The sequence below is a fragment of the Brassica napus genome, chromosome A3 (genome assembly GCF_020379485.1).
Source record: "Brassica napus cultivar Da-Ae chromosome A3, Da-Ae, whole genome shotgun sequence".
In the NCBI taxonomy this organism is placed as follows: domain Eukaryota; kingdom Viridiplantae; phylum Streptophyta; class Magnoliopsida; order Brassicales; family Brassicaceae; genus Brassica; species Brassica napus.
The window spans coordinates 33,182,590-33,326,768 of NC_063436.1; the positions used below are offsets into that span (position 1 = coordinate 33,182,590).

Consider the following 144,179-nt stretch of genomic DNA (forward strand, 5'->3'; position numbering starts at 1 on the left):
GGCCAAGTGGGCGGTCGAGTTGAGCGAGTACGACATCGAGTACCGACCAAGGACGAGCGCAAAGTCACAAGTACTCGCAGACTTCTTGGTCGAACTTCCAACGGGAACAATAACCAATGAGGAACCAAATTCAACCTGGCTCCTCCACGTCGACGGATCCTCATCCAAGCAGGGATCGGGTATCGGAATCCGTCTCACATCTTCAACGAGCGAGATCTTGGAACAATCGTTCAGGCTAGAATTCCACGCCTCGAACAACGAGGCCAAATACGAAGCATTAATCGCAGGACTGCGTTTGGCTCACGGCTCAAAAATACGTAATCTCCACGCTTACTGCGACTCCCAGTTAGTGGCCAGTCAATTAAGCGGAGAGTACGAAGCCAGAGACGAACGGATGGACGCGTACCTCAAACTGGTCCAAGGTCTAGCTCAAGACTTCGACTGTTTTGCCCTTACGCGAATTCCCCGTTCCGAGAACGTCCAGGCAGACGCCCTCGCGGCCCAAGCATCAAGTTCCGACCCAGGACTTAAAAGGGTAATTCCAGTCGAGTTCATCGAACATCCAAGCATCAGACCACCAATCATCGTCAATCTCATAGAAGGTCAAGATGACAAGGAAGAAGAAATTACGATACAACCACCATCGGAGCAATCTGATTACGGCTGTGATACCCCATGGCTTCAGACGATTCGAGACTACATTGTCGATGGGCAACTGCCCGCCGAAAAATGGGCAGCTCGCAAGGTCCGAACATAGGCCGCACGCTACGTGACAGTGGAGGGCGAAATTTACAAATGGAGATTCTCCGGACCACTCATGACGTGCCTGGAAGGGGAAAAAGCGAGGAAAGTAATGGAGGAAGTACATTCCGGTTCCTGCGGCAACCATTCCGATGGAAGATCGCTAGCCGTGAAAATTGTTGGGGTCAAAATCGGTCACGACGGAATCAATGTCTAAAAGTCCGTAAAAATCAGCATTAACATTTTTACGAAAAAGTAATCTTCGTAAAGATATCTTTACAAAGAGCCTTGCGGTAAAATCTTGTTCAAATCTCAATCGAACCACTAAATACCGATTGTCCGAAGGAAACAGACATGTATCCAATTCGGCCACGGACAAGCTCGAGTACGACAATCGGACCACGGACAAGCCAAGCTCGATCGATACACGGCGACCAAGCATGCACACAGCCCGGTCGCTACGTAGCGAGCGAGCGTCCGTCCCGCTCGGTCGCTACGTAGCGACCGAGCTCAGCCAAGCTCGGTCGCTACGTGGCAACCGAGCGATCGTCCCGCTCGGTCGCTACGTAGCGACCGAGCTCGAACCAAAGCTAGGTCGCTACGTAGCGACCGAGCGATCGTCCCGCTCAGTCGCTACAAAGCGACCGAGCTCGGCCAAGCGCGGTCGCTACATAGCGACCGAGCGCTCGTCCCGCTCGGTCGCTACGAAGCGACCGGGCTCGAGCCAAAATTCGGTCGCTGTGTAGCGATTGAACCTTTCCGAACATCGATACGACACCAGTTCTTGCATTCTCGTCAAACCTTCGAACGCTATCTCCCGAAGACCGTAGCAAGCTCAGTCCATGTTTTCCGCCATTCTAATTCATCGATCAAACTTAGCGGATTAGAAACCGCGGAAAACTCGTAGTAAACGTGTCGAGTCGGAAGACGGCCCAAAGGGACCTAAAACACGACTCGAGGCCCATCCTATGATTTTCTAACCAAAAGCCCGTAAACCACAGCATGGTTTACGCTTGGCCCACAAGAAAGGATAAATGTCAAGTTTCCCGCGGATAAATACGGAAGTTTTGAAGATAATTGTGAAGATCGGGAAAAATGGAATATCTCCATTTTTATGCTATGACGGCTTAAGGGCAGAAGAGTAAAAGCGTAAACTGACCTTGGAGCTAGTATATAAGGAGTCCTACGCGAGGAGCAAGAAGGGAGAGAGAACTTTTTAGACTCGGAATTCTCTGCACTTAGAAACTTTAGGCTTTATTCTCGACAAGTTCGGTTTCTATGACTGGCACTCAACTACTAGACGAACTCGCCCAGGCAGCTCGATCTCTTGTCCAGCTCTATTAATTGAACTACGTTCGGCTTGATCCTCGAAAGGGGTACGTAGGCAGCCTTTAACAAGGTTCAGTCCTAAATCAATCAAAAACCTTTTTTGTATCTTTTTCGTCTTTTGTTATCGAGCTGCGACTTAACTAGGTTTGAGCTTTTAGGCCACTCGAACTAGGTAACTCGCTGACAGCCTTTGCGGCCAAAGCTTTTATGATCTCTTGTAATGATCGCAACGCTCTTACGAAGATTCGAAATAAGATCTACTGTTTTCTCTAAACTCGTTTGTTATCTTTTCACGATTTCCACATATATTTGGTCACTTGTCGTTGGCTCTCGCAGAGATCCGGGACCTCTGAGAAATTAGGGTTTCCTTAGTTTCCTAATTTAAACAGAAATCGACAGTGCGAATTTCGGTTCCCACAGTTTGGCGCTAGAAGGAGGGGGGGTTACGGATCACTCTTACTCATGGCCACAAAACGCTTGATCGAAACGATGTTTGGATATATGAAAGACAAACTCGCAGCACTGACTGCTCCTATGGCCAACGCTTACGCAAACGCCGTAGTTTTCAACAAAATCGAAAACTTAGTCGCCACCTTCGGCCACAGAAAGAGCACTAAAACAAGCTCGCGATTTCTCCCTGTAAACAAGAAGGGAAACGATAAATCTTATCAAAACCCCGTAAAGAAATCTCGATGCGTAAGGGTTTTACCAAAACACGTTTTCCGAAAACATTTCGGAAGGATAAAACTTGTTCTCCCAAAAAAACCGCTGAAAAACCCCTATGTTAATCACGGAAAAAGGAAACACAACAAAACGATTACACAGCTCGGTCGCTACGTAGCGACCGAGCACGCACACGCTGCTCGGTCGCTACGTAGCACGCTGGTCGGTCGCTACGTAGCACGCTGCTCGGTCGCTACGTAGCGACCGAGCACACACGCTGCTCGGTTGCTACGTAGCGACCGAGCACACACGCTGCTTGGTCGCTACGTAGCAACCGAGCACACACACTGCTCGGTCGCTACGTAGTGACCGAGCTCAAGCCAACTCTCCACTCGCTACATAGCGACCTGTAAGGCCTCAGAAAGGTCCTCCTTTGAGTTCTCTTTTGAATCCTCGTCGAAAAACTTTTCGTTTCGTCTCAATCGGAGTTTCCGTTGAGATTTTACGACGAAAACAATTAGGACTCTTCTCGGCTTGCTTCCACTCGCTACGTAGCGACCTGTCAGACTGTCAGTCGCTACGTAGCGACCTGTAAGGCCTCAGAAAGGTCCTCCTTTGGGTTGTCTTTTGAATCCTCATCGAAACGCTTTTCGTTTCGTCTCAATCGGAGTTTCCGTTGAGATTTTACGACGAAAACAAGTAGGACGCTTCTCGGCTTGCTTCCATTCGCTACGTAGCGACCTGTCAGACTGTCAGTCGCTACGTAGCGACCTGTAAGTCCTCAAAGGGTTCCTCCTTTGCGTTCTCCTTTGAATCCTCTTCGAAACGCTTTTCGTTTCGTCTCAATCGAAGTTTCCGTTGAGATTTTACGACGAAAACAAGTGGGACTCGTCTCGGCTCCCTTCCACTCGCTATAGCGACCGAGATGACATCCTCACTCGCTATAGCTACCTGTCAGGCCTCAAAGGGGTCCTCCTTTGCGTTCTCCTTTGAATTCTCATCGAAACGCTTTTCGTTTCGTCTCAATCGGAGTTTCCGTTGAGATTTTACGACAAAAACAAGTAAACCTCATCTTAAACTCCTTGGCTTGTTTCTGCTCACCCTACCTCCATCTTTGCGTTCACTTTCGAATCTCGATCGAAACGCCTTCTTTCGATTGAAGTTACCATTGAGACTTTACGATATAAAAAAAAAAAAAAAAAAAAAAAACCGCAAAGACCTATTTTCTCGCATGGATTCAGATTAATCGTATAAAACGGCAATGGTTAACTTAACACCTTAGCCGCCTTAACTATACGATTACGTTGAACCTTTTTACAAAAATTGACGTCTTATCTAAGGAGAAGATAACAGTCAAGTTCGGAAGATAAATGTCAAGTTTCAAAGGATAAACACCAATATCAGAAATGGCGAACATACACGAGAATAGGAAACGGAAATTAGCACGCAAAACTGAGAAGGGACAAAACTGCATCTTCGAGAGAACTAAGGTATTTCCGACTTGAAATTTTTGAAATCAGACTTGGAATTTTCGTAGGAAATTACTTTGAGGCTGCCATAGAACTTTAGGGAACGTAAAACCTAGGCGGATAGTCTAGCGAACTAAGTTTTAAGCGATTTTTCCTATCTCGATATATTGTTCCATAATTGTTCATCCAGATCTTGCAAACCGATCTAAACTCTCCGAAAGTTGAGAAACGATCGCCACGCATATCAAGCTCGCTTCCTAAAGAGAGGAAAAGTTAGAGACATGAACGTCGTCTTAAAACCGATTCGTTTCTGGCAATTTTCTCAGAACCGACATATCCCAAGTCGTCAACGTGGAAACAACCAAATCACAGTCCAAGCGTCGTCTATAAATCGTCCCGAATTATCGATCATTCTAAACATCAGGAGAGGAAACGTACACAACCCTTCAAAGTATCGGTTCAACCGTTTTTCTTTCGTAAAAAAAAAGGGGAGTAGGTACGTATACTATACTCGTATACTCTCAAACTTCAAAAAAAACTTCTGCAAATCGTCAAGAATAGGCAAACGACAATCTTAATATTCGTCTAAACGCTAGCAACATATCCAGACGATCATGAACATAATCTCAAAAACTATACATCACTTCTTGTCGCAATCATGTGTACAGAAAACTTGTACCAATATCAAACTGAAACTCGACGATTAGCCAAAGTATTGAAGCCTTTTCCGGCTTCAGAAAGCCAGTTTCGTTTTAAAAATTTCTACGAGAAATCTTCAATCACCAAAGCGTTTCTTTCAGTTTCCGTTGTACCAAGTAAGTCACGGAAAAGCATCGAAAACATTTGCGACGAAGAAAACTCGAGAATATATGTAGCATCGTGCACATTAAAAGGAGCATTTTCCTCCCGATGGTTAGCTAGAACCACTTCTGGTTGACCAATTCGTTCAAGAAAGGAATGTGTCATGAGAATCCCCTCGAAAAACCTATGAAAAGGGTTCCGCGACTAGATCGTATTGAAATAAACTTCGGTAATACTCCATGGGTAACTCCAAGCAACTTTCATCTAAGATCAAAATCACAGCGGGGACGTTTCTCGTAGAACCCGCAGAAACAATGCTACTTTGACATATGTTTACATATCACTGATTTACAACCTTCGTAAAATCGGTTATATGATATGATAAATTATCGTGTAGCCTACAGTCGGAAATCATATGATAAATTCTTCGTAACGAAACTAAGTCCTAACAACCAAACGGTTAACGGAAAATCTAAACTTTTCGAAAACTGACCAAGTTCAATACGCTCCACAATTCACTTTAAGCCCGCAACGTTTTAACCATAATACGCGGCATGTAAGGAAAAATTTGAAACAAAGCTTCTAGAGCTATACGAAACATCCTAAAAAATGCACGAAATACATCTCGGAAGGCCAACTCTTCACAAAGAACCATGAAGGAAAACGCTTGTTCCCATGGACAAATTTACATGACACCTCAGTCATAATTCCTCGATCGCAAATAAAGCTATTAGCATCCGAGCAGGACAACAATTTTTGGCTGTGAACATTCATAGTCAAACCAGAACGTTTCTCAAACACAGGGCTAATACTAAACCCTCGCAACATCGCGAAATATCTTCAAAGCCCGCGAACATTTCAAGCACGAAACGTGGCATACGAAAGAATAACAAATCTTCAGCATCGCGAGACGTCGCGGACGCCTGAAGATTAGTTCTTCGACGAAATTTCCTTCCTCGATAAAAACACCTTCATGGAAGACCAGACAGTCATACGCACTAACATCTTCTCAAAACATATTCTTCGCGAAGACTCAAAATAGTAATTTTTACCATTAAGTTTGTTGCTGATCACAACAAACTCTTAAACGTCCTAAACAGACTTAGCCATCTCGTAGAAGATGACTCTCTTACATCCGACACAAGGATAATAGCGCTATAAAAGAAATCCGAAATTTTGGTCTAGCACTTCCGGTTTCCGGAGAGATGCTCGATTCGTATCAAACAAGTCGTATAAGCCGAGAACCTATCGCGGACTTTAAATCGATACGAATCAGGAAGAAATTGCAACAGGAAAAACGATAGCCGGCCAGTCACCGCACAATCCTTAAACAGAAAGTAAACCTAGGTCTTGCCCTAAACCCAGCACACTGGTCTCTAACATCTCTAGGCATAGTATCAAACACCCTGATACGAGATCCCAAAATTTGTCTCTTTGCCAATATTCGAACGTCTTCAGAAAAATCCCGCAAGTTTACACACTGCGGAAAACTCTCGTAACAGATTATGGATATGGCAATACACACAGAGTTAGATTACGAGACGACAACTCGTAGTCTTCCCTCTACACCCATACAAAATGCCATCGGCAGCAACACGCCTTATAACCGCTACATAAAAACTAGACCATAAAGGTCCTACTGGAAAACTAGTCATAAGAACCTTAAACTCCAAGACGAACTACGAAAGGCTTGATCCCTTCAACAAGGGTACGTAGGCAGCCGTCATAAGGCGCAGCCCCATTCTTATCGCGTTCTATTTTTAGAAGAGCGAGAAGACCATTTACCACTGACCTTTTCAACCATTAATTCCGCCTAACTCACTTGCCTAACTTGCCAGGCCACTCGCTAGAACCTCACGCTTTAAACTCATGGTTCTAACGAGCTGGGGGCTAACTGTTGGGGTCAAAATCGGTCACGACGGAATCAATATCTAAAAGTCCGTAAAAATCAGCATTAATATTTTTACGAAAAAGTAATCTTCGTAAAGATATCTTTACAAAGAGCCTTGCGGTAAAATCTTGTTCAAATCTCAATCGAACCACTAAATACCGATTGTCCGAAGGAAACAGACATGTATACAATTCGGCCACGGACAAGCTCGAGTACGACAATCGGACCACGGACAAGCCAAGCTCGATCGATACACGGCGACCAAGCATGCACACAGCCTGGTCGCTACGTAGCGAGCGAGCGTCCGTCCCGCTCGGTCGCTACGTAGCGACCGAGCTCGAACCAAAGCTCGGTCGCTACGTAGCGACCTAGCTCGGCCAAGCTCGGTCGCTACGTAGTGACCGAGCGCTCGTCCCGCTCGGTCGCTACATAGCGACCGAGATCGAGCCAAAGCTCGGTTGCTACGTAGCGACCGAGCGATCGTCCCGCTCGGTCGCTACGTAGCTACCGAGCTCGGCCAAGCTCGGTCGCTACGTAGCGACCGAGCGCTCGTCCCGCTCGGTTGCTACGTAGTGACCGAGCTCGAGCCAAAGCTCGGTCGCTACGTACCGACCGAGCGATCGTCCCGCTCGGTCGCTACGTAGCGACCGAGCTCGGCCAAGCTCGGTCGCTACGTAGCGACCGAGCGCTCGTCCCGCTTGGTCGCTATGTAGCGACCGAGCCCAAGCCAAAGCTCGGTCGCTACGTAGCGACCGAGCGCTCGTCCCGCTCGGTCGCTACGAAGCGTCCGAGCGCTCGTCCCGCTCGGTCGCTACGAAGCGTCCGGGCTCGAGCCAAAATTCGGTCGCTGTGTAGCGATTGAACCTTTCCGAACATCGATACGACACCAGTTCTTGCATTCTCGTCAAACCTTCGAACGCTATCTCCCGAAGACCGTAGCAAACTCAGTCCATGTTTCCCGCCATTCTAATTCATCGATCAAACTTAGCGGATTAGAAACCGCGGAAAACTCGTAGTAAACGTGTCGAGTCGGAAGACGGCCCAAAGGGACCTAAAACACGACTCGAGGCCCATCCTATGATTTTCCTAACCAAAGGCCCGTAAACCACAGCATGGTTTACGCTTGGCCCACAAGGAAGGATAAATGTCAAGTTTCCGCGGATAAATACGGAAGTTTTGAAGATAATTGTGAAGATCGGGAAAAATGGAATATCTCCATTTTTATGCTATGACGGCTTAAGGGCAGAAGAGTAAAAGTGTAAACCGACCTTGGAGCTAGTATATAAGGAGTCCTAGACGAGGAGCAAGAAGGGAGAGAGAACTTTTTAGACTCGGAATTCTCTGCACTTAGAAACTTTAGGCTTTATTCTCGACAAGTTCGGTTTCTATGACTGGCACTCAACTACTAGACGAACTCGCCCAGGCAGCTCGATCTCTTGTCCAGCTCTATTAATTGAACTACGTTCGGCTTGATCCTCGAAAGGGGTACGCAGGCAGCCTTTAACAAGGTTCAGTCCGAAATCAATCAAAAACCTTTTTTGTATCTTTTTCGTCTTTTGTTATCGAGCTGCAACTTAACTAGGTTTGAGCTTTTAGGCCACTAGAACTAGGTAACACGCTGACAGCCTTTGCGGCCAAAGCTTTTATGATCTCTTGTAATGATCGCAACGCTCTTACGCAGATTCGAAATAAGATCTACTGTTTTCTCTAAACTCGTTTGTTATCTTTTCACGATTTCCACATATATTTGGTCACTTGACGTTGGCTCTCGCAGAGATCCGGGACCTCTGAGAAATTAGGGTTTCCTTAGTTTCCTAATTTAAACAGAAATCGACAGTGCGAATTTCGGTTCCCACAAAAATCAAACGCCATGGATACTATTGGCCAACAATGATCGGAGATTGCGAGAAATTCGCACGAAAATGCAAAAAATGCCAAAGGCACACACCAACCATCCAACAACCGGCCGAAGTTCTTTCTTCCATCACATCGCCCTACCCCTTTATGCGCTGGGCCATGGATATTGTCGGACCTCTGCATAATTCGAAGTAAAAGCGTTTCCTTCTAGTCCTTACCGATTTTTTTCTCAAAATGGGTAGAGGCGGACTCATACGCAAGTATAAAAGATGTCCAAGTCGAAAATTTCGTATGGAAAAATATTATCTGTAGGCATGGGGTTCCTTACGAGATCGTAACCGATAACGGGTCTCAGTTCATCTCCACCCGGTTCGAGGCATTCTGCGAAAAATGGAAGATACGACTCAACAAGTCAACTCCCAGATATCCGCAGTGCAACGGACAGGCTGAAACAATCAACAAGACCATTCTCGACGGACTGAAGAAACGCTTAGAGGCCAAAAAAGGCAGGTGGGCCGACGAACTCGAGGGAGTCCTCTGGTCTCACCGTACCACCCCAAGGCGAGCAACGGGAGAAACTCCCTTCGCTCTGGTATACGGCACGGAATGCATGATTCCCGCAAAAGTAGAGTACCCCGGTGTTCGAAGAAGGTTATTACCCGAACGAGAGGAACTCAACGATGCTATGCTATTGGATGATCTCGACCTCATTAACGAGAGCGCCGACATCGAGCGCTCATCCGAATCCAGAATTACCAGCACGCCGCTGCAAAATACTATAATTCCAACGTACGAAATCGTAGGTTTAATCAGGGAGATCTGGTCCTTCGCAAAGTCTTCCAAAACACCGCTGAACGAAACGCGGGAAAACTCGGAGCAAACTGGGAAGGTCCCAATAAAATCAAAAAAGTCGTCCGACCAGGTTCTTACGAAATAGCCAATATGCAAGGCATAAAAATTCCTAGAACCTGGAACGCCATGCATCTCAAAAAATACTATCACTAAACAAACCAACTCGCAATCACTGAACTACGAGACAGCTTGATCTCCGCAAGGAGTACGTAGGCAGTTTGCCGAAAGGCAAATTCAGCTGTCCCCCCTCATTAAAAAGGGGGGGGGGAGTGGGTAAGTATACTCGTATACTCCCAAAAAATCGAAAAAACTTCTTACCACGCTCTTGGTGTTTTCGATTTATCAAAACATCCTCACCCGTAAAATCAGTACGAGGTCTTCGGAAATTCTTCGGCCGTTTAGGAGAAGCATCCTTTAGCATCGCGAGACGTCGCAAAAGATGCCTCAAAGTTTATTTCTTCCGAACAGACGAAACCTCTGTCACAAAAAAAGACATATATATGCACACATTAACACTTATTTTTCGCAAAAAATTGAAAGAACGGCAGGCGCCACCAAGTCCGATGCTGATCACATCGAACTCACAAACATCCTAAACAGACATAGCCATCTCACGAAGATGACTCTCTTATATCCGACACAAGGATAATAGCGCTATAAAAGAAATCCGAAATTTTGGTCTAGCACTTCCGGTCTCCGGAGAGATGCTCGATTCATATCAAACAAGTTGTATAAGCCGAGAACCTATCGCGGACTTTAAATCGATACGAATCAGGAAGAAATCGCAATAGGAAAAACGATAGCCGGCTAGTCACCGCACAATCCTTAAAACCGAAAGTAAACCTAGGTCTTGCCCTAAACCCAGCGCACTGGTCTCTAACATCTCAAGGCATGATATCGAAAGATAAAGAGATTCCTAAACCATGCCTCTATGTTTATATTCGACATCTTCAGCACCCCCGCAGAGTTCACATCTCGCGGAAGAACTCTCGAAACAGATCTTGAATGAAACATTTCACAATCGGAGAGGGATATGAGACGACAACTCATCACCTTCCTCCCCATTATACACAAACTCATAAAAAGTGCCATTCAATTACCATAAAAAAAGGGGCCGCGGAGCGGCAGGGATTCAAAGCCACACACGGCCAGTCCCGAAATACAAAACAAGGCCATTCAAGGCCGAAACATAAAAACATAAAAAAAAATTTCTCGCAAGAGATCTAACCCAAGTCATCCTCAGAACTCACGCCCCCTCTTCACCCGCTGCCTCGTCCGAGCCTGGAGCCGCGTCACCTCCGTTTTCTTCGACCATCAGGTCTTTTCCCTTTGGGTCTTCTGAACACGTCAGAAGGAAGCACGCGGATTTCAGGTCAGCCAGGATGAGACCGAAATCTCCATCCACGGCTGCCATATCTCCCTTGCAGCCAGACAGTCGGGCCTCTTTGGCCTCCAAGGTCGGAGGAGTCTCACTTTGGAACAACCAAACCACGGCCATCCCGCCCTCAATCGTCGCCAAAGCTAGGTCTCTGCCCCGGATACGCTCGAGAGAACCCAGGGAAGCAGAGATCTTCGCCAAGCGAGCCTGAAATTCTGCGCGAAGAGCATCCGTCGCCTCTTGGATCCCGCGGCTTGCTAGTCTCGCATCACCCTCGATCTGACGCTGGAGCCGACGCACCTCCAAGGATTTGGCCTTCCTGGCCTTCTTTTCCTTAAGCAAGGAACTCGCCGTCTTCCTAAGGTCCCTCTCTAGCTCACCTATCGCGACCTCGAGTTTCGACACTTTCGCGGAGTGAGAGTCCTTGACAGCCGTCAGCATGGTCTCGGTTTCAGACCATCTACCCTGAAGCTCCACCAACTCCCCGGAAAGGCGACTGGTCTCAGAACCACACTCGCTGATCATCCCATCGATCAACGATATGAACTGCGAACGTTGAAAATTCTTAAGACTAAGTTCGAGAAAGAATGCACATAAGACGATCGAGAATTCAAGCAAGAGACAAACCTTTCCGCGAAGTCCCAATACTAGGCTCGATCCACCTTGCTGTGAAGTCTCCCCGTCACCGCTCTTGGCAAGTTTCCTCTTCCGACTCTTAGGCTGAGCAACCGGAACAGCGCTAGGAGCACGCAGCACCAGAACGATTTATTTCCTGGCTGGAGGAGGAGGCATAGAGTCAGCGCCCTTTTCCTTGTCCTCGACAAGGATCGGAGTCGTGGAAGAACCCGCAGGAAGGGCTTGCGGAAGAGGAGCCATGACCTCGGTCCCATAACCCGGGACAACGACCTGCGCAGAAGAAGACGGGAACTCAGGGCCAGCTTGAGCCAGTTCTTTCTCGGCTTGGCGACAAACTAGTTTCTCTCGGAAGGAAAGATGACCAGCGACACAAGCCGGCGCTTCAGCCGGAGAAGTCAGAACCAGAGCCGGAAAAGTGGCCTCGCCCATCTCGACGTTATCACCTTAGGAGGAAGACATGTTGAAAGGAAAGGTTTTGGAACTAGAGAGGTCTTTGAAGGAATGAAGAAGGGAAGGTGTGAAGAAAATGAATGACAAGAGCTCACTACTTATAGAAGTATGGGTTCGGAATACTGTTTCGATAACTTTTCTCCCACGGAGTTTAAAATGTAAATTTCGTCCAATACGCTTAACCTTGTCAAAATCATCTATCCGCCCGCTAGAGTCACAACTCTAACGGGCTGGGGGGGCTAACTGTTGGGGTCAAAAACGATTGCGACAAATTTAACATTCAAAACGTCTGAGGAAGAAAATAAGAATTTCCCCGATGAATACTTTTCGAAATAGATTCTCTCTTACGAAAAAGCTTTACGAAAGAAAGAATAGAGAAGTCCGACAGAAGCTCAAAACAGGTCGTGGCCACTTCCGAGTGTCCGTCCCGCTCGGTCGCTAAGTAGCGGCCGAGCCCGAGCCAAGCTCGGTCGCTACGTAGCGACCAAGCATCCATCTCGCTCGGTCGCTACGTAGCAACCGAGCTCACGTAGCAACCGAGAGTTTGTCTCGCTCGGTCGCTACGGAGCGACCGAGCCCGAGTCAAGCTCGGTCGCTACGTAGCGACCGAGCGCTCGTCCCGCTCGGTCGCTACGTAGCGACCGGGCTTGAGCCAAAGTTCAGTCGTTGCGTAGCAATCAAGCTCTTCCGAACATCGATACGACACCAGTCCATGCATTCTCGTCAAACCTTCAAATGCTATCTCCCGAAGACCGTAGCAAGCTCAGTCCATGCTTTCCGCTATTCTAGATCATCGATCAGACTGCGAATTAAAAACCGCGGAAAGTTCGTTCTTTATCGAAAGAACTCGTAGTAAACGTGTCGAGTCGGAAGACGGCCCAAAGGGACCTAAAACACGACTCGAGGCCTATCCTACGATTTCTTAACCAAAAGCCCATAAACCACAGCACGGTTTACGCTTGGTCCACAAGGAAGGATAAATGTCAAGTTTCCGCGAATAAATACGGAAGTTTTGAAGATAATTGTGAAGATCGGGAAAAATGGAATATCTCCATTTTTATGCTATGACGGCTTAAGGGCAGAAGAGTAAAAGCGTAAACCGACCTTGGAGCTAGTATATAAGAAGTCCTAGGCGAGGAGCATGGAGGAGAACTTTTTCAGAGCAAACTTAGCACTTAGAGCAATTTAGGCATTTTTCCGTTTTTGTTATTTCGAGCTGCGACTCAATTAGGTTTAGCTGTCTTAGGGTTGCTAGAACTAGGAATCTCGCCGACAGCTCTCGAGCCCAGGCCTATACCTTGTTGTAAACGCTCATACGCAAATTTGGAAATAAGATCTTCTTTGCTCTCTTTTTCGATTTCTTATACTTTATCGTTGTTATTCTTGTATTCTGATTGCTTGACGTGTGGTAATTAGCAGATATCCGGGTCCTCTGGGAAATTAGGGTTTTCCTAGTTTCCTTATTTAAACGGAAATCGACAGTGCAAATTTCGGTTCCCACACATGATATATTAGAGCTCAATCGCTTAACTCAGTGATCAGCTGTCGCATGTTTCACTGGTTAACAGACTAGATCTCGTGTCTCAACGGTTAGCATGTCGACGACGAGAGAGTGTCGATCGATGGTCTATTAAGACGTCGACCGATACACCTTTGCCAACGTCGATCGATAGTCAGTTGAGGACGTCGATCGACGGATTCCAGCCAGGCCTATGCGCGAGTATGATATGCCCTACTAAGATACTAGATTGGCGGTTAGCCCTCTCTAGAAATCCTAATATTATAGATAGATGTCAGGATGGGATAACAAGGGTGCTTGAGTATGCAATCCTATGATCAAGTTCTAGTTAGCTAGGCTAAAACAAGCAATGAATACAAATATATCATGAATATCACAACAAGGCAGATCTATAGTTTGGGGCTAATCCCACAAACCTATTTGAACTCTGGATCTAATAACTGAACTACTCAGACATAGCAAAGCAATTCATAACAATAAAGAAATAGAAACTCATAGTATAGATGAAAAGAAATGAAAACAAGGAGTTCCAATCACAAGTGATCTTCTCTCCAAAACTCTCTTCTCTCTCTCTCAAAATAAAACTTGTAACAAAACTAGGTCTGAAAAAGCTCTCCTGCCGTCAAAACACTTAGGCAGTATATAATCTACTAAGTTAAAAACTCGTCAGGACATTTTGGTAATTTGGCTTGGCCTTGGGTTTTAAGTCTGCTGAGTCCAAATGTCGCGTGTCTGATGTCTCGACATCGATCGATGGTACTTGTGTACATCGATCGATATTAATCTTCATCTGTCGGGGCATCTCCTGGTATCGATCGATAGCACATCTCCTGGTATCGATCGATAGCACTGGTGCGCATCGATCGATTAATCTTCCTCTCGTCGACCTCTACGTGGTCAGCTCGGGTGAAATGTCCTTTAAGCTCCAAAATGCTCCAAAGTGATAGCTTTACTCCGAAATGCACCTGAATCTGAAAACATACCTAGAAGAGTAGAAAACATAGATATATATATATATATAGTAAAACACCTATATACCATGGATGAAAGTGGGTCAAATCCAAGGTATATCATGGACGTACAAGACCGCGTCGTCTCTCCGCCGACCCTTTCTCATCTCCTACCTCCTTCTCGGGAGAGATTTCAGAAGCTGATAATGAGGCAGTTCTGATGGCACCCCTGAGGCAGCGTTGCTCCTACTTCCTCGATGATGGCCCGCGTTCCGAGATCCAGGAGGAGAGCCTTATCAATATCCGAAAGAATTTTGCGATTCCTCCCTCGGTGGTGATGAGATGTCCTTCCGAGTTTGAACGGGCTCCGGATGGAGGATCTGATGAGATAGCCATCTATGAAACGTATCTGGAGGCAGGTTTCCGAGTTGGTTGGCATCCCCTCTATCGTTGCCGAGGTGTCTTCATTTTATGGCTTCTGTTCTTCTCAGCTTACTCCCTTGGCCTGGAGAACTCTAATGGTTATTCAAGTTCTTGGGGAATTTCATGGCTTTGTCGTTGGAGTACATGAGATCTTGTACTCCTACTATTTCGCTCCATTGGTGAGCAAGCTGAGATTCTATCACCTTCGGTCTAGCAAAGGTACTCCTTTGGTAGAGGAGCCTTCAAGGGGAATCAAGGGTAACTATCCCTTTGGAGACGAATTGGACAAACAGTATTTATTTGTGAAGATTCCAGGATCGTCTCTATATCCTTCGTTTTGGCGTACCGTGGGTAAGTTACCTTCTTCGTCTTGTTTTTGCCGCTTGTCCGGAACTGATGTTTTATTATGATGATAGATGCAGCTCGTCCAGTGTCTTTCATCGGGGAGGTAGTGGCGAAGCTCGTGTTGGGAGTTCCTCAACGATTCCGGTGGGTGAACTTCCTGATGAACAAGGAGGCGCTACGCCAAAGTCGTGTGTGGGGTGAGATTCCGTTCTTTGGTTTCTTCTTGCTGCAATTCTTTCTTCTAATTTTTCGTGATGTCTTTCTTCAGGGAACGTTGCGAGGCTTCCGGTTTCGATTATCTATGATGAGTATCAAAAGGCAAAGACCCGAAAGAGACGACCCTTTTATACTCATCCCCCAAGATTGGTTAGAGCTGCTTCGTCGGTCTCTCGTCTTTCCTTCGTTCCTCCGGCTGGTACTGAAGCTCCACCTGTTCGTATTTCTCCTATGGCTGTCCATCAGAGATTGCTCACCGAATTTTTTTCTTTCATAACCAAGTGCGGGAGCTACGGCTAGATGGGAGCTTATGAAGGAGTGGCTGGAGAAGAAAGTGGATCACTGGAATCCGGAAGAAGAATATCACTGTTACCTATTCTGGGCTGAAGGAGTTGACAAGCTGATGACTGGAGGGCTGGTTCAAGCAGCTACCTCGGGATCTACAACGGGATCGTGATACTCGGAAGATCCGTCTTTTTGAACGTTTAGAGATGCCTTTTTTCTTTTTATGCTGGTGTTTTGAGCTTTTTTTCTTTTGAGTAATATCTTCTACTATTTCAAATGTTGATCCTTTGTGGTCCCTTTTTAAGAGATTGTAGAATGAGCACTCCCGGTTGACTTTAGTGCACATGTTATTCCCCGAAATCGATGACGAAATCGAAAAATAAGGGGCAAACTGTTGGGGAAAAATACTCAGGTATCATTTTCCTCCGAACCCCAGGCAGGACCCTAATCTCCGGGTCCCCATTCCGGAAGTGTTTTGGGTCCCCAGTATCGAGTACCCCGGTATCGGCTCTAGGAACCGCCTCTAGCTCCAAGAAAAGGAAAATTGCCGATAAAGAGAATCTTCCATATTTCCGAATATGGAAGACTTCCATCTACTCCAACCGACAAGAACCGGCCTATAGACGACTATATAAGGGGAACCGAAACCCTAGAATCAGGGATCGACTCTTTTAGACTTGAAGGCTGGAATTAGACGGTTAGACTAGGGTTTCCTGCTCAATACTTTGTAATCTCTTCTAGTTCGATCAAATAAACGCTTATTCAAGTCATAATCTCTTTTACTACTCCAAAATCTATAATAAATATCAGCTCATCCATCATTCCTTAGTACTCACAAAGATACTACACGAAAATCCCCTAACGCATATTAGGCAAAGGAGTTATCAACAATGTGAGCTTACAGCTCCAAGAGTGTGTGATAACAACGAGCTTCTTGCCTTTCGAGTTTGGCGTGGCAGATGTGATATTTGGAATCCAATGGCTCGACACGTTGGGGGAGATGCAACAATTGGAATCTACAAAAGATAAAAGTCGAATTGGATGGCCGACAAGTGGAGCTGCGAGGAGATCTCAGCCTCCATTCAGCGGCCGTGTCGCTGAAATCACTGTGGAAAGCTTTGGAGTATGATGGAGAGCGAGTGATCGTGGAGTTTAACGGAATGGTGAAGGAGGAAGTAGGATTGTGATACCACTCAAATTACCCTAAGGAGTGTTACTCTCATCAAAAGAGGTTCAAATGTAGTACTTGGGGATCGAATCCACAAGGAGCTAGAGAACAATTAAATCTAGTGTTTATTAATTCTAAAGGTTGCAATGTTTTAATGAAATAGCAATAGTAAAAAGCGAGTAAATGATAAAAGTAACTTAGGTTAGAAATGATATTAGATGTAGGGCCACTATTCAGGTGTTGGAGCTTATAATTCCTATAGATGCCTAACTGTTGCATGCATGATATATTAGAGCTCATTCGCTTAACTCAGTGATCAGCTGTCGCATGTACCACTGGTTAACAGACTAGATCTTGTGTCTCACCTGTTAGATGCAGACACAAGAGAGTGTCGATCGATAGTCTATTAAGACGTCGACCGATACACCTTTGCCAACATCGATCGATTGTCAGTTGAGGACATCGATCGACGGGTTCTAGCCAGGCCCATGCGCGAGTATGAAAATGGTCTACTAAGATTCTAAATTGGCGGTTAGCCCTCTCTAGCAATCCTAATATGATAGATAGATGTCAGGATGGGATAACAAGGGTGCTTGAATATGCAATCCTATGATCAATTTCTAGTTAGCTAGGCTAAAACAAGCAATGAATACAAATCTATCATGAATATCACAACAAGGCAGATATATAGTTTGGGGCTAATCCCACAAACCTATCTGAACCCTGGATCTAACAGTTGAACTACTCAGACATAGCAAAGCAATTCATATCAATAGATAAATAGAAACTCATAGAATAGATGATAAGAAAATGAAACAAGGAGTTCCAATCACAAGTGATCTTCTCTCCAAATGAAACTTGTAACAAAACTAGGTCTAGAAAGAAAAGCTCTCCCTGCCGTCAAAACACTTGCAGTATATATTCTACTAGGTTAAAAACTCGTCAGGGCATTTTGGTAATTTGGCCTGGCCTTGGTTTTTAAGTCTGCTGAATCCAAAATGTCACGTCTGGTGTCTCGACATCGATCGATGGTACTTGTGTACATCGATCGATATTAATCTTCATCTGTCGAGGCATTTCCTTATATCGATCGTCAGCACTGATGCGCATCGATCGATTATTCTTCCTCTCGTCAACCTCTAAGTGGTCAGCTCGGGTGAAATGTCCTTTAAGCTCCAAAATGCTCCAAAGTCATAGCTTTACTCCGAAATGCACCTGAACCTGAAAACATACCTAGAAGAGTAGAAAACATAGATATATATATATATATAGTAAAATACTAATATACCATGGATAAAAATGGGTCAAATCTAAGGTATATCAACTCCCCCAGACTTACCCTTTTGCTTGTCCTCAAGCAAAACATACAGGCAGTCTCTCTGAAAGAGGTTTGAAAATATTTAGGGATTTAAGATTTTAAAAACATAGAAACCTTTCCTCAACAATTTTGCAACCACATTTAAAAAGGCCTAATCACAAAAGCACACTATGCAATATCCTAGCTTAGCAACCATTTCTAACATAACACAACTCATCAATTCACGTCTGACATCCCCTCTACTGATTTCATTTCTTAGCATAAATATAAAGTGAATGCTTTACCTTGGGAGTATCGATCACAGGATGCAAGGATTTCAGACAGGTATCTGGAGCTGCAGGTAAAAGTTAGTTCCTAGTTTTTCTCTCTCTAAATTTCTCTCTTGAGTCAAAGTCTGCTGCCATTGCAGGATCAGTGACCAAAATTCGACAAGCTTCCATGAATCAAAACTTAATGGTGGTTGCCACCAAGTTCTGTTCACTTCTTTTTGACCTATATCTAAGAGTTCTTTGCGAAAGCGAGCCTTGAAGATTGCCGCCTCCAAGTCTCGTTTCGAACTCTTTTATTTGAGTCTTTATGAATCAAGCCTTAATGGTTTTAGCCACCAAGTCCTGTTCAGACTCATCCTAATTAAACAATAGAACTTATTTATTATATATTTTTTTATTATTTTAATTTTATTATTATTATTTTTTTTTTAATATTCACTAACTAATCTAGGGTCGAAATCTAGAGAGAGAAAATGTGATAAATAATCTAAACGAGACGTTACCTTCCAGACCTGTCTGAAGAATCCGATCCCATGTATACCAAGCCCCAAGACAAGCGGTTATGTCAGGTTTAGTGTTGGAAATCAGCTTTGGTTACTTCATACGGTTCAAGGTAAGTGTGTAGTTGATAGGTTGATCCACTTTAGCATCTTTAGTGCTATCTGCAATCAGTAAATCTAAAATGGTGCTAAAGATTGGTTAGATATTCATGTTTAAATCAATATAGGATTATACTCCCTATTTTCAATAGCTAAGCATAATTTATTTGAAATTCCTTTTTACATAAGAATAAAATAAATTATATCAGTAAATCTCCCTCCAGACTTAAATTACACTGTCTCAGTGTAACTCAGCCAGAGTTATGATGAATAGTTTATAATGTACGAAATGTAACAAGTAGGTAGGATACATCTGACCGGATTAAATATCGATCGATGTGTAAGTGTTACATCGATCGTCGTGTGGTTGCCTATGTCGAACGATGTCGACGTCTCGTCGTCGGTCGATATTCAAGTCCTCCTGCTTGGGTCTCCTAAATCTGAGAGAAATAAAACGAAAGAAATTAAATGCTAGCTAATAAAACCAAAATAAAATACCTAATAATGGGTTGATTCCCACTCAGCGCTTGGTTATAGTCATTTAGCTTGACTGTGGTAGTGATTGGCTATTGGGTGGAGAAGCAGCTGCTTGTTGGAAAGCAGGCATCCACGTCTTCTCTGCGCATTCTGGACCAAGATGCAATGAAACTTCTTGTGGCCTCATCATTTCTTCTCCATTTGTCATCCATCTTCTCAAGTACATTGGAGATGTTCTGTAGCCTTTCTTGAATGTTGTCAATGCTGACCTGGTGCCAGCCTATGTTGTCATAGGCGTATGCTGAAAGATCTGTCAGTTCCTTTTGCATTGACTCTACTATCTTGTGTATCAGCTGCTCGCCGGTTGGTATAGACTCGGCGTCGATCGATGCGATTATGTGTTCGTTGGTCGATCTCGGCGAGTTGCCGTCGATCGATTTCGCTTTTGTCCTGTCGATCGATGCTGATATCTGATGTTGAGCTGCGAGTTGCCTCTGAATAGCTTTGACTTCTTTTTGTAGCCATTCTGCGTGGTTATCCCAGCGATTTTGTTGTCGAATGGAAAGTAGATGTCATCCCAGCGTTTGTCGAGTCGTTCCTCCATGGTGTCTAGAGCACTGTAGATCTTGGATTGTATCTTGTCAACCTCTGCTGCTGTGTAAGGAAGTAACTCCACAGGTTTCTTGCCATCGATCCAGGGTCCTGTTAGCCTGTCGATCGAGGCTGATTTTGCCTGCAAAAAACTTTGATTAGTAATGTTCTCAATATCCTTTTGGGCATCAAGTAATTGACTAGACAATTTGTTTAAATCTATCATGACTGGTGATATAAAACAGTCATGCATATCCTCGTAAGTCCTCATCCTCTCATTCATCGCTGAGACTTTGGCGTCGAGCGATGTGAAGGTGCACATGTCGATCGATGTGGCTGGATGTTGGTCCTTCTTGCGAATGGTGTCCAGATCTTACTGTAGTAGCTCGATTTTAGTGCTTAGCTAGTCCACGTTGTTGTTGAGAGGGCAGTAAACCGCGTTTATCCTCGTGCCGATGTATGAGACTTCCCATTCATCCCTGTGTTGTGTTGAACATTGCGGTTTTGCAGGGATCTGAGCTGTAGGAAGACTGACGTCGATCGATGTTGCACGTGGTGCGTCGATCGATGCTAAGGTCGTAGCTTCCTTCTCAAGTTGCTGACGTAAACTCTCAATTTCTGTCCTCATTTCTGCCATACATCTGAAAAGCTCATTGTAGCCTCTATCCAAAGGCTGATGTGTATCTTCTACCAATGTTTTGAGCTCCTCTCCCAGTTTCTCCTGAGCTCCACAAGTACCAAACACCATTTCATCGATTTCTTCTTTGGTGTAGAGTTCTGGTGCCAGTCTTGTGAGTGTGAAGGAAGTGGCATGTTCTGGAAGACAAATGTGGCTCTCTTCAAAAAGAGATGCTCTTTCCAGTATTTTCCTGATGTTGTCCTTTGTGACAGGTATCATCTCACCAGCTGCGCCTCGTGCGTGTCCACGCTCATCTCTGTAGACTCCATATTCGTCCCTTTGTTCCCAAGTGAACTTTCTGGCTCCATACTTGTCGAAAGCGCGGTTCCCACATTTATACCGTCTGTCGATAAACGTCGGTTCATCCATATCGATCGACGTTGGTGTTACCCTGTCGATCGATGTCTCCGTTGTACCGTCTATCGATGCTTGCCCTTTTGGTTGGCGTGATAGATCTGGGTTGATCTCTGTTGTGGCGACTCCTGCGTGGTTGTTAGGATCTGTTTGAATGACGTCTGGAGTGTGATATACCTTGGATTTGACCCATTTTTATCCATGGTATATTATTATTTTATTATATATATATTTATGTTTTCTACTCTTCTAGGTATGTTTTCAGGTTCAGGTGCATTTCGGAGTAAAGCTATGAGTTTGGAGCATTTTGGAGCATAAAGGACATTTCGCCTGAGCTGACCACTTAGAGGTCGACGAGAGGAAGAATAATCGATCAATGCGCATCAGTGCTGACGATCGATATCAGGAAATGCCTCGACAGATAAAGATTAATATCGATCGATGTACACAAGTACCGTGGATCGATGTCGAGACACCAGACACGACATTTTGGATTCAGCAGACTTAAAGACCAAGGCCAAGCCAAATTACCAAAATGCTCTGACGAGTTTTTAACCTAGTAGAATATATACTGCCTAAGTGTTTGACAGCAGAGAGAACTTTTTCTTTTTTAGACCTAGTTTTGTTACAAGTTTCATTTGGAGAGAAGATCACTTGTGATTGGAACTCCTTGTTTCACTTTCTTATCATCTATTCTATGAGTTTCTATTTATCTATTGATATGAATTGTTTTGCTATGTCTGAGTAGTTCAATTGTTAGATCCTGGGTTCAGATAGGTTTGTGGGATTAGCCCCAAACTATAGATCTGCCTTGTTGTGACATTCATGATAGATTTGTATTCATTGTTTGTTTTAGCCTAGCTAACTAGAACTTGATCATAGGATTGCATATTCAAGCACCCTTGTTATCCCATCGGGCACGCGCATAGGCCTGGCTAGAACCTGTCGATCGATGTCCTCAACTGACAATCGATCGATGTTGGCAAAAGTGTATCGGTCGACGTCTTAATAGACTATCGATCGTCACTCTCTTGTGTCTGCATCTAACCGGTGAGACACAAGATCTAGTCTGTTAACCAGTGGTACATGCGACAACTGATCACTGAGTTAAGCGAATGAGCTCTAATATATCATGCATGCAACAGTTAGGCATCTATAGGAATTATAATCTCCAACACCTGAATAGTGGCCCTGCATCTAATATCATTTCCAACCTAAGTTACATTTATCATTTACTCGCTAGTTACTATTGCTATTTTATTAAAAACATTACAACTTTTAGAATTGATAAACACTAGATTTAATTATTCCCTAGCTCCTTGTGGATTCGATCCCTAAGTACTACATCTGAACTTCTTTTGATGAGAGTAACACTCCTTAGGATAATTTGAGTGGTATCAAATTTGGCGCCGTTGCCAGGGAGTTTTGATCGCCATTAGATTTAGTTTTATTAATTCTTATTCTTTTCTTTACCCCATTTTCTAATAATCTTTCTTTTTCTTATCTTTTCAGGTGCATGCCCAGCGGTACCAGAAGCAACAAGGAGAAAGACTTGCTGTTCTCAGACGATCCTGCTCATTTGGAACGCACTATCCGTAGAGGTCAACGTTCCACATCGCTCGACACAACCACTTCGTCGTCGATCGATACGCACAACCAACCGTCGACCGACACCAGACCGTCATCGTCGAACGATCCCAATCGTTCGACAACGATCGATACTAAACCGCGTACGTCGATCGATACCGTGTCATCAAAAGGGTAAACATTATTATTCTAACTCAGGATGAGAACGGAAACATGGGTTACCGCACGAGCATCCTGTGGACCATTTGGAACGGTTCGAGGACTTGTCGCAGATACCGTATTCTGGGTTACCGCAGAGTTGGGTATCTGCGACACGAGAGTGCAGTATTGAGGCTTCAGCTCGAAATTCTGCTTCTGGATCTCCGGAAGTTGAATAGCTGATCTGTTGGAATAGTACTCATCTGGGCGATTGTAGTCGGCCAGTGGTTTCGATCGAGCGTCCTCATCTACAGGTTGAGCAGCTCCTGTAGCATCAGCATCAGGGATTACAGTTCCCTGAGCATCTATTTTTTGACCTATTGCATTACGCAGATGACCGGCCTGGTCATACAGGTTTCCGTTCTCATCCTGAGTTAGAATAATAATGTTTACCATTTTTGACGACACGGTATCGATCGACGTACGCGGTGTAGTATCGATCGTTGTCAAACGATTGGGATCGATCGACGATGAAGGTCTGGTGTCGGTCGACGGTTGATTGTGCGTATCGATCGACGACGAAGTTGTTCCGTCGAGCGATGTGGAACGTTGACCTCTACGGATAGTGCGTTCCAAATGAGCAGGATCGTCTGAGAACAGCAAGTCTTTCTCCTTGTTGCTTTTGGTACCGCTGGGCATGCACCTGAAAAGACAAGAAAAAGAAAGATTATTAGAAAAAGGGGGTAAAGAAAAGAAAAAGAATTAATAAAACTAAATCTAATGGCGATCAAAGCTCCCGGCAATGGCGCCAAATTTGATACCACTCAAATTACCCTGAGGAGTGTTACTCTCATCAAAAGAGGTTCAGATGTAGTACTTAGGGATCGAATCCACAAGGAGCTAAGGAACAATTAAATCTAGTGTTTATTAATTCTAAAGGTTGCAATGTTTTAATGAAATAGCAATAGTAACAAGCGAGTAAATGATAAATGTAACTTAGGTTGGAAATGATATTAGATGCAGGGCCACTATTCAGGTGTTGGAGATTATAATTCCTATAGATGCATATCTGTTGCATGCATGATATATTAGAGCTCATTCGCTTAACTCAGTGATCAGCTGTCGCATGTACCACTGGTTAACAGACTAGATCTTGTGTCTCACCGGTTAGATGCAGACACAAGAGAGTGTCGATCGATACTCTATTAAGACGTCGACCGATACACCTTTGCCAACATCGATCGATTGTCAGTTGAGGACATCGATCGACGGGTTCTAGCCAGGCCTATGCGCGAGTATGAAAATGCTCTACTAAGATTCTAAATTGGCGGTTAGCCCTCTCTAGCAATCCTAATATGATAGATAGATGTCAGGATGGGATAACAAGGGTGCTTGAATATGCAATCCTATGATCCAGTTCTAGTTAGCTAGGCTAAAACAAGCAATGAATACAAATCTATCATGAATATCACAACAAGGCAGATCTATAGTGTGGGGCTAATCCCACAAACCTATCTGAACCCTGGATCTAACAGTTGAACTACTCAGACATAGCAAAGCAATTCATATCAATAGATAATTAGAAACTCATAGAATAGATGATAAGAAAATGAAACAAGGAGTTCCAATCACAAGTTATCTTCTCTCCAAATGAAACTTGTAACAAAACTAGGTCTAGAAAGAAAAGCTCTCCCTGCCGTCAAAACACTTGCAGTATATATTCTACTAGGTTAAAAACTCGTCAGGGCATTTTGGTAATTTGGCTTGGCCTTGGTTTTTAAGTCTGCTGAATCCAAAATGTCACGTTTGGTGTCTCGACATCGATCGATGGTACTTGTGTACATCGATCGATATTAATCTTCATCTGTCGAGGCATTTCCTGATATCGATCGTCAGCACTGATGCGCATCGATCGATTATTCTTCCTCTCGTCGACCTCTAAGTGGTCAGCTCGGGTGAAATGTCCTTTAACCTCCAAAATGCTCCAAAGTCATAGCTTTACTCCGAAATGCACATGAACCTGAAAACATACCTAGAAGAGTAGAAAACATAGATATATATATAGTAAAATACTAATATACCATGGATGAAAATGGGTCAAATCTAAGGTATATCAGATTGCATGTCGCCGTCTCGAGGAAATTCAAGAGATGTTGGGTAACTATGCGTCGATGTTTGCTGAGCCAGAAGGCTTACCGCCTTCTATGGGAAAGGAACATGCGAACAACATAGAACCAGGAGCTAGACCGGTCAGCGTTCGTCCGTTCCGATACCCTCGAGCTCAGACAGCAGAAATCAAGAAGCAGATCACTTCAATGCTGGCTGCAGAAATCATCAAAGAGAGCTCCAGTTCGTTCTACAGCCCCGTACTGTTAGTGAAGAAGAAAGACGGGAGCTGGCGTTTTTGTGTTGATTATAGGGCTCTGAAGAAGGTAACGGTCACCGACAAGTACCCAATTCTGATGATCGATCAGCTTTTTGGATGAGCTACATGGGGCGAAGGTGTTCTCGAAATTGGATCTCCGTTCAGGTTACCACCAGATCCTCGTGCGTGCAGAAGACGTTCCCAAGACAGCTTTTCGTACACACGACGGCCATTACGAGTTTCTTTTGGTAATGCCGTTCGGATTATCCAATGCCCCGGCGACGTTCCAGTCCTTGATGAATTAAGTTTTCCGCCCTTACTTATGGAAGTTTGTTCTTGTTTTCTTCGACGACATCCTCGTGTATAGTCGGAGTCAACAGGAGCATCTCAGACATTTGGAGGTGGTGCTGCGATTACTGGACGAGCACAAGCTGTATGCGAACCACAAGAAATGTCAGTTTGGGAGAAAGAGTGTCGAGTATTTTGGCCATGTAATATCGGAGGAAAGAGTCTCTGCTGATACGGGGAAGATACAGGCTATGGTGGAGTGGAGGGAACCGAGAAACATCAAGGAGTTGAGGGGGTTTCTCGGCCTTACTGGCTATTACCGGAAGTTCGTTAAGGATTACGGTCACTTAGCGAGGCCTCTTACTACTCTGCTGAAGAAAGAAAGGTTCCTGTGGGAGGAATGTAAGCATTGGTGTTTAAGAAACTCAAAGTAGCAATGACGACAGTTCCCGTGCGAGCACTGCCAGATTTTGAGGAGTTGTTTGTAGTGTAATCTGATGCTTCAGCAATGGGATTAGGAGCAGTGTTGATGCAACACCAGCGTCCTATATCATACTATAGCCATGCACTTACGGAGAGGCAGAAATTGAAGTCAGTTTATCAACGAGATTTGATGGCGATTGTGTTTGCGCTGCAGAAGTGGCGCCATTACTTGATTGGGAGGAAGTTCTTAGTCAGAACGGATCAAAAGAGTCTGAAATTCTTGTTGGAGCAACGCGAGATCAATATGGACTACCAGAGGTGGCTTACTAAGCTGCTTGGGTTTGATTTTGAGATCCAGTACAGACCGGGGTTGGACAATAAAGCCGCTGATGCTCTCTCACGCAAAGTGGCTGTGGCTGAGCTGTTCTCACTGTATGCGCCAACGGCTCTCCAGCTCGAGGAGATCAGTAGCGAAGTGGATAAAGACCAAGAGTTACAGAAGTTGATTCGGGAATGGCATCAAGACCCAAGTTCTCACCCTCAGTACTTGATGGTTCAAGGAAGACTCCTCTAACAAGGGAAGTTGGTAGTGCCTAGACAGTCTCCTCTATTGGGCTGATCATGCAAGAGTTCCATGGCAGTAAAGTGGGAGGTCACGGGGGATTTATCAGAACACAGAAGCAAATCAACGAAGTTTTTTATTGGATGGGAATGATGACAGACATCAGACGTTATGTGGCTTCTTGTCTAGTCTGTCAGCGTCAGAAGTACTCCACTTTGGCGTCTGAGGGTCTTCTACAACCATTGCCAATTCCAGACAAGGTGTGGGAAGACATCTCAATGGACTTTGTCCACGTTCAGATGGAGTTAACGCGGTGTTGGTGGTGGTTGATTGGCTGACTAAGTATAGTCATTTCATTGGACTAAAGCATCCTTTCACTGCTACAGACGTGGCTATGTTGTTCATTCAGGAGGTTATCAAGCTGCACGGGTTTCCTCGAACCATTGTCTCGGATCGTGACAAGGTCTTCACAAGTTTGTTCTGGAAGGAGTTGTTCAGACTGTCGGGTACTCTCCTGTGTCTGAGCACTGCGTATCACCCTCAGTCAAACGGGAAAACAGAGGTTACGAACCGAGGAATGGAGACGTACTTACGCTGTTTTGCGAGTGATAAGCCAAGATCATGGGCGAAGTTTCTGGTGTGGGCAGAGCTGAGTTACAATTCCTCTTTTCATTCATCCATCAAGATGACCCCTTTCAAAGCTGTCTATGGTCGTGATCCACCGGTCTTGTTGCGATTTGAGAATGGGTCTACTGCTAATGCGGAATTGGAGGAGCAGTTCAAAGAAAGAGATGAAATGTTGAAGATCTTTGATATACCTTGGATTTGACCCATTTTTATCCATGGTATATAAGTATTTTACTATATATATATCTATGTTTTCTACTCTTCTAGGTATGTTTTCAGGTTCAAGTGCATTTTGGAGTAAAGCTATGAATTTGGAGCATTTTGGAGCTTAAAGGACATTTCACCCGAGCTGACCACTTGCAGGTCGACGAGAGGAAGAACAATCGATCGATGCGCATCAGTGCTGACGATCGATATCAGGAAATGCCTCGACAGATGAAGATTAATATCGATCGATGTACAGAAGTACCATCGATCGATGTCGAGACACCAGACGCAACATTTTGGATTCAGCAGATTTAAGAACCAAGGCCAAGCCAAATTACCAAAATACCCTGACGAGTTTTTAACCTAGTAGAATATATACTGGCTAAGTGTTTTGACGGCAAAGAGAACAAAGCTTTTTCTAGACCTAGTTTTGTTACAAGTTTCATTTTGGAGAGAAGATCACTTGTGATTGGAACTCCTTGTTTCTATTTCTTTTCATCTATACTATGAGTTTATATTCCTCTATTGTTATGAATTGCTTTGCTATGTCTGAGTAGTTCAACAGTTAGATCCAGGGTTCAGATAGGTTTGTGGGATTAGCCCCAAACTATAGATCTGCCTTGTTGTGATATTCATGATAGATTTGTATTCATTGCTTGTTTTAGCCTTGCTAACTAGAACTTGATCATAGGATTGCATACTCAAGCACCCTTGTTATCCCATCCTGACATCTATCTATCATATTAGGATTGCTAGAGAGGGCTAACCGCCAATTTAGCATCTTAGTAGGGCATTTCATACTCGCGCATAGGCCTGACTAGAACCCGTCGATCGATGTCCTCAACTGACAATCGATCGACGTTGGCAAAGGTGTATCGGTCAACGTCTTACTAGACCATCGATCGACACTCTCTCGTTGTCTGCATACTAATCGTTGAGACACGAGATCTAGTCTGTTAACCAGTGGTACATGCCACAGCTGATCACTGAGTTAAGCGAATGAGCTCTAATATATCATGCATGCAACAATTAGGCATCTATAGGTATTATAATCTCCAACACCTGAATAGTGGCCCTGTATCTAATATCATTTCCAACCAAGTTACATTTATTATTTACTCGCTTGTTACTATTGCTATTTCATTTAGACATTTACAACCTTTAGAATTAATAAACAGTAGAATTAATTGTTCCCTAGCTCCTTGTGGATTTGATCCCTAAGTACTACATCTGAACCTCTTTTGATGAGACTAACACTCCTTAGAGTAATTTGATTGGTATCAAATTTGGCGCCGTTGCCGGGGAGCTTTGATCGCCATTAGATTTAGTTTTATTAATTTTTGTTCTTTTCTTTACCCCCTTTTTAATAATCTTTTTCTTGTCTTTTCAGGTGCATGCCCAGCGGTACCAGAAGCAACAAGGATAAAGACTTGCTGTTCTCAGACGATCATGTTCATTTGGAACGCACCATCCGTAGAGGTCAACGTTCCACATCGCTCGACGCAACCACTTCATCGCCGATCGATACGCACAATCAACCGTCGACCGACACCAGACCATCATCGTCGATCGATCCCGATCGTTGTCGCCGCGTACGTTGATCGGTACCGTGTCGTCAAAAATGGTAACGATTATTATTCTAACATAGGATGAGAACGAAAACCTGTATGACCAGGCCGGTCATCTGCGTAATGCAACAGCTCAGAAAATAGACGCTCATGGGACTGTAATCCCTGATGCTGATGCTACAGAAGCTGCTCAACCTGTAGATGAGGACGCTCGATCGAAACCACTGGCCGACTACAATCGCCCAGATGAGTACTATTCCAACAGATCAGCTATTCGACTTCCGGAGATCCAGAAGCAGAATTTCAAGCTGAAGCCACAATACTACACTCTCGTGTCGCAGATACCCTACTCTGGGTTACCGCACGAGCATCCTATGGACCATTTGGAACGGTTCGAGGATCTAATCGCTGCTATTCGGATGGAAGGAGTCCCCGAAGATTACCTGTTGTGCAAGCTCTTCAGATACACGCTGAATGGAGAAGCGATGCACTGGCTTAGGCAGCAACCCACAGGATCTTTAACATCCTGGAGCGACATCAATAATGCTTTCTTACGAAACTTCTTCGATGAGGCGCGCGCTGAAGAACTTCGGAACAAAATTTCCACATTCTCGCAGAAGGCTGGAGAGTCCTTCAAAGATGCGTGGATTAGATTTAGGTTCTTCCAGCGAGACTGTCCACACCACGGATTTAACGAAGTGCAGCTGCTAAGCACTTTCTTCCGAGGTCTCGCCTTACAGTATCAAATGGCCCTTGATACGGCGAGTGAAGGAAACTTCACTACTCGGAATCCGTTGGAAGATGTGAGACTTATCGAAAACCTTGCTAACAGCAGCAGCACCAAAAACACTGAGTCTGTACGGAAGAAGTCTGTAGCTTCTATCGGGAAGGAAGAGATGGACGAAGTAAGAGCTAAGTTAGATGTGGTGCATGAGCTTCTTAGGAAGCAAGTCTGTTCAGCTGAAGGAGAAGTAGCAGATACGGAAGGAGAAGAAAATGTGAACTACATCGGAGGTACCGGATTCCAGAAATTTGGAAACCAAGGCGGATACAAAAACTTCTTTGGAAATGACCAAAGAAGTAACCAAAATTCACAATTTCAAAAACCCTTCAACAACAGCAAAAGCTACTCGAACTCTTACTACCAAAATCCACCACCCCAGACTCAGGAAAGCAAGATCGAAGAGATGCTGATCGAGTACTGTTCGGACAACAACAAATCACCGTGGATTTCAACGGTAAAATAGACTCCGCCTACAATAATCTGAACACCAAAATCGAGACCTTAGGGACTCAGGTGAGAAAACTTGAAACCCAAGTAATTCAGACGGGCGAGACTATAAAGAGGCAAGAAGCTTTTGCTAGAGAGGCAGGAGCCGACAAAGGGAAACACCACGTAAATGCCATCATAGATGATGATTTCTGGCAAGTGGTGAGAAATGAAAAGCTTGAGGAAGGAGACTTCGAAATCGAAAGCTCCATGAGTCTCGGCGGATCCCAATGGTGTCGACCGATGTCGATGAACTCGCATCGATCGACAGACCATGATGAAGATCGATGGACGGATTACTCCAGTCATCGATCGACGTCGTCTGCCAAATCGACTGAATGCAATGCGGTTTGAATTCTAACTCATGAAGAATTCGCAGCTAAGCATCCTCACCCACCCTCCCCTTTCTATGATAAAATCGATCGATCGGTTGAGCCAACCATCGATCGACAGAGTGAGTCCGACGTCGATCGTCACAACACACCTCCCATCGATCGACAGGCACCTCTGACATACCGAGTGCGGTTACCCTCAATCGATAATGATTACATCAACGCACTCAGACCACCACTTAAACCATTAGCTAACCCACCCGAACCAAAACCCAACCCTTTAAATAGTTCACCAGAACCAGTTCAAGAAGAACAAGAAACTGAAGGGAGACAAGTTAAGGAAAAGAAAGGAGAAGATTCCTAAAAACCTTAAGAGGGAAGCTAACGATAAGGAGATGGATGGTTTCACTAAAAGAATCCTCAGAATCCCAATCGAAAAACCTTTTGATGAAGCTTACTTCACACACCGGTTGTGGATGTTCTTCAGCGAAACAAAGGTAACTGAGGAGGACATTAGGAGAATGTTTCATCAAGTCAGAGAGAAGATGAAACACAGGATCACATTGACGAAGAAGAGTGATCCTAGGAAGTTTGCAATACCATGCGTAGTCAAGGGTGTTGAATTTCCCCATTCAAGGTGTGACACAAGAGCATCAGTTAGTATCATCCCTAGGATCAAGGCAGACGAGCTTGGTTTGACCATCGAACCTTCAACGGAATCCTTCACCTTCGTGGATCTTTCAGAGAAACGATCAGGATGAATCATAAGAGATCTGGAGGTACAGATTGGTAATGCCCTTGTCCCTGTAGATTTTCATGTCCTAGACATTGAGCTTAACTGGAACTCTTCACTTCTGCTTGGAAGATCTTTCCTAGCTACAGTAGGAGCTGTATGTGACATGAACAAAAAAAATTGTGTCTTACGCTCATAGACCCAAACATCCACTACGACCCCATCCGACCTAAGAGAAAGATCATTAATTCTGTGGATTATGGGAAAGAACTTGGCTTCATTGGCGCATGCCATTGTGAAGCAGAGTATGAATCGGAGTACGAAACAGAGTACTCGAAATCGATCGACACCCCAACCTTTCCATCGATCGATTCCAATGAGTCAACGGTAACCGATGACCGCAACAACACGTCATTCGACGTAATGCACCCAGATGACCATTTCGCTTCACCTAATCATTTTTACCAACATTTTGCCTTCCAACCTCCAAGCAAGAGAAGACATGATGATTATTCCATAGGCAGTTGGGCAGACAGTGGTTTCCATGAAAGTTTTGCAGTTGACACTGTAATTACTTCATCTAATGAGGAACATACGGAGGAAAACGATGAGGATTATTGGAAAGAACGTGCAATAGAAATGTCTTTGCAGGATGAAAGACTTGAAACACATAAATTCACCAACACGTTCCCAACATCGTTCGATGCTGTGCACTCCACATTGGTCGATACCCACCCTCGTCCAGCAAAACAACCGCTCACATCGATCGACACCCACAAAGGAACATCGATCGATATTCGCACCGCAGCGAAAATTCAGGAGCAGGAGAATATTCCCTCTCCAACTAGGTATAAAGATACCTATATAAATCGTTTTGCACAAACGAAATCACCTACACACATCAGAGCGAACACACAAGCAAACAAGATGAACACTCTTCCTTCTACATCAACAGAAAAATCCATGAAGAGCAATCATCTCAAGAACACAAGTTCTGCAGAAATTACTCTGCCATCGATCGATGCAACTGTATCTACATCGATCGATACTACTCTAAACCCTAATCTTTCTATTTCTAAATTGAATGATTATGCAAACATTGATTACGGTTTTCTAACACCTGATGAATTTGGTATTTTCAGGGACCCAGATGACAACGCACGTGCAATGGATGGAAGGATTTTACAAGTGTCCAGAGAGGACATAGCAGACATCTTTCAAGTAGCCATTGGACCTGACAACATATTCTCACAGCAACGTGGCACTCCAGACGTCATTCAAACAAATCCTAACAACCACGTAGGAGTTGCCACAACAGAGATCAATCCAGATCTATTACGCCAACCAAAAGGGCAAGCATCGATCGACGGTACAACCGAGACAACGATCGACAGGGTAACACCAACGTCGATCGATAGGGATAACTCGACGTCGATCGACAGACGGTATGAATGTGGGAACCGCGCTTTTGACATGTATGGAGCCAGAAAGTTCACTTGGGAACAAAGGGACGAGTATGCAGTCTACAGAGATGAGTGTGGACACGCACGAGGCGTAGCTAGTGAGATGATACCTGTCACAAAGGACAACATCAGGAAATTACTGGAAAGTGCATCTCTTTTTGAAGAGAGCCATATCTGTCTTCCAAAACATGCCACTTCCTTCACACTCACAAGACTGGCACCAGAACTCTACACTAAAGATGAAACTGGGAGAGGAGCTCAAATCATTGGTAGAAGATACACATCAGCCTTTGGATAGAGGCTACAATGAGCTTTTCAGATGTATGGCAGAGATATGGACATAAATTGAGAGTTTACGTCAGCAACTTGAGAAGGACGCAACGACCTCGACATCGATCGACGCACCACGTGCAACATCGATCGACGTCAGTCTTCCTACAGCTCAGATCCCTGCAGAACCGCAATGTTCAACACAACATAGGGATGAATGGGAAGTCTCATACATCGACACGAGGATAAACGACGTTTACTGCCCTCTCAACAACAACGTGGACTGGCTAAGCACTAAAATCGAGCTACTAGAACAAGATCTTGACACCATTCACAAGAAGGACCAACAACCAGCCACATCGATCGACACGTGTACCTTCACATCGCTCGACGCTAAAGTCTCAGCCTTGAATTAGAGGCTAAGGACTTACGAGGACATGCACGACCGCTTTATATCACCAGTCATGACAGATTTAAACAAATTGTCTAGTCAATTACTTCATGCCCAAAAGGATATTGAGAACATTACTAATCAAAAATTTTTGCAGGCCAAATCAGCATCGATCGACAGGCTACGAGGGCCTTGGATCGATGGCAAGAAACCTGTGGAGTTACTTCCTTACACAGCAGCAGAGATTGACAAGATCACATCCAAGATTTACACTGCTCTAGACACCATGGAGGAACGACTTGACAAACGCTGCGATGACATCTACTTTCCATTCGACAACAAAATCAGTGGACTAGACAGCCACGCAGAATGGCTACAGAAAGAAGTCAAAGCCATTCAGAATTCACAGCTCAACATCAGATATCAGCATCGATCGATAGGACACTAGCGAAATCGATCGATGGCAACTCGCCGAGATTGACCAACGAACACATAATTGCATCGATCGACGCCGAGTCTACACCAATCGGCGAGCAGCTGATACACAAGACAGTAGAGTCAATGCAAAAGGAACTGACAGATCTTTCAGCATACGCCTATGACAACATAGGCTGGCACCAGGTCAGCATTGACAACGTTCAAGAAAGGCTACAGAACATCTCCAATGTACTTGAGAAGATGGATGACAAATGGACAAGAAATGATGAGGCCACAAAAAGTTTCATTGCATCTTGGTCCAGAATGTGCAGAGATGACGTGGATGCTTGCTTTCCAACAAGCAGCTGTTTCTCCACACAATAGCCAATCACTACCACAGTCAAGCTAAATGACTATAACCAAGCGCTGAGTGGGAGGGAACCCACTATTAGGTATTTTATTTTGGTTTTCTTAGCTAGCATTTATTTATTTTCGTTTTTTTTCTTTCAGATTTAGGAGACCCAAGTAGGAGGACCTGAATATCGACCGACAACGAGACGTCGACATCGCTCGACATAGACAACCACATGACGATCGATGTAACACTTACACATCGATCGATATCTAATCCGGTCAGATGTATCTTCCCTACTTGTTACATTTCGTACATCATGAACTATTTCATCATAACTCCGGCTGAGTTACACTGGGACAGTGTCATTTAAGTCTGGGGGGAGATTTACTGATATAATTTATTTTATTCTTATGTAAAAAGGAATTTTAATAAATTATGCTTAGCTATTGAAAATAGGGACTATAATCTTATATTGATTTAAACATGAATATCTAACTAATCTTTAGCACCATTTTAGATTTACTAATTGCAGATAGCACTAAAGATGCTAAAGCAGATCAACCTATCAACTACACACTTGCCTTGAACCGTATGAAGTAACCAAAGCTGATTTCCAACACTAAACCTGACATAACCACTTGTCTTGGGGCTTGGTATACATGGGATCGGATTCTTCAGACAGGTCTGGAAGGTAACGCCTGGTTTAGATTATTTATCACATTTTCTCTCTCTAGATTAGTTAGTGAGTATTAAAAAAAATATATATATATATATATATATATATATATATATATAAGATCTATTGTTTGATTAGGATGAGTCTGAGCAGGACTTGGTGGCTAAAACCATTAAGGCTTGATTCATAAAGACTCAAATAAAAGAGTTCGAAACGGGACTTGGAGGCGGCAATCTTCAAGGCTCGCTTTCGCAAAGAACTCTTGGATATAGATCAGAAAGAAGTGAACAGAACTTGGTGGCAACCACCATTAAGTTTTGATTCATGGAAGCATGTCCAATCTTGGCCACTGATCCTGCAATGGAAGCAAACTTTGACTCAAGAGAGAAATTTAGAGAGAGAAAAACTAGGAATTAACTTTTACCTGCAGCTCCAGATACCTGTCTGAAATCCTTGCATCTTGTGATCGATACTCCCAAGGTAAAGTATTCACTTTATATTTTTGCTAAGAAATGAAATCAGTATAGGAGATGTCAGACGTGAATTGATGAGTTGTGTTATGTTAGAAATGGTTGCTAAGCTAAGATATTGCATAGTGTGCTTTTGTGATTAGGACTTTTTAAATGTGGTTGCAAAATATTTGAGGAAAGATTTCTATGCTTTAAAATCTTAAGTCCCCAAATATTTTCAAACCTCTTTCAGAGAGACTGCATGTATGTTTTGCTTGAGGACAAGCAAAAGGGTAAGTCTGGGGGAGTTGATATACCTTGGATTTGACTCATTTTTATCCATGGTATATTAGTATTTTACTATATATATCTATGTTTTCTACTCTTCTAGGTATGTTTTCAGGTTCAGGTGCATTTCAGAGTAAAGTTATGACTTTGGAGCATTTTGGAGCATAAAGGACATTTCACCCGAGCTGACCACTTAGAGGTCGACGAGGGGAAGAACAATCGATCGATGCGCATTAGTGCTGACGATCGATATCAGGAAATGCCTCGACAGATGAAGATTAATATCGATCGATGTACACAAGTACCATCAATCGATGTCGAGACACCAGACGCGACATTTTGGATTCAGCAGACTTAAGAACCAAGGCCAAGCCAAATTACCAAAATGCCCTGACGAGTTTTTAACCTAGTATAATATATACTACCTAAGTGTTTTGACGGCAAAGAGAACAGAGCTTTTTCTAGACCTAGTTTTGTTACAAGTTTCATTTGGGAGAGAAGATCACTTGTGATTGGAACTCCTTGTTTCTATTTCTTTTCATCTATACTATGAGTTTATATTTCTCTATTGTTATGAATTGGTTTGCTATGTCTGAGTAGTTCAACTGTTAGATCCAGGGTTCAGATAGGTTTGTGGGATTAGCCCCAAACTATAGATCTGCCTTGTTGTGATATTCATGATAAATTTGTATTCATTGCTTGTTTTAGCCTTGCTAACTAGAACTTGATCATAGGATTGCATGCACAAGCACCCTTTTTATCCCATCCTGACATCTATCTATCATATTAGGATTGCTAGAGAGGGTTTTATGCTTATAGCATTTAGTTTGAGCTTTTTCTGCTGCGTCTTTTTCAATACTAGTTCTTACGTTACGCTGTCATTTTTCCAATATCATTGAATAACATGGCATGGGGCTAAAATAACTCAAGTGGGAGAGCCGTGTTATGGGTGACCTTATTGCACGGTTCAGAGAGCATTTGTGTATGTGATGCAAGTGCTAACCCCCAATTTAGCATCTTATTAGGACATTTCATACTCGCGCATCGGCCTGGCTAGAACCCGTCGATCGATGTCCTCAACTGACAATCGATCGACGTTGGCAAAGGTGTATCGGTCGACGTCTTACTAGACCATCGATCGATACTCTCTCGTTGTCTGCATACTAACCGTTGAGACACGAGATCTAGTCTGTTAACCAGTGGTACATGCGACAGCTGATCACTGAGTTAAGCGAATGAGCTCTAATATATCATGCATGCAACAGTTAGGCATCTATAGGTATTATAATCTCCAACACCTGAATAGTGGCCCTGCATCTAATATCATTTCCAACCAAGTTACATTTATTATTTACTCTCTTGTTACTATTGATATTTCATTTAGACATTTACAACCTTTAGAATTAATAAACGCTAGATTTAATTGTTCCCTAGCTCCTTGTGGATTCGATCCCTAAGTACTACATCTGAACCTCTTTTGATGAGAGTAACACTCCTTAGGGTAATTTGAGTGGTATCAAGCTTACGCGATCACTTGAACAAGGCACAGTAGGTGATGAAAATGAAAGTCCATGAGCATCGTCGTGAGGTGGTGTTTGAAGTGGGGGAAATGGTCGATTTGAAGCTCAGGCCCTATAGACAGCAGTCACTAGCCAGACGTTCTAATGAGAAATTGGCTGCTCGCTTCTATGGGCCTTTTGAAGTGGAAGCACGAGTCGGGCAGGTGGCTTATCGTCTTAAGCTTCCCGAAGGTATGAAGATTCATCATACTTTCCACGTATCTCAGTTGAAGAAAGCCATTGGAGATTCTATTACTGCTACTGCATTGCCACTGCAGCTCACTTCAGAGGGAGTGTTAGTAGCTGAGCCGGAAGCGGTCTGGAACTCCCGAGTTCATCCTCAGTCAGGGCAGCAGGAAGTTCTGATCAAATGGAAGGATCTGCCATCTTTTGACTGTACGTGGGAGAAGAAAGAGCAAATGGAGAAGTTGTATCCTGAGTTAGACCTTGAGGACAAAGTCAGTTTCAATGAGTCCAGTAATGATACGTATGACGCTACTCACCCGCCTATTCTCTACCAATAAGCGAGGAGAAAAGGCCAGGCCAGTACCTGAAGAGTCCAACAGATGGGAGCTGTTACGTATGGAGGAAGAAGATAAGATATCTATAGGAGAATAAGGAATAAAGGTTGTTAGGGGACACAACACATGGGTTGTCTGCTGACGTGGGAGGATCACGTGACACTAGGAAGTTGCGAGGAAAGAGCGTACGTTGAGGGAGAGAGATTAGTTTAAATATGAGATAGACTAGTGAGAGAAAGGCATCAATTGTTTGATAATCATGTTCATGGAGAGATAGTTATCTCTTGTGATTATTGTACACCGAAAAACTGCTACAAGAAAAAAACCCCAAACACTCTACAGTATACTACCACCAGCAACGGGGTTCCTGCCGTCTATGTAGAGAACACAGAGATTAGCAACACACGCTTCCACCGAAAACAGACCAAGCCTCCGCCCTTTAACAATAACAACCCCCTTCACGCTTTCATTTCCTATATGTCAAATTATTTGCTAAAGCAGTTAAAAAACTAACCTAGGATGCAAACCAAATAAATTGGTCGGCACATGGTCACATGCATAAGAGTATTCAACCAAATATATGACAAAACAATAACGCAAACACACAAATCTAAGCTCCCATAAAGTTTTAATTTTTTCTTCATAAACTAGAAACCTGCCACACTACTACGATTCAATACTGCACTTAACTGTGACTAACAAGTCATACTACTAATATAAAACACAATTGCAAACACCTAAAAATAAGTTACTGTCACACTTGTCCCACCCAACAAATCTCCTACCCTCACAGGGCACATTACTCAAATCTACGAAACTCTAACAACAAAACGTCTAAACACATGCAATTACATACACACTATTCTAAATCCAACACACATTTACAATCAAAAACACCCGCGCGAAACGGGCAAACCCTAGTATATATCTAATCTATACTAAAAGGGTTATATGAGGAGTAGAGAGTGTGTTCACGTAGGACAATTAAATCATCCAATCAGGAGATTACTTTATGACACGTCATACCCTCATCAATCAATAACAGATTAATAATGTGTAAAAAAAAATGGAATTACGCAGAGAAGAAACGAGGGTTGTCTTCCCTCTTCGTGCGCCGTTCTATGTCGTTTTCGTTTACTTTTACCTTCTGAAACGGTTTGAAAAAAGAATTCGTGTTTAATCTCTTTGATTCGTCCATTCACTACTCCGTCTCCCTCTCTCTGTTTTCCCCCTGTTTTCTATTTTGTTGAACCCAAATTGATTGAGAAGATGGGGAGAGGAAAAATAGAGATAAAGAAGATTGAGAATGTGAACAGTCGTCAAGTCACTTTCTCCAAGAGACGTAACAGGTTGATAAAAAAGGCGAACGAGCTTTCGTTTCTCTGTGAGGTCGATAAAATCGTCTTCTCCAACACCGTCAAGGTTTACTATTTCTCCAGCGGAAGGTAAAAAGGATGAGTCTTTTGTTGTTTTGGGTTCATTTGAGATTCGTATAAAGGTTAGTTTTATGAGTTTATGTGTCTAAAGAAACCGATTGAAAATAGAGCAGTGTTGTCTACCATTGATAGGGTTGATGGTGAAGTGTTTGTTCTGGGTTTTGTTTTTAAGGACTCGAGATTGTGTCTGCGTGGATTTGGTTTTGTCTGAGAAAGATCTGAGATTAGTAGTAGACTGTAGAGATTGAGGATGAAGAATCAATCTTTAGACGCTTTTGGTGATATGGTTGAAACTAATTAAAGGAGAGTTTTTTGTTAGTTTCGAATGTGTTCATGGAGCACATTCTTTCTAGGTATGAATACAACTGCTAAGACTGAACAACAACTTCTACTTTGAATTAAAGGAGAGTGTTTTGTTTGTTTCAAATGTGTTCATGGAGCACATTCTATCTAGGTATGAATACAAATGCTAAGACTGAACAACAACTTCTACTTTGTTCTTCTCAAGATAATGGTGATGTTATGTGTATCTATTATCTATAAGCAGTGAACAAAGGGGGATGGAACCAATGAGGAGAGCCAGTTGATGTGGTGACAAAGCCAGGACATGCTGCTCTTTTGATCAAATTATGATACACAACAAATGTAAGATTCTGATAATAACATGTTCTAAATTTTTGTCATCAGGAAGAATGCTTTTCAGTACTCCTCACAATGACTTCTCTTGGAAGGAAAACCCTCAAATTATAAGTATTGATATCTGATGCATTCTATTCAGTTGTTTCGTGCAGATTATTACGTCACATGATCAGAGAAACAGCAGCTCACATATGAGAACTGATACATAGAGAAATGTCTCACCAATGGATTTTTTGAGGCTCTCCTTCTGCACATGTTAATCTTGGCAACTGGTTTTATTCCTCATCTCCTGCAACTATATTTGTATGACTGTATTAGATCATATTACTACCAATCTTCTTCCCAAGAATGGATTTATTGTTGTTCAAGAAATGTTCTTATATGTGTTTCTATTTTATGTCTTCATTTTAGGTTCCAGAAAATTGTTCCTCTTAACGCATGTAATGCACCTGGAGCTGAAGACAATGGTCCTGCCCAAAACATGACACTCCCTCATAAGGAAAACGCTCAACAGCCTCCCTGGGACAAGCGGTGCTGTTCCCAATGCAGAGATTGATGCTAATTTTCTCTGGATCTTCGAGTCAGAAGAAAGCGACTTTTTTACATAGGGACTTTCCAGCCCCTGAGCATGGAGAATGGATGACCAGGACCCTTTAGTTCTGCCATCGTTTTAGCGTCTATGGTCACGTGTTCTTCAGTCATAGACCAAGTGAAGCGATTGTATTGGGAGTTTTAAAGCTGCAAAATAGTTCTAGCAAAGCTTAAAAAAATCTTCGGGTATTGAGTTCCATTTTGATGATCAAACATGTCTAACAATATCAGATACAAATCAGAAAGATGTCTTCACATGCTGTTGCCTATTTTAGAAATGAACCAGTCATAGAATTGGAAATATAATTATGGTATTGGTTATATTGGATGACTACAATTCGACATGTTTATGTTCGAGCTGTAAAACAACAATACAAGATTACTTTGTTGTATGAAATGCTTTTCCATATTTAGAGTGAAAGCTATAAGCACAAGTTGTGAAATGTTTTTTTTAGATAGCATGTATTTATAGTAGTATAACTCAATTGTAATTTTATTTTCACTATACACTGAAACAGTTTAAATGTAACTTTTCAATGTATCTTACTATTTCTCTCGAATTTTATATAAAATTATTCTTAAAATATTAGAAAAAGTTTGGTATGATAAATAGAGCGTGATAGTTCTGTAGGGTGATCATCCGATTCGGAAAACATAAACTTCAATTCAATCACTCTAGCAGACATCAGGCCACACCAATAGTCCAACTACAAAAGCTTATTCTGTTTTCACTACTCTACCGACTGAGCCAAAATCACATTCCATTATATGTATAAAATAAAATTAGTTAAAGAGTATAGCTAACTACAAAAGCTTACAGACAATTTATTAGAATATTATTTTCAGTATCAACTACCCATTCGGTGAGTTAAACTTGACAGTAACAAAAAAAAAATTACAACGTCAGTTTCAAACCAAACTTTACAGTTAGATTAACATATTAACATTCAAAATAATCCTTAGACTAGATCTTGACCCGCGCGCCTGCGCGTTTATTTTTATTTTTATTTTTTATAAATAAATTTTTTATTTGTATTAGTTATAATATATATTTTATAATTTACCCGTTCGAATAATTGTTTAATATGACATTTCGAAGAAAAATAATTTTATTTTTTATATTGAGTAATTTTATTTTATCATGTAAACCATCAATTGTATGATCAATATTTTTAGAATATGACATGTATATCCGAACAAATGTATTTTTATTTTTTTTATGGATTAAAATTTTATGATAATATATAATAATTTTTTTGTATATATTATTTATGGATTAAAATTTATAATAATGTATAGTAAAATTGTTGTATATACTATGTATTATGTATTTTCAAATTATTAAAATAGTTACCGTATAATGTATGTATTTAATTATGAAATTTATACGAATTAATTATTTCCAAACACACATATATAAAATAATAGAAAAAGAAAAAGAATACAAAAACTTAAGTTTATTAATTATTGTTGCCATAAATTTTTAGTTAGAATTTAATTTTGGAAATACATTAATTAAAAAAGGAAAAACAAAGAATCATAAAAGGTAAGTTAATTAATAACTTCAGTGGCATGCGTTGTAAATAAGTTAAAAAATTAAGGGGTATTTTATTTTTGTACTTCTCTTTTAATAGTATAAACTAGATTTTGACCCGCGCTTTCAAAGCGCGGGTTTATTTTTGTTTTTTTTTCAATTGACAAATATTTAGTAAATGTCACATTTTCATATATTTGTGTTTTATTTTATAAAAGACTTAAAATTTTATCTTTATTGGTCGTATTTCATTTTAAATGACTATTTATGTTAAAAAAATTAAACTTTATTTTTTTAATGAATTAAGTTGGTATAACTCTGATAAATTAATTTTATTATGGGGTTAATATTTTAATTAAAAAATTATATACTTTTAATAAAGATTTATACTTTTCAATAAAAAAATTCAATTATTTTTTATGAATGCTTAAATTATATTAAGAAAAGAAAAAATAATAATTAAAAATAGTTGAAAAAAATTTATTTGAACTTGGACTCAATGGCCCAAAGGAAAAAAAAAAGTGAGAATTGAATCTGATTTTTTAATAGGCCCAAATGGCCCAAGACAGATTTGATTTGGGCTGGATCCAAAAATAATGACCAAATATAGATTTGTTATTAATATTACTTAATTGCCCTTAATGAAACATGCAATGTTAGTGAAGGAAACATGCCCCTAAGGTAATTATGACAATAGGATCCTGCTTTAATAGTATAGATAGAGTGTCCACGTAGGCAAAAATAATCGGCCAATGAGAAACTATATTTTTGCCATGTCACCTCCTCTATTTATTTATACAAAATGATCCTTTAAATTTTTACTTACACAATTATAACCGAAAATATTTTTTAGTGAAATATATTACTTATATAAATATAATTATATTTTTTATTTACATAATAGTTTGTAAAGAAATATTTAATGTAAATAATATCATAATTTTATAAAATACAAAAATAAATTGGGCTGGTTTTCAACTATCACAAATAAAAATATTATTTGTAAACTTAGAAAATTATATATCAAAATATTCCTTTTTAGGATTGAAAATAGAAAATACATCGGAGACAAATCCATCTCTATTATGAAATTCCTCTATTTTCGAGAAAATGATAGAGGAATACATTGGAGATGGTCTAAGGCATGATCGACGTAAATGATCGATGTTGAGATGATCTATTCATATATTCCCTTTGTTTTATAATGTAATAGTTTAAAAGTATTTTTTTGTTTCACTATATAAATTGTTTTTATATTTCAATGTAACTTTATATTTATTGGATACTGTGTGGTCAATTAAATTATGTAAATTATTGTATAATTGATTAGATTTATATATTAAATGACAGTTTTCTAAAGTAATAACTTTTAAATATTACAGATTTTAATTAAAAATTGATTACATTTTGAAACAAATAGAGTAATCTATAAATCAACTCTATATAGATATGAGTGGTCTCACCTTGAATTTCTCTCATTCTGTGCATTCCTAATTGGAAGGAGATAATCAACATCTAATATTATGTTACTCTCAGTATATTAGAAATGGTCGAACCGTTAACCAATTAAGGATGATGTAAGGAAGACATAAGATGTATTTCCAGTCATCACAAATATAGAATCAATTCATAACAACTTAATTATGTCTAGCGTAGGACAACATAGAAGAGTTTTCATACCTTCTAATATTAAAATATCTCACTATATTAGTGGCTAAATCAGTTTCTCTAGCACAAATACTCTCTTGGAGTTTAAGCTTTTCTATCTGATGATATTAGTAGTTTGATCCAAAAAAACGGTCGAACTGTACATTGTAATTGGAGAAAGAAAACAAACAAAAATCAACCGAAGAATTTTAATGTATATGAAATAAAAATTGGAAATAGCAATTCTCTGCAATTAAAGAATAAGGCAATAAAATTGTAAAAATACAAAATAAAACAAAAAATATACACAGAAAGAAAGATTTAGTAAAATAAAATCATAATATAATTTCCATAATTGATAGTGCTCAGTTACACTAAAAAGTCTAAATTTACAACATACACATTTTTATTTACATCTTTAAACTTATTATCTAATTAAAATGATTTTTAAAAAAGTGTCAGCATGAAGAGTTAGAAAATATACAATAAAATATAATACTTAACGTTAAAAATACATTATCACTGATCTCTGAAAAATCATGTTAGTAGTAATAAAAATGAAATGACAATACATTTATTAAAACCATAGAACGACACGCAACAAGGTGTTATTAAATTTACAAACTACAAATTATATATGCTTAACGCAAACACACATAAAAATGAGACATCATATTCGGATATATTTAATTAGATAATTTTAAATATATTATATTTTTGATAATTTTAAAATTACTTAAAAAGAAACTAAATTATTAAAAAATGAATATAAAAATAAAACTAACGCAATATTTTGTAACGTCAAAATAATAAATGAATAAAAAATATATTATGTTAATAAAATAGATTTTAGATTTTAAAGACTTATAATTCATGTAATATTACAAAATTCAAAACTTGTTTATTAAAATTAATATTTTACCATTAGATATAGTAAAATAATATTCAAGATCGATATTCAATTGTCAGTTTTCAACTGTTGGGGTCAAAAACGGTTACGACGAAGTTAACATTCAAAACGTCCGAGGAAGAAAACGAGAATTTCTCCGATAAATACTTTTTTGAAATAGACTCTTACTTACGAAAAAGCTTTGCGGAGGAAAAACGAGACATCCGACGAGAGCTCGAAAAAAGGTCGCTACGCAGCGACCGAGCTCAGCCAAGCGTCGATACGACACCAGTCCACGCATTCTCGTCGAACCTTCGATACTATCTCCCGAAGACCGTAGCGAACTCGGCTCATGTTTTCCGCTATTCTAAATCATCGATCAAACTTTGCGGATTAAAACCGCGGAAAGTTCGTTCTTTATCGAAAGAAGTCATAGTAGACGCTTCGAGTCGGAAAACGGCCCAAAGGGACCTAAAACACGACTTGAGGCCCACTCTACGATTTCTTAACCAAAAGCCCGTAAACCGTAGCATGGTTTACGCTTGCCGAGCAAGGAAGGATAAATGTCAAGTTTCCGCGGATATATACGAAATTTTGAGGATAATTACGAAGATCAGAAAAAATAGAATAACTCCATTTTATGCTATGACGGCTTAAGGGCAGAAGAGTAAAAGTGTAAACCGACCTTGGAGCAAGTATATAAGGAGTCCTAGGCGAGAGGCATGGGGAGAGTCTTTTTCAGAGCAAAACTTAGCACTTAGAGCATTTAGGCAATTTTCCGTTTTTGTTATTTCGAGCTGCGACTCAATTAGGTTTAGCCGTCTTAAGGTTGCTAGAACTAGGAATCTCGCCGACAGCTCTCGAGCCCAGGCTTATACCTTGTTGAAACGCTCATACGCAGATTCGGAATAAGATCTGCTTTGCTCTCTTTTCGATTTCTTATATTTTATCGTTGTTATTCTCGTGTTCTGATTATTTGACGTGTGGTATTAGCAGATATCCGGGTCCTCTGGAAAATTAGGGTTTTGCTAGTTTCCTTATTTAAACGGAAATTGACAGTGCGAATTTAGGTTCCCACAGTTTGGCGCTAGAAGCAGGGGGGATACAGATCAATCTAACCCGCAAAAGCCACTCAATGATCAGGAACGATATGCAAGACTCGACGTGCGCGAACGTCATCTCATTCAAGGGGGGAGCAACGGTCGATCGAGCCAAACCTCGAGACGACCTCCTTGTTATCGAGTTAACGATTCGAGATATCGATGTCGCTAGGGTGCTAATCGATACCGGAAGTTCGGCCGATATCATCTTCAAAGATACTCTCGAAAATATGGGGATAAATCAATCCAAAGTCGCAAGATACCCTAGCCCACTGCTGGGACTTTCGGGGGAAACGACCATGGCCTACGGGTCAGTTAATCTCGCTGTCAACGCATCTTACAATGTTATCATGGGGACGCCATGGTTGAACGCCATGCGTGCAACCCCATCAACGTACCATCTTTGCCTCAAATTTCCGACCCCTAACGGAGTCGAGGTAATATGGGGAAATCCGAGAGTATCACAGGTGTGCTTCGCCGCAGAAATGAAACGAAAAAGACCGGTCCTCGAGATCACTCCTAGAAAAGTGGAGAAAAAGATCTCCAACAAAGATACGCGAAGTCAGGATTCGGCGGAACTCTTCTGGCAATCTCGTAACATCGCGGCCCTAGACGAAAAACGCGAGCCAACTTGCGAACCCATGGTAACAATCTGTCTCGACGAAGCATTCCCGGAACGCTGCGTCGAGATCGGAGCCAATCTCCGCGAACCTTTGAGGACAGAACTCGTAGCCTGTCTTAAAAAGAACCTCAATACTTTCGCATGGGCTGCGGAAGATATGCCAGGGATCGACATTAACATAACATGTCACGAGCTGAATAGCGACCCAACGTTCAAACCCGTCAAACAAAAAAGACGGAAGCTAGGTCCCGAACGTGCTTCCGCAGTAAACGACGAGGTCGAAAAGTTGCTTATTCGGGTCGATAACAGAAGTAAGATACCCAGACTGGCTCGCCAACCTTGTAGTAGTCAAAAAGAAAAACGGAAAATAGCGAGTTTGCGTAGACTTTATGGATAGTTTCCCTCTACCACATATGGATCGATTGGTAGAAGCGACAGTGGGCAACGAGTTCTTATCCTTCATGGACGCCTTCTCAGGTTATAATCAAATTAGGATGAATCCTGACGATCGCGAGAAGACGACGTTCATCACCGATCGCGGAACTTATTGCTATAAAGTAATGCCCTTCGGCCTCAAAAACACTGGTGCGACTTACCAACGACTCGTAAACTGAATGTTCTCCAAACAGCTCGGAAAAACGATGGAGGTTTATATCGACGACATGCTTGTCAAATCCCTCAAAGAAAAAGATCACGTGTCACATCTCGAGGAATGTTTTGCTCAGTTAAATTCCCATAACATGAAGCTCAACCCGACAAAATGTAGATTCGCCGTGGCATCAGGGGAATTCCTCGGCTACTTGGTCACATACCGCGGCATCGAAGCAAATCCAAAACAGATCAACGCATTAATCGAGATGGCTTCTCCAAAGAATAAGCAGGAAGTCCAAAGGTTGACCGGCAGGATCGCAGCGCTTAACCGATTTATTTCACGATCAACAGACAAGTGCCTGCCCTTCTACGATGTCTTGCGAGGAAATAAAAAATTTGAATGGTCGGAAGAATGCGAAAACGGCTTCCAACAACTGAAGCGTTATTTAGCTACTCCTCCAGTCCTCGCAAAACCCGTGGAAGGGGAGCCTTTATTCTTATACATCGCTGTGTCGGCAACCGCCGTAAGTGGAGTCCTGATCAGGGAAGAACGCGGGGAGCAGAAACCTATTTTCTACATAAGCAAAACCTTGCTGGATGTCGAGTCTAGGTACCCATTAATGAAAAAATTGGCATGCGCGGTCGTAACATCGGCCCGAAAACTAAGACCATATTTCCAATCCCACACAATCGTCATCCTCACGACCTTTCCCCTACGGACAATTCTGCATAGCCCAAGTCAGTCAGGCCGACTGGCCAAGTGGGCGGTCGAATTGAGCAAGTACGACATCGAGTACCGACCAAGGACGAGCGCAAAATCACAAGTGCTCGCAGACTTCTTGGTCGAACTTCCAACGGGGACCATAACCAACGAGGAACCAAATTCCACATGGCTCCTCCACGTCAACGGATCCTCATCCAAGCAAGGATCGGGCATCAGAATCCATCTCACATCTCCAACGAGCGAGATCTTGGAACAATCGTTCAGGTTGGAATTCCAAGCCTCAAACAACGAAGCCGAATACGAAGCACTCATCGCAGGGCTACGTTTGGCTCACGGCTTAAAAATACGTAATCTCCACGCTTACTGCGACTCCCAGTTAGTGGCCAGTCAATTCAGCAGAGAGTATGAAGCCAGAGACGAACGGATGGACGCGTACCTCAAACTGGTCCAAAATCTAGCTCAAGATTTTGACTGTTTTGCCCTTACGCAAATTCCCCGTTCCGAGAACGTCCAGGCAGACGCCCTCGCGGCCCTAGCATCAAGTTCCGACCCAGGACTTAAAAGGGTAATACCAGTCGAGTTCATCGAACATCCGAGCATCGGACCACCAATCGTCGTCAATCTTGTCGAAGGTCAAGATGACGAGGAAGAAGAAATTACGATTCAACCACAATCGGAGCAGATTACGGCTGCGATACCCCATGGCTTCAGACGATTCAAGACTACATTCTCGACGGGCAACTGCCCACCGAAAAATGGGCAGCCCGTAAAGTCCGAACACAGGCCGCGCGCTACGTAACAGTGGACGGTGAAATTTACAAATGGAGATTCTCTGGACCACTTATGACGTGTCTGGAAGGGGAAAAAGCAAGAAAAGTAATGGAGGAAGTACATTCCGGTGGAAGATCGCTAGCCGTGAAAATCAAACACCATGGATACTACTGGCCAACGATGATCGTAGATTGCGAAAAATTTGCACGGAAATGCGAAAAATGCCAAAGGCATGCGCCAACCATCCGACAACCGGCCGAAGTCCTTTCCTCCATCACATCGCCCTACCCCTTTATGCGCTGGGCCAAGAATATTGTCGGACCTCTTCATAAATTAAAGCAAAAGTGTTTCCTTCTAGTCCTCAATAATTTTTTTTTCTCAAAATGGGTAGAGGCGGACTCATACGCAAGTATAAAAGATGTCCAAGTCGAAAATTTCGTATGGAAAAACATCATCTGTAGGCATGGAGTTCCTTACGAGATCGTAACCGATAACGGGTCTCAGTTTATCTCCACCCGGTTCGAAGCATTCTGCAAAAAATGAAAGATACGACTCAACAAGTCAACTCCCAGATATCCGCAATGCAACGGACTGGCTGAAACAATCAACGAGACCTTTCTCGACGGACTGAAGAAACACTTAGAGGCCAAAAAGGGCAGGTGGGGCGACGAACTCGAGGGAGTCCTCTGGTCTCACCGTACCACCCCAAGGCGAGCAACGAAAGAAACTCCCTTCGCTCTGGTATACGGCACGAAATGCATGATTCCCGCAAAAGTTGAGTTTCCCGGCGTTCGAAGAAGGTTACTACCCGAATGGGAGGAACTCAACGATGCCATGGTCCTGGACGATCTCGATCTCATTAACGAGCGCCGAGATCGAGCGCTCATCCGAATCCAAAATTACCAGCACGCCGCTGCAAAATACTATAATTCCAACGTACGGAATCGTAGGTTTAGTCAAGGAGATCTGGTCCTTCGCAAAGTCTTCCAAAACACCGCTGAACGAAACGCAGAAAAACCTTGAGCAAACTGGGAAGGTCCCTATAAAATCGAAAAAGTCGTCGGACCAGGCTCCTACGAAATAGCCAACATGCAAGGCGTAAAAATTCCTAGAACCTAGAACGCGATGCATCTAAAAAAATACTATCACTAAACAAACCAACTCGCAATCACCGAACTACGAGACGGCTTGATCTCCATAAAGAGTACGTAGGCAGTTTCTCAAAAGACAAATTTAGCTGTCTCCCTTCGTTAAAAAGGTGGGGAGTGGATACGTATTCTCGTATACTCCCAGATTCGAAAACATCCGACCACACCCCCGATGTATCCGACTCATCTTAACCAAGCAAACTACTTACTCACAGAGCACTCGGCCGTTAGGAAAAAGCAACCTTTAGCATCGCGAAACGTCGCAAGAGATGCCCCAAAGAGTTATTTCTTCCGAACAACGAAAAACAGAACCTCTGTCAACAAAATTTTTTATGTACAAGGTACACTTTAACAACATATTTTGCGCAAAAACTCAAAACGGCGACATCCGTCGCCAAGTCCGATGCTGATCACATCGAACTCGCGAACGTCCTAAACAGACATAGTCATCTCGCAAAGATGACTCTCGTACATCCGACACAAGGATAATAGCGCTATAAAAGAAATCCGAAATTTTGGTCCAGCAGTTCCGGTTGGCTTAAAAATTGTCTCCGGAGAGATGCTCGATTCGTATCAGACAAGTCATATAAGCCGAGAACCTATCGCAGACTTTAAATCGGTACGAATCAGGAAGAAATCGCAACAGGAAAAACGATAGCCGGCTAGTCACCGCACAAACCTTAAACCGAAAGTAAACCTAGGTCTTGCCCTAAACCCAGCGCACTGGTCTCTAACATCTCAAGGCATGATATAGAAAGATACGAGATCCCTAAACCATGCCTCTATGTTTATATTTGACATCTTCAGAGCCTCCGCGAAGCCCACATCTCGCGGAAAAAATCTCGAAACAGATCTCGAATGAAACATTTCACAATCGAAGAAGGATATGAGACGACAACTCATCACCTTCCTTCACACTATACACTAACTCATAAAAAAGTGCCATTTAATTATCTTATCATAAAAAAAGGCCGTTTAAGGCCGAAACATAAAAACATAAAAACAAATCTCTCGCAAGAGATCTAACCCAAGTCATGCTCAGAACTCACGCCCCCTCTTAACCCGTCGCCTCATCCGAGCCTGGAGCCGCGTCGGCTCCGTTTTCTCCAACCATCGGGTCATTCCCCTCTGGGTCTTCTGAACACGTCGGAAGGAAGCACGCGGATTTCATGTCAACTAGGATGAGATCGAAATCTCCATCCACGGCCGCCATATCTCCGTTACGGCCGGACAGTCGGGCCTCTTCGGCCTCCAAGGTCGGGGGAGCCTCACTTTGGAACGACCGAACCACGACCATCCCGCCCTCAATCGTCGCCAAAGCTAAGTCCCTGCTCCAGATACACTCGAGCGAACCCAGGAAAGCAGAAATCTTCGCCAAGCGAGCCTGAAACTCTGCGCGAAAAGCGTCCGTGGCCTCCTAGATCCTGCGGCTCACTAGTCCTGCATCACCCTCGGTCTGACGCTGAAGCCGACGCACCTCCGAGGATTTGGCCTTCCTGGTTTTCTTCTCCTTGAGAAAGGAACTCGCTGTCTTCCCAAGGTCTCTCTCGAGCTCTTCTATCGCGACCTCGAGCTTCGACACTTTCGCGGAATGAGAATCCTTGACAGCCGTCTGCATGGCCTCGGTTTCAGACCATCTACCCTGAAGCTCCACCAACTCCCCGGCAAGACGACTGGTCTCAGAACCGCACTCTCTGATCATCCCACGATCAACGACATGAACTGCGAACAAAAAAAAAAATTTAGAAGACTAAGTCCGAAAAAGAATGTACATAAAACGATCGAGAATTCAAGTGAGCGACAAACCTTTCCGCGAAGTCCCGACGCTAGGCTCGATCCTCCTTGCTGCGAAGATTCCCCATCACCACTCTTGGCAAGCTTCCTCTTCCGGCTCTTAGGCTGGGCAACCGGAACAGCACTAGGAGCACACAACGCTAGAACGATTTCTTTCCTGGACGGAGGAGGAGGCATAGAGTCAGCGGCCCTCTCCTTGTCCTCAACAAGGATCGGAGTCGTGGGCGATCCGGCAGGCAGAGCTTGCGGAAGAGGAGCCACGACCTCGGTCCCATGACCCGTGGCAACAACCCTCTCAGAAGAAGACGGAAACTTGGAACCAGCTTGAACCAGTTCCTTTTCGGCTTGGCGACGAACTAGTTTCTCTCGGAAGGAGAGGTGACCAGCAACACAAGCTGGCGCTTCAGCCGGAGAAGTCGGAGCCGGAGCCGGAGAGGTGGCCTCACCCATCTCGACGTCGGAATCTCTCTTGTCACCTTGGGAGGAAGACATGTTGAAAGCAAAAATGTTGGAGATAGAGAGGTTTTTGAAGGTATGAGGAAGGGGAGGTGTGAAGAAATGAATGACAAGAGCTCACTACTTATAGAAGTATGGGTTCAGAATTCATATCTTTAACGCACATACTGTCTCGATAACTTTTCTTCCGCGTCCGTTTAAAGTATGAACTTCGTCCAATACGCTTAACCTTGCTAAAATCACCAATCCGCCCGCTAGAGTCACGACTCTAACGAGCTGGGGGGCTAACTGTTGGGGTCAAAAACGGTTGCGACAAAGTTAACATTCAAAACGTCCGAGGAAGAAAACGAGAATCCGAGGAAGAAAACGAGAATTTCTCCGATAAATACTTTTTCGAAATAGACTCTTTCTTACGAAAAAGCTTTGTGGAGGAAAAACGAGACATCCGACGAGAGCTCGAAAAAAGGTCGCTACGCATAGACCGAGCTCGAGCCAAAGCTCGGTCGCTACGTAGCGACCGAGCTCAGCCAAGCCCGGTCGCTACGTAGCGACCGAGCGTTCGTCCCGCTCGGTCGCTATGTAGCGACCAAGCTCAGCTAAGCTCGGTCGCTACGTAGCGACCGAGCGTCCGTCCCGTTTGGTCGCTACGTAGCGACCGAGCTCAGCCAAGCTTGGTCGCTACGTAGCGGCCGAGCTCAGCCAAGCTCGGTCGCTACGAAACGACCGAGCTCTTCTGAAACGTCGATACGACACCAGTCCACGCATTCTCGTTGAACCTTCGATACTATCTCCCGAAGACCATAGTCAACTCGGGTCATGTTTTCCGCTATTCTAAATCATCGATCAAATTTTGTGGATTAAAACCGCGGAAAGTTTGTTCTTTATCGAAAGAAGTCATAGTAAACGCTTCGAGTCGAAAAACGGCCCAAAGGGACCTAAAACACGACTTGAGGCCCACTCTACGATTTCTTAACCAAAAGCCCGTAAACCGTAGCACGGTTTACGCTTGGCGAGCAAGGAAGGATAAATGTCAAGTTTCCGCGGATAAATGTCAAGTTTCCGCGGATAAATACGAAATTTTGAGGATAATTACGAAGATCGGAAAAAATGGAATATCTCCATTTTATGCTATGACAGCTTAAGGGTAGAAGAGTAAAAGCGTAAACCGACCTTGGAGCAAGTATATAAGGAGTCCTAGGCGAGAGGTATGGGGAGAGACTTTTTCAGAGCAAAACTTAGCACTTAGAGCATTTAGGCAATTTTCCGTTTTTGTTATTTCGAGCTGCGATTCAATTAGGTTTAGCCGTCTTAAGGTTGCTAGAACTAGGAATCTCGCCGACAGCTCTCGAGCCCAGGCTTATACTTTGTTGTAACGCTCATACGCAGATTCAGAATAAGATCTACTTTGCTCTCTTTTCGATTTCTTATATTTTATCGTTGTTATTCTCGTGTTCTGATTGCTTGACGTGTGGTATTAGCAGATATCCGGGTCCTCTGGGAAATTAGGGTTTTTCTAGTTTCCTTATTTAAACGGAAATTGACAGTGCGAATTTCGGTTCCCACATCAACTATTACATGTTAAAAAGTATTATTAAGTACACTTCTTTTTTTTTTGAAAAGAGAGTTTTATATTTTAAGTAGGTTATTGGAGTACTTTTTCGTGAATTTATTCGAGATGAGATTCCAATCTTTTAAACTAAGATAATTTATGTTCTATACATAATTATATTTTTTTTACATAACTCTAAAATCTCGGACTTGATTCTTCATATTTTATTAGTTAATTATGTTACATATAATAGAAATACTTACTTCAAACTAAAAATAAAAAAAAATCCAATTTAAAAATTAGTTATATATAATTTAATATACAAAAATTCACATACAAATAAAAATGGAAAATGTAACAAATTTAAATATATTATCTACGCATAGCACGGAGGAAGGATCTAATATATATAGCTATATTAACTCGTAAAATATTACAATTCTAACAATATCAATTTGTATAGAGATTTTTTATATATATACAAAGAGATAGATAATCAATATTATATGTGACAGTCATGTTTCTGTAAATAAGAAAGTCTCGTAACATCTTAGCCTATAGAAGCTAATTGTGATTGAAACGCTGAGAGAAGCAAAAAGATACTGTTATACACTCATCGGACAAGAATCTGAGTCTTGGCAGCTACTCGAGAGCATTTTCTCCGACCAGATTTGCTGAGACCACAGACACATATATCCAGAAGTTCGTAATCTTCTTCCCAGAATAACTTGGACGCCATCTCAGGATTGGCCAAGAGGAGTTTAGAGGTCAAGAATCCAGCGACTGTCCATGTCTGGTAAAGACGAGACTGCTTCCCAATGAATTTTCCAGATCGGGTGTCGTAATACTCGGGCCAACGATCTGCCATAAGTCTCTTCTCAGCCAATGCAAGAGCTTTCTCAGCTAGCTCTGGTCTACCCATCTTCATACATGCCAATGTGAACTGTCATGAAAACATATTAATTATATTAGGAATCATAACTCGTTAGATATTAACAATGAGTTGTTAATTACTACTCTAATTTTCCAACAAGTATCTGCATACCTGCCAAAGAAGCGTTGGCCAGGATCCACTGTTGTGATACGACCAAGGCCTGCAAAGTTCAATAGGGTTGGTTCAACAGAAAGTTAAGGCAAATACATAATATTGTCCACAAGCATCGGATAAAGGGAGTGCACGGAGGAGAAAGTAAAGTGTGTAAGCGAAACTCACGTGTTCTTTGGATCGCTTCCTGTGATTATACGCCAATCATCATACTCCAACGCAGGGTAACAAATCTTAAGAGGCATATTGCCAATAATGTCGTCCCATTTAGCTTCAATTAAGTTCAATATAGCTTCATTCTGCTTCGGTGTACTCAAGGAGGAAACAACAGACCAGAAGTTCCCAAGGGTGAAGAATCTGAAATCCATGTGGGCGGGCTGTAGGTTCCCGAGGAGATACCCGCCCTGCTCGGGAATCCAGTCCATGAGCCATGGAGGAATTTGCTCAGGATAGATGTTGAACTTGTTAGTAGCATCAGTTGAATACTCTTCTGTCTTGTAACGGTATATCTCATTGATCTTCTTTATGTCAACCCAGTAGTATTCTCTGATATGAAAGGACAAAGCACTTAATCTGTTGCTAATGGCTCTTACAAGATTGCTGGAGCTGTCGTTGACAGAAAGCATCTCACGGGAGCATCTGAGTGCTGAGTAGAATAACGACTGCATTGCATCAAAGGGACAATCTTGGTTATAGGTCTCACAAACAAGGCTTTCTAAGGAGACAATAAGACAAAAGAATTAGTTGTGAATGTACTTGGATTTCGAGGGGATGGCCATGGATACCCATTCGACGATCAATCATACAAGAACCATCGGTGACAAGAAGTGTTGGAAACATATCAAATCCATCCGCTAGACACAAATTCATGATGAGCTTTATCCCTGTCTGAACATCAATCCTCTCTTGTAATGAGAAATCTCCTGTTAACTTCCCATATGCTCTTAAGAGAATAATCCACCACAAACCTATACAGGATGTAAGAAACAATCCGTAAATTCACAGTGACAATCTAAAAGATCAAGTCAATCGCATCTGCGTGGACTTTTATAACCAAAGAGAAAAATATACTGACCAGAATCCACAGGAGCAACACGACCAATAGCAGATTCACCAAAATCTGGATCGAGAACCTCTTCGGTAGTGTTCTCATCAAGTGCCACGGTTCTGACTTTGAAACTTGCAGGCATTAAGCCTTGTCCAGGACTGTAACAGTCTACCGTTTTCTCCCAGCTCTTATAAGAAGAAACCAAAGAGCATCAATAATCAACACCACATACCAGTAATTCATCACAATCTACCGGAAACCCACTTGGTATAATCAAACACAAAGATACTTTAAATCAAACCAGAAACCATAATTAACAAGTATAAATTCAACATTGTGTAACAGACAAAAAATCATTTCAATCTAGAGAAGCTAAACCACATATTAGTTAGTATATAATCAAAAATTCACTCTAAATGAGATATTTGCAAATACCTGAAGCTGCAATGTATGGAGGAGAAAGTTTCTGACAATCTCTCCTTCTCCTTTAAGCAGAAAAGCCAAAGCAGAAGGCACAAAGTCTCTTATAAAAACTTGATCATAATTCAAAGGCAACTTATCTCCGGGATCGTTGGCCGCAACCGTTCCCACCGGCGAACCACAATACCTAACGACGGCGTCTTCCAGAATCCTCCACGCTTCCTTCTCAGCCTCACTCTCTTCCCTAACTAGAGTTTCTTCAGATTTCTTAATCTCGTTGCCGATGATCTCTCCTCCAGAAACTGATTCGCCTATGGTTTCTTCGCCTTTGTGTATCCTTTCGATGACCAGTGGATTCGGACTAAGACCAACAACTCTGTCGCTGGTATTGGTTTCCACTACTGATGTTGAGAATTCTCTCGATGAAAGGCCGATGCTCTTCGTCTTCTCGGAAACCAAATTTGGTAAGAGATTCGACTGTCGAAAACACGAAGGAATCAACCTGTGGGAGTTTGTGAATATGGCAGGATGGTTCGAGAAGGGACGAATTAAGGTGGTTCGCGCCAAATCTGGAGGTAAATCCATGGAAAAGGTGGATGACAAGAGGTTTCTGTGAAGCCGAGAAGGAGGCTTCCTGGATAATTTGCGGAGCAGATGGATTGCGCTCATGGTTAGAAACAGGGAAGCCGGTCGAAAGAATCCTGTTTGATGAATTAGCGTCGGAGAAGAAGGTATGCAAAGGCTGAAAGACGATAATATTCAATCGTGGGTTTTAGGTTATATTGGGGATTCACAATAAAAAAAAAAAAACGAGGACTGTTTAATATTTTGTTTTATTTTATTTTCTCCAACCTTTGGGGCTTGCTGTCCAAAATAGGTGTGACTGAATCCCCTATATATTAAAAGAGAAGCATTATAACATATTTTTGTAGCCACATGTCATCACCATGATCATTCTTAAAATTCTTAGAAAAATATGTTGGTTCATATAAATATATAATAAGTTTTTTATTAAACTAACCATAAATTAATCATAAATGTTCTTCATTGTTTCCTTAAATAAAAATCACAGAATTACCTAATGTGGCTAAAATATATATGACAATTAATGATTTTGAATAATAAAGATTTGATAAAAGTCAGTCTATTCCCTATCATTTTTAATTCATTTTAAAATAAATTAAACAACCATATTAACTATATAATAAAATTTTAGACTTTTTCGTATATGTTATATTTTGAATTTAAAAAAACGAATATAAATGACTAAAGTTGTTAAAAAATCTCACACTGAAATTTTTGTGATCCATGGTTTAAAATTTATGTTATAACAAGATACAAATGATTACGAAATTATATAAGTAGGAAGTCTCATTTAATAAATATTATATATATGCATATTAATGTTTTTTTAAAATAAATTATATACCATATAAAATACATAAGTATTTTAATTTAGAATTTGATTTGAAATTTTTTGGTAAACATTTTGAACAATTATTGACAACTTAATATTTAGATTTTAAACTTTGCATTGAATGTTTTTAAAATTATAAATTACTAAAACTATTAAACATCCCATAATTTTTTTATTGTTATCATTGATTTAAAATTTTGTTATAAAGAAATACAAACGATCAAAAATAATATGAGTATAAAATATTTTTTTAACAGATGTCAATATTAAAAATGTACTATATATCTATGTTAATATCATTTAAATTTAATTTTATAACATATAAAATAGAAAAAGTGTTTTTCTGGATAAATAAAATTTATTTAAGTATTTGTACCAATTTAATTATATACGTAATAGTTACTAAATTTTTAATTATTCATTATTTCATAATATATAAAAATATATATAATATTTAAAAATAATTTATATATTAAAAATTCATCCCGTGCAAGGCACGGATCTTAACCTAGTAGGCATTATAAAGGAAAACTAGAGCTTGATCTGCGCATCCGCGCAGATATTCATTTTTGGTTTGCAAAACAAAAATATTTATCATATATAAATGGTAATATATGTTTTTAAAATTTATATATATATATATATTAAATAATTATTTAATATATTTCTCAACACAATCATTTTAGAATTTATAATAAATAATTTTATTTTATTTTTTGATTCGTCAACTGTCGAAAACACGAAGGAATCAACCTGTGGGAGTTTGTGAATATGGCAGGATGGTTCGAGAAGGGACGAATTAAGGTGGTTCGCGCCAAATCTGGAGGTAAATCCATGGAAAAGGTGGATGACAAGAGGTTTCTGTGAAGCCGAGAAGGAGGCTTCCTGGATAATTTGCGGAGCAGATGGATTGCGCTCATGGTTAGAAACAGGGAAGCCGGTCGAAAGAACCCTGTTTGATGAATTAGGGTTGGAGAAGAAGGTATGCAAAGGCTGAAAGACGATAATATTCAATCGTGGGTTTTAGGTTATATTGGGGATTCACAAAAAAAAAACAACTGTTTAATATTTTGTTTTATTTTATTTTCTCCAACCTTTGGGGCTCGCAGTCCACAAACCCTCACTGAATAGGTATTATAGAGAGAAATTGTGGGATAAAAATTAGTAATTATTAAGTTCCTCTATTTTTAGGTGAAAAAAGAGGAAAAAAATTAACATTTGATTACTCTTTAGGACACATTTTGAGTTTCTCTTACATTCATAGATACTTTTCACTTGTGACACACTTTTTTTTGGAGTATACTGGATTTTTGGACAACTATACCCTTAAAGGAAAGAAAATGTTAGTTTTTTTTTCTTATTGTACTTCATGATTTCATTTGCTTTTATTTCAAAATCTAAAATATATTAAATAAAAATAATTGTCATAATAAATTATATATAAAATTCTCTATCTTTTAAGATTCATTTTCATATATGTATGTTAATTTGTAAACAAAATTAATTGTGGACGTAGATTCCAAAACGTGGATAGTAGATTTATACACTAGTTGTGGACATGGATACCTTATACACTAGTTGTGGACATGGACACCTTATACAATAGTTGTGGACATGAACACCTTAACACGATAATAGAGTTATACACTAGTTGTGGACATGGACACCTTATAGGTATCAACCAACGACTTTCATGTTAAGATGTCCATGTCCACAACTAGTGTATAACTCTACTATCCACACTTTGGTATCTACGTCCACACTTAATTTTGTTTACACTTTAACATATATATATATATATATATATATATATATATATGAAAATGGATTTTAAAAGATAGAGAATTTTATGTATAATTTATTATGAAAATCATTTTTATTTGATACATTTTAGAATTTGAGATAAAAGTAAATGAAAACATAAAGTTGAATAAGAAGAGGAGAGAGATTCATATGATGAGAAGAAAACAATTTTTATATTAAAAACATAAAGGCAATGAAAGAAATAATAAAGTTTAGGGTCATAATAGTTTTATTGACATGAGAAAGTGTATTTCAAACACTAAGTGTCCTATAGTGTAATTGGAAAGTGATAAAGTGTCTCTAGGTATAAAAAACTCAAAAATTTACTTAGTTCTCACTGGAAATAATCATTGTTATTTTGTCTCCTCCTAAATAGTGGTAATATTTTCCCTCTTCTTTTAGCAAGAGAAAACTGAAGTAACGCATAAATATATAAATATAATTAATTCAATACTTTTGTTTACTCCATATACCACTAACTTTTTTATTTGTCTTTCCTCCCAATTACTTTGTATTTCTGTACTTTTGTTACTCCAATAATGTACGAGTCACACCTATATATTTACAGTTAAGACGATGGTCACCAAGTAATTCGTTAACGAGTGATTTACATCTATTGGCAATTTTTGACTTTTTATAATAAGATAGGACACTTTTTTCTAAATACGATATTAAAATCACCTTGTTGGACGGAAATTCAAATCTCAAATACAAGCTAATTAGAACAAATTTTTCTAAATAATACATGAAGACACTAGTTTCAGTCGCTCACTACACCGATACGTTCTGTTAGAGCGCTCCACAATCCTTAAAATATTATTGATTGTTCTCAACCGACGATGATAACCATTTAAAAGGTGAGGTTTACCTCATTGCTTCAGATGCCAGTTTTTTTCGGGTCACCGCTAGAGTAGCTAGCCCACGACCAGAAGCCAGCAAGTAAACTGCATCCACAAAAATACAGGCCACAGTGTCGATATAACCAAATTTTCAGGAGCCTTAGTTCTTTCATAAGAATTAAAGATTAGCTTGTTCAAGAAGCCAAGAAGCCACCCAAGCACGGGGAAGACCACACTTCAGTCAAGTCTCCTCACCGATTGAAGCCAAACTGACCCAATCCAAGCATCAGACTGACGCCTTTACCGGGGTTGGAGAACCCAAGACCAGCCTCCTACATGCAATTAGAGCGCCTGCCAATAGAGAGACAACAAAGATCTAACCGTAAAACAAAAGCTACCCGGAGCCACACACATGTGTATGACTCGAGCGACGAAAAACCTGATTCGCAAGGTGGCAAGACCAACAAAGGGAAGCCGTTGAGGTTGAGGATATAAAGCGCCCTAACCCGGACACTTGATCCAGTGAGGTTCCTACGGTTCGGCCAAGGTCAATTATTTGATTCATATGATAGAGTCTATATGCGTTTTTATTAGAGTCAATATGCTGTAAGACAATCTTATTTCTTTATTTATATCACAAAGGATTTGATACAAATTGAGAGTTTGCTATAAGCTATTACAATTGTTCGATCCTAAATCAGTCTATCCAACCACCCATCCATCCGCAGCCTCGAGTCTTCACGGCTAAGCCAAGTCCTTCCCACGATCACCATCATGTCCTGAAACCAACAAAACATAAACATCTATCCGATAACTTAACCAGTCAGTTTCTAATGCATGCAACAATAATCGGTTCTTTCTAAGTTCAACTTGGAAATCCCCTTAGTATAATCCGACTTATCCAGTCGTTTAACCAGATCAATCAAGTTCAGTTTGCGGATCTAGATCAAACAGTCTTACTCACTGAACGATCTAGATCGGCCATAACCCCGTCAAGCCAAATGGCTATGATCTGTGATCTATCGGATCCAACACTTAAGCATCGGATCGCATGATCGGACCGACTCTAAGCCATGATCTATTATCCGATCCTGATACCATGACACGCGATCATTCATGCATAAGGTAGAAGAAACGATCAAGTAAATATTTGAAGGACAAAACCGGTTTAGGCCGATCGGCCATAGCCCCGTTCGGATCCACCCGAAGGCCATGGCAATGGCTTATCCAGTCCATACCTTAGACGTACCCGAGTTCCAGTCGCAGCATGTTTGTCTTTCTCCCTTAGATCCAACATGTTTGGATCGTTCTTCGGCAATCACGCCCGAATCATCTTCTGGATTTGATTTTGATTAAGTCTTCTCTTCAGATCGCCCAAGTCTCTCTCTTTCGGATGCCTTTGGTTATGATCGAGTTTTGTTGTTTCCTTAGGAAAATTATGTCCCTAAAATTGACCCCAAGTCCCCATATTTATAGAAACTCGGCCAGGACGGTAATAGGGCGAAAGGGTGTATTTTGCAATCGCTTGGGCGGTTATCATACGCGCCTTTCGGCCAGAAACCGATTCTAACTGCTTGGCACGTTTCTCACACACGCAAGGCTTAGTCGGACCAGTCCAGGTCCGCACCTGATCCAACCAACTACTCGAAACAACCCCAAGCTCAAACAACCAGCCCAATCGCTGAACACTCCACCAAGCTGAGTTGAGCTGACTGACAGTCGGTCCAGCTAGTTGAGCTTAGCCTACTAGCTGATCGAGCTGATCTTACTTGGTTGATCTTGTCCAGCTCTTTCCTTAGCTCGGTCCAGCTCCTTTTCTTGGATAAGTCTGGATCACTAGAAGCATCGATCGATATTGTCATCTGACAATCGATCGATATTACGAAAGGTGTATCGATCGATATCCCTATAGCATCATCGATCGACACTTTCTTATGATCAAAAGACGACAGTTGAGATCCAGGATCTAGTTAGTTAACCAGTGAAACATTGCCATCGATGATCACTGTGATTAAGGAGTTGAACTCTAATATATCATGAATGCAACTGTTAGGCATCTATAGGATTATAATCTCCAACACCTGAATAGAAACTATACATCTAATATCTTCCAATAAGTTACACCCCCAATCATATTGTTAGTCGAGCAACAGACATGATCAATTAGGATTGCTATTTACTTTTGACCCATAAAACAACAAACATCTAGAATTAATAACCTTACTAAATTTAATAGGTTCCTTAGCTGCTTGTAGGTACGATCCCTAAGTACTGCAACTGAACCTCTTATTTGAGAGAGTAATTCACTTCTTAGGGTAATTTGAGTGGTATCAAATTTGGCAGACGTTGACGGGGAGCTTTGATCGCCATTAGATTTAGTGTTATTGATTCTTATTCTTTTCTCTACCTCCATTCTGACTAAAAAAAATTTTCTTGTATTTTCAAGTACATGCCCAGCAGTACCAGAAACAACAAGGAAAAACACATGCTATTCTCAGAAGATCCTGCTCACTTGGAACGCACGATCCGCAAACACCAACGTTACACATCGCTCGACGCAGCAGCTTTCACGTCGACTGATTCTCGCACCCAACCATCGACCGACACCGACCTTCATCGTCAACCGATCTACATCGTTAGACATCAATCGATACTACACCGCATACATCGATCGATCATTTGTCGCGAAACATGGTTGCGATTGTTATTCTCAGACAGGACAAGAATGGAAACCTGTATGACCAGGGTTCAGATAGGTTTGTGGGATTAGCCCCAAACTATAGATCTGCCTTGTTGTGATATTCATGATAGATTTGTATTCATTGCTTGTTTTAACATTGCTAACTAGAACTTGATCATAGGATTGCATATTCAAGCACCCTTGTTATCCCATCCTGACATCTATCTATCATATTAGGACTGCTAGAGAGGGCTAACCGCCAGTTTAGTATCTTAATAGGGCATATCATACTCGCGCATAGGCCTGGCTAGAACCCGTCGATCGATGTCCTCAACTGACTATCGATCGACGTTGGCAAAGGTGTATCGGTCGACGTTCCAATAAGACCATTGATCAACACTCTTTCGTTGTCGACATACTAACCGTTGAGACACGAGATCTAGCTTGTTAACCAGTGAAACATGCGACAGCTGATCACTGAGTTAAGCGATTGAGCTCTAATATATTATGCATGCAACAAATAGGCATCTATAGGTATTATAATCTCCAACACCTGAATAGTGGCCCTGCATCTAATATCATTTCCAACCAAGTTACATTTACTAGTTCTTCGCTTGTTACTATTGCTATTTCATTTAAACATTTACAACTCTTAGAATTAATAAACACTAGATTTAATTGTTCCCTAGCTCCTTGTGGATTCGATCCCTAAGTACTACATCTGAACCTCTTTTGATGAGAGTAACACTCCTTAGGGTAATTTGAGTGGTATCAGCTATGGAAACTCATTCTACCAGAATCTACCACCACAGACTCAGGAAACCAAGATTGAAGCATTGCTTGACAGAGTTCTAGAAGGACAGCAACAACTCACTGTGGATTTCAATGGGAAGATAGACTCAGCCTACAACAGTCTGAACACGAGGATTGAGACCTTAGGGACTCAAGTGAGGAAGCTTGAAATGCAAGTGGTTCAGACTAGAGACACTGTAAAGAGGCAAGAAGCCTTGGTGAGAGAGGCAGGAGTTGAGAAAGCAAAACACCATGTAAATGCCATCATATATGATGATTTCTAGCAAGTGATGAAGCATGAGAAGCTTGGAGAAGGAGACTTTGAAGTTGAAAGCTCCATGAGTTTCGGCGGATCACATTGGTGTCTACCGATGTCAATGGATACACATCGATCGACAGACCATGACGAAGATCGCTCGACGGATCACCCTGAACATCGATCGACGTTATCTGCTAAATCGACTGCGGAGTGTAGTGCACTTCGAATCATGACTCATGAGGAATTCGCAGAAAAACATCCTCACCCACCCTCCCCTTTCTACGTCAAAATCGATCGACCGCATGAGCCAGCCGTCGACCGACAGAGAGAGACCGACATCGATCGACCCCCCTCACCTCCCATCTATCGACGGGCACCTCTCACCTACCGAGTGCTGTTACCATCTATTGATAGTAACTGAATCAACGCACTCAGAAAACCTCCTAAACCTTTAGCAAACCGACCAGAACCTACAACCAACCCTTCTGACACTACACCCAAGCCTATGCAAGTTGATGAGGCAACATAAGGAAAAAGGTTAAGGAAAGGAAAGGAGAAGATTCCTAAGAACCTTAAGAGGGAAGCTAATGATAAGGAGATGGATGGTTTCACTAAGAGAGTCCTCAGAATCCCTGTGGAGAAACTTTTTGAGGAAGTTTATTTCACACACCGGTTGTGGATGTTCTTCAGAGACACTAAGGAGACTGAGGAGGACATTAGGAGAATGTTTCATCATGTAAGGGAAAGGATGAAACTAAGGATCACATTGAAGAAGAAGAGTGATCTTGGGAAGTTTGCAATACTATGGGTGGTGAAGGGTATTGAATTTTCCCATGTACTTTGTGACACAGAAGCATCAGTCAGCATACTACCTAAGGTTATGGCAGACCAGCTGGTTTGAAAATAGAGCCCTGATCAGAATCTTTCATCTTCGTGGACCTTTCAGAAAGAAGCTCAAGAGGCATCATAAGAGACCTTAAGGTACAGATTGGTAATGCCCTTGTCCGAATAGATTTTCATGTCCTGGACATCAAGCTTAACTGAAACTCTTCACTTCTGCTTGGAAGAGCTTTCCTAGCTACAATAGGAGCTGTATGTGACATAAACACCAACAGATTATGTCAGACACTGATAGATCCAGACATCCGCTATGACCCAGTTCGTGTTGTGAGACAACAGGTCAACCTTGTGGACCTTGGAAATGATCTTGGCTACATTGTAGCATGCCATTGTGGAGCAGAGTACGAAACAGAGTACTCATAATCGATCGATACTCACACTGCGACATCGATTGATTCCAATGAGTCACCGACGACCGATGAACGCTATCCCACGTCGCTCGACGGGAAGCGACCGGTAGACCACTTCACATTACCAGATCAGTGTTATCCATACTTTGCATTTCAACAACCCCACAAGAGAGGACAAGACGACTATTCCATAGGCAGTTGGGCAGAGTGTTGATTCCATGAAAGTTTTGCAATAGAGACTGTAATTACTTCACCCATTGAGGATCCTACTGAGGAGTATGATGAGGATTACTGGAAGGAAAGAGCTATAGAGATTGCTATGCAGGATGACAAATATTCAAGCGATTCCTTCAACAACACGTCTCCACCATCGATCGACAGAGTCTACTCAGCATCGGTCGATACCGACCCTCATCCAGCAAAACGTTCTTATGCATCAATCGATACCACGCCTGGTACATCGATCGATATTAAAGTCGTCGCCTTTGAAAAGGAAAAAGGGAATATTCCAATTCCAAGTAGGTTTACCAATACCTATATAAGGAGTTTTGCACCCCAGATCACTTCTCACGACACCGAAACAGAAAAGATGAACGCTCCCACAAACCTATCAGAAGGAACATCCAGGAGGAGCATTCAATCCAGAAACCCTGATTCAGCAGACAAAAGTTTGCCCTCGATCGATACTCCAGTATCAACATTGATCGATTCTTATTCTAAACCTAAACCTTCTTTATTTACTAAGAAGAATATGAGTATTGATTACGATTTTCTAACTCCTGATGAATTTGGTATTTTCAGGGAAGAGCTATGGATGGAAGAATTCTACAAGTATCTAGAGAGGACATAGCAGATATTCTTCAGTTGGCCAATGGACCAGACAACTTGAATCTGCAGCAACGCAGCATTCCAGACAATATTCCAGCTGTTCCAGACGAATTTCCAAGGGCCACACAACAGAAATTGGTTCACACCAATCGTGCAGACCAGTTGGCCTAGCATCGATCGATATGGTTGCTCCTACATCGCTCGACAGGATAACACCAACGTCGCTCGATAAGGCACCTTCACCATTGATCGACAGATATTACGAATGTGGACATCGCGCTTATGACATCTATGGAGCCAGAAAGTTCAGATGGGAACAAAAGGACAAATATGGTGTCTACAGAGATGAGTCTGGATATGCAAGGAGCATAGCTGGTGAGATGATCCCTGTTACCAAGGACAACCTCAGAAAAATTTTGGAGAGAGCATCCCTATTTGAAGAGAGTCACATATGTCTCCTAGAACATGCCACTTCTTTCACACCTACAAGACTAGCACAAGAGATCTACACCAAAGATGAGATCAATGAGATGGTGACTTGTATTTGTGGAGCTCAGGAAAAGCTAGGAGATGAACTCAAGACATTGGTAGATGACACCTATCAGCCTTTGGACAGAGGTTACAATGAGCTTTTCAGAAGTATGGCATATATGAGGACTAAATTGAGAGTATGCAACACAGCCTTGAGAAAGAAGCTACGACATCAACATCGATCGACGTCAAGCCACAAACATCTCAAATTCCTACAGAACCAGAAAGTTTGGCAGAGAAGAAGGATGAATGGGAGATTGCATACATCAACACGAGGATTAACAATGTATACAATCCTCTCAACAACAATGTGGACTGGTTATGTACGAGAATTGATCTGCTACAGCAAGATTTATACATCATTCGCACGAAGGATCCACAACCAGCCACATCGATCGATATCTGCACCATCACATCGATCGACAGCAAGTTCGCAACCATGGAAGATAGGTTAAAATCTTATGAGGATATGCACGACCGTTTCACCTCACCTATCATGCGATACTTGGACACCTTGTCCACACAGATGATGAATGTCCAGAGGGACATTGGTAAGCTTAATGATCAACATGATTTTCAGGAAGAATGTTCAACATCGATCGATAGGTTCCGCAGGGCATCGCTCGACGGCAAGAAACCTACAGAATATCTTCCTTGCATAGCAGCAGAAGTTGATCATATCACATCAAAGCTTTACACAGCTATAGACACCATGGAGGAATTCCTTGAGAAGCGGCGTGATGACATCTACTTTCCATTCGACGTCAGACTCAGTGGACTGGATAGCCAAGCAGAATGGTTCCAGAAGGAAGCCAAAGACATTCAGAGGAAACTCGCATCTCAACACCAGATATCAGCATCGATCGACAGAGAACGCTCCAAATCGATCGACAATACTGCACCAGCAACGATCGATAGACACCTTGTCGCATCGATCGATACCACGTCTACACCAGACGACGAGCAGCTGATGCAAAACAAAATGGAGTCAATGCATGACGAACTGAATGAGCTATTAGCATACGCCTATGACAAGATAGGATGGTATCAGTTCAGGATTGAAGACATCCTAGAAAGGCTATAGAACATATCAAATGCAATACAGAAGATGGATGAGAGATGGACCAGAAATGATGTGGCCACAAGAAGTTTCATTGTATCTTGGTCCAAAATGTGCAGAGATGAAGTGGATGCTTGTTTCCCAACAAGTAGTTGTCTTTCCACCAACTAGCCACATAATTCCACAATCAAGCTAAATGACTATAACAAAGCGCTGAGTGGGAGGCAACCCACTATTAGGTAATTTTAATTGATTTTCTTAGTTATTAGTATCTACTTTCGTTTTCATTCTTTCAGATTTATTGCAAGACCCAAGTAGGATGATGACCAACATATCGACCGTGGACGAGACGTCGATATCGATCGACATACAATCACATACGACGATCGATGCAAACCGATGTGCATCGATCGATTCCCACTCCGGTCAGGTTTATCTTCCTAACTTGTTACATTGAGTACTTATGATTTATTTTTCACCATAACTCTTACTGTGTTACACTGGGACAGTGTAATTTAAGTTTGGGGGGGGGGGAGGTTTACTGATATAATTTATCTGATTCTTATAAAAATATTTTAATAAAATTATGCTTAGCTATGTTAAAGGGACTATGATTTTATTATTGATTTATACTTGAATGTCTAACCACTCTTTAGCACCATTCTAGATTTACTGATTGTATATAGTACTAAGATGTTAAAGTGGATCAACCTGTCAACTATACACACTTGCCTCAATTGTTTGAAGGAACCAAAGCTGACTTTTAACACTAAACCTCACATAATCGCTTGTCTTGGGGCTTGGTATACATGGGATCAGATTCTTCAGACCAGTCTGGAAGGTAACGCCTTGTGTAGATTCATTTATCACAATTTTCTCTCTCTATTTCGACCCTAGAGTAGTTAGTTTTTATCTAAAAAAAAGAAAAAAAATCCAAAATTTATTACTAGGAGTTAGGATGTAGTTAGGAGGAGTCTGAATAGGACTTGGTGGCTAAAACCATTAAGGTTTGCTTCATTAAGATTCCAACAAAAAGAATTTAAACGGGACTTGGAGGCGGAAATCTTCAAGGCTCGCTTCACAAAGAATTCTTGGATATAGGTCACAAAGATGTGAACAGGGCTTGGTGGCAACCACCATTAAGTCTTGATTCATGGAAGCCTGTCCAATATTGGTCACTAATCCTGCAATGGAAGCAGACTTTGACTCAAGAGAGAAATTATGAACTAACTTTTACCTGCTGTTCCAGATACTTGTCTGAAATCCTTGCATCCTGTGATCGATACTCCCAAGATAAAACATGCACTTTTATATTTATGCTAAGAAATGAGGTTGGTAGTGGGAAATGTCAGACATGATTTGCTGAGTTGTAGACTAGTTGAAATTGGTTGCTAAGCTAGGATATTGCATAATGTGCTTTTGCGATTAGGACTTTTTAGATGTGGTTTGCGATATTGTAGAGGTAATGATTTCTATGTTTTAAATCTGTAAGTCCTTGCTGTTTTCAAACCTCTTTCATAGAGATTGCATGTTTGTTTTGATTGAGGACAAGCAAAATGGTAAGTCTGGGGGAGTTGATATATCATGGATTTAACCCATTTTCATCCATGGTATATAAATGTTTTACTATCTATATACTATATATATTATATCCTATTAGGTATGTTTTCAGGTTCAGAGGTATCTTAGAGTAAAGTGATGATTATGGAGCATTTAGGAGCTTAAAAGAGATTTCATCCGAGCTGACCATTAGAGGTCGATACAAAGAGGAAGAAATCGATTGATGTACATCCTGTGCCATCGATCGATGTCGAGACGCGGAACGCACGACTTGGTTCCAGCCGACTTTAAACCCAAGGCTTCACCAAATTACAAGATTACCCCTGACGAGTTTTTGACCTACCTGAGCCCTGTAGGGAGTGATTTGAGCTCGATCTTTGGAGCTTTCAGTTTGCTCCATGGATCGTCGAGTTGCATGTTCGGCTTAGTAGCGCCTTTCGAAACGACTGCTCAAGTGGCATCGCTCTGATTGCTCTCTTCTTTCTCCCCCAGACTTAGATAGGCGATAAGCCCTTCCATGCTTTTGGCAAAGTCAAGCATCTTGTCGTAGCCATCCGCGTCCACGGTCGTGATGTTATGCTCTGTCTTAGAATGGATCAGGGCTAGCTTGAGTGGATCATCGGTCAGGATTTCTTCAATCATTCCTTCCTGAGGGAATAGCACCTGATCTTTATCTTCAACGGTGTAGGTCTATGCATCTAACATCGGTTTCTTCAGCAATTTGTTCATTTCTAAGTTCATCGCAATGTCTCCTATGTGAAGATCAATCCTTCCTTGTCGAACATCAATGATCGCACCAGCTGTGCACAAGAAAGGACGACCTAGGATGAGTGGATCTCTCGGTTCTTCTTTAACCTCCAGAACCACAAAATCTGTCGGAACAAATATGTTACCCACTCGGACATGAAGGTCTTCCAGAGTACCCACCGGTGACTTGACTGATCTATCGGCGAACACCAGGGAGATTGTCGTCGGCTTGAAGTCTGTGAAGCCCATTCGTTTTGCCACGGAGTAAGGCATAAGATTGACACTGGAACCCAGATCGCATAGAGAACAAGCGAATATGGTTCTCCCAATTTGTATGGAGAGAACAAACTTGTTTGGATCATCCAATTTATTAATCGGCTTGTTCTGAAGTACCGCAGTGCATTCTTTTGAAACCACAAATAGTTCACTGTCTCCAGTTACCTTGCCAGAGATTAACCCTTTCATCAAGTTGCGCATAGAAGGTATCATCTGGATCGCATCCACAAGAGGTAACTTGATAGTTAGATCCTCTAGCATCTTCTTTCACTTGGTCTCCTCCCGATCCTTGCGAGATGTCTTGACCGGAACAAGATATGGAACCTTAGGGATGTATTCGCGCGGAGGAACAGGCTCAACGGGTTGAGCGACAGGGGTTGGATCAGTCTCAGCATACTGTTTCGGTTCCTCGTCAGACAAAGGGGGTGGTTCAGATCGTGGTTCTTCCACTCCTTAGTGCTACGGCATTGCATTGCTTAGGGTTTTTATCGGTCCTTCCAGGTAGAGTACCTTGCTGCCTCTTGACGCTCTCGGCTGTCTGCGCGATATGAACATCCATCTGGCGCATATGACTAGCTACGTTATCATATTTGGTACTCAAGTCATTGAACATGTGGTTCATCCTGGAGTTGATGTCCGTGGTGACTTGATTCAACGCTTTCCCTTGAATTTGCTGACCCTGGAGCAACTGCTGCATCATCGTCGCTAGACCCTTTCTCTCGTCTTACAGAGCAATCGCTGGCGAAGGAGCGGTCTGTTGAGCAGTTTGCTGTTTCTTGTTCTGGAACTGGTTGTGCTGCGCTTGGCTCAGGACATATGTTTTTGCCTGGTATGGTTTCTGATAGCCGATGTTCTGCCCTTGACCGTTCTGTGCATTGTCAACCGGTTTGTCAGCCTTGGGATACGCAAAGAGGTGAGAATTGTTCCTAACATTGGGATTCGGGTGGTAGTTTTGTACTACCATCCTTGTCCATTATCGTAGCTCACTTCTTGCTGATCATCCATGGTATTGTCTCCTTCAGGTGTAGTGTCTGAAACATTGTTCTCTGACGCAGCTTCCTCCATGATGAACACTTGGCTCTGATTACCGTTCCACAGCTGGTCAACCTTGGCCGCGAGGTCGTCTATGCTGTTTATGCTTTTGGAGCTGTCATTCTCCTTGTTCTTATTGAGGGAGCTAGATGCCATATTTTCAATCAGTGCGAATGCACCAGGTGTTGTTTGGGTCATGAAATTCCCATTGCTCGACGAATCTAGAGCATTGCAAAACTCATAGCTCACTCCATCGTAGAACACTTCCAGTATATAGGCATCCTCAAACCCATGGTAAGGGAACTCCCTTCGGTATTCCTTGTAACGCTCCCAAGCATCATAGAAAGGTTCGTCAGTCTTTTGCTTGAAATTCGAGATCTTATGCCTCAGAGCTGCGGTTTTGGACTTCGTGTAGAACTGGCTTAAGAACGCTGCTCTGACTTGTTCCCATGTAGTGAGCGTACCGGTTGGGAGCGAGTCAAGCCAGCGAGCTTGACAACGTGCATTTGATGTAGTCTGGAGGCACTCCATTAGCGCGAGAGAAATCACAGACTCTCTCGAAGTTCTCGATGTGGTCCAAAGGGATTTTAGCCACGTGACCGTTAAACATTTTCTTCTGCCCCAAGCTGATCAAAGCAGGTTTGATTTCATAATCATGTCGAGTGCAGGGAGGAGGGATGATGGCGGATCGAGTGGTGGGGAAGTTTCGCGGAAGGTTCCGCTCCCCGATGGGAGCGCCTTGTTGCTCGACTTGCTGAGCAGCGAGGTCGGCGGCTGCTTGGCGAGCAGCTTCTTGTGCATTGATAATCTGTTTGCATCTGCTGCATCTGTTGTTGCATGAGCGCCATTGCAGCAGTGAGATCATCATGGCCTCCGTGATCAACCATTGTGGTGTTAGTAGGCCGCGGTTGTTGACGGTTCTGTCTTCTAATCTTGCGAGCTCTTCGTTACTTAACGTGAATAATGGTCCTTGTGCGTTGCTCCGAGTATATCTACTGGTCATGCACCTGAGTAACTTCCAAGGGTTACAAACGAGTTTTGCACAGCTGGTGGTACAGAAAATCACCTCAAGCAGAAGTATCCAAATCGTACTCGACCGTCGATCGACGTTGACACCCCTCCATCGAACGACAGACGTCCAGAATTCGGCAGAAGAGCCTATGACCTTTTTGGAACTAGGATATTCCATTGGGAAGAAAAAGATGAGTATGGAGTCTACAAAGATGATCAGGGATATGCAAGAGATGTGGATGGATACATCATCCATGTGTCTAAGGATGATATCAGAAAGCTAATGGAAAGAGCTTCGAGCTTCGTTGAGATGAGATCAATATATGGGAAGAGAAAGACATGAGAAGTTGAGTATGATGAAGAGGCGTACATGGCGTAGTAATACTAGTTACCCGAGTAACTTCCAAGGGTTAAACCAAAGTTACCCTAGTTATCCTAGTATACTAGTTATACTAGTTACCCGGGTAACTTTGGATGAAGAAGAGAAGCCCTATTCCCTTTGCTAAGGCATCAGACCGTTGCAAGGGAAGAGGAGGAGCGTGTGATAGGCTGGAGAAGAGCTGGATAAAGCAAAAGAAGCTTTATGCAGAAGGAAGAAGCTCATTGGATGGTTTGAATTAAAGCAAACCTTATCAATGATGATGGTCCGAAGCCAATGTCCAAGGTGGTTCAAACTACCTCTTGTCGTCTCGATTGGTGAAGACTGCTATTGGAAGGCTAAGGCTGTGGAGCCACATCAATGATGATGGTCTGAAGCCAATGTCCAACCAAACTGAAGAAGGTGAAGAGGAAAAGACTCTCACCAAAGCTGAAGCAAAGAAGTGGGTGCAAGAAATCTCCCTTGATGGTGCTCTTCGTGCTGCAAGGATCTTTTGATGTCCCTCTTCTTGAAGCTTACAGCTACTAAGAGACTCCAAACACTTGTGAGAGACCCTCTTAAGGACGTTTGGAAACGTCTCCAACATCAGTCATGTGTTTGAGCTGAAGGAGATGTGATGACATCTATTTCCCAATGGACCTTACCATGAGCTCTTTGACTTCTCAGATAGAAGCAAACAGAGGGAGATAGTAGAGATTCAGGTTGAAACATCGCCCGTCGACCAGAAGCATCATCATCGATCAACAGACGCACCAACATATTGATCGACAGTCACATAAGGACATCGATCAACGAAGCTACAAACCGAGGCAGGCTAGTACCAAAGGTAACATGCAGATAGGTCTGATACACACAACCATGGAGAGGATATCTCAACTGACACTTACACCACACTTATGAGACATCAGATCAACCTTGAAAGTCTTGGAGATAGATTGTAGAAGATAGAAAACACAACTGCAACAATGAAGGACAAATGGCGCATAGGAGATGAAGCAATTAGGGACCTTACTGGGACATGGTTCAACAAACGTAGAGAAGATATGGACACTTGTTTCCCAGAAAGTTTCAGCTTTCAATATTACTAGCCAAATCACCTCCAAAAAGTCAAGCTAAATGACTATAACAAAGCGCTGAGTGGAAGACAACCCACTATTAGGTAATACTTAATTAGTTTTTATTAATCTAGTATTTATGTTGGTTTTAATTATTACAGGTCATAAAAAAAGATCACAGTAGACGATTGCCGTGAGTATCGACCGATGGAACACTGCTGATATCGATCGACATAACATCACCTGCCGCGACCGATATCAATACCTTTACATCGATCAACATCCATTTAGGTCTGGTATATCGTTCTAACTTGTTACATTGAGTCCTTACGATTTAGTTAACACCATAACTTCGACTGAATTTACACTAGGGATAGTGTAGTTTATGTCTGGGGGGGGGGAGGTTTACTGATAGTAGTTTATTCATGAGTTTTATTAAAATATTTTCAAAACGTTTTTATTAGTCAAGAAGGGGATGATGAACTTATTGATTTTGCTTGTTATCTAACCACACCATTCTAGACTTACTAGTTGCAGACAGTACTAAAGATTACAATGTGGATCAACCTGTCAACTATGTTACACTTGCTGAGAGTGTTTGAAAGAAGAAAAGCTGACCTCCAACCTAATTGAGCTCAATTCTACTTGTCAATTATACTTGTCTTGGGGCTTGGTATACATGGGATCAGATTCTTCAAACAAGTATGGAAGATAAAGCCTTGTGTAGATTTATCATCCTTTCTCTCTCTATTTCGAAATATAGATAAAATTATAGATATAGTTATGCAAAAAAAATAATAATATTAATATATATAGATAGATTTATTAGGATGAGATTCGAACATGACTTGGTGGCTACAACCATTAAGGATTGCTTCATAAGAATTCTATAGGTAAAGGATTAGAACAAGACTTGGTGACTACAACCATTAAGGCTTGATTCACAAATAATCCTAAGATATAGGTCAAAAAGAAGTGAACATGATTTGGTGGCTAAAACCATTAAAGCTTGATTCATGGAAGCATGTCCAATCTTGGTCAATGATCTTGCAATATAAGCAGACTTTGACTGAGAGAGAAAATTAGTAGAGAGAAAATATATGAACTATTGTTTACCTGCATGTCTGATATACCATGATTTTCACCCGTTCTTATACATGGTATATAAAAGTTTTAAGATGTATTAATCATGTTTTAGAGTCTTTTCAAAGCAATTACAGATTTATTCACCTGATGAAAGGAAATGATACTTTTGGGATATTTTGGAATGCTTTTACGCAAGGAAAATCGATCGACGCTTGAAGAGCAACATCGGTCGATCAGAATCACTTACCATCGATCCAAAAACATACATGTGCATCGATCGATGCCTAGTCACACGAGTGTGATCGCGAATTAAAAGATTTCATTTCCTAGAAGATCTATTATTTGCAACTTAAGTCCCTAGCCGCCTGTTAGGCTATATACACTAGGTTTTATATCATTTTAGGCAGACACTTGCAAAAATACCTAGTTTGGAGAAGAAGCATTTTGGCTACCATTAGAAGAGCTTAGAATTGGAGAGATAGATCTGAGACTGCAAAACAGAGAAGATCTTGAACTCCTTTATTTCTATTACTCTATCTATTTGTGTTTTATGTTTCAGTTGAGTTTATTTCACGCCATCATGACTTTGTCTCTCATGAATATGTTTGAGTAAACCAATTGTTAGATTTAGGTTTCTCACCATGGTTGAAATTATGTACTGCTAATATGACTATTAAAAAGGTGTTTTGATTGTTCTTTCATTGCTTGTGAACTTAATGCTAAAATTGAGATTGATCACCTTCATTTTAGATCTTAAGATTAATTGAGTCTGACTAACCGTTTCCCCTCAATACCTGAACCCACTTGCGTGATCTAACTAACTCAGGTGCAACGACAGTTGGTCTGAGAAGGTTAGAGAACAAGTTAAACCCGTTCGCAAAGCTCGCTAGAATAACCATCGATCGACACAACTATCGTTCTATCGGTCGATTGCTACAAAGGTGTATCGGTCGATGTACATCAAGTCACATCGATCGACACTCTCTTGAGATTATAATACGACAGTTGAGATCCGAGATCTAGTGAAGATAACCTATCCGGTTAAACCATTGTTTAGTTCAAAATCCGTCAAACACTTTAGTGTAAACTAAGTGCAGGCATTTCATACCTGAGATTTACCTGAATCTAGCTGCTTTCTCATTCTTGAAACCACTTCAATTCAATCTATCGTTTCACTATTGTTTTTGATATATCATTTACTGCTTTTAAAACTATTAAAATCTTTTAGTCTATCTTCATTTCTAATTATTTAAGTCTGTTGAGTAATCCTAGAGTCTCTGTGGATTCGATCCCTAAGTACTACATCTGAACCTCTTTTGATGAGTGTAACACTCTTTAGGGTAATTTGAGTGATATCAAATTTGGCGCCGTTGCCGGAGACTCTTTCTTATTACCATTAGATTTAATTTAGAATTTAGTATCGACTTGTCACGAAAAACTTGCTAGAAGTTTTCTTTCTTAATCTGTTACGCAGACACAAAGAATGGAGAACACAGAGCGCGACCAACCATCAATCGACGGTGACACATTTCCATTGAGCGACGTTGAGTCAGAAGAATCGACCGATACGGAGCTGCCAACATCGATCGATACCTCCCAGCCGGAAGCAGGTAAGGTTTCTCTTACCAAGCCCGCTAATGAGAATGTAGTCCAAACTGAGCAGGGGACTGAAATCCCTGTTAAGGAAAATTCCACCTTAACTAAAGGTGAAGATATAAATTTGTCCATGCAAGACAACCTTGATCCTGGTAAGACCTATTCCAATAGGTCCGCTATCAAAATACCAGGAGACGATACCAATAAATCTAAGTTTAACGCAGATTACTACCGTATGGTTCGTCAAAACCCATTTCGTGGATCCCTCCCAGAGCACCCACAAGATCACATTGAAACTTTGGAAGAATTAATACCAGATGAATATTGTTGGGGTCAAAAACGGACACGACGGAATTAACACCTGGAAACCCTCGGAAATCGTATTTTCGAGAAGATAGTAAAAGAAAAATATGATTCTCGTAAAAAATAACCAATACGAAGTTTTTACGAAGAAGTATCCTTGAAGCTCAAAATGGACAACTCGAGCTCGATCATTGCGAAACTACCGCGCATGCACGCTATCTGGTCGCTACATAGCAACCAAGTCCAAGCCAAAGCTCGGTCGCTACGTAGCGACCGAGCCCGAGCCAAGCTCGGTCGCTACGTAGCGACCGAGCGTCCGTTTTGTTTGGTCGCTACGTAGCGACAGAGCATCCGTCCCGCTCGGTCGCTACGTAGCGACATAGCGTCCGTCCCGCTCGATCGCTATGTAGCGACCGAGCCCGAGCCAAGCTCGGTCGCTACGTAGCGACCAAGCGTTCATCCCGCTCGGTCGCTACGTAGCAACCGGGCTCGAGCCAAAGTTCGGTCGCTGCGTAACGACCGAGCTCTTCCGAACATCGATACGACACCAGTCCATGCATTCTCGTCAAACCTTCAAATGCTATTTCCCGAAGACCGTAGCGAGCTCAGTCTATGTTTTCCGCTATTATAAATCATTGATCAAACTTTGCGGATTAAAAACTGCGGAAAGTTCGTTCTTTATCGAAAGAAATCGTAATAAACATGTCGAGTCAGAAGACGGCCCATAGGGACCTAAGACACGACTCGAGGCCCATCCTACGATTTCTTAACTAAAAGCCCGTAAACCACAGCACGGTTTACGCTTGGTCCACAAGGAAGGATAAATGTCAAGTTTCCGCGGATAAATACGGAAGTTTTGAAGATAATTGTGAAGATCGGGAAAAATAGAATATCTCCATTTTTATGCTGTGATGGCTTAAGGGCAGAAGAGTAAAAGCGTAAAACAACCTTGGAGCTAGTATATAAGGAGTCCTAGGCGAGGAGCACATGAGAGAGAACTTTTTCAGAGCAAACTTAGAACTTAGAGCAATTTAGGCAATTTTCCGTTTTTGTTATTTCGAGCTGCGACTCAATTAGGTTTAGCCGTCTTAGGTTTCTAGAACTAGGAATCTCGCCGACAGCTCTCGAGCCCAGGCTTATACCTTGTTGTAAACGCTCATACACAGATTCGGAATAAGATCTACTTTGCTCTCTTTTTTCGATTTCTTATTCTTATCGTTGTTATTCTCGTGTTCTGATTGCTTCATGTGTGGTAATTAGCAGATATCCGAGTCCTCTGGGAAATTAGGGTTTTCCTAGTTTCCTTATTTAAACGGAAATCGACAGTGCGAATTTCGGTTCCCACAGTATGGCGCTAGAAGGAGGGGGGTACGGATCAATCTAACCCGCAAAAGCCACATCACGCTCAATCAGACATGTCAACTAACAACGCGGATAACGTGCAGACTCCTCTTAAAGGAGGCAGCAGCACCGATCTCCACACTCCAGCAGCGGACGTATCCGCGGCCAACGCACTAGCCAACGCCGTGATGCTCGAGGAGTTTAAAAAGATGTTCGCCACCTATGAGAAAAGGTCGGAAAAACAGGATAAGCTCGTGAGTTCCTTGACCAAACAGGTTGAAACCTTAACGGCAAGGACTCGAGCAATCCGTCCCCGCGAAACCACCAAAATCCGCGGGAAGAAGCTCGACTTCGCTACCCCACTCGACAGATCTGGAGTCGCGCGGGAACGACCTTCGGTCAAAACCCTAGCGAGAAATCTCCTATCGAAAAGGGGAACCCTGAAAGTCCTCCGCCCCCTGCAAAGGATTCGGAGGACAACGAAGCCGAACGCATTGACCTGGATCCTAGCGATGTCTCCAACGACACCGACGAGGATGTCGACAGACATCCAAGAAGGACCAGAAGCCGATCTGCTCGGGAAGGCTCCCCGTCCGAAAAACCAATGACAGAAGAAGAGGAAATCGCCTATTGGAACGAACAAGAGGAGCTGGCTGAAAGGCAAACCGAGGTCACTTGCAGTAAACGCCAACAGGCTCGGAAATCTACTGACGAGACATCGGATGTCCGCGATCTTCGCGACTACATCACCAAGACTGCAGCGGAAGTGAGGGCCATGAAGTCTCAAATCCATCATGCTACTAGTGCTGCCCCCGAAATTGATCGACTGCTGGAAGGAGCTCGGAAGACCCCTTTTACCAGTCGCATTTCGGACATGAGAGTATCCGATCCGGGAAAAATCAAAGTACCGAAGTACGATGGTACGCCTGATCCAAAAGCGCACCATCAGGCTTTCCACATCGCGATGGGAAGAGCTAGACTGAAGGATAGCAAAACGGATGCCGGCTACTGCCGCCTGTTCGTCGAAAATCTGGAAGGAGCGGCGCTCGAATGGTTCGCACGCCTTCAACGCAACACTATCGGGAGTTTCCAACAGCTCGCATCGGAATTTCTTAAACAATACTTTGTGTTCATAGACAGAGAAACTTCCTATGTCGATCTCTGGAGTCTCTCCTGGAGGGAAGACGAACCCCTCCACGAGTTTATCCGCCTTCAAGCTGATAATGTCCAGGGTCAGCGGGATAAGCGACAAAGTGGCCATTGACGCGCTGAGAAAGAAGCTCTGGTACAAGTCAAAATTCAGAAAGTGGATAACCCTCGACAAACCGCGAACGAATCAGGACGCCCTCCACAAAGCAACAGGACTACATCATAGTCGAGGAAGAAACTAAAGTCTTATCGCAAAAACCTAAGGCGGCAAGACCATCCTCGAAGGACGTGGATCCGAAAACAAGAAAGAAGAACTCTCGTAACGACAAGTACGTCTATCACGAGGGGAAAGATCTCTAAGGGGCGCATAATTATACGATCAATTCGGATCAAGGCCGAACCACGGGCAACACGTGGACCTGCAATCAAGAGTATGACGAAAACACCTTATGCTAGTTCCACCAGTCCCGAGGACACTCCACGACCAACGGCAAAGTCTTGGGAGCAAGGCTGGCCGCGAAGCTACTCGCTGGAGAGCTCTCGGAAGTAACCAGCGTCAAGGATCTCATCCTCGAATCTAATCGCCCTCCAAAGACGGATAGAAATCCGCCCGCTGAAAAATCCCCTCAACGAAACCAGCCGGGGGATAAACGCGATAGGAGGCCATACGACAAGGGGAATGATAACAATCGTCGCAGAGTCAACATGATCATCGGAGGATCACAATACTGCAGCGATACTGTTTAAGCCATCAAGGCTTACCAACGGAAGGAAGAGTCGAGTGCAAATTGGCCTACATGGACTCCTCCCTGAGATGGCCAAAATTGCTCGATCACCTTCACAAAGGAGGAAGCCGGCGGCATCGATCAACCTCACTGCGATCCGCTCGTCATAGATCTCGTCATACGAGACTTAGAAGTCGGAAGGGTACTCGTTGACACGGGAAGCACGGTCAACGTGATCTTCCACGACACTCTCAAGCGGATGAGAATCGAACTCGGAGAAGTAATTCCGACGCCAAAACCACTCATGGGTTTTTCAGGCGAAGTATCGATGACTCTTGGATCAATCCAGTTGCCAGTCATGGCCAAGGAGATCACGAAAATCATCGAGTTCGCGGTATCGATCATCCCGCTATCTACAACGTGATCATGGGAACTCCATGGCTCAATGCCATGCAAGCAGTTCCATCAACCTACCACCTGGGTCTCAAATTTCCGACACCAAGCGGAGTCGCGGCTATCTGGGGATGCCAAAAACAGTCGTGGCTATGCTTCCTCGCAGAGCACAAGTTAAGACAAATCACGACTTCTGCAACAACGAATCGCAAACGCACGAAGATGGATCAATCTTCGGCCAAAAACGCCCCAAGGAAAGACGAATTAAAATCGTCTGCCGACGCAAGCGCATCGGACGTCAAAACTCGACACGAGTCCAAAGCCGACGCCACAACTCAACTGGAATATCCGGAAAATAGCCTTGACCCAGCCACGATCAACACGGTCAAGGCGGACAGCGCGACGTCTACCGCCGAGTAAAAACGCTCGCGGCATGAAACAGAACTACGAGATGGCTTGATCCTCGAAAGGGGTACGTAGGCAGCTCGTCAAAAGACGAGTTCAGCTATCCCCCTCTCTAAAAAGGGGGGGGGGAGTGGGTGCGTATACTCGTATACTCCCATTCAGAAAAATCTTCATTATTGTAATCGAGTTTTTAGAAACTTCAAAAACTTTTACTACAATCTACGTTGCTCCTTTTTATCAAAAACGTTTACGCTTCAGTTAAACGCAAAAACTTTCAGGACACACCTGGAAACGTTAAGACTCTTTTTTGCGGCCCTATCCGGCCCGAAATCATAAAGTTATCATCTTTCAAACACTTAAAGACACACGTATAATCCTCGAAACAACTGCTAGACGTCGCAAAAGTTAAAATTTGAAGATAATTCGAACAAATTGTCCGAACGCGACCACCAAAAACCTTACACCCCGTTCGTCGATTGGCCCCGACGAACAAGCCAGCCGTCTTAAACAAACGCAATCGACCACTCTTTTAATCTTCAAAACGTCCAACAAAGGACGAAAGCGCGCTACAACAAAAATCCGAAATTTTGGTTTAGCACTTCCAGTTGGCTTAAAAATTGCCTCTGAGAAGATGCTCGAGAACCTATCGCGGACTTTAAATCGGTACGAGTCAGGAAGAAATCACAACAGGAAAAACGATAGCCGGCTAGTCACCACACAAACCTTAACCGAAAGTAAACCTAGGTCTTGCCCTAAACCCAACGCTCTGGTCTCAAACATCTCAAGACATGATATCTAAAAGATACGAGATCCTAAACCATGTCTCTCTGTTCACATTTCAATGTTCCCGAAAATCGTAAAGATAAGTAATTTTATACGAACCAACTGATTGAACGTCTCATCGGAATTAAATATGAGACGACAACTCATATTTACTTCGAACCTACTCCGGAAAATTCGAAATGAAATATTCATCATATATATAAAACCGCGTAAAGCGGTAAGGGATTCAAAGCCACCAACGGCCAGTTCCGATTAGTAATAAAAACGGCCAAAACAGGCCCATACAATCTCTCGAAATAAAGGCCACATTCGGCCGCAAACATAGAATGGAAAGAAAAGCATCTTCCTCTCAGCAATCACTCCGCCTCTCATGGCCCAAAGTCAAAGTCCCCGGACAACGAAGCACCGAACGCATCCGCAGGACGGTCCACTTCCTCGCCATCATCAGGAAGCCCGGTCGGAACCTCTACGGTATCAGGAGAAACCGGGATGGAATCCCAGAACCTTTGGATCCTCTCGTCGATCGAAGGAATGAGCGCCTCAGCGTGGACACGTTCGTTCATGCCGCTCTTCATCAAGCTCATTTCCTGCTCGAACACATAGTCGTCGGCTTGTGTTCTCCAAAGACTTCCGACTGAACCGCGGCACTCACGGAAATCACCTACCGAGGTAAAGGCATCCTTGAGGTTTCCGTATTCGACCTGGAACTCAGAACCACGAGTCTTCATCACCTCGACAATTTCACTTTTGCCCTTCCTTTCCGCTTTACGGATGGCCCGCGCATGATCACGAGTAAGTTGTGCTTCTAGCTCCGACACCTCACCTTGCACGCGAGCGAGATCTCGCTCCGCTTTCTCCGCTTTGAAACGATAGACCATAGCTTCCCTATGGCTCGCTTCAATGGCCGAGCCAAGCAAGTTAAGGCCCTGCAAAACCAATTAACTAGTTATAAGCAGAAAAAGAAACACCTAGGCAATCACAAAAAATTTCGAGAAAATCATACCCCGTTGATAATACAAGACCCTTCCGCGACAACCTTCGGCCTTCCTGTTTCATTCGTTGGTAGAGGAGCATCGAAGCCCGAGGGTAAACCAGCAAAAAAATCGTCGAAATCCGGAATAGGAACCTCGCTATAACCGCTTCCGTCGCCATAAGCAAGGTCTGGATCCCATCCCGGAAGCATAGAATCATCCATCGAAAACTCTATCGATATCCTTCCCCTTTGAAGAGTTCCACCCGTCACAGCAGCGGGGGCAGCGTCGGGACTCTGATCATCGGGCTCGGAGTCGTTCCCCGCTTCCACAGGATCGGGACACACAAACCTTATAGCCTTCCGAACTCGTTTCGGCGTGAAAGAAGTCCAGAAAAACGGACCATTCCTAAGAAGGTCCCTCACTTCAATGATATCCTCGGGAAACGGAGCCAGCGGGTTGATGAAGGGACGATCGTTCGGCAACCTCCGGAGTAGTGGGATACAACTCTCTTCGACTGACGCAGCATCTATACGAACAAAGAAGAAAAATTTCTTCCACGAGTTGAAGTTGGAGCTGAACCTCTTAACCACCGACATGAAGCTCCGATGGACCAGCCTATACTTTTCCTTATCCTTGACAAGCTGTAGCCTTAAAAGCGCTTCAAATTGATCAACGGAAAGGGAGAGACCATGCTCATAGCTCAGGATCAGGATTCCAATAAGGTGCTGAATGGCAAGAGGATTTAGCTGGTTTATTGCCACCTCGAAACGATCCAATACTCGGACAACGATTTCAGGAATCGGGAACCACAAGCGACAACGCACTACGAACACTTCGTAGCAAGTAAAGTAACCCTCCGGGGGGTTATCAGCGCGTTTACCTCGACGAGGAACCCGGAACTCCACCGTACTCGGAATACGATAGAACGATCGCATGATCTCGAGAAACTCGGCGGTACTCCTGCTCAGTGCCCCTTCCTCGATCGCACGATGGGTCAGGACCGGGAATGACTTCTCTTTGGGAGGAGTCATCGAACCGTAATGCGCAACCCACCATGCCTCATTCTCGGCGGGATCTACCGAGTGAGGCACAAACTCCATCATCGGAACAACGAGCTCTTCATGAGCACTCGCTGATGAAGACTCTTTTCTCGCAATCTTTTTCTTGCTCGACATTTCATACTTTCTCTTTTGGAAAATAGAGGGAAATGATGGAGAGAACGAAAGAAAGTTTTTCTTAAGAGAAATCTTAGAGAAAACAAGAAAGTGAAAAAACTGTGAAACAAGTTACCTCCCTTCTTATAGGCATGAGAATTTACTATTCAAACTCGGACTTTCGGATATTAATTCCGTCCAACACGCCTAACTTGCCAAACATGCCTAACCGCACGCTAGGACCCTACGATGCATGGTCCTAACGGGCTGGAGGGCTAACTGTTGGGGTCAAAAACGGTCACGACGGAATTAACACCCGGAAACCCTCGGAAATCATATTTTCGAGAAGATAGTAAAAGAAAATTACGATTCTCATAAAAAATAACCAATACGAAGTTTTTACGAAAAAGTATCCTTGAAAGCTCAAAATGGACAACTCGAGCTCAATCATTGCGAAACTACCGCGCATGCACGCTATCCGGTCGCTACATAGCAACCAAGTCCAAGCCAAAGCTCGGTCGCTACTTAGCGACCGAGCGTCCGTCCGCTCGGTCGCTACATAGCGACCGAGCCCGAGTCAAGCTCGGTCGCTACGTAGCGATCGAGCGTACGTCCCGCTAGGTCGCTACGCAGCGACTGAGCCCAAGCCAAGCTCGGTCGCTACGTACCGACCGAGCGTCCGTCCCGCTCGGTCGCTATGTAGCAACCGGGCTCGAGCCAAAGTTTGGTCGCTGCGTAGCGACCGAGCTCTTCCGAACATCGATACGACACCAGTCCATGCATTCTCGTCAAACCTTCAAATGCTATCTCCCGAAGACCGTAGCGAGTTTAGTCTATGTTTTCCGCTATTCTAAATCATCGATCAAACTTTGCGGATTAAAAACCGTGGAAATTTCGTTCTTTATCGAAAGAAATCGTAATAAACGTGTCGAGTCGGAAGACGGCCCATAGGGACCTAAGACACGACTCCAGGCCAATCCTACGATTTCTTAACTAAAAGCCCATAAACCACAGCACGGTTTACGTTTGGTCCACAAGGAAGAATAAATGTCAAGTTTCCGCGGATAAATACTTAAGTTTTGAAGATAATTGTGAAGATCGGGAAAAATAGAATATCTCCATTTTTATGCTATGACGGCTTAAAGGCAGAAGAGTAAAAGCGTTAACCGACCTTGGAGCTAGTATATAAGGAGTTCTAGGCGAGGACCGCAGGAGAGAGAAATTTTTCAGAGCAAACTTAGCACTTAGAGCAATTTAGGCAATTTTCCGTTTTTGTTATTTCGAGCTGGACTCAAATAGGTTTACCCGTCTTAGGGTTGCTAGAACTAGGAATCTCGCCGACAGCTCTCGAGCCCAGGCTTATACCTTGTTATAAACGCTCATACGCAGATTCGGAATAAGATCTACTTTGCTCTCTTTTTTCGATTTCTTATTCTTATCGTTGTTATTCTCGTGTTCTGATTGCTTGACGTGTGGTAATTAGTAGATATCCGGGTCCTTTGGGAAATTAGGGTTTTTCTAGTTTCCTTATTTAAACGGAAATCGACAGTGCAAATTTCGGTTCCCACAAATCTGATCGTTGCAAACTATTCTCATTCTCCCTAGAAGGAGAAGCCCTCAGGTTGGTAAACTATTTAGCAGCAGGATCACTCACTTGTTGGGAAGAGATTAGAAGTGCCTTCCTTAGAGAATTTTTCACTGATGAACGCTACTGGGAAGTAAGAAAGCAAATTTCTACATTTCGCCAAGGTCCACGCGAATCGTTTAAAAACGCCTGGGGAAGATTCAGAGGCTATGAACTTGAATGTCCCCATCATGGTTATTCAAAACCACAACTTCTTAACATCTTTTATGGAAGTGTTAACTTGAGCTATTAAACCACACTCGATAGCGAGTGAGGGAAATTTCATCACTAGGAATCCCGAAGAAGCCAAACGTCTTATATATGACAACGGGAAGATCCTATGAAAAGATGGATGAAGAGATAGAAAAATCCACAAGTCCAAAAGACAATTCTGATTTGATAGAAATTAAGAATTCCCTTAAGTCCCTTCGTTCCTTTCTTCAAAACAAACACTGATCTGATATAGCCCAGATCAACGACAACGCTTTGTGTGACACCAATGATTATTTGGATGAAGGAACAAACTGTTCCGATCCCTACTCTGTGCTTAACGTCGATAGCTTTACCCAAGCTTATGACACTGCTGTAAAATCACGTACCGGAAGAGGGAGATTCAATATCAGACAAGCTCTTACTGGCAACCGTAAGACAAAATCGGAGTTTAACGGAAAAATAAATATGGTTTACGGAGAATTAATGGAGAAAGCAGATTCTTTGGGAGAACTAATCCGAAAATTAGAAGGTCAAGTAGCTGAAATTGCAACTGCCATAAAAAGAGATGCAGGATGTCTTCCCGGAAGAACTGATTTAAACCCGAGACGTCAAGTCAGTGCCGTAATGTTGCGCAGCGGGAAAAACCTTGCAGCAGATACGAGGAATAACACAGATGTTGGAAAACCTGACAACACTGACAAAACCGGCAAAAGCAACTCTCATCCTATTCTTTTTAACGATCTTGACCCAAATCCATCTCAAGAGAACCGGAAAACCACCGCTGAAAAGGCTAAGGAAAAGATAATAGACTTAGAATTTGAAGAAGATACGGAGATTGAGGACAAGATCGATCGACAGTACGGAACTAACGTCGATCAACCTGAAAGACATACCATCGGTCGACAGCCTGAAAAACCAGTCGATCGACGGTCTACTCAACCCAAACCCATAATTGAAAGAGTCTACAGAACTTTACCCCCTTTTCCTCCTAAAATGCAAACTAAGAAATCATTAGAGAACGCGATCTGCAAGAAAGCCTTAGATAAGATTTCTGTTGAGATTTCCCTTAGTGATGCTATAAAGATAGCACCTTCGATTAAGAAGTATATAAAGGACATGACATCTCCAAACTACCCAATTGCAGAACATAGCGTGATGATGATTTCAGAAGAAGTAAGCGCTATGATTAGAGGATAAACTCCAACAAAAAGACCAGATCCTGGTAGTTTCGTCCTAGATTGTAAAATAGAAAACACGCGTTTTCCTAGATCATTATGTGACCTCGGCTCTAGCGTGAACCTTATGCCTTACTCTGTTGCAGTAACTTTAGGATATAAAGAGTTTATGCCAACTCCGATCACCCTGGTTTTAGCTGATAGATCTATCAGGGTACCCGAAGGAATTCTCGAAGATGTTCCCATAAAGATTAATGATTGCATCGTGCCTACGGATTTTGTTGTGTTAAAATACATACAAGAACCCAAAGACACCCTCATTCTGGGTCGGCTATTCCTAGCTACAGCTGGAGCAATCATTGATGTCAAAGAAGGACGAATTAATTTGAACATAGGGGATATCTCGATGACTTTTGATATGGAAAAACTGATTAAGCGACACCTAATAGATGACCAGGCTTTCTACGTGGAAAAAGTTTCTGAGGATGAAAAAGACTCTGTCATAAACATGTGTTCAGACAACCCTTTAGAAGACACCCTTAACCACGTGGAAAATGAAATTTTCAGCATATCAGATAGAACAGACGATTACATGCGACTAATGGACGCTAGCATCGAAGTTGCAAACGTAGAAGAAAATGACGACTCAGAAGTTGTCATCGATCGATACCTTCAAGATACTATCGATCGACAACCTCCCTCGCAATCAAATAGGTCTAAAGATAGAGCACCAAAGGTAGAATTAAAACCTCTACCCAATGGTCTTAAGTACGCTTACCTTTATGACCAGTCCTACCCTGTTATCGTCAACGCAAATCTCACTAGTGGAGAACTTGCTTTATTACTAAATAAATTGCGCAAGTACAGGAAAGCGATCGGATATTCTCTCGATGACATTTCTAGAATCTCTCCCGATCTTTGCATGCATCGAATCAACTTGGAAGATGACGCTAAAACATCAATAGAGCAGCAAAGGAGATTAAATTCGAATCTAAAGGAAGTATTTAAAAAGGAAATTATAAAACTCCTTGATGCTGGAGTTATTTACCCTATTTCGGATAGCAAATGGGTAAGCCCGTACATGTTGTACCTAAAAAGGGAGGTATCACTGTAGTGAAGAATGAAAATGACGAACTCATTCCGACTCGTACCGTTACTGGTCATCGGATGTATATTGATTATAGGAAATTGAATGTCGCTACTAGGAAAGACCATTTTCCCCTTCCCTTTATTGATCAAATGCTGGAGAGATTAGCTAATCACCAGTATTACTGTTTTTTTGATCGATATTCCAGATTTTTCCAAATTCCTATACACCCGGATGATCAAGAAAAGACAACGTTTACATGCCCCTCTGGAACTTTCGCATATCGCAGAATGCCATTTGGTCTTTGTAACGCCCCCGCCACTTTCCAACGTTGCATGATGTCAATGTTTACGGATATGATCGAGGACTTCATGGAAGTATTCATGGATGACTTTTCAGTCTACGGCTCAGATTTTAAGAGTTGCCTAGATAATTTATGCAAAGTACTGGAAAGATGCGAAGAAAAGAACCTTGTCTTAAACTGGAAAAATGTCATTTCATGGTTAACGATGGAATAGTGTTAGGACATAAGGTTTCGGCCGCTGGTATAGAGGTAGAAAGAGCTAAGATTGATATAATGACCAGTTTACCTCCACCCAAAACTGTTAAAGACGTGCAAAGTTTTCTCGGACACACCGGATTTTACAGGAGATTTATACTGGATTTCAGCAAAATCGCTAGACCTCTAAACAACCTGTTATGCAAGGATATTAAATTCGATTTTACCCCTGAATGCATGAAAGCTTTTGAAGATTTAAAGAAATCCCTTATCACTGCTCCCGTCGTACAAGCCCCCGACTGGAATCTTCCTTTCGAAATCATGTGCGATGCGAGCGATTTCGCAATTGGAGCAGTTTAGGCCAAATGAAAAACAAAAAGCTACACGCCATTTACTACGCCAGCCGCACGCTTGATGAAGCGCAACGAAATTACGCAACAACAGAAAAAGAACTATTAGCTGTAGTTTACTCTTTTGAAAAATTCCGTCAATACTTGATTGGCTCACGAGTGATAGTTCACATTGATCACGCTGCCATCAAATATTTAATGCAAAAGAAAGATGCTAAACCTCGACTCATACGCTGGATACTACTACTCCAAGAGTTTGACATTGAGATTAAGGATAAGAGAGGAGTAGATAATGGAGTCGCTGACCATCTTTCCCGGATAAGAATAGAGGATGATGTCCCTATAGACGATTTCTTCCCCACAGAGAATGTTGCACACATAGATACGTCTTTCGTCGGTAAAATATCTCTCACATCTGAAGATCTATCGATCGATGAGAGAAGTGGCATATCGATCGATTTACGTAGTGATACATCGATCGATGACGAAAATGATGTAACTTATCAACTCTTCAATAACCAAGATCACGAACCCCCGTCTATTAAAATCAATTTCAATTTACAAGTTAATGTTTCCGGTGATGAGATTAATCTTAAACCTGAAGAATTATCACAACGGGAGGTAGACGCGATTGGTAGAAAATCAAATAACCGACCCTGGTATGCCGACATAGTTAACTATTTGGCAGCTGAGGTTGAGCCAGACGAAGTCAAGGGATATATGAGGAAGAAATTTTTCAGAGAAGTAAGACGCTATCATTGGGATGAACCTTACCTCTATAAGCATTGTTCTGATGGCATATATAGACAATGCGTATCCGAAGCTGAAATTCCGGACATTATTTACCAATGTCACGGAGCTGATTATGCAGGACATTTCGCTACCTTTAAAACAGTTTTAAAAATCCTCCAAGAAGGATTTTGGTGGCCGACCACTTTTTGCGATGTCCACGCATTTATAACCCAATGTGACAGATGCCAAAGACGTGAAAAAATCAGCAAAAGACACGAAATGGAACAGAAGTTCATTCTTGAAGTTGAAGTCTTTGATTGCTGGGGTATCGATTTTATGGGACCATTCCCGTCTTCATATGGAAACAAATATATACTAGTCGCTGTAGACTACGTATCCAAATGGGTCGAAGCAGTAGCTTCTCCTACCAATGACGCATCTGTGGTTATTAAACTCTTCAAGAGTACAATCTTTCCAAGATTTGGAGTCCCAAGAGTAGTCACTAGTGACGGTGGAACTCATTTCATTAACAAAATCTTTGATAGATTGCTTAAATAGAATGGTGTTCATCATAGAGTAGCCACACCTTACCACCCACAAACTAGTGGACAAGTAGAAGTCTCTAACCGGCAAATTAAGGAAATCTTAGAGAAAACCGTAGGAACCTCCAGAAAAGATTGGTCTAGGAAACTAGATAATGCACTTTGGGCCTACAGGACCGCCTACAAAACGCCGTTAGGAACAACACCATTCCACCTCCTTTATGGCAAATCATGTCATTTACCAGTAGAAATGGAGCACAAAGCAGCTTAGAGCATGAGCATTGGTGAACCCCCCATTGGGGTTCACCCAATTTTTTTAATATTTTTGGTGGGGCCATAAATAGTTATGAACCTGTATTTGTTGTTTTCTGCATTAGTGAACCCGAAGAAGGAGTTCATAGGAATAAAATAATAATATAAATTAAAAAAAAGAAAATTTCAAATTATTGAGAATACATAAATAAAATATTAAAATATATTATAAATATTTTAAAACTTTTTATTCAATACATAAGAGTAGATTACATAAATTGAGAAATAGAAGAACATAAAAACATTATTAATCTTCATTACCAAACTTTTGCCATATATTTTCCATTAAATCAGCTTTCAAACGATCATGCTTCTCTTTATCTCGAACTTCTCTGCGAATGCCTAACATATCACCGACATGAATACTTTCTCTCCGTTGCACCCTCGAACTTCTGCTTGACTCTCCTAACTCGAACTCAGATGTATCAATTTGAGCGTATCCGTGTCGTTCGTTCTCTACTATCATATTGTGCAATATGACACAAGTTCTCATAATCTTTCCTATCTTTTCCTTGTCCCATAGTAGAGCTGGGTTGTTAACAATTGCAAACCTCGATTGCAATACTCCAAAAGCCCGTTCGACATCTTTTCTGGTGGATTCTTGACGTTCAGCAAATAGCTCAGCTTTAGGACCTTGAGGAAGTGGGATGGATTGGATAAATGTTGCCCATTTCGGATAAATTCCGTCCGTAAGGTAGTAGGCCATACGATAAGTGTGGTTGTTGACCTTGAACTTAACTTTAGGTGCTCGACCTTGTAAGATGTCATCAAAAACTGGTGACCGATCAAGAACATTGATATCGTTGAGGGTACCTGGTAATCCGAAAAATGCGTGCCATATCCAAAGATCCTGTGATGCCACGGCTTCTAAGACAATTGTCGGCTTTCCTGAACCACGTGTGTACTGACCTTTCCAAGCTGTTGGACAGTTTTTCCACTCCCAATGCATACAATCGATGCTGCCTATCATCCCTGGAAACCCGCATACCTCTCCGACATCGAGTAATCGTTGAAGATCTTCAGGTGTAGGGCTTCGTAGATACTCATCTCCAAACAAATAAATTATTGCATTAGTGAAATTTTCTAAACATAAACGTGATGTACTGTCACCAAGTCGGAGATATTCGTCATATGTATCTCCCGATTGACCATATGCCAGCATACGTATAGCTGCCGTACACTTTTGAAGTGCAGATAGCCCGTTCCTTCCGCAAGCATTTCGTCTTTGTTGAAAGTATGGAACTTCATTAGTTATACGTTCGACAATGCGAAGGAACAAAGGCTTGTTCATTCGAAAACGCCTCCTAAACATTTCCGGTGGGTATGTAGGATTTTCCGTGAAATAATCGTTCCATAGTTGATTGTGTCCTTGTTCCCGATGTCTTTCGATATAAGCTCTTCTCGTCGGCTTGTTGGGATGAGCATGAATCACTGAGTCGATGAAATTATCAACTACTTGGTCGACCATCTCTTCGACAGCTTCATCAACTTCATCACTTGATGAGGAAGACATTGGTGTTTTTTTTCCTAACATGACAAAAGTTTTCTTAATAATATAAAAGTTGTCATAATTATATAAATTATTTTCAAAATCTATATTTTTAAAATACTCTTTCATCATAATTATATAAAAGTTGTCCTAAGAATATAAAAGTTGTCTTAATAATTGTCATAATTATATTTTTATTACATAATCTTTTACTTTTGTGACAATATAAAAGTTGTCATAATGCTATAATTTATTTACATAATCTTTTCTTTTTTTTCATATTCTATTTTTTTTTTTTAGCATTACTCTATCATCTTTTATGTGAATAATCTTACACTTTAGTCTATAAAAGTTGTCATAACATTAGTCTAAAAAAGTTGTCATAACATTAAATTTTGTTTTATACATTACTCTATCATTATTACTCTATAATCTATTTTATACATTACTCTATCATTATTACTCTATAATCTTTTCTTTTCATAATCTTATAATTTTTTCATTACTAAGTTGTATATTATACCTTGTTGTGGATCGTTGCGTGTGTCTCCGTTTGTGAATCACCTTGCAGTGAAATGGGAATCACTTGAATGTGTCGGCTTCCTTCAGATTTGGTACTAAATGGGAATCACTTGAATGATCTCCACTTTTTAGCATTTACAACTAAACATCTTATCTCAGTCAATACAAAGAGAAGTGCTATAAGAGAATGAACTTGCTAGAGAGTAATAAGTGAGAGAAGTGCTATTTCATATAATGATACAATGCAAACATATATAGAGAGTTTGAAACCATATTACATAATCCGTGAATCAAGTTGTGACTGACACAATACATACTAAGACAATCCGTGAATGAAATAAGTGTAGCAAGAAACAAAACACTACACTTTCCCGTGACCAAAGATGGTCTACAGTCCAACTACCCCCAACATTAAAAAAAAACCTAGGCTTCAAACTTTACCGACTGATCAATCTCAACACCTTCACTCCAACCCTGACCTGCACTCTCTGACCTGCAAAAGAAAATAAAACCCAAACAATAATTCATGTTAAGCATCGAATAAAGTTAAGCTAACCAACGTAAACATTCCATCCGATCACGCTAAGCAAAGCAACAATACAAGGCACTAACCAACTCAAAGCATTTCACCAATTAGTTTATACTTAAGGGATTTTTCTTGATCAGAAAGAGTCTCCTCATTTTTGCCAATGAGACGATGAAGGATCTTTTGTTTAGAAATGTTATTTTTCAGAGCTAGCATGGTTTCTATTTGATCATAAGCTGCTTCATTCCCGTGTTTCTTGCGCTTGGCTGCTTTGCTCGCCTTTACACCAGGAGGCCTCACCTCTTCATCGTCACCCACCACCTCCGGACATGCTTCCTTCCTCTTCTCCTTTCCACCAACTTTCGACAACGCGTGTGACCTCCATTTCTGATCAAATCTCAGCTCCCTCCAGCAATGTTCAAGTGCGAACTTGACATTAAAGTCATTGAAGAAGATGTCATGTGCAGCTTTCATGACATCATTCTCATTTTGCCCGCTTGTCTGCTCCTTCAAAGCGGCTTCATGGCAACCAACGAACTTGCACACCTGCTCATTCACCCTTCCCCACCCTGCTTACATTGACTCCATTCTCTAGGAACGGCGCCAATGAGCTGAGGGCTTGAGTTAAAATACTCCTCTATTCTCTTCCAAAACGCCCCTGCCTTCTGCTCATTAGCGACTATGGGATCCTTGCTCGTGTTCAACCAAGCGCTAATGAGCACAAGGTCTTCTTTGACAACCCACTTTCTTCTTTCTACAGGTTTAACTAACCCGGGTGAGTTACCAACTGCCTCAGCAGAGTCCACGTCGTGTGGGGGACTGCTCTGCGAAGCTAAAAGGTTAACAAACCCGGGAGAGTTGTAGGAGAAAGGATCCATTATCTTTTGGGTTTGGTTTGTTGTTTAAATGTTTGTGTGTTTTTAGTTGTGGATTTGCTATGTTTTATAAACTAGTTTTTGCTTTCATTTGAGATAATTAACTAAAGCAGAAGAATTAAACAAACTCTACCTACCACAAGTACTTCACAAACGGCAGTGAATACACATCAACTCACTGGAAAATATTAACTACACCTAAGTACAATCTATTGAGAGTTCACAGCAACCAACAACCAACAAAAAATTAATTAAAGATTTTTAAAAGTTGTAGTTAGAGTTCTAGTTGGAGTTGTAGTTATTGTTGTAGTTATCTTTTAAGCTTTCATCACTTTTAGTTAACTTATTAAATAGCTAAACTGGTTATACCAATCAACAATTTGTAACAGCCATTTTCGAACTACATCTAAAGTGGGGTTCAGTCTTACCTTCGGTTTCATTCGAAGCAGACCTTCTCCAACGTAGCAACCTGCACGGTGAGGTCTTCTACCTGCTCAGAGAGCATTTTAACCTGATCCTGGACATGTAAACATCAAACAAAAAGTGTTAGTCACGCAAAACATACCACACAAGTATTGAAAATGTGTTGTCACTAACCTCCAGTCTGTCGATCAGTTTACAGAGATTCGACGACCCCAACATCACTTCTTCAGCCTCCACCACCCGCTTAGTCAACCTTTCGATCTCCTCCTGCACACCTATCACCCAAGGCTGACGATAGTGGAATCCATCAGCCTTGGTTGCACCATAAACAAATATCAGACACTCTACAATTTGCAAACCCATAAACGATAATCAAAGCGTTTAAAATCAAACTTACCTCGTAGTTCTGGCATGTGAAGAACCGCTTCCCCGGAAGAGTGTCGTAGTCGTCCTTCCGGCGAACCTCATCGATGATTCTCCCACCACATGGACACCTTTTGGGAATCCCGTACTCTGAATCGCTGACGAACCCTAGCATGTTTATGTGATCCTGTTGCCTCTTTGAATGTCTTCTCTCCTCTGCCGGATCCATCTGTGACAGAAATCAAATTATTAGCACATAATTAAGGAAGAATATGAGTAACTGAACCCTCAATCGAACTCCCATAACCATTAAAAACCCTAAAAAATAAAATCCCCAAATCGATTTAAAATCACCCCATCGCAAATCCCTATCGCACATAAAATCTACGCTACCACACCGTCAATCTACTCAATACTGACCTAAGAGTGTGGAGAAGAGAAAACGTAATCGATTTGATGGAGAAATAACGACGGAATCGCACACGGCGTGGATTATCGCCTCGGAGAGAAAAAACCCTAGCTTTTTTCACTGATGAGAGAAATGAACTGGTTCACGCGTATGATACGGGGTTAGATGGATTGCGCTCATGGTTAGAAACAGGGAAGCCGGTCGAAAGAATCCTGTTTGATGAATTAGCGTTGGAGAAGAAGGTATGCAAAGGCTGAAAGACGATAATATTCAATCGTGGGTTTTAGGTTATATTGGGGATTCACAATAAAAAAAAAAAAACGACGACTGTTTAATATTTTGTTTTATTTTATTTTCTCCAACCTTTGGGGCTTGCTGTCCAAAATAGGTGTGACTGAATCCCCTATATATTAAAAGAGAAGCATTATAACATATTTTTGTAGCCACATGTCATCACCATGATCATTCTTAAAATTCTTAGAAAAATATGTTGGTTCATATAAATATATAATAAGTTTTTTATTAAACTAACCATAAATTAATCATAAATGTTCTTCATTGTTTCCTTAAATAAAAATCACAGAATTACCTAATGTGGCTAAAATATATATGACAATTAATGATTTTGAATAATAAAGATTTGATAAAAGTCAGTCTATTCCCTATCATTTTTAATTCATTTTAAAATAAATTAAACAACCATATTAACTATATAATAAAATTTTAGACTTTTTAGTATATGTTATATTTTGAATTTAAAAAAACGAATATAAATGACTAAAGTTGTTAAAAAATCTCACACTGAAATTTTTGTGATCCATGGTTTAAAATTTATGTTATAACAAGATACAAATGATTACGAAATTATATAAGTAGGAAGTCTCATTTAATAAATATTATATATGCATATTAATGTTTTTTTAAAATAAATTATATACCATATAAAATACATAAGTATTTTAATTTAGAATTTGATTTGAAATTTTTTGGTAAACATTTTGAACAATTATTGACAACTTAATATTTAGATTTTAAACTTTGCATTGAATGTTTTTAAAATTATAAATTACTAAAACTATTAAACATCCCATAAAGTTTTTATTGTTATCATTGATTTAAAATTTTGTTATAAAGAAATACAAACGATCAAAAATAATATGAGTATAAAATATTTTTTTAACAGATGTCAATATTAAAAATGTACTATATATCTATGTTAATATCATTTAAATTTAATTTTATAACATATAAAATAGAAAAAGTGTTTTTCTGGATAAATAAAATTTATTTAAGTATTTGTACCAATTTAATTATATACGTAATAGTTACTAAATTTTTAATTATTCATTATTTCATAATATATAAAAATATATATAATATTTAAAAATAATTTATATATTAAAAATTCATCCCGTGCAAGGCACGGATCTTAACCTAGTAGGCATTATAAAGGAAAACTAGAGCTTGATCTGCGCATCCGCGCAGATATTCATTTTTGGTTTGCAAAACAAAAATATTTATCATATATAAATGGTAATATATGTTTTTAAAATTTATATATATATATATATTAAATAATTATTTAATATATTTCTCAACACAATCATTTTAGAATTTATAATGAATAATTTTATTTTATTTTTTGATTCGTCAACTGTCGAAAACACGAAGGAATCAACCTGTGGGAGTTTGTGAATATGGCAGGATGGTTCGAGAAGGGACGAATTAAGGTGGTTCGCGCCAAATCTGGAGGTAAATCCATGGAAAAGGTGGATGACAAGAGGTTTCTGTGAAGCCGAGAAGGAGGCTTCCTGGATAATTTGCGGAGCAGATGGATTGCGCTCATGGTTAGAAACAGGGAAGCCGGTCGAAAGAACCCTGTTTGATGAATTAGGGTTGGAGAAGAAGGTATGCAAAGGCTGAAAGACGATAATATTCAATCGTGGGTTTTAGGTTATATTGGGGATTCACAAAAAAAAAAACAACTGTTTAATATTTTGTTTTATTTTATTTTCTCCAACCTTTGGGGCTCGCAGTCCACAGACCCTCACTGAATAGGTATTATAGAGAGAAATTGTGGGATAAAAATTAGTAATTATTAAGTTCCTCTATTTTTAGGTGAAAAAAGAGGAAAAAAATTAACATTTGATTACTCTTTAGGACACATTTTGAGTTTCTCTTACATTCATAGATACTTTTCACTTGTGACACACTTTTTTTTGGAGTATACTGGATTTTTGGACAACTATACCCTTAAAGGAAAGAAAATGTTAGTTTTTTTTTTCTTATTGTACTTCATGATTTCATTTGCTTTTATTTCAAAATCTAAAATATATTAAATAAAAATAATTGTCATAATAAATTATATATAAAATTCTCTATCTTTTAAGATTCATTTTCATATATGTATGTTAATTTGTAAACAAAATTAATTGTGGACGTAGATTCCAAAACGTGGATAGTAGATTTATACACTAGTTGTGGACATGGATACCTTATACACTAGTTGTGGACATGGACACCTTATACAATAGTTGTGGACATGAACACCTTAACACGATAATAGAGTTATACACTAGTTGTGGACATGGACACCTTATAGGTATCAACCAACGACTTTCATGTTAAGATGTCCATGTCCACAACTAGTGTATAACTCTACTATCCACACTTTGGTATCTACGTCCACACTTAATTTTGTTTACACTTTAACATATATATATATATATATATATATATATATATATATATATATATATATATATATATATATATATATATATATATATATATATATATGAAAATGGATTTTAAAAGATAGAGAATTTTATGTATAATTTATTATGAAAATCATTTTTATTTGATACATTTTAGAATTTGAGATAAAAGTAAATGAAAACATAAAGTTGAATAAGAAGAGGAGAGAGATTCATATGATGAGAAGAAAACAATTTTTATATTAAAAACATAAAGGCAATGAAAGAAATAATAAAGTTTAGGGTCATAATAGTTTTATTGACATGAGAAAGTGTATTTCAAACACTAAGTGTCCTATAGTGTAATTGGAAAGTGATAAAGTGTCTCTAGGTATAAAAAACTCAAAAATTTACTGAGTTCTCACTGGAAATAATCATTGTTATTTTGTCTCCTCCTAAATAGTGGTAATATTTTCCCTCTTCTTTTAGCAAGAGAAAACTGAAGTAACGCATAAATATATAAATATAATTAATTCAATACTTTTGTTTACTCCATATACCACTAACTTTTTTATTTGTCTTTCCTCCCAATTACTCTGTATTTCTGTACTTTTGTTACTCCAATAATGTACGAGTCACACCTATATATTTACAGTTAAGACGATGGTCACCAAGTAATTCGTTAACGAGTGATTTACATCTATTGGCAATTTTTGACTTTTTATAATAAGATAGGACACTTTTTTCTAAATACGATATTAAAATCACCTTGTTGGACGGAAATTCAAATCTCAAATACAAGCTAATTGGAACAAATTTTTCTAAATAATACATGAAGACACTAGTTTCAGTCGCTCACTACACCGATACGTTCTGTTAGAGCGCTCCACAATCCTTAAAATATTATTGATTGTTCTCAACCGACGATGATAACCATTTAAAAGGTGAGGTTTACCTCATTGCTTCAGATGCCAGTTTTTTTCGGGTCACCGCTAGAGTAGCTAGCCCACGACCAGAAGCCAGCAAGTAAACTGCATCCACAAAAATACAGGCCACAGTGTCGATATAACCAAATTTTCAGGAGCCTTAGTTCTTTCATAAGAATTAAAGATTAGCTTGTTCAAGAAGCCAAGAAGCCACCCAAGCACGGGGAAGACCACACTTCAGTCAAGTCTCCTCGCCGATTGAAGCCAAACTGACCCAATCCAAGCATCAGACTGACGCCTTTACCGGGGTTGGAGAACCCAAGACCAGCCTCCTACATGCAATTAGAGCGCCTGCCAATAGAGAGACAACAAAGATCTAACCGTAAAACAAAAGCTACCCGGAGCCACACACATGTGTATGACTCGAGCGACGAAAAACCTGATTCGCAAGGTGGCAAGACCAACAAAGGGAAGCCGTTGAGGTTGAGGATATAAAGCGCCCTAACCCGGACACTTGATCCAGTGAGGTTCCTACGGTTCGGCCAAGGTCAATTATTTGATTCATATGATAGAGTCTATATGCGTTTTTATTAGAGTCAATATGCTGTAAGACAATCTTATTTCTTTATTTATATCACAAAGGATTTGATACAAATTGAGAGTTTGCTATAAGCTATTACAATTGTTCGATCCTAAATCAGTCTATCCAACCACCCATCCATCCGCAGCCTCGAGTCTTCACGGCTAAGCCAAGTCCTTCCCACGATCACCATCATGTCCTGAAACCAACAAAACATAAACATCTATCCGATAACTTAACCAGTCAGTTTCTAATGCATGCAACAATAATCGGTTCTTTCTAAGTTCAACTTGGAAATCCCCTTAGTATAATCCGACTTATCCAGTCGTTTAACCAGATCAATCAAGTTCAGTTTGCGGATCTAGATCAAACAGTCTTACTCACTGAACGATCTAGATCGGCCATAACCCCGTCAAGCCAAATGGCTATGATCTGTGATCTATCGGATCCAACACTTAAGCATCGGATCGCATGATCGGACCGACTCTAAGCCATGATCTATTATCCGATCCTGATACCATGACACGCGATCATTCATGCATAAGGTAGAAGAAACGATCAAGTAAATATTTGAAGGACAAAACCGGTTTAGGCCGATCGGCCATAGCCCCGTTCGGATCCACCCGAAGGCCATGGCAATGGCTTATCCAGTCCATACCTTAGACGTACCCGAGTTCCAGTCGCAGCATGTTTGTCTTTCTCCCTTAGATCCAACATGTTTGGATCGTTCTTCGGCAATCACGCCCGAATCATCTTCTGGATTTGATTTTGATTAAGTCTTCTCTTCAGATCACCCAAGTCTCTCTCTTTCGGATGCCTTTGGTTATGATCGAGTTTTGTTGTTTCCTTAGGAAAATTCTGTCCCTAAAATTGACCCCAAGTCCCCATATTTATAGAAACTCGGCCAGGACGGTAATAGGGCGAAAGGGTGTATTTTGCAATCGCTTGGGCGGTTATCATACGCGCCTTTCGGCCAGAAACCGATTCTAACTGCTTGGCACGTTTCTCACACACGCAAGGCTTAGTCGGACCAGTCCAGGTCCGCACCTGATCCAACCAACTACTCGAAACAACCCCAAGCTCAAACAACCAGCCCAATCGCTGAACACTCCACCAAGCTGAGTTGAGCTGACTGACAGTCGGTCCAGCTAGTTGAGCTTAGCCTACTAGCTGATCGAGCTGATCTTACTTGGTTGATCTTGTCCAGCTCTTTCCTTAGCTCGGTCCAGCTCCTTTTCTTGGATAAGTCTGGATCACTAGAAGCATCGATCGATATTGTCATCTGACAATCGATCGATATTACGAAAGGTGTATCGATCGATATCCCTATAGCATCATCGATCGACACTTTCTTATGATCAAAAGACGACAGTTGAGATCCAGGATCTAGTTAGTTAACCAGTGAAACATTGCCATCGATGATCACTGTGATTAAGGAGTTGAACTCTAATATATCATGAATGCAACTGTTAGGCATCTATAGGATTATAATCTCCAACACCTGAATAGAAACTCTACATCTAATATCTTCCAATAAGTTACACCCCCAATCATATTGTTAGTCGAGCAACAGACATGATCAATTAGGATTGCTATTTACTTTTGACCCATAAAACAACAAACATCTAGAATTAATAACCTTACTAAATTTAATAGGTTCCTTAGCTGCTTGTAGGTACGATCCCTAAGTACTGCAACTGAACCTCTTATTTGAGAGAGTAATTCACTTCTTAGGGTAATTTGAGTGGTATCAAATTTGGCAGACGTTGACGGGGAGCTTTGATCGCCATTAGATTTAGTGTTATTGATTCTTATTCTTTTCTCTACCTCCATTCTGACTAAAAAAAATTTTCTTGTATTTTCAAGTACATGCCCAGCAGTACCAGAAACAACAAGGAAAAACACATGCTATTCTCAGAAGATCCTGCTCACTTGGAACGCACGATCCGCAAACACCAACGTTACACATCGCTCGACGCAGCAGCTTTCACGTCGACTGATTCTCGCACCCAACCATCGACCGACACCGACCTTCATCGTCAACCGATCTACATCGTTAGACATCAATCGATACTACACCGCATACATCGATCGATCATTTGTCGCGAAACATGGTTGCGATTGTTATTCTCAGACAGGACAAGAATGGAAACCTGTATGACCAGGGTTCATATAGGTTTGTGGGATTAGCCCCAAACTATAGATCTGCCTTGTTGTGATATTCATGATAGATTTGTATTCATTGCTTGTTTTAACATTGCTAACTAGAACTTGATCATAGGATTGCATATTCAAGCACCCTTGTTATCCCATCCTGACATCTATCTATCATATTAGGACTGCTAGAGAGGGCTAACCGCCAGTTTAGTATCTTAATAGGGCATATCATACTCGCGCATAGGCCTGGCTAGAACCCGTCGATCGATGTCCTCAACTGACTATCGATCGACGTTGGCAAAGGTGTATCGGTCGACGTTCCAATAAGACCATTGATCAACACTCTTTCGTTGTCGACATACTAACCGTTGAGACACGAGATCTAGCTTGTTAACCAGTGAAACATGCGACAGCTGATCACTGAGTTAAGCGATTGAGCTCTAATATATTATGCATGCAACAAATAGGCATCTATAGGTATTATAATCTCCAACACCTGAATAGTGGCCCTGCATCTAATATCATTTCCAACCAAGTTACATTTACTAGTTCTTCGCTTGTTACTATTGCTATTTCATTTAAACATTTACAACTCTTAGAATTAATAAACACTAGATTTAATTGTTCCCTAGCTCCTTGTGGATTCGATCCCTAAGTACTACATCTGAACCTCTTTTGATGAGAGTAACACTCCTTAGGGTAATTTGAGTGGTATCAGCTATGGAAACTCATTCTACCAGAATCTACCACCACAGACTCAGGAAACCAAGATTGAAGCATTGCTTGACAGAGTTCTAGAAGGACAGCAACAACTCACTGTGGATTTCAATGGGAAGATAGACTCAGCCTACAACAGTCTGAACACGAGGATTGAGACCTTAGGGACTCAAGTGAGGAAGCTTGAAATGCAAGTGGTTCAGACTAGAGACACTGTAAAGAGGCAAGAAGCCTTGGTGAGAGAGGCAGGAGTTGAGAAAGCAAAACACCATGTAAATGCCATCATATATGATGATTTCTAGCAAGTGATGAAGCATGAGAAGCTTGGAGAAGGAGACTTTGAAGTTGAAAGCTCCATGAGTTTCGGCGGATCACATTGGTGTTTACCGATGTCAATGGATACACATCGATCGACAGACCATGACGAAGATCGCTCGACGGATCACCCTGAACATCGATCGACGTTATCTGCTAAATCGACTGCGGAGTGTAGTGCACTTCGAATCATGACTCATGAGGAATTCGCAGAAAAACATCCTCACCCACCCTCCCCTTTCTACGTCAAAATCGATCGACCGCATGAGCCAGCCGTCGACCGACAGAGAGAGACCGACATCGATCGACCCCCCTCACCTCCCATCTATCGACGGGCACCTCTCACCTACCGAGTGCTGTTACCATCTATTGATAGTAACTGAATCAACGCACTCAGAAAACCTCCTAAACCTTTAGCAAACCGACCAGAACCTACAACCAACCCTTCTGACACTACACCCAAGCCTATGCAAGTTGATGAGGCAACATAAGGAAAAAGGTTAAGGAAAGGAAAGGAGAAGATTCCTAAGAACCTTAAGAGGGAAGCTAATGATAAGGAGATGGATGGTTTCACTAAGAGAGTCCTCAGAATCCCTGTGGAGAAACTTTTTGAGGAAGTTTATTTCACACACCGGTTGTGGATGTTCTTCAGAGACACTAAGGAGACTGAGGAGGACATTAGGAGAATGTTTCATCATGTAAGGGAAAGGATGAAACTAAGGATCACATTGAAGAAGAAGAGTGATCTTGGGAAGTTTGCAATACTATGGGTGGTGAAGGGTATTGAATTTTCCCATGTACTTTGTGACACAGAAGCATCAGTCAGCATACTACCTAAGGTTATGGCAGACCAGCTGGTTTGAAAATAGAGCCCTGATCAGAATCTTTCATCTTCGTGGACCTTTCAGAAAGAAGCTCAAGAGGCATCATAAGAGACCTTAAGGTACAGATTGGTAATGCCCTTGTCCGAATAGATTTTCATGTCCTGGACATCAAGCTTAACTGAAACTCTTCACTTCTGCTTGGAAGAGCTTTCCTAGCTACAATAGGAGCTGTATGTGACATAAACACCAACAGATTATGTCTGACACTGATAGATCCAGACATCCGCTATGACCCAGTTCGTGTTGTGAGACAACAGGTCAACCTTGTGGACCTTGGAAATGATCTTGGCTACATTGTAGCATGCCATTGTGGAGCAGAGTACGAAACAGAGTACTCATAATCGATCGATACTCACACTGCGACATCGATTGATTCCAATGAGTCACCGACGACCGATGAACGCTATCCCACGTCGCTCGACGGGAAGCGACCGGTAGACCACTTCACATTACCAGATCAGTGTTATCCATACTTTGCATTTCAACAACCCCACAAGAGAGGACAAGACGACTATTCCATAGGCAGTTGGGCAGAGTGTTGATTCCATGAAAGTTTTGCAATAGAGACTGTAATTACTTCACCCATTGAGGATCCTACTGAGGAGTATGATGAGGATTACTGGAAGGAAAGAGCTATAGAGATTGCTATGCAGGATGACAAATATTCAAGCGATTCCTTCAACAACACGTCTCCACCATCGATCGACAGAGTCTACTCAGCATCGGTCGATACCGACCCTCATCCAGCAAAACGTTCTTATGCATCAATCGATACCACGCCTGGTACATCGATCGATATTAAAGTCATCGCCTTTGAAAAGGAAAAAGGGAATATTCCAATTCCAAGTAGGTTTACCAATACCTATATAAGGAGTTTTGCACCCCAGATCACTTCTCACGACACCGAAGCAGAAAAGATGAACGCTCCCACAAACCTATCAGAAGGAACATCCAGGAGGAGCATTCAATCCAGAAACCCTGATTCAGCAGACAAAAGTTTGCCCTCGATCGATACTCCAGTATCAACATTGATCGATTCTTATTCTAAACCTAAACCTTCTTTATTTACTAAGAAGAATATGAGTATTGATTACGATTTTCTAACTCCTGATGAATTTGGTATTTTCAGGGAAGAGCTATGGATGGAAGAATTCTACAAGTATCTAGAGAGGACATAGCAGATATTCTTCAGTTGGCCAATGGACCAGACAACTTGAATCTGCAGCAACGCAGCATTCCAGACAATATTCCAGCTGTTCCAGACGAATTTCCAAGGGCCACACAACAGAAATTGGTTCACACCAATCGTGCAGACCAGTTGGCCTAGCATCGATCGATATGGTTGCTCCTACATCGCTCGACAGGATAACACCAACGTCGCTCGATAAGGCACCTTCACCATTGATCGACAGATATTACGAATGTGGACATCGCGCTTATGACATCTATGGAGCCAGAAAGTTCAGATGGGAACAAAAAGACAAATATGGTGTCTACAGAGATGAGTCTGGATATGCAAGGAGCATAGCTGGTGAGATGATCCCTGTTACCAAGGACAACCTCAGAAAAATTTTGGAGAGAGCATCCCTATTTGAAGAGAGTCACATATGTCTCCTAGAACATGTCACTTCTTTCACACCTACAAGACTAGCACAAGAGATCTACACCAAAGATGAGATCAATGAGATGGTGACTTGTATTTGTGGAGCTCAGGAAAAGCTAGGAGATGAACTCAAGACATTGGTAGATGACACCTATCAGCCTTTGGACAGAGGTTACAATGAGCTTTTCAGAAGTATGGCATATATGAGGACTAAATTGAGAGTATGCAACACAGCCTTGAGAAAGAAGCTACGACATCAACATCGATCGACGTCAAGCCACAAACATCTCAAATTCCTACAGAACCAGAAAGTTTGGCAGAGAAGAAGGATGAATGGGAGATTGCATACATCAACACGAGGATTAACAATGTATACAATCCTCTCAACAACAATGTGGACTGGTTATGTACGAGAATTGATCTGCTACAGCAAGATTTATACATCATTCGCACGAAGGATCCACAACCAGCCACATCGATCGATATCTGCACCATCACATCGATCGACAGCAAGTTCGCAACCATGGAAGATAGGTTAAAATCTTATGAGGATATGCACGACCGTTTCACCTCACCTATCATGCGATACTTGGACACCTTGTCCACACAGATGATGAATGTCCAGAGGGACATTGGTAAGCTTAATGATCAACATGATTTTCAGGAAGAATGTTCAACATCGATCGATAGGTTCCGCAGGGCATCGCTCGACGGCAAGAAACCTACAGAATATCTTCCTTGCATAGCAGCAGAAGTTGATCATATCACATCAAAGCTTTACACAGCTATAGACACCATGGAGGAATTCCTTGAGAAGCGGCGTGATGACATCTACTTTCCATTCGACGTCAGACTCAGTGGACTGGATAGCCAAGCAGAATGGTTCCAGAAGGAAGCCAAAGACATTCAGAGGAAACTCGCATCTCAACACCAGATATCAGCATCGATCGACAGAGAACGCTCCAAATCGATCGACAATACTGCACCAGCAACGATCGATAGACACCTTGTCGCATCGATCGATACCACGTCTACACCAGACGACGAGCAGCTGATGCAAAACAAAATGGAGTCAATGCATGACGAACTGAATGAGCTATTAGCATACGCCTATGACAAGATAGGATGGTATCAGTTCAGGATTGAAGACATCCTAGAAAGGCTATAGAACATATCAAATGCAATACAGAAGATGGATGAGAGATGGACCAGAAATGATGTGGCCACAAGAAGTTTCATTGTATCTTGGTCCAAAATGTGCAGAGATGAAGTGGATGCTTGTTTCCCAACAAGTAGTTGTCTTTCCACCAACTAGCCACATAATTCCACAATCAAGCTAAATGACTATAACAAAGCGCTGAGTGGGAGGCAACCCACTATTAGGTAATTTTAATTGATTTTCTTAGTTATTAGTATCTACTTTCGTTTTCATTCTTTCAGATTTATTGCAAGACCCAAGTAGGATGATGACCAACATATCGACCGTGGACGAGACGTCGATATCGATCGACATACAATCACATACGACGATCGATGCAAACCGATGTGCATCGATCGATTCCCACTCCGGTCAGGTTTATCTTCCTAACTTGTTACATTGAGTACTTATGATTTATTTTTCACCATAACTCTTACTGTGTTACACTGGGACAGTGTAATTTAAGTTTGGGGGGGGGGGGGGGTTTACTGATATAATTTATCTGATTCTTATAAAAATATTTTAATAAAATTATGCTTAGCTATGTTAAAGGGACTATGATTTTATTATTGATTTATACTTGAATGTCTAACCACTCTTTAGCACCATTCTAGATTTACTGATTGTATATAGTACTAAGATGTTAAAGTGGATCAACCTGTCAACTATACACACTTGCCTCAATTGTTTGAAGGAACCAAAGCTGACTTTCAACACTAAACCTCACATAATCGCTTGTCTTGGGGCTTGGTATACATGGGATCAGATTCTTCAGACCAGTCTGGAAGGTAACGCCTTGTGTAGATTCATTTATCACAATTTTCTCTCTCTATTTCGACCCTAGAGTAGTTAGTTTTTATCTAAAAAAAAAGAAAAAAAATCCAAAATTTATTACTAGGAGTTAGGATGTAGTTAGGAGGAGTCTGAATAGGACTTGGTGGCTAAAACCATTAAGGTTTGCTTCATTAAGATTCCAACAAAAAGAATTTAAACGGGACTTGGAGGCGGAAATCTTCAAGGCTCGCTTCACAAAGAATTCTTGGATATAGGTCACAAAGATGTGAACAGGGCTTGGTGGCAACCACCATTAAGTCTTGATTCATGGAAGCCTGTCCAATATTGGTCACTAATCCTGCAATGGAAGCAGACTTTGACTCAAGAGAGAAATTATGAACTAACTTTTACCTGCTGTTCCAGATACTTGTCTGAAATCCTTGCATCCTGTGATCGATACTCCCAAGATAAAACATGCACTTTTATATTTATGCTAAGAAATGAGGTTGGTAGTGGGAAATGTCAGACATGATTTGCTGAGTTGTAGACTAGTTGAAATTGGTTGCTAAGCTAGGATATTGCATAATGTGCTTTTGCGATTAGGACTTTTTAGATGTGGTTTGCGATATTGTAGAGGTAATGATTTCTATGTTTTAAATCTGTAAGTCCTTGCTGTTTTCAAACTCTTTCATAGAGATTGCATGTTTGTTTTGATTGAGGACAAGCAAAATGGTAAGTCTGGGGGAGTTGATATATCATATTTAACCCATTTTCATCCATGGTATATAAAGTTACCCTATCTATATACTATATATATTATATCCTATTAGGTATGGTAACTTTGGATGAAGAGAGAAGCCCTATTCCCTTTGCTAAGGCATCAGACCGTTGCAAGGGAGAGGAGGAGCGTGTGATAGGCTGGAGAAGAGCTGGATAAAGCAAAAGAAGCTTTATGCAGAAGGAATAAGCTCATTGGATGGTTTGAATTAAAGCAAACCTTATCAATGATGATGGTCCGAAGCCAATGTCCAAGGTGGTTCAAACTACCTCTTGTCGTCTCGATTGGTGAAGACTGCTATTGGAAGGCTAAGGCTGTGGAGCCACATCAATGATGATGGTCTGAAGCCAATGTCCAACCAAACTGAAGAAGGTGAAGAGGAAAAGACTCTCACCAAAGCTGAAGCAAAGAAGTGGGTGCAAGAAGACTTGATGGTGCTCTTCGTGCTGCAAGGATCTTTTGATGTCCCTCTTCTTGAAGCTTACAGCTACTAAGAGACTCCAAACACTTGTGAGAGACCCTCTTAAGGACGTTTGGAAACGTCTCCAACATCAGTCATGTGTTTGAGCTGAAGAGAGCCATTAACTCCATGAAGCAAGATGGAGGAGAGCTCACCAAACACATGGGAAAGTTTGGATCATTATTGTCTGAACTTGAAAGTCTAAGACCTAACACCACAAATTAAGCAGCTCTTATGGAAAGAAGAGAATAAGATCAAGTGTTTGGGTTGTTGATGACATTGGATCCTTGCTACAAGGATGTCATCAAACACATCTTGAGATCGCCTAACCTACTATCCATGGAGGAAGTATGCGCGCAACTTCAGAAGGAGGAGGGATCTCTTGGCCAGTTTGGAAGCAAGGGTGAGCTCACTATGGCTCATCAAGCTGAAGGAATGCAAGCAAACAAGGCTGCATACAGAGGCTCAGGAAGGAAGTATGAAAAGTATGAGGGAAGCTGTGAGCATTGTAAGAGGACCGGTCACAAGAAGAGTGAGTGTTGGATCCTAAATCCTCACCTCAGGCCACGCGGGTCCAACAAGGATAGGGAAGCAAAGACTCATCTTTCTGCTAAAGCAAATGGTGCTGCTTCATCCGGAGCTAGCTCATGCGCTAAGGTGGGTGAAAGTGAATGTAGAGCCTTGGCATCTCATCAACTAATTAGAAAGGGTATGGATCAGGAGGTATTCCTGAGAGCTGACCTTGAAGCCTTCTTCAAAGCTCTTAAGGAGTCTGGTAACACTCTCGGAAGCACCCTTGGATACTCATATGCTGCTCATACATTGCCTAGTACTACTGATAAGTTACTAGACATTTTTAAAAGCTCTTACACTATTGCTAGTAATCCTAGTAATACTGATAAGTTACTAGACATGTTTTAAAGCGCTTACACTGCTACTAGTGAGCCGAGTATAACTAGTAAGATGTTAGGATTACCAGGAAACCTAATAAAACAAAATGAAACTTCAAGGACTGAGATTACTATAAACATGCATAAACCTTTGATCATTGATTCTGGTGTATCTCATCATATGATTAGTGATAATAACATGATTAAAGACATAGAACCGGCTCATGGACATGTTATGATTGCTAATGAAGATAGAATTCCTATTAGAGGAATTGGTAAACTGAAACTGTTTAATAAGGACTCTAAAGCATTTTTTCATGCCTGAGTTTACTTATAATCTTTTATCTGTCAAAAGATGCACCACTGATCTTCAATGCAATGTTATCTTTAGTCCTAGTGATGTTAAGTTTCAGGATATAAGAGCAGTAAGTTGATTGGGCAAGGAGCAACCAAAGGAGACCTTTATATGCTTGAAAATCTTAGTCCCCATCTCTAGTTCTTGCTTCTCATTTAGTTTTGTTTCTTCCTTAAGTAAAGATGCATTGTGGCATGCTAGACTTGGACATCCACATGTTAGGGCTTTAAGCATTATGTTACCAGGTGTCATGTTTAAAAATAATGATTGTGAGACATGTATTTTGGGCAAACATTATAGGACTGTGTTTCAAAGATCATCCACTATTCATGAGAATTGCTTTGATTTGATTCACTCTGATGTTAGGACTGCACCGTGTTTATCTAGGGATGATTATAAGTATCATATCACATTCATTGATGAAAAATCCAAATACACCTGGTTAACACTCATTAAAACAAAAGAGAGGGTTCTTGATGCATTTAAAAAAATTTCAAAGCTATGTGACTAACCATTATCATGCCAAGATTAAGATTTTCAGGTCAGATAATGGTGGGGAGTACATAGGCCACACATTCAAAGACACCTAGCTCAGCATGGGATTCTACATCAGACTAGATGTCCTTACACTCTACAACAGAATGGAGTTGCTGAAAGGAAGAACAAACACTGTATGGAAGTGGCCCGTTCAATGATGTTCCACAAGAGTGTCCCTATGAGATTTTGGAGTGATGCTTTGATGACTGCTTGCTATCTTATCAATATATGGGAAGAGAAAGACATGAGGAGTTGAGTATAATGAAGAGGCCGTACATGGCGTAGTAATACTAGTTACCCGAGTAAATTCCAAGGGTTAAACCAAAGTTACCCTAGTTATCCTAGTATACTAGTTATACTAGTTACCCGGGTAACTTTGGATGAAGAATATAAGCCTATTCCTTTTGCTAAGGCATCAGACCGTGCGAGGGAAGAGAAGGCGCGTGTGATAGGCTGGAGAAGAGCTGGATAAAGCAAAAGGATCTTTATGCACAAGGAAGAAACTCATTGGATGGTTTGAATTAAAGCAAACTTTATCTCTTGTAATAGTGCCTCTTTACGAAACCCTCATCCTAGTGTTGCCTCCTCATATATGTTGTAAACTCTGATCTGATTAATAATTAAGAAGTTTGGGATTATCTCTCTAGACTCTCTCTCTTGTTCATGATGATTCTTAAATACTCTTAAACATGATTACTACTTAATCGCTCTACAAATCTCCCATTAATATTCTCTAATCTACCTTTAATCTCTCAATACCTACTATATTCTCTAAAATCATAGATATAACTCTGGAAACTACAGAAGAGAGGCTTGATAGGAGATGTGATGACATCTATTTCCCAATGGACCTTACCATGAGCTCTTTGACTTCTCAGATAGAAGCAACACAGAGGGAGATAGTAGAGATTCAGGGAAACATCGCCCGTCGACCAGAAGCATCATCATCGATCAACAGACGCACCAACATATTGATCGACAGTCACATAAGGACATCGATCAACGAAGCTACAAACCGAGGCAGGCTAGTACCAAAGGTAACATCAGATAGGTCTGATACACACAACCATGGAGAGGATATCTCAACTGACACTTACACCACACTTATGAGACATCAGATCAACCTTGAAAGTCTTGGAGATAGATTGTAGAAGATAGAAAACACAACTGCAACAATGAAGGACAAATGGCGCATAGGAGATGAAGCAATTAGGGACCTTACTGGGACATAGTTCAACAAACGTAGAGAAGATATGGACACTTGTTTCCCAGAAAGTTTCAGCTTTCAATATTACTAGCCAAATCACCTCCAAAAAGTCAAGCTAAATGACTATAACAAAGCGCTGAGTGGAAGACAACCCACTATTAGGTAATATTTAATTAGTTTTTATTAATCTAGTATTTATGTTGGTTTTAATTATTACAGGTCATAAAAAAAGATCACAGTAGACGTTTGCCGTGAGTATCGACCGATGGAACACTGCTGATATCGATCGACATAACATCACCTGCCGCGACCGATATCAATACCTTTACATCGATCAACATCCATTTAGGTCTGGTATATCGTTCTAACTTGTTACATTGAGTCCTTACGATTTAGTTAACACCATAACTTCGACTGAATTTACACTAGGGATAGTGTAGTTTATGTCTGGGGGGGGGGAGGTTTACTGATAGTAGTTTATTCATGAGTTTTATTAAAATATTTTCAAAACGTTTTTATTAGTCAAGAAGGGGATGATGAACTTATTGATTTTGCTTGTTATCTAACCACACCATTCTAGACTTACTAGTTGCAGACAGTACTAAAGATTACAATGTGGATCAACCAGTCAACTATGTTACACTTGCTGAGAGTGTTTGAAAGAAGAAAAGCTGACCTCCAACCTAATTGAGCTCAATTCTACTTGTCAATTATACTTGTCTTGGGGCTTGGTATACATGGGATCAGATTCTTCAAACAAGTATGGAAGATAAAGCCTTGTGTAGATTTATCATCCTTTCTCTCTCTATTTCGAAATATAGATAAAATTATAGATATAGTTATGCAAAAAAAATAATAATATTAATATATATAGATAGATTTATTAGGATGAGATTCGAACATGACTTGGTGGCTACAACCATTAAGGATTGCTTCATAAGAATTCTATAGGTAAAGGATTAGAACAAGACTTGGTGACTACAAACATTAAGGCTTGATTCACAAATAATCCTAAGATATAGGTCAAAAAGAAGTGAACATGATTTGGTGGCTAAAACCATTAAAGCTTGATTCATGGAAGCATGTCCAATCTTGGTCAATGATCTTGCAATATAAGCAGACTTTGACTGAGAGAGAAAATTAGTAGAGAGAAAAGATATGAACTATTGTTTACCTGCATGTCTGATATACCATGATTTTCACCCGTTCTTATACATGGTATATAAAAGTTTTAAGATGTATTAATCATGTTTTAGAGTCTTTTCAAAGCAATTACAGATTTATTCACCTGATGAAAGGAAATGATACTTTTGGGATATTTTGGAATGCTTTTACGCAAGGAAAATCGATCGACGCTTGAAGAGCAACATCGGTCGATCAGAATCACTTACCATCGATCCAAAAACATACATGTGCATCGATCGATGCCTAGTCACACGAGTGTGATCGCGAATTAAAAGATTTCATTTCCTAGAAGATCTATTATTTGCAACTTAAGTCCCTAGCCGCCTGTTAGGCTATATACACTAGGTTTTATATCATTTTAGGCAGACACTTGCAAAAATACCTAGTTTGGAGAAGAAGCATTTTGGCTACCATTAGAAGAGCTTAGAATTGGAGAGATAGATCTGAGACTGCAAAACAGAGAAGATCTTGAACTCCTTTATTTCTATTACTCTATCTATTTGTGTTTTATGTTTCAGTTGAGTTTATTTCACGCCATCATGACTTTGTCTCTCATGAATATGTTTGAGTAAACCAATTGTTAGATTTAGGTTTCTCACCATGGTTGAAATTATGTACTGCTAATATGACTATTAAAAAGGTGTTTTGATTGTTCTTTCATTGCTTGTGAACTTAATGCTAAAATTGAGATTGATCACCTTCATTTTAGATCTTAAGATTAATTGAGTCTGACTAACCGTTTCCCCTCAATACCTGAACCCACTTGCGTGATCTAACTAACTCAGGTGCAACGACAGTTGGTCTGAGAAGGTTAGAGAACAAGTTAAACCCGTTCGCAAAGCTCGCTAGAATAACCATCGATCGACACAACTATCGTTCTATCGGTCGATTGCTACAAAGGTGTATCGGTCGATGTACATCAAGTCACATCGATCGACACTCTCTTGAGATTATAATACGACAGTTGAGATCCGAGATCTAGTGAAGATAACCTATCCGGTTAAACCATTGTTTAGTTCAAAATCCGTCAAACACTTTAGTGTAAACTAAGTGCAGGCATTTCATACCTGAGATTTACCTGAATCTAGCTGCTTTCTCATTCTTGAAACCACTTCAATTCAATCTATCGTTTCACTATTGTTTTTGATATATCATTTACTGCTTTTAAAACTATTAAAATCTTTTAGTCTATCTTCATTTCTAATTATTTAAGTCTGTTGAGTAATCCTAGAGTCTCTGTGGATTCGATCCCTAAGTACTACATCTGAACCTCTTTTGATGAGTGTAACACTCTTTAGGGTAATTTGAGTGATATCAAATTTGGCGCCGTTGCCAGAGACTCTTTCTTATTACCATTAGATTTAATTTAGAATTTAGTATCGACTTGTCACGAAAAAGTTGCTAGAAGTTTTCTTTCTTAATCTGTTACGCAGACACAAAGAATGGAGAACACAGAGCGCGACCAACCATCAATCGACGGTGACACATTTCCATTGAGCGACGTTGAGTCAGAAGAATCGACCGATACGGAGCTGCCAACATCGATTGATACCTCCCAGCCGGAAGCAGGTAAGGTTTCTCTTACCAAGCCCGCTAATGAGAATGTAGTCCAAACTGAGCAGGGGACTGAAATCCCTGTTAAGGAAAATTCCACCTTAACTAAAGGTGAAGATATAATTTTGTCCATGCAAGACAACCTTGATCCTGGTAAGACCTATTCCAATAGGTCCGCTATCAAAATACCAGGAGACGATACCAATAAATCTAAGTTTAACGCAGATTACTACCGTATGGTTCGTCAAAACCCATTTCGTGGATCCCTCCCAGAGCACCCACAAGATCACATTGAAACTTTGGAAGAATTAATACCAGATGAATATTGTTGGGGTCAAAAACGGACACGACGGAATTAACACCTGGAAACCCTCGGAAATCGTATTTTCGAGAAGATAGTAAAAGAAAAATATGATTCTCGTAAAAAATAACCAATACGAAGTTTTTACGAAGAAGTATCCTTGAAGCTCAAAATGGACAACTCGAGCTCGATCATTGCGAAACTACCGCGCATGCACGCTATCTGGTCGCTACATAGCAACCAAGTCCAAGCCAAAGCTCGGTCGCTACGTAGCGACCGAGCCCGAGCCAAGCTCGGTCGCTACGTAGCGACCGAGCCTCCGTTTTGTTTGGTCGCTACGTAGCGACAGAGCATCCGTCCCGCTCGGTCGCTACGTAGCGATATAGCGTCCGTCCCGCTCGATCGCTATGTAGCGACCGAGCCCGAGCCAAGCTCGGTCGCTACGTAGCGACCAAGCGTTCATCCCGCTCGGTCGCTACGTAGCAACCGGGCTCGAGCCAAAGTTCGGTCGCTGCGTAACGACCGAGCTCTTCCGAACATCGATACGACACCAGTCCATGCATTCTCGTCAAACCTTCAAATGCTATTTCCCGAAGACCGTAGCGAGCTCAGTCTATGTTTTCCGCTATTATAAATCATTGATCAAACTTTGCGGATTAAAAACTGCGGAAAGTTCGTTCTTTATCGAAAGAAATCGTAATAAACATGTCGAGTCGGAAGACGGCCCATAGGGACCTAAGACACGACTCGAGGCCCATCCTACGATTTCTTAACTAAAAGCCCGTAAACCACAGCACGGTTTACGCTTGGTCCACAAGGAAGGATAAATGTCAAGTTTCCGCGGATAAATACGGAAGTTTTGAAGATAATTGTGAAGATCGGGAAAAATAGAATATCTCCATTTTTATGCTGTGATGGCTTAAGGGCAGAAGAGTAAAAGCGTAAAACAACCTTGGAGCTAGTATATAAGGAGTCCTAGGCGAGGAGCACATGAGAGAGAACTTTTTCAGAGCAAACTTAGAACTTAGAGCAATTTAGGCAATTTTCCGTTTTTGTTATTTCGAGCTGCGACTCAATTAGGTTTAGCCGTCTTAGGTTTCTAGAACTAGGAATCTCGCCGACAGCTCTCGAGCCCAGGCTTATACCTTGTTGTAAACGCTCATACACAGATTCGGAATAAGATCTACTTTGCTCTCTTTTTTCGATTTCTTATTCTTATCGTTGTTATTCTCGTGTTCTGATTGCTTCATGTGTGGTAATTAGCAGATATCCGAGTCCTCTGGGAAATTAGGGTTTTCCTAGTTTCCTTATTTAAACGGAAATCGACAGTGCGAATTTCGGTTCCCACAGTATGGCGCTAGAAGGAGGGGGGTACGGATCAATCTAACCCGCAAAAGCCACATCACGCTCAATCAGACATGTCAACTAACAACGCGGATAACGTGCAGACTCCTCTTAAAGGAGGCAGCAGCACCGATCTCCACACTCCAGCAGCGGACGTATCCGCGGCCAACGCACTAGCCAACGCCGTGATGCTCGAGGAGTTTAAAAAGATGTTCGCCACCTATGAGAAAAGGTCGGAAAAACAGGATAAGCTCGTGAGTTCCTTGACCAAACAGGTTGAAACCTTAACGGCAAGGACTCGAGCAATCCGTCCCCGCGAAACCACCAAAATCCGCGGGAAGAAGCTCGACTTCGCTACCCCACTCGACAGATCTGGAGTCGCGCGGGAACGACCTTCAGGTCAAAACCCTAGCGAGAAATCTCCTATCGAAAAGGGGAACCCTGAAAGTCCTCCGCCCCCTGCAAAGGATTCGGAGGACAACGAAGCCGAACGCATTGACCTGGATCCTAGCGATGTCTCCAACGACACCGACGAGGATGTCGACAGACATCCAAGAAGGACCAGAAGCCGATCTGCTCGGGAAGGCTCCCCGTCCGAAAAACCAATGACAGAAGAAGAGGAAATCGCCTATTGGAACGAACAAGAGGAGCTGGCTGAAAGGCAAACCGAGGTCACTTGCAGTAAACGCCAACAGGCTCGGAAATCTACTGACGAGACATCGGATATCCGCGATCTTCGCGACTACATCACCAAGACTGCAGCGGAAGTGAGGGCCATGAAGTCTCAAATCCATCATGCTACTAGTGCTGCCCCCGAAATTGATCGACTGCTGGAAGGAGCTCGGAAGACCCCTTTTACCAGTCGCATTTCGGACATGAGAGTATCCGATCCGGGAAAAATCAAAGTACCGAAGTACGATGGTACGCCTGATCCAAAAGCGCACCATCAGGCTTTCCACATCGCGATGGGAAGAGCTAGACTGAAGGATAGCAAAACGGATGCCGGCTACTGCCGCCTGTTCGTCGAAAATCTGGAAGGAGCGGCGCTCGAATGGTTCGCACGCCTTCAACGCAACACTATCGGGAGTTTCCAACAGCTCGCATCGGAATTTCTTAAACAATACTTTGTGTTCATAGACAGAGAAACTTCCTATGTCGATCTCTGGAGTCTCTCCCGGAGGGAAGACGAACCCCTCCACGAGTTTATCCGCCTTCAAGCTGATAATGTCCAGGGTCAGCGGGATAAGCGACAAAGTGGCCATTGACGCGCTGAGAAAGAAGCTCTGGTACAAGTCAAAATTCAGAAAGTGGATAACCCTCGACAAACCGCGAACGAATCAGGACGCCCTCCACAAAGCAACGGACTACATCATAGTCGAGGAAGAAACTAAAGTCTTATCGCAAAAACCTAAGGCGGCAAGACCATCCTCGAAGGACGTGGATCCGAAAACAAGAAAGAAGAACTCTCGTAACGACAAGTACGTCTATCACGAGGGGAAAGATCTCTAAAGGGCGAATAATTATACGATCAATTCGGATCAAGGCCGAACCACGGGCAACACGTGGACCTGCAATCAAGAGTATGACGAAAACACCTTATGCTAGTTCCACCAGTCCCGAGGACACTCCACGACCAACGGCAAAGTCTTGGGAGCAAGGCTGGCCGCGAAGCTACTCGCTGGAGAGCTCTCGGAAGTAACCAGCGTCAAGGATCTCATCCTCGACTCTAATCGCCCTCCAAAGACGGATAGAAATCCGCCCGCTGAAAAATCCCCTCAACGAAACCAGCCGGGGGATAAACGCGATAGGAGGCCATACGACAAGGGGAATGATAACAATCGTCGCAGAGTCAACATGATCATCGGAGGATCACAATACTGCAGCGATACTGTTTAAGCCATCAAGGCTTACCAACGGAAGGAAGAGTCGAGTGCAAATTGGCCTACATGGACTCCTCCCTGAGATGGCCAAAATTGCTCGATCACCTTCACAAAGGAGGAAGCCGGCGGCATCGATCAACCTCACTGCGATCCGCTCGTCATAGATCTCGTCATACGAGACTTAGAAGTCGGAAGGGTACTCGTTGACACGGGAAGCACGGTCAACGTGATCTTCCACGACACTCTCAAGCGGATGAGAATCGAACTCGGAGAAGTAATTCCGACGCCAAAACCACTCATGGGTTTTTCAGGCGAAGTATCGATGACTCTTGGATCAATCCAGTTGTCAGTCATGGCCAAGGAGATCACGAAAATCATCGAGTTCGCGGTATCGATCATCCCGCTATCTACAACGTGATCATGGGAACTCCATGGCTCAATGCCATGCAAGCAGTTCCATCAACCTACCACCTGGGTCTCAAATTTCCGACACCAAGCGGAGTCGCGGCTATCTGGGGATGCCAAAAACAGTCGTGGCTATGCTTCCTCGCAGAGCACAAGTTAAGACAAATCACGACTTCTGCAACAACGAATCGCAAACGCACGAAGATGGATCAATCTTCGGCCAAAAACGCCCCAAGGAAAGACGAATTAAAATCGTCTGCCGACGCAAGCGCATCGGACGTCAAAACTCGACACGAGTCCAAAGCCGACGCCACAACTCAACTGGAATATCCGGAAAATAGCCTTGACCCAGCCACGATCAACACGGTCAAGGCGGACAGCGCGACGTCTACCGCCGAGTAAAAACGCTCGCGGCATGAAACAGAACTACGAGATGGCTTGATCCTCGAAAGGGGTACGTAGGCAGCTCGTCAAAAGACGAGTTCAGCTATCCCCCTCTCTAAAAAGGGGGGGGGGGAGTGGGTGCGTATACTCGTATACTCCCATTCAGAAAAATCTTCATTATTGTAATCGAGTTTTTAGAAACTTCAAAAACTTTTACTACAATCTACGTTGCTCCTTTTTATCAAAAACGTTTACGCTTCAGTTAAACGCAAAAACTTTCAGGACACACCTGGAAACGTTAAGACTCTTTTTTGCGGCCCTATCCGGCCCGAAATCATAAAGTTATCATCTTTCAAACACTTAAAGACACACGTATAATCCTCGAAACAACTGCTAGACGTCGCAAAAGTTAAAATTTGAAGATAATTCGAACAAATTGTCCGAACGCGACCACCAAAAACCTTACACCCCGTTCGTCGATTGGCCCCGACGAACAAGCCAGCCGTCTTAAACAAACGCAATCGACCACTCTTTTAATCTTCAAAACGTCCAACACAAGGACGAAAGCGCGCTACAACAAAAATTCGAAATTTTGGTTTAGCACTTCCAGTTGGCTTAAAAATTGCCTCTGAGAAGATGCTCGATTCGTACCATACAAGTCATATAAGCCGAGAACCTATCGCGGACTTTAAATCGGTACGAGTCAGGAAGAAATCGCAACAGGAAAAACGATAGCCGGCTAGTCACCACACAAACCTTAACCGAAAGTAAACCTAGGTCTTGCCCTAAACCCAACGCTCTGGTCTCAAACATCTCAAGACATGATATCTAAAAGATACGAGATCCTAAACCATGTCTCTCTGTTCACATTTCAATGTTCCCGAAAATCGTAAAGATAAGTAATTTTCTACGAACCAACTGATTGAACGTCTCATCGGAATTAAATATGAGACGACAACTCATATTTACTTCGAACCTACTCCGGAAAATTCGAAATGAAATATTCATCATATATATAAAACCGCGTAAAGCGGTAAGGGATTCAAAGCCACCAACGGCCAGTTCCGATTAGTAATAAAAACGGCCAAAACAGGCCCATACAATCTCTCGAAATAAAGGCCACATTCGGCCGCAAACATAGAATGGAAAGACAAGCATCTTCCTCTCAGCAATCACTCCGCCTCTCATGGCCCAAAGTCAAAGTCCCCGGACAACGAAGCACCGAACGCATCCGCAGGACGGTCCACTTCCTCGCCATCATCAGGAAGCCCGGTCGGAACCTCTACGGTATCAGGAGAAACCGGGATGGAATCCCAGAACCTTTGGATCCTCTCGTCGATCGAAGGAATGAGCGCCTCAGCGTGGACACGTTCGTTCATGCCGCTCTTCATCAAGCTCATTTCCTGCTCGAACACATAGTCATCGGCTTGTGTTCTCCAAAGACTTCCGACTGAACCGCGGCACTCACGGAAATCACCTACCGAGGTAAAGGCATCCTTGAGGTTTCCGTATTCGACCTGGAACTCAGAACCACGAGTCTTCATCACCTCGACAATTTCACTTTTGCCCTTCCTTTCCGCTTTACGGATGGCCCGCGCATGATCACGAGTAAGTTGTGCTTCTAGCTCCGACACCTCACCTTGCACGCGAGCGAGATCTCGCTCCGCTTTCTCCGCTTTGAAACGATAGACCATAGCTTCCCTATGGCTCGCTTCAATGGCCGAGCCAAGCAAGTTAAGGCCCTGCAAAACCAATTAACTAGTTATAAGCAGAAAAAGAAACACCTAGGCAATCACAAAAAATTTCGAGAAAATCATACCCCGTTGATAATACAAGACCCTTCCGCGACAACCTTCGGCTTTCCTGTTTCATTCGTTGGTAGAGGAGCATCGAAGCCCGAGGGTAAACCAGCAAAAAAATCGTCGAAATCCAGAATAGGAACCTCGCTATAACCGCTTCCGTCGCCATAAGCAAGGTCTGGATCCCATCCCGGAAGCATAGAATCATCCATCGAAAACTCTATCGATATCCTTCCCCTTTGAAGAGTTCCACCCGTCACAGCAGCGGGGGCAGCGTCGGGACTCTGATCATCGGGCTCGGAGTCGTTCCCCGCTTCCACAGGATCGGGACACACAAACCTTAGAGCCTTCCGAACTCGTTTCGGCGTGAAAGAAGTCCAGAAAAATGGACCATTCCTAAGAAGGTCCCTCACTTCAATGATATCCTCGGGAAACGGAGCCAGCGGGTTGATGAAGGGACGATCGTTCGGCAACCTCCGGAGTAGTGGGATACAACTCTCTTCGACTGACGCAGCATCTATACGAACAAAGAAGAAAAATTTCTTCCACGAGTTGAAGTTGGAGCTGAACCTCTTAACCACCGACATGAAGCTCCGATGGACCAGCCTATACTTTTCCTTATCCTTGACAAGCTGTAGCCATAAAGCGCTTCAAATTGATCAACGGAAAGGGAGAGACCATGCTCATAGCTCAGGATCAGGATTCCAATAAGGTGCTGAATGGCAAGAGGATTTAGCTGGTTTATTGCCACCTCGAAACGATCCAATACTCGGACAACGATTTCAGGAATCGGGAACCACAAGCGACAACGCACTACGAACACTTCGTAGCAAGTAAAGTAACCCTCCGGGGGGTTATCAGCGCGTTTGCCTCGACGAGGAACCCGGAACTCCACCGTACTCGGAATACGATAGAACGATCGCATGATCTCGAGAAACTCGGCGGTACTCCTGCTCAGTGCCCCTTCCTCGATCGCACGATGGGTCAGGACCGGGAATGACTTCTCTTTGGGAGGAGTCATCGAACCGTAATGCGCAACCCACCATACCTCATTCTCGGCGGGATCTACCGAGTGAGGCACGAACTCCATCATCGGAACAACGAGCTCTTCATGAGCACTCGCTGATGAAGACTCTTTTCTCGCAATCTTTTTCTTGCTCGACATTTCATACTTTCTCTTTTGGAAAATAGAGGGAAAGGATGGAGAGAACGAAAGAAAGTTTTTCTTAAGAGAAATCTTAGAGAAAACAAGAAAGTGAAAAAACTGTGAAACAAGTTACCTCCCTTCTTATAGGCATGAGAATTTACTATTCAAACTCGGACTTTCGGATATTAATTCCGTCCAACACGCATAACTTGCCAAACATGCCTAACCGCACGCTAGGACCCTACGATGCATGGTCCTAACGGGCTGGAGGGCTAACTGTTGGGGTCAAAAACGGTCACGACGGAATTAACACCCGGAAACCCTCGGAAATCATATTTTCGAGAAGATAGTAAAAGAAAATTACGATTCTCATAAAAAATAACCAATACGAAGTTTTTACGAAAAAGTATCCTTGAAAGCTCAAAATGGACAACTCGAGCTCAATCATTGCGAAACTACCGCGCATGCACGCTATCCGGTCGCTACATAGCAACCAAGTCCAAGCCAAAGCTCGGTCGCTACTTAGCGATCGAGCGTCCGTCCCGCTAGGTCGCTACGCAGCGACCGAGCCCAAGCCAAGCTCGGTCGCTACGTACCGACCGAGCGTCCGTCCCGCTCGGTCGCTATGTAGCAACCGGGCTCGAGCCAAAGTTTGGTCGCTGCGTAGCGACCGAGCTCTTCCGAACATCGATACGACACCAGTCCATGCATTCTCGTCAAACCTTCAAATGCTATCTCCCGAAGACCGTAGCGAGTTTAGTCTATGTTTTCCGCTATTCTAAATCATCGATCAAACTTTGCGGATTAAAAACCGTGGAAATTTCGTTCTTTATCGAAAGAAATCGTAATAAACGTGTCGAGTCGGAAGACGGCCCATAGGGACCTAAGACACGACTCCAGGCCAATCCTACGATTTCTTAACTAAAAGCCCATAAACCACAGCACGGTTTACGTTTGGTCCACAAGGAAGAATAAATGTCAAGTTTCCGCAGATAAATACTTAAGTTTTGAAGATAATTGTGAAGATCGGGAAAAATAGAATATCTCCATTTTTATGCTATGACGGCTTAAAGGCAGAAGAGTAAAAGCGTTAACCGACCTTGGAGCTAGTATATAAGGAGTTCTAGGCGAGGACCGCAGGAGAGAGAACGTTTTCAGAGCAAACTTAGCACTTAGAGCAATTTAGGCAATTTTCCGTTTTTGTTATTTCGAGCTGGACTCAAATAGGTTTAGCCGTCTTAGGGTTGCTAGAACTAGGAATCTCGCCGACAGCTCTCGAGCCCAGGCTTATACCTTGTTATAAACGCTCATACGCAGATTCGGAATAAGATCTACTTTGCTCTCTTTTTTCGATTTCTTATTCTTATCGTTGTTATTCTCGTGTTCTGATTGCTTGACGTGTGGTAATTAGTAGATATCCGGGTCCTTTGGGAAATTAGGGTTTTTCTAGTTTCCTTATTTAAACGGAAATCGACAGTGCAAATTTCGGTTCCCACAAATCTGATCGTTGCAAACTATTCTCATTCTCCCTAGAAGGAGAAGCCCTCAGGTTGGTAAACTATTTAGCAGCAGGATCACTCACTTGTTGGGAAGAGATTAGAAGTGCCTTCCTTAGAGAATTTTTCACTGATGAACGCTACTGGGAAGTAAGAAAGCAAATTTCTACATTTCGCCAAGGTCCACGCGAATCGTTTAAAAACGCCTGGGGAAGATTCAGAGGCTATGAACTTGAATGTCCCCATCATGGTTATTCAAAACCACAACTTCTTAACATCTTTTATGGAAGTGTTAACTTGAGCTATTAAACCACACTCGATAGCGAGTGAGGGAAATTTCATCACTAGGAATCCCGAAGAAGCCAAACGTCTTATATATGACAACGGGAAGATCCTATGAAAAGATGGATGAAGAGATAGAAAAATCCACAAGTCCAAAAGACAATTCTGATTTGATAGAAATTAAGAATTCCCTTAAGTCCCTTCGTTCCTTTCTTCAAAACAAACACTGATCTGATATAGCCCAGATCAACGACAACGCTTTGTGTGACACCAATGATTATTTGGATGAAGGAACAAACTGTTCCGATCCCTACTCTGTGCTTAACGTCGATAGCTTTACCCAAGCTTATGACACTGCTGTAAAATCACGTACCGGAAGAGGGAGATTCAATATCAGACAAGCTCTTACTGGCAACCGTAAGACAAAATCGGAGTTTAACGGAAAAATAAATATGGTTTACGGAGAATTAATGGAGAAAGCAGATTCTTTGGGAGAACTAATCCGAAAATTAGAAGGTCAAGTAGCTGAAATTGCAACTGCCATAAAAAGAGATGCAGGATGTCTTCCCGGAAGAACTGATTTAAACCCGAGACGTCAAGTCAGTGCCGTAATGTTGCGCAGCGGGAAAAACCTTGCAGCAGATACGAGGAATAACACAGATGTTGGAAAACCTGACAACACTGACAAAACCGGCAAAAGCAACTCTCATCCTATTCTTTTTAACGATCTTGACCCAAATCCATCTCAAGAGAACCGGAAAACCACCGCTGAAAAGGCTAAGGAAAAGATAATAGACTTAGAATTTGAAGAAGATACGGAGATTGAGGACAAGATCGATCGACAGTACGGAACTAACGTCGATCAACCTGAAAGACATACCATCGGTCGACAGCCTGAAAAACCAGTCGATCGACGGTCTACTCAACCCAAACCCATAATTGAAAGAGTCTACAGAACTTTACCCCCTTTTCCTCCTAAAATGCAAACTAAGAAATCATTAGAGAACGCGATCTGCAAGAAAGCCTTAGATAAGATTTCTGTTGAGATTTCCCTTAGTGATGCTATAAAGATAGCACCTTCGATTAAGAAGTATATAAAGGACATGACATCTCCAAACTACCCAATTGCAGAACATAGCGTGATGATGATTTCAGAAGAAGTAAGCGCTATGATTAGAGGATAAACTCCAACAAAAAGACCAGATCCTGGTAGTTTCGTCCTAGATTGTAAAATAGAAAACACGCGTTTTCCTAGATCATTATGTGACCTCGGCTCTAGCGTGAACCTTATGCCTTACTCTGTTGCAGTAACTTTAGGATATAAAGAGTTTATGCCAACTCCGATCACCCTGGTTTTAGCTGATAGATCTATCAGGGTACCCGAAGGAATTCTCGAAGATGTTCCCATAAAGATTAATGATTGCATCGTGCCTACGGATTTTGTTGTGTTAAAATACATACAAGAACCCAAAGACACCCTCATTCTGGGTCGGCTATTCCTAGCTACAGCTGGAGCAATCATTGATGTCAAAGAAGGACGAATTAATTTGAACATAGGGGATATCTCGATGACTTTTGATATGGAAAAACTGATTAAGCGACACCTAATAGATGACCAGGCTTTCTACGTGGAAAAAGTTTCTGAGGATGAAAAAGACTCTGTCATAAACATGTGTTCAGACAACCCTTTAGAAGACACCCTTAACCACGTGGAAAATGAAATTTTCAGCATATCAGATAGAACAGACGATTACATGCGACTAATGGACGCTAGCATCGAAGTTGCAAACGTAGAAGAAAATGACGACTCAGAAGTTGTCATCGATCGATACCTTCAAGATACTATCGATCGACAACCTCCCTCGCAATCAAATAGGTCTAAGGATAGAGCACCAAAGGTAGAATTAAAACCTCTACCCAATGGTCTTAAGTACGCTTACCTTTATGACCAGTCCTACCCTGTTATCGTCAACGCAAATCTCACTAGTGGAGAACTTGCTTTATTACTAAATAAATTGCGCAAGTACAGGAAAGCGATCGGATATTCTCTCGATGACATTTCTAGAATCTCTCCCGATCTTTGCATGCATCGAATCAACTTGGAAGATGACGCTAAAACATCAATAGAGCAGCAAAGGAGATTAAATTCGAATCTAAAGGAAGTATTTAAAAAGGAAATTATAAAACTCCTTGATGCTGGAGTTATTTACCCTATTTCGGATAGCAAATGGGTAAGCCCGTACATGTTGTACCTAAAAAGGGAGGTATCACTGTAGTGAAGAATGAAAATGACGAACTCATTCCGACTCGTACCGTTACTGGTCATCGGATGTATATTGATTATAGGAAATTGAATGTCGCTACTAGGAAAGACCATTTTCCCCTTCCCTTTATTGATCAAATGCTGGAGAGATTAGCTAATCACCAGTATTACTGTTTTTTTTATCGATATTCCAGATTTTTCCAAATTCCTATACACCCGGATGATCAAGAAAAGACAACGTTTACATGCCCCTCTGGAACTTTCGCATATCGCAGAATGCCATTTGGTCTTTGTAACGCCCCCGCCACTTTCCAACGTTGCATGATGTCAATGTTTACGATATGATCGAGGACTTCATGGAAGTATTCATGGATGACTTTTCAGTCTACGGCTCAGATTTTAAGAGTTGCCTAGATAATTTATGCAAAGTACTGGAAAGATGCGAAGAAAAGAACCTTGTCTTAAACTGGAAAAAATGTCATTTCATGGTTAACGATGGAATAGTGTTAGGACATAAGGTTTCGGCCGCTGGTATAGAGGTAGAAAGAGCTAAGATTGATATAATGACCAGTTTACCTCCACCCAAAACTGTTAAAGACGTGCAAAGTTTTCTCGGACACACCGGATTTTACAGGAGATTTATACTGGATTTCAGCAAAATCGCTAGACCTCTAAACAACCTGTTATGCAAGGATATTAAATTCGATTTTACCCCTGAATGCATGAAAGCTTTTGAAGATTTAAAGAAATCCCTTATCACTGCTCCCGTCGTACAAGCCCCCGACTGGAATCTTCCTTTCGAAATCATGTGCGATGCGAGCGATTTCGCAATTGGAGCAGTTTAGGCCAAATGAAAAACAAAAAGCTACACGCCATTTACTACGCCAGCCGCACGCTTGATGAAGCGCAACGAAATTACGCAACAACAGAAAAAGAACTATTAGCTGTAGTTTACTCTTTTGAAAAATTCCGTCAATACTTGATTGGCTCACGAGTGATAGTTCACATTGATCACGCTGCCATCAAATATTTAATGCAAAAGAAAGATGCTAAACCTCGACTCATACGCTGGATACTACTACTCCAAGAGTTTGACATTGAGATTAAGGATAAGAGAGGAGTAGATAATGGAGTCGCTGACCATCTTTCCCGGATAAGAATAGAGGATGATGTCCCTATAGACGATTTCTTCCCCACAGAGAATGTTGCACACATAGATACGTCTTTCGTCGGTAAAATATCTCTCACATCTGAAGATCTATCGATCGATGAGAGAAGTGGCATATCGATCGATTTACGTAGTGATACATCGATCGATGACGAAAATGATGTAACTTATCAACTCTTCAATAACCAAGATCACGAACCCCCGTCTATTAAAATCAATTTCAATTTACAAGTTAATGTTTCCGGTGATGAGATTAATCTTAAACCTGAAGAATTATCACAACGGGAGGTAGACGCGATTGGTAGAAAATCGAATAACCGACCCTGGTATGCCGACATAGTTAACTATTTGGCAGCTGAGGTTGAGCCAGACGAACTCAAGGGATATATGAGGAAGAAATTTTTCAGAGAAGTAAGACGCTATCATTGGGATGAACCTTACCTCTATAAGCATTGTTCTGATGGCATATATAGACAATGCGTATCCGAAGCTGAAATTCCGGACATTGTTTACCAATGTCACGGAGCTGATTATGCAGGACATTTCGCTACCTTTAAAACAGTTTTAAAAATCCTCCAAGAAGGATTTTGGTGGCCGACCACTTTTTGCGATGTCCACGCATTTATAACCCAATGTGACAGATGCCAAAGACGTGAAAAAATCAGCAAAATACACGAAATGGAACAGAAGTTCATTCTTGAAGTTGAAGTCTTTGATTGCTGGGGTATCGATTTTATGGGACCCTTCCCGTCTTCATATGGAAACAAATATATACTAGTCGCTGTAGACTACGTATCCAAATGGGTCGAAGCAGTAGCTTCTCCTACCAATGACGCATCTGTGGTTATTAAACTCTTCAAGAGTACAATCTTTCCAAGATTTGGAGTCCCAAGAGTAGTCACTAGTGACGGTGGAACTCATTTCATTAACAAAATCTTTGATAGATTGCTTAAATAGAATGGTGTTCATCATAGAGTAGCCACACCTTACCACCCACAAACTAGTGGACAAGTAGAAGTCTCTAACCGGCAAATTAAGGAAATCTTAGAGAAAACCGTAGGAACCTCCAGAAAAGATTGGTCTAGGAAACTAGATAATGCACTTTGGGCCTACAGGACCGCCTACAAAACGCCGTTAGGAACAACACCATTCCACCTCCTTTATGGCAAATCATGTCATTTACCAGTAGAAATGGAGCACAAAGCAGCTTAGAGCATGAGCATTGGTGAACCCCCCATTGGGGTTCACCCAATTTTTTTAATATTTTTTGGTGGGGCCATAAATAGTTATGAACCTGTATTTGTTGTTTTCTGCATTAGTGAACCCGAAGAAGGAGTTCATAGGAATAAAATAATAATATAAATTAAAAAAAAGAAAATTTCAAATTATTGAGAATACATAAATAAAATATTAAAATATATTATAAATATTTTAAAACTTTTTATTCAATACATAAGAGTAGATTACATAAATTGAGAAATAGAAGAACATAAAAACATTATTAATCTTCATTACCAAACTTTTGCCATATATTTTCCATTAAATCAGCTTTCAAACGATCATGCTTCTCTTTATCTCGAACTTCTCTGCGAATGCCTAACATATCACCGACATGAATACTTTCTCTCCGTTGCACCCTCGAACTTCTGCTTGACTCTCCTAACTCGAACTCAGATGTATCAATTTGAGCGTATCCGTGTCGTTCGTTCTCTACTATCATATTGTGCAATATGACACAAGTTCTCATAATCTTTCCTATCTTTTCCTTGTCCCATAGTAGAGCTGGGTTGTTAACAATTGCAAACCTCGATTGCAATACTCCAAAAGCCCGTTCGACATCTTTTCTGGTGGATTCTTGACGTTCAGCAAATAGCTCAGCTTTAGGACCTTGAGGAAGTGGGATGGATTGGATAAATGTTGCCCATTTCGGATAAATTCCGTCCGTAAGGTAGTAGGCCATACGATAAGTGTGGTTGTTGACCTTGAACTTAACTTTAGGTGCTCGACCTTGTAAGATGTCATCAAAAACTGGTGACCGATCAAGAACATTGATATCGTTGAGGGTACCTGGTAATCCGAAAAATGCGTGCCATATCCAAAGATCCTGTGATGCCACGGCTTCTAAGACAATTGTCGGCTTTCCTGAACCACGTGTGTACTGACCTTTCCAAGCTGTTGGGCAGTTTTTCCACTCCCAATGCATACAATCGATGCTGCCTATCATCCCTGGAAACCCGCATACCTCTCCGACATCGAGTAATCGTTGAAGATCTTCAGGTGTAGTGCTTCGTAGATACTCATCTCCAAACAAATAAATTATTGCATTAGTGAAATTTTCTAAACATAAACGTGATGTACTGTCACCAAGTCGGAGATATTCGTCATATGTATCTCCCGATTGACCATATGCCAGCATACGTATAGCTGCCGTACACTTTTGAAGTGCAGATAGCCCGTTCCTTCCGCAAGCATTTCGTCTTTGTTGAAAGTATGGAACTTCATTAGTTATACGTTCGACAATGCGAAGGAACAAAGGCTTGTTCATTCGAAAACGCCTCCTAAACATTTCCGGTGGGTATGTAGGATTTTCCGTGAAATAATCGTTCCATAGTTGATTGTGTCCTTGTTCCCGATGTCTTTCGATATAAGCTCTTCTCGTCGGCTTGTTGGGATGAGCATGAATCACTGAGTCGATGAAATTATCAACTACTTGGTCGACCATTTCTTCTACAGCTTCATCAACTTCATCACTTGATGAGGAAGACATTGGTGTTTTTTTTCCTAACATGACAAAAGTTTTCTTAATAATATAAAAGTTGTCATAATTATATAAATTATTTTCAAAATCTATATTTTTAAAATACTCTTTCATCATAATTATATAAAAGTTGTCCTAAGAATATAAAAGTTGTCTTAATAATTGTCATAATTATATTTTTATTACATAATCTTTTACTTTTGTGACAATATAAAAGTTGTCATAATGCTATAATTTATTTACATAATCTTTTCTTTTTTTTCATATTCTATTTTTTTTTTTTTTAGCATTACTCTATCATCTTTTATGTGAATAATCTTACACTTTAGTCTATAAAAGTTGTCATAACATTAGTCTATAAAAGTTGTCATAACATTAAATTTTGTTTTATACATTACTCTATCATTATTACTCTATAATCTATTTTATACATTACTCTATCATTATTACTCTATAATCTTTTCTTTTCATAATCTTATAATTTTTTCATTACTAAGTTGTATATTATACCTTGTTGTGGATCGTTGCGTGTGTCTCCGTTTGTGAATCACCTTGCAGCGAAATGGGAATCACTTGAATGTGTCGGCTTCCTTCAGATTTGGTACTAAATGGGAATCACTTGAATGATCTCCACTTTTTAGCATTTACAACTAAACATTCTTATCTCAGTCAATACAAAGAGAAGTGCTATAAGAGAATGAACTTGCTAGAGAGTAATAAGTGAGAGAAGTGCTATTTCATATAATGATACAATGCAAACATATATAGAGAGTTTGAAACCATATTACATAATCCGTGAATCAAGTTGTGACTGACACAATACATACTAAGACAATCCGTGAATGAAATAAGTGTAGCAAGAAACAAAACACTACACTTTCCCGTGACCAAAGATGGTCTACAGTCCAACTACCCCCAACATTAAAAAAAAAACCTAGGCTTCAAACTTTACCGACTGATCAATCTCAACACCTTCACTCCAACCCTGACCTGCACTCTCTGACCTGCAAAAGAAAATAAAACCCAAACAATAATTCATGTTAAGCATCGAATAAAGTTAAGCTAAGCAACGTAAACATTCCATCCGATCACGCTAAGCAAAGCAACAATACAAGGCACTAACCAACTCAAAGCATTTCACCAATTAGTTTATACTTAAGGGATTTTTCTTGATCAGAAAGAGTCTCCTCATTTTTGCCAATGAGACGATGAAGGATCTTTTGTTTAGAAATGTTATTTTTCAGAGCTAGCATGGTTTCTATTTGATCATAAGCTGCTTCATTCCCGTGTTTCTTGCGCTTGGCTGCTTTGCTCGCCTTTACACCAGGAGGCCTCACCTCTTCATCGTCACCCACCACCTCCGGACATGCTTCCTTCCTCTTCTCCTTTCCACCAACTTTCGACAACGCGTGTGACCTCCATTTCTGATCAAATCTCAGCTCCCTCCAGCAATGTTCAAGTGCGAACTTGACATTAAAGTCATTGAAGAAGATGTCATGTGCAGCTTTCATGACATCATTCTCATTTTGCCCGCTTGTCTGCTCCTTCAAAGCGGCTTCATGGCAACCAACGAACTTGCACACCTGCTCATTCACCCTTCCCCACCTCTGCTTACATTGACTCCATTCTCTAGGAACGGCGCCAATGAGCTGAGGGCTTGAGTTAAAATACTCCTCTATTCTCTTCCAAAACGCCCCTGCCTTCTGCTCATTAGCGACTATGGGATCCTTGCTCGTGTTCAACCAAGCGCTAATGAGCACAAGGTCTTCTTTGACAACCCACTTTCTTCTTTCTACAGGTTTAACTAACCCGGGTGAGTTACCAACTGCCTCAGCAGAGTCCACGTCGTGTGGGGGACTGCTCTGCGAAGCTAAAAGGTTAACAAACCCGGGAGAGTTGTAGGAGAAAGGATCCATTATCTTTTGGGTTTGGTTTGTTGTTTAAATGTTTGTGTGTTTTTAGTTGTGGATTTGCTATGTTTTATAAACTAGTTTTTGCTTTCATTTGAGATAATTAACTAAAGCAGAAGAATTAAACAAACTCTACCTACCACAAGTACTTCACAAACGGCAGTGAATACACATCAACTCACTGGAAAATATTAACTACACCTAAGTACAATCTATTGAGAGTTCACAGCAACCAACAACCAACAAAAAATTAATTAAAGATTTTTAAAAGTTGTAGTTAGAGTTCTAGTTGGAGTTGTAGTTATTGTTGTAGTTATCTTTTAAGCTTTCATCACTTTTAGTTAACTTATTAAATAGCTAAACTGGTTATACCAATCAACAATTTGTAACAGCCATTTTCGAACTACATCTAAAGTGGGGTTCAGTCTTACCTTCGGTTTCATTCGAAGCAGACCTTCTCCAACGTAGCAACCTGCACGGTGAGGTCTTCTACCTGCTCAGAGAGCATTTTAACCTGATCCTGGACATGTAAACATCAAACAAAAAGTGTTAGTCACGCAAAACATACCACACAAGTATTGAAAATGTGTTGTCACTAACCTCCAGTCTGTCGATCAGTTTACAGAGATTCGACGACCCCAACATCACTTCTTCAGCCTCCACCACCCGCTTAGTCAACCTTTCGATCTCCTCCTGCACACCTATCACCCAAGGCTGACGATAGTGGAATCCATCAGCCTTGGTTGCACCATAAACAAATATCAGACACTCTACAATTTGCAAACCCATAAACGATAATCAAAGCGTTTAAAATCAAACTTACCTCGTAGTTCTGGCATGTGAAGAACCGCTTCCCCGGAAGAGTGTCGTCAGCGAACCTCATCGATGATTCTCCCACCACATGGACACCTTTTGGGAATCCCGTACTCTGAATCGCTGACGAACCCTAGCATGTTTATGTGATCCTGTTGCCTCTTTGAATGTCTTCTCTCCTCTGCCGGATCCATCTGTGACAGAAATCAAATTATTAGCACATAATTAAGGAAGAATATGAGTAACTGAACCCTCAATCGAACTCCCATAACCATTAAAAACCCTAAAAAATAAAATCCCCAAATCGATTTAAAATCACCCCATCGCAAATCCCTATCGCACATAAAATCTACGCTACCACACCGTCAATCTACTCAATACTGACCTAAGAGTGTGGAGAAGAGAAAACGTAATCGATTTGATGGAGAAATAACGACGGAATCGCACACGGCGTGGATTATCGCCTCGGAGAGAAAAAACCCTAGCTTTTTTCACTGATGAGAGAAATGAACTGGTTCACGCGTATCTAGAGATGTCAAACAGGTTTATCCATCCCGTTCCGTCCCGTACCGCAGCGGGTTAGTCGTCGAGCGGGTTACAGCGGGCCTGTCCCGCGCGGGCTGCGGTTTTCAAAATGCCGGCCCAAACCCGTACCGCAAAATATATAGGCCTTCGCGGACCGTCCCGCGGGACGCCTCCTTATCAAACCGCCTAATACAGTTTTTTTTCATTAATGCTCAAGTATAAGAGTTGTGTAAGAGAGTTGAAGAGAGCTCATTTAGCTTCACTAAAGACTTATCAAAATCAATGCCACAAAGCTCCGTTTGTGCTTGCGTTCTTGAGTTAAAAGTCTTCTTTTGTTATCAGCATAAGCTTTTGTTGAGTTTGAATCTGATTGAGTTGTTATCTTTGTAATAAGTTGGCTCAAGTGTTTTATGTCTTCATCAAACCATCTCTCTTTTTAATTATTTGGATTGCAAAGAAAATCGTGAATCACTTTACCAAATTACACAAGTGACGTGTTACACAACTAAGGGTATGACTGGTTTTCCCGCTACCACCCGCAAACGCAGCTTTTGCGGTTGGTAGCGGTTGCTGGCGTTTTGCAACAATCGCTCAAACCGCTCTAAACCGCTCCAAATCGCTCCAAATCGCTCTGAACCTCATAAATTCAAAAGCTGGTTCCAGCTAGCGTTTGCGGTTGCGGGCGTTTGCGGGAGGATAAAAAAAATTATTTTTTTTCCAAAACAATATAAATACAAAAATAAAAAAATTCAATAAAAAAATTAAACTGAAATTATAAAAATGCTAAAATATATCAATTAAATTTTAATTAATATTATAAAACTTTAAAATAAAAATATTTTCTATATTTTTAAAAAATTTAAACTATAACTTTCTAAATATAAATTTTATATTTATTATAATATTATTATTTTTGATATTTTTATAATTGTATAAAATGTAAATATTGTTAATTTATTATTTAACTGCTGCTGCATTTGGTAGTTAACCAGTCATAAGTATCCCGCAAACGCACAAATTTCTAACCGCATAACCAGTCGTACAAATCTCTTAAAACCGCTAGAAACCGCAACCACCCGCATCCGCAAACTCCCGCAACCGCAACCGCAACCGCTGCGGTTAAACCAGTCAGGCCCTAACTTTTCTCCTAAACAACGCCACTGTAACCAAATTTAATTTAAGAAAAACACCACTTCATAATACTAAAAACAAAACCAATCAACTTAAACAAGAAATATCACATTGTAATAAACAATTCATAGTTGTGTGTAATAAAAAACAAAACCAATCAACTTGAACCCGTCCCGCGAGGCCCGCAATTTTGCGGGCTTACCAAATGGAGGCCCAATCCCGCCCCGCAGCAAGCCTTTACGGGACAGGCCCGCGGTCCAGGTCCTTGATTGCCATCCCTACGCGTATCCCCTCCTTTCTTCCTCATCGACGCGGAAAGGAGAAGCCACTCACCGCCCGACGCGTGGCTTGAACTCGCCTCTTACGGGTTCAAGCGTAAGGCCCGGTTCGTCGTTTAAAACCCATTTTTCATTTTTTTTAAATCAATCGGGCCTAAGAACTCGAGCCCACGACCCCCTCATGATCCCTTGATGCGCATGGTCTTAGGCTACCAAACTTTTGAACTTTGATATCAAGCCAGCTGCAGAAATGAGACTCATCCAGCTTAACGAGCTTGATGAAATCAGACATTTAGCTTTCGAAAATTCGAAAATTTATAAAGAAAGGACTAAAGCTTATCACGATAAAAAGATCATATCCCGGCACTTCGAACCGGATGATCAAGTCCTCCTTTATAACTCTAGGTTAACTTTATTTCCTGGAAAGCTAAAATCCCGTTGGTCTGGACCCTTCACCGTAAAAAACGTTCAACCTTCTGGAGCTATCACTTTACAAAATGATAAAGGCCAGGAATTTACAGTGAACGGCCACAAGTTAAGCATTATTGGGCGAAACCACCAGCAAAAGCGCCCATGGTGCTGTATGAACCTGATATTTAGTTTAATCAGGAAGTCGAGCTAAAGACTTAAAAATTAGCTCTGAATGGGAGGCAACCCATTTTATTTAAAAAATAATAATATATATATGTATATATCTAATAGTAATTTTTATATTTAATAGTAATTTTCATATTTCTTCTTATTATTAGCATTATTTAGGAAATTTAGAAATTAGGATTTGTCTTTGAAAAGGACATCGATCGACGAGGCATCACTGCCATTGATCGATGCGGGCATATCGACGGTTAAAACCCTTATTTCATTCGATATCAGTCCGTTCCTCTTCCTCATTCGCAACCGAAACCGAAAACAAAAACAACCCTTTTCTCTCTCGTTTCTTGACGGATTTCGTCCGTTCTTCGCCCTAATCTATTCGATTTTTCACTCTGTCACTGTTATATCCTCTCTCGAAACCAGCCTTCAAGGTATGCACTCGCAATTTTCAATTTTTTGAAACATTAGGGTTTTCGTTTTGAGTTGGACTAGATCGCTTGATTTGGTGTGATTGAGAGAAATTTTATAGTTCATATTGCTTATCTAGAGTTCAGTTTGTGATTTCTATGCCTTTTAATTCGTATAAACGCGATTTGGAGTTGTAGGTTTCGCGATTCGACATCGGCCGATATGAACTCGTTCGCATCGACGATGCTGTCTCTTGTTCGATTGTTCCGACTCGACAATATCGATCGATATGCAGTATAACCCATCGATCGATATTACCTTTTATCGACAATACTAACTTTATTTTCTTCTTGGTTTCAGATGAGCAGTTCAGAGACAAATGCACGAAACAGAGAAATCAGGTCGAAAAGGAGATTCGACGAAACCAGCAGTTCCAACAACCCACAGCGTCCTCCATGGCCTCGCACCGAAAACACACCTTTCGATGTCCCGGGCTATGATGATCCTAGAGCAGCGATCAACAGCAACGAGTGTCGCCACCGTCCCCTGTCAAAGGACTGGGACGACTTCGACAGCCTCTTCTACAACGATTGGCTGGGAGTCTCTATTGAGCCCACCAAATACCTCGACCGACCCATCCTAAAGAAGCTCGGGATCGAGAGAAATGTTCAGGACATGATCACACAGCTCGGACTCGGCACCATGCCCTCTCGCGCTTACGACCTCTACTCTGATCTCGTCCGCCAGTTCATGGCCACTGTCGAGGTCACCTACAGGACTTCATCAGCGAGGGTAGCGGGAGATGGTACTTTGACCTTCTTCGCCAGAGGGACACGCTACAGGATCACTATCCCCAAGCTTTGCCGCATCTACGGCTTCTCAGAGAGCGTCGCCTCCCACACGGTCCAACCATTCCTACACCTCGAGAGATTCTAGGACACCGTCGGCACAAGAGTTTGGGACACAAACAGGGCCGTGCTATCAAACATCCGCCATCCTGCACTTCACTACTTCCTACGGCTCCTTGCAAACACACTGGTTTGCAAGATGGAGCCCAACAAGGTCAGGATAAAGGAGCTCACATTACTTTTCTGTGCAGTGAATGGCGTGGTGGATATGGTTGAGTTGGATGAGGACGGCGAAGTGAACCCGCCAAACCTCGGAGCTTTCTTTGTCGCACACTTGGTGGAGTTGAAGAAGAAGCCTTTCAACAGCAGGGGTAAGAAGAAGGAGACAGTTGGGAGTCTTCTGACCCAGATTTTCCTTTACCTCGGCATCCGCCTCGACCCTCGCTCTGCCGACCGCGACCACGCCTTCCCCGACGAGCAGCACTTGGTGCACTCGCTATGGCTCGAGGAAGGGAAACTCTGGCGTTTCAGGATCCGCAGTGAGCATCGCCTTCTACCCCTACCGGACAGGAGGATCACTGATTTCGGGAACAGCGTGGAGCAGCTTCGATGCATGCCAGACGAGGCATTTCTCCGCAACCCCCAGAACATGTCACGCCGACCTCCCAGCATTCGCCGCGCCAGAGCTCAGGACGGCCAGGCACCGCCTCTCCCCAACTTCCCGAACATACCAGACATCCCCATGCACGACCAGGGAGACTTCCAGAGGTTCGTGGTGGACGCTCTTCAGGCCATCTGGGCTAAAGTGTCTTGTCGGAGCAGGAGAGCTGTAGGAGCGCAGGCACCAACACCAGCAGCAGCACGCAGGGACCCTTCCCCGGAGGACGATGAGGCGACTGACGAGGACACCGACTAGTCCTCATATCTCTATCTCTTATCCTCCTATTATGAACTTCTCTTTTTATTTTTTGAACTTGTAGGATTTATGTTCTTAAACTTATATCTTATGTCTGAGAATGTTTATTATTTCTTATGCTTGGTTGTCTAACAGAGCTGGCATTAGGCAGGAACTTTGAGTTCGACTCCAAGCACATGCAAAATTTCTGTGCTTCGCCATCGATCGATATGGAGAGGATTACATCGATTCTCGGCAAGAAACATCGATCGATATAGAAAGGATTACATCGATCGATGTGTCGTACGGATAGGTACTCCATTTTACTCTAACATTCTCAAACATCTAACTTGCTTTTAACCTATCCTTGGGCACTTTGCACCGAGACGGTGCAATATAAGTCTGGGGGAGGTAGTTACTAACACGAATTTCTTAAGTTTTTGTCAAAAATCTTTTCAAAAATAATTTTATTGAGTCAAGAAGAGGATTATGAACTAATGATTTCTACTTGAATGTCTAACCACTTTCTAGCACCACTCTAGATTTACTGATTGCAAATAGTACTATAGATGCTAAAGTGGATCAACCAGTAAACTATACATACTTGCTAGCTTGTTAGAAAGAACCAAAGCTAACAAGTCTGAAAGGTAAAGCCTTATGTAGAATTATATATCATATTTTCTCTCTCTAAATTTCGACCCTAGATTAGTTAGTAATTAATATTTCTATTCTAGATAAAATATATATATATATATATATATATATATAATATAATAAGATCTATTGTTTAATTAGGATGACTTTGAACAGGACTTGTTGGCTAAAACCATTAAGGCTTGATTCATAAAAGACTCCAATAAAAGCGTTCGAAACGGGACTTGGAGGCGGCAATCTTCAAGGCTCGCTTTCACAAAGAATTCTTGGATATAGGTCAAAAAGAAGTGAACAGAGCTTGGTGGCAACCACCATTAAGTTTTGATTCATGGAAGCCTGTCCAATCATGGTCACTGATCCTGCAATGGAAGCTGACTTTGACTCAAGAGAGAAATTAGAGAGAGAGAAATTAGGAACTAACTTTTACCTGCAGTTCCAGATACTTGTTTGAAACCCTTGCATCCTATGATCGATACTCCCAAGGTAAAGCTTACACTTTTTACATTGAGAAATGAGGTTGGTTGAGGAGATTGATAATAAGATTAGTTAAGATTGTTGGCTAGATGACTTTGGTTGCTAAGCTAGGATATTGCATAATGTATTTCTGTAGGACGGAACTTTTAGATGTGGAATGCAATATTATAGAGGTGATGATTTCCATGTTTCAAATCTGTGAGTCTCTGATGTTCTCAACCCTCTTCCAGAGAGACTATCTGTTGGTTTGACTTGAGGACAAGTCAAAGGATAAGTCTGGGGGAGTTGATATATCATGATTTTCACCCATTTTTATACATGGTATATAAAAGTTTTAAGATGTATTAATCATGGTTTAGAGTCTTTTCAAAGCAATTACAGGTTTATTCACCTGATGGAAGGAAATGTTACTTTTGGGACATTTTGGAATGCTTTTACGCAAGGAAAATCGATCGACGCTTGAAGAGCAACATCGGTCGATCAGAATCACTTACCATCGATCGACAAACATACATGTGCATTGATCGATGCCTAGTCACACGAGTGTGATCGCGAATTAAAAGATTTCATTTCCTATAAGATCTATTATTTGCAACTTAAGTCCTTAGCCGCCTGTTAGGCTATATGTACTAGGGTTTTATATCATTTTAGGCAGACTCCTGCAAAAAAACCTAGTTTGGAGAGGGAGCATTTTGGCTACCATTAGAAGAGCTTAAAATTGGAGAGATAGATCTGTGACTGCAAAACAGAGAAGATCTTGAACTCTTTTATTTCTATTACTCTGTCTATTTGTGTTTTATGTTTCAATTGAGTTTATTTCACGCCATCATGACTTTGTCTCTCATGAATATGTTTGAGTAAACCAATTGTTAGATTTAGGTTTCTCACCAAGGTTAAAATTATGTACTGCTAATGACTAATAAAAAGGTGTTTTGATTGTTCTTTCATTGCTTGTGAACTTAATGCTAAAATTGAGATTGATCACCTTCATTTTAGATCTTATATTAATTGAGTCCGACTAACCGTTTCCCCTCAATACCTGAACCCACTTGCGTGATCTAACTAACTCAGGCGCAACGACAGTTGGTCTGAGAAGGTTAGAGAACAAGTTAAACCCGTTCGCAAAGCTCGTTAGAATAACCATCGATCGACACAACTATCGTTATATCGGTCGATTGTTACAAAGGTGTATCGGTCGATGTACATCAAGTCACATCGATCGACACTCTCTCGAGATTAAAGTACGACAGTTGAGATCCGAGATCTAGTGAAGATAACCTATCCGGTTAAACCATTGTTTAGTTCAAAAACCGTCAAACCCTTTAGTCTAAACTAAGTGCAGGCATTTCATACCTGAGATTTACCTAAATCTAGCTGCTTTCCCATTCTTGAAACCACTTCAATTCAATCTATCGTTTCACTATTGTTTTCGATTTATCATTTACTGCTTTTAAAACTATTAAAACCTTTTAGTCTATCTTCTTTTCTAATTATTTAAGTCTGTTGAGTAATCCTAGAGTCTCTGTGGATTCGATCCCTAAGTACTACATATGAACCTCTTTTGATGAGAGTAACACTCTTTAGGGTAATTTGAGTGATATCAATGTCCAAATATTTATTTGAGCATCCTTGAATCATGTGATCAATACCCCCAAGGTAAAACCTACACTTTATTTATGTAAGAATTGAGGTTGGTAGAGGGAATTGTCAGACATGATTTGCTATGTTGTTGATTAGATGAACTTGGTTGCTAGACTATGATATGGAATAGTGTGCTTCTGAGACTAGAACTGTCTAAGGTGTTGATTCTAAGTTTTAGTATGTGAGTCCTTGTTGTTTTTAAACCTCTTTCAGAGAGACTGTATGTTTGTTTTGCTTGAGGACAAGCAAAAGGGTAATTTTGGGGGAGTTGATACACCATGGATTTAACCCACTTTTACCCATGGTTTGTTAAGTGTCTTAACTATTAATTGTTATATTATAGAGTCTATTTAGTATATTTATAGGATCATGAGTGATTTGGAGGAAAGTGATGATTTTGGAGCATTTTGTAGATATTTGGAGTAAGTACCCGAGATGACCATCGAGCACGACCATCGGTCGACACTAAAGAGGAATAATCGATCGATGTTCACATCGTTACATCGATCGACAGCGAAGCGCGCAGGAAGCCCGTTTGGTCTCAGTCGACTTAGAGCCCAAGTCTTCACCTATTTACAAGATTAACCCTGGTGAGTTTTAACCTAATTATATAAGCTTTGCCAGCATGTTAGAGGCAAAGTGTGATTTCTTGTTTTTTTATTTTCACAGTAAAGGTTTTCTAGGATTTTTAGTAGATTGGAGAGAAGATCCAAAGAGATTTGTGATTGGAACTCCATGGATATCTATCTATTTATCTATGCAGTTTTTATTCCTTATTGCTGTTATAAATTGCTTGGCCATGTCTTAGTAGTTCCCTTGTTAGATTTAGGGTTTAAATAGGTTATGAGGGATTAGCCCCAACTATAGATTGCTAAGTTGTGATATTCATCTTTAGGATTGTCATTAATGCATGTTTCTAGATTAGCTACCTTGAACTTACCCTAGGCGTTGTAGACATAAGCGATAGCTTGCATCTCACCCTTAATCCATCCTAACTGAGCTAAGATTGCTAGAGTAGGCGAGAGCTGATCTAGGAAGCTTAGTGAGCATATTCAATATGTGCTTTAACGCTTGACCAAGAGCGTCGATCGATTCCAATCGAATAATTGGTCGACGTTTCAAAAAGTGTATCGATCGATATTCCTATAGAATAATCGATCGACACTGGTCAATAGACAAACCTAGAAAGCGAAAGCCTAATGGGTTGTTATTAAGTGTTGAGCTCTATAATATCATGCATACAACTTATAAGGCTGTAGGAATATAAACCTGATTACCTGACTAAATACCCTAAGTCTAGCTATTTCCTTTTAAGTCCCAAAACCCCAATCAATCAATCGAGCAATCACTTGCTCACAAACCTGCAACTCTACATTTAAATCATTAAACAACCAAGCTTAACTAATCTGATTAGATTTATTAGGTTATCTAGCTCTCTGTCGATTCGATCCCTCAATACTACAACTGAACCTCTTATTTGAGAGAGTAATTCACTCCTAAAGGGTAAATCTGATTAGATTTATTAGGTTCCACGTATGGATAAGCAGAGATTATAATATGCTCCCTGACTTTTGAACTTTTGCTCCCCGTATTTCATAGTACTTTTGCAAGTATCCCCAGTGTTCCCTGTATTGTGTAGCACATAGCGTTTTAATACATGTACTTTTCACATGTGGTACTCTAGGGACCCCGATATTCCTTAGGCTATACCAGGGCTTTAGGTAGTTTTAACAGCATACCCAGGCTTGCGCAGACCCATTCCTTCTTTATGTCTCATACCCATTGTCGCTCCCTGTACAAACTCTGAGTTTGAATACATTACTTTTTGTTTGCACTTATGCCTCCTGCGTTGTTGCGGGAATTGGCATGTTTCGTACGATGCTCCTTGCGTAAGAGTAACCGTTTAAGCTCCTTACGCAGTACTTTGCATGTTATGTAATATGCTCCCTGCCTGAGAGTTAGTGTGTAAGCTCCTCAGGCAGTACTTTGCTTTATATGTAATATGCTCCATGCCTGAGAGTAAGCGTGTAAGCTCCTCAGACAGTACTTTGCACTATATGTAATATGTTCACCGCCTGAGAGTAAGTATGTAAGCCCCTCAGGCAGTACTTTGCATTGTAAGTACTTCGTATCCCGCATGGGAGTAGGCTCTTGAGCCGGAGTACTATATTTGACCGCATACTATGGATTGTGCTAGCCCATTCCTGCGATTGTCAAATATTTTCCATGTGTCATATGTGTTGGTTTTCCACTTATGCGCAATATCATAGGATCTAGTAATCCCTTTTATTGATCTGGAAGCAGGGATGGATGCAGGGGTCGGAACCAAAGCGTCTCTCAATAGGAACCTAGAGGCCGGTGTCTTGCCCAAGGCCTGGATGATTTTTCCCAACCAGTTTGCCCATTATTTCTCGATTTCATCCTCAAACTCGGGGAATAACATGTGCACTCAAGTCAGCCGGAGTTGCTCATCGCTCCAGTAATCCTTCTTTCCCAGGTTCTTCTTAGGTTTGGACCGTGTTCGAACCTGGAGGAGAACAAATTTCCCAGGATAGACCAGGGTCAAGTAGACGTTTCTAGGTTCTAGACTTTTTTAGAGATGACCTGGTGAGATTTAGGATCTTGGTTGCATTCCATTGGATGTCAAGACTTATTCATGGAGCTCGTGGCCGGAAGTAGTTTTTTCTGGTTGGCGCAAGACCTGATGGAGAAACGTTCGATGCTTCAGTGGGCATCAACATCGGCTCGTCGGTTGCAGGTCCCTTGGGCTTGGCGTGAACATGACATCGCTCTGAAATCTCTTTTTTTGGTTCTTCTTAGGCCTGGGCTGTGTTTTAACCTGGAGGAGAGTTGATTTCCCCGAGATAGACAGGTGTATAATGGATATTCCCAGGCTTGTGGCTGGTTTATGTCAATTGACCTAGGAAGATTTAGGATCCTGGCCTTGCATGTCAATGGATGGGAAGGCTCGTAGGTTTGGCTGGTGAAGACCACTCGGTTCTGTTGAAATCTACTGTAGGTGATCTGTTGCCCTGCTCTGAAGCAGGAATTCTTGATCTCAGATTCGCATTGCAGTGATAAGCGAGATCTGTCTTCCTGGTGTAGGACCTTGGTGGCACGCAGCCACATATTTCCTTGTTCCGAATGGCACATGACGGGGGCAAGGAAACAAATTATGGATTTACTTCTTGCTTATGTGCCCCATGATTGGATATCGGCTGGAGAATAATCTTCTGAAGAACATACACCCTGACTCTAGGATGGATAAGTTTTGTACTAGGTAGTAGTTGAGTGAAGACTACGATTTTTCTCATTCGTTCTTCAGTTGGAACGAGACCCTTTGTTGAGACGTGGATGCCGATTCTTCGTCGTACTACCCTGAGGTATCGAGTACATCGTGTAGGAACTCGTAATCCCTGATGATTCTTCTCTGGAATCTAAGGCTCTCAAGGGATTCATGTTCTGATCATGTTGAACCTGTAGTTTATCCTTGGGAACTTGGAGGTTTCGAGGAATTAGTGCTATGACACGGGAGGATATATAGATATTGCAGCCAGAGGTGAATATTTGTTTTGTTGTCTCGAACCCAGAGTCTTTATTGACTTAATAAAACATCGCACTCTGTCCTCCAGAGATGGACCACTCTCGATGTCGACTTGATGTGGGCCAATGTTGAGATTGCACTGGTTGCCTTTTCCGGATCCGTTCATGATGTTTTCAAGCCTTTATAGGGCAGCTTCCTTGTTCCGGAACTATTGTGGGATGCATGGTCCCGAAGATTAACCTCCTGAAATATGGAGGTCGTGGGATTCACCGTCTTGGAGCCCGGAAGTTTTGGCATATATCCTACTAAAACCCGGACGCGGTAGGATTTATCCTCTTCAAATCTGACGGTTACAGGGGAAGAAACAATGCTTACTCGTCCTTGACCTTGGATAGCAGGGGCTGACATGATCTTATATGGCCCGAGTCAAAATTGACCCGGAGGCAGGAATGGACCGGTTCTGGAGCCGGACCCGTTGTTTGGATAGCAGGGGTTGACCCAGCTAAGAATGCTTCTTCGCATGGATTAGCGTTGTCTACTGCATACTAGGACATAGTTAATCCATTCCTGTTGTTGATCTTCCATACATATTGCTTCGCTCCTACTCCTTGGATCTCCTCCTTTTGTAGATTTTGTTTAGTGACTTCTTCTGGCCGCTCTCTGCTCCGACTTGGGTGAGCTGCTCTCAGCGTTTTATGATGTCATTTACTGAAGCACACAAGCTGTTATCTGCCCCCGCTTGGGCGAGCCACTCCCAGCGTTTTCTGGATGTCACTCGATGACTCGTCGCCTCTTCTTGAATCTACTTTGCCATGGGCATGTTGATGGGATTTGTTGATGCGTGTTGCTCTTAGGGTTAACGTTTAGCTCATTTGCCCCTGTATTCCCCGTGGTCGTGTCTTCCTCAGAGGTTCGTGAAGGCACATGACCTTTGAAGTGTTTCTTTAGAAGTTTATAGAGGTGCATACCTTTGGAAACATGTAGCCTTGGAAATCTTGAGAAGCACGTGGCCTTAACTTCCTTTAGATGTATATCAGGGTACATTGCCAGGAAAAGCAGTAGTAAGGTGGTCGGATCTTGTTTTTTTCCTGCAGTTGTTGGATTTGACCTCCTTGTAAGGTGAACAACCAAGGATCCGAAACCTGGGATCCGGAACCTGGAACCCGAGATCCGGAACCTGGAAGCTGAAACCCAGAGGTTTGGCTTTTTTCTTTTCGATCAATTGTAGCGGTAACATGTGTTCTCCGGCTTCTTTTACTCCCATTTTCTCCAAATGGGTAGAGGATATGAGGACCATCACTCCTTGATGTAGAGTTAGCATTTTCTCTGGCTGCTTTGCAGGAGGCAGAGCAGCACTGTTCCCGGCGCTTGGGCAGGGTTCCTTTCGCGGACCAACTCCAATGGAATTTGACAAGTACTCTAAGGCATTATATCCACCTAGCTATCAGGTTTATCTATGATTCCACTACCACTTAGATTCTAGAACCTAAAGAGAAAGGTGGTTCTCCAGTTACCTCTTTGTGGTAGTCTGGTATGCATGCAATATTTCCAGGAACTCCTCTTCTGGCTCCTCCAGCTATTTGGAATTCGTCAAAGTTGTAGACCCGGCCAAAAGATGTTCTGCCCTGCTTGAGGACCTCTTATCTTTCTCGTATGTGGCAGAGTTGTAAGCTTGGAGGCATTAATGGCGTCCAAGGCTTGCTAGAGTGTTGCTAGTTGATTACCCGCTGATATTGATGTTGGGGATGACTACTCACATCGAGCCCAAAGGTTGTAAAGGTCAGCTTTTTGGTACCCGGGACCGGCAGGAACCAGACACTGTAGGGGTCTGATTTGAGATTGAGACCCTGATACCACTCAAATTGCCGTAAGTAGTGATTTATACTCTCTCAAATAAGAGGTCGAGTTGTAGTACTTAGGGATCGAATTCACAAGGAGCTAGGGAACCTAGGGAACCTAGCGATTCTAATATGATTTGTTAAACAAGGATGTTTTAAGAGTTTTTAAGAGTAAATTGCAGTTTTGTATTGAACACTAGTGTTCGTTCAATAGCAGATGTTTTGGGGTTTTGGTGCTCAAAAAGGAAATAGCTAGACTTA

General features: G+C 41.7%; 8 protein-coding genes and 2 non-coding genes across 11 annotated transcripts; 3 read left to right on the forward strand and 7 right to left on the reverse strand.

Moving 5' to 3' along the window:
- Positions 1 to 29,610: 29,610 nt before the first annotated feature.
- On the reverse strand, positions 29,611 to 29,716 carry LOC125607757. Its single transcript, XR_007338827.1, has one exon. It is a non-coding gene; the product is annotated as a small nucleolar RNA R71 (small nucleolar RNA).
- Positions 29,717 to 39,018: 9,302 nt separating this feature from the next.
- Positions 39,019 to 40,380, forward strand: LOC125607248 (agamous-like MADS-box protein AGL18). Its single transcript, XM_048777139.1, has 2 exons — positions 39,019 to 39,194; positions 40,236 to 40,380. Exons 1-2 carry the CDS (start codon positions 39,019 to 39,021, stop codon positions 40,378 to 40,380), a joined length of 321 nt encoding a protein of 106 aa, XP_048633096.1.
- Positions 40,381 to 53,637: 13,257 nt separating this feature from the next.
- On the reverse strand, positions 53,638 to 58,130 carry LOC106390004 (alkaline/neutral invertase A, mitochondrial). Of its 2 annotated transcripts, XM_013830370.3 has the most exons (7): positions 57,899 to 58,130; positions 55,769 to 56,230; positions 55,361 to 55,520; positions 55,042 to 55,253; positions 54,454 to 54,947; positions 54,286 to 54,334; positions 53,638 to 54,183 (listed from the first exon to the last, which is right to left on the reverse strand). In XM_013830370.3, exons 1-7 carry the CDS (start codon positions 58,088 to 58,090, stop codon positions 53,854 to 53,856), a joined length of 1,899 nt encoding a protein of 632 aa, XP_013685824.1. In that variant the 5' UTR covers positions 58,091 to 58,130; the 3' UTR covers positions 53,638 to 53,853. The 2 variants fall into 2 exon arrangements, with proteins under 2 accessions (XP_013685824.1, XP_013685823.1); XM_013830369.3 differs by lacking the exon at positions 57,899 to 58,130 and having other exon boundaries at positions 55,769 to 56,558.
- Positions 58,131 to 69,462: 11,332 nt separating this feature from the next.
- On the reverse strand, positions 69,463 to 70,056 carry LOC106384763. The gene has a single exon (XM_013824674.1). It carries the CDS (start codon positions 70,054 to 70,056, stop codon positions 69,463 to 69,465), a length of 594 nt encoding a protein of 197 aa, XP_013680128.1.
- Positions 70,057 to 71,113: 1,057 nt separating this feature from the next.
- On the forward strand, positions 71,114 to 71,220 carry LOC125607727. The gene has a single exon (XR_007338797.1). It is a non-coding gene; the product is annotated as a small nucleolar RNA R71 (small nucleolar RNA).
- A 16,514-nt stretch (positions 71,221 to 87,734) lies between these two features.
- On the forward strand, positions 87,735 to 88,139 carry LOC125607249 (uncharacterized mitochondrial protein AtMg00860-like). The gene has a single exon (XM_048777140.1). The coding sequence runs from the start codon at positions 87,735 to 87,737 to the stop codon at positions 88,137 to 88,139; it is 405 nt and encodes a 134-aa protein (XP_048633097.1).
- Positions 88,140 to 89,795: 1,656 nt separating this feature from the next.
- LOC125592474 lies at positions 89,796 to 91,471 on the reverse strand. The gene has a single exon (XM_048767663.1). It carries the CDS (start codon positions 91,334 to 91,336, stop codon positions 89,963 to 89,965), a length of 1,374 nt encoding a protein of 457 aa, XP_048623620.1. The 5' UTR covers positions 91,337 to 91,471; the 3' UTR covers positions 89,796 to 89,962.
- Positions 91,472 to 92,149: 678 nt separating this feature from the next.
- LOC111208666 (glutathione S-transferase T3-like) lies at positions 92,150 to 93,130 on the reverse strand. The gene is made up of 3 exons (XM_048777141.1): positions 92,830 to 93,130; positions 92,371 to 92,770; positions 92,150 to 92,219 (listed from the first exon to the last, which is right to left on the reverse strand). The coding sequence occupies exons 1-3, from the start codon at positions 93,128 to 93,130 to the stop codon at positions 92,150 to 92,152; spliced, it is 771 nt and encodes a 256-aa protein (XP_048633098.1).
- A 33,685-nt stretch (positions 93,131 to 126,815) lies between these two features.
- LOC125592475 lies at positions 126,816 to 128,482 on the reverse strand. Its single transcript, XM_048767665.1, has one exon. It carries the CDS (start codon positions 128,480 to 128,482, stop codon positions 127,109 to 127,111), a length of 1,374 nt encoding a protein of 457 aa, XP_048623622.1. The 3' UTR covers positions 126,816 to 127,108.
- An 817-nt stretch (positions 128,483 to 129,299) lies between these two features.
- Positions 129,300 to 130,281, reverse strand: LOC111199973 (glutathione S-transferase T3-like). Its single transcript, XM_048777142.1, has 2 exons — positions 129,521 to 130,281; positions 129,300 to 129,369 (listed from the first exon to the last, which is right to left on the reverse strand). The coding sequence occupies exons 1-2, from the start codon at positions 130,279 to 130,281 to the stop codon at positions 129,300 to 129,302; spliced, it is 831 nt and encodes a 276-aa protein (XP_048633099.1).
- Between the last annotated feature and the right edge of the window lie 13,898 nt (positions 130,282 to 144,179).

What these genes read in the sequence shown, in the direction of transcription:
- LOC125607249 (XM_048777140.1), top strand. Translation starts at nt 87,735, where the DNA reads ATGCGAAGAAAAGAACCTTGTCTTAAACTGGAAAAATGTCATTTCATG.
- LOC125592475 (XM_048767665.1), bottom strand. Translation starts at nt 128,482, where the DNA reads ATGATGAAAGAGTATTTTAAAAATATAGATTTTGAAAATAATTTATAT.
- LOC106384763 (XM_013824674.1), bottom strand. Translation starts at nt 70,056, where the DNA reads ATGCTAGAGGATCTAACTATCAAGTTACCTCTTGTGGATGCGATCCAG.
- LOC125607248 (XM_048777139.1), top strand. Translation starts at nt 39,019, where the DNA reads ATGGGGAGAGGAAAAATAGAGATAAAGAAGATTGAGAATGTGAACAGT. An exon ending in TACTATTTCTCCAGCGGAAG is followed by an intron (nt 39,195 to 40,235) that starts GTAAAAAGGATG and finishes TCTTCATTTTAG; the next exon opens with GTTCCAGAAAATTGTTCCTC.
- LOC111199973 (XM_048777142.1), bottom strand. Translation starts at nt 130,281, where the DNA reads ATGGATCCTTTCTCCTACAACTCTCCCGGGTTTGTTAACCTTTTAGCT. An exon ending in GATCAAGAAAAATCCCTTAA is followed by an intron (nt 129,370 to 129,520) that starts GTATAAACTAAT and finishes TTTCTTTTGCAG; the next exon opens with GTCAGAGAGTGCAGGTCAGG.
- LOC125592474 (XM_048767663.1), bottom strand. Translation starts at nt 91,336, where the DNA reads ATGATGAAAGAGTATTTTAAAAATATAGATTTTGAAAATAATTTATAT.
- LOC106390004 (XM_013830370.3), bottom strand. Translation starts at nt 58,090, where the DNA reads ATGAGCGCAATCCATCTGCTCCGCAAATTATCCAGGAAGCCTCCTTCT. An exon ending in TCCATACATTGCAGCTTCAG is followed by an intron (nt 55,521 to 55,768) that starts GTATTTGCAAAT and finishes TCTTCTTATAAG; the next exon opens with AGCTGGGAGAAAACGGTAGA. An exon ending in TGTTGCTCCTGTGGATTCTG is followed by an intron (nt 55,254 to 55,360) that starts GTCAGTATATTT and finishes CATCCTGTATAG; the next exon opens with GTTTGTGGTGGATTATTCTC.
- LOC111208666 (XM_048777141.1), bottom strand. Translation starts at nt 93,130, where the DNA reads ATGGATCCTTTCTCCTACAACTCTCCCGGGTTTGTTAACCTTTTAGCT. An exon ending in TCCTAGAGAATGGAGTCAAT is followed by an intron (nt 92,771 to 92,829) that starts GTAAGCAGGGTG and finishes GTTGCCATGAAG; the next exon opens with CCGCTTTGAAGGAGCAGACA. An exon ending in GATCAAGAAAAATCCCTTAA is followed by an intron (nt 92,220 to 92,370) that starts GTATAAACTAAT and finishes TTTCTTTTGCAG; the next exon opens with GTCAGAGAGTGCAGGTCAGG.